Source organism: Hevea brasiliensis, chromosome 10, assembly GCF_030052815.1.
Source record: "Hevea brasiliensis isolate MT/VB/25A 57/8 chromosome 10, ASM3005281v1, whole genome shotgun sequence".
NCBI classification, from domain to species: Eukaryota; Viridiplantae; Streptophyta; class Magnoliopsida; order Malpighiales; family Euphorbiaceae; genus Hevea; species Hevea brasiliensis.
The window spans coordinates 87,150,296-87,294,474 of NC_079502.1; the positions used below are offsets into that span (position 1 = coordinate 87,150,296).

Below are 144,179 nucleotides of genomic sequence, written 5' to 3' on the forward strand. Positions count from 1 at the left end.
TGTTCTCCTTGCTTTTAATCCCTCAATCAAAGATCTCTTTGATGTTTTCTTTTAGTGGGCTATGGAATTTATGAAGGGAATTTAAGAAAAGTAAAACTTGGGAGGGGAAATAGGGTGGTGGCCTCTTATGAAAAAAAAGAAATGAAGAAGACATTTGTCTTCTTATTTATATATATATGTATATATTTATCCCCAAAATTAGCTTATTAAAATTATAAATTTTAATTGTGTCATAAGGATAATTAAACTTAAATTTTTATTCCCTTTTTTTTTTACATTTACACTTAATTTTTTTCTTTTAATTAAATAATTAAATTTAACTATCAAAAGCCCATAAGTCTTTCATTTTAATTTTGTCATAATGGAAACGAAAGTTTAAGTTTTCATTTCTTAAATTTTCCCTTACATATTTTTTTACTTGAATTTTTCTTCAATTTTTATCCCATAATTCAATTCATTAATTTCATTTAATTTAATTGACATTTTGGTCAAAAGTCAACTCTTGAGATGAATTGACCAAAATGCCCCTCATCGGGTCATAATCCTTCTTTTTATAATACCCGATGAGTCCTTAGCTTTTTTGTTCACTAGAATTTTTATTGTGTCTATCTCAATTAATTTTCTATTTATTTTTGGTCCTCAAGGTGTCTTTGAATAGTATTAGTCACAGACCAAAAATGGTACTATTCATAACTCGGAGGTTCGGGGTGTTACAGCTACTCTTCTCCTTCTCCCTTAGTTTCATCTTCATCTTTGAGACTAAGAATTCAAGAGAATCAAATGTTGTTGCTCTTGAATTACAATTTAGAAAGTGTTTCTCATCACTTTCAAAGGAGAAAACTTGAAACAACATACTCTTCCTCCCTTCCAATTTCTGGCCGAACCACAAGGAAGTGAAGGAGGAGGTTTTTATGTTAATCAAGTGGCTTTGATCAAAGAGCTTGTGTGGACAAGCTAGAGGACTATCAATTGGTGGCCTTGCCTCTTAGATTAGGTATTTTGAATCTGATTCTATGCCTATTGGGTAAGAATTCTCTAAAACCCTAACTTGTTAAAATTTGAGATAATTATTTCCTAATGGCAATTAGGCTTAATTAGCAATTGAAACGTAATTTAGTGAGACTAAGTGATGTGGTTTTTAATAGCTTAATGTGGTTGCATGATACATGAAACCCTAGGTTATGAAAAATTTTAAATTGCTAATATTTGTGCCTATTGATAAATTGATCTTGCAATTGGTGCATTTCTCTTTCAATTGATATCAGAGCCACCCTAATTTGCCATTAGGAATATTAATTCATGTTATAGGTAGTTTGGGACATTTATATGTTGCATGGGATGTAATTGGAAACAAGCAAAACTCAAAAGAAAATTGTTAGAATTGAATCAAGCATGGTGAGACTATCCTCACCTTTAATTCGACCAAAATTTGACTTTTTGCAAACAATTTTATCTTTTTGAGTTAACTTATTTAATGTTGTTGGACATGCATGAGATGATGTTTAAAACTATTAGATACTAAGAAAAATCATAAATTTTAAGTGAAACACCATTATGCCAAGGTGGAATGTCCATTAGGCTAATGATGTGATCAAGGCATTTTCTTAACTTGTATGACTTTTCTTAGTGATTAAATTGGTTAATCTAAGGCCCAAATTGAATATAACATGATTATGAATGAGATTCATGGTTGATTAGATTTAATTTGAATATGTGGTATTTAAAATTAAATATATGTTCATGTGATGAATGTATGGATATTGGCATGAAGGGTGATCATGGACTTTAGAAGACCAATGTGATTGTGTTTCTATTTATTCCTATGGACTTGTAATAATTATTTTAATTCTTACAAGGGCTATATCATAAGTTGTTGTGATAGATTTCTTAGGTTATAATTTATTTATTTGAGCTTGTATGCTCAATTTCATTGTATTTTCACCTTGGTATGCCAAGAATAAATGTCATAATTGGCTTGGTGGATTTACAAGAAGAAATAGAGCTTAATACATTAATAGAGATCAATGGGAGCACAACCCTTTAAGAGTTGAAGAATTGTGAACAAGCTGCAAATAGATGGATGCAACATAGGATGCCCTGAATTCAATCCTTGTGGCTGGGGTTGAATTCCCATAGAATAGTCCACGATCATGCCTTTTACATTTCCATTGTATGAATGTATATATGTGATATGTATGTTCATGATGTATATGAGGTATGCATGAAAATGGTTAATGTGCAAAGTGAGACTTAGTAATTAAGTCGGCTAAGGAAATCTTCCAACAAAATAATTAAGTTGGAAATGGTGTAATTTTAGAAATTACATCATATCCTTCCACTAAGGCAATTATTTTGAGAAATTTTAGACACTTGCATTGTTGGCTATGGTTGTATAGGAATGATGCATTTGGTTTAAGAGATGTTTTTAAAGTAATTGTTAAGCATGAGATGTCACCACCAAAAAATCTCGATTAGACTTTAGATGAAACTGGAATCATGCCTAGAAAATGTCTCCCCTACACATGCATTGAAGGAGAAAATGCCTTATTTTGCACCGCTGCTGGCTCTGCTCCGACTAGCTGATGACTTGCCAACATCATCTAGGTGGTGGAGTTTCCTCGTCTGCCGTAGTTGGTGGTTAGAGGTTCGCCGTCAACAACAAAATGGAGGGAGAAAGAGAGTGACGAGAGAGAGAGAGAGAGAGAGAGAGAGAGAGAATGCGGGAGGGAGGGAGAGCTGCTGGGTTAATTTTGTTTTTTTTTTAATTCAATTAGGTCCTTATATTTTTCAAAACTTTTCAACCAAACGCTTATTCTAATAATAATAATAATAATAATAATAATAATAATAATAATAATAATAATAATAATAACTAAATTAAATTTAGAACCAAAATTAACAATAATGAAATAATATAGTTTATTACTTGATTTAATATTAATCTTTAAAACTAATCATTTAAATTAAAATTTAAACTATTAAATAATTCATAAAATATGTTAAGAAATAAAATAATATTAAAATAACATATATAAATGAAAGTATTACAAAATTGTAAATTAGTTAGATAAAATTAAAATAATATTTAAATACTATTAAAATTTATAAAATTTATATTTTAAAATTTAAGTCATTACATGGGCTCAATATGCATTTCAATTAAATCAAAATTATAGTTATTGGGATCAATATTAAGGGTACAATTGAAATGTACTTTTAAAATCTATTGAACTTATTAGCTATTCCAATAATCATGAGTATTTAGAATATTCAACTATAAATCCATGGATTTTTTTTGTTATATGTTAAATAATATAATTTTTAAATTTTATGGTGTTTGATAAAATCCAAGGATTCTAAATTCTCTCAACCCAAACATTGATGTATAGAGTTTTTTCTTAAAATATATTTAATTTTATAATTTACAATTGATAATCTTAATTATTTTAATAGGAATAGTAAGAGGGGAAAGAAGGAAACTTAATTTGATGAGTATTTTCATAAAAATTATTAAATTTTAATTTTTCTTTATAAAACCTACTGAATTTTTATTTGATTTTATAAAAGTTATTAGGACTAAAAATTAAAGGTTTCTAGATTAACTTCTCACCTGTCAAAACAAATTGAAGTTCAAGAAGTTTTGTAAAAGAATTAAAATTCAATAATTTTTATGAAAATACCTATAAAATTGAGTGACCGTATGTAATAATTATTCCACGTAGGGAAGTATTAAAAGTGTCGCTACCCAACCTATGGGCCGGACCGGCACTAGGACCTGGGCCAGCCTAAAGCCCCCGAGGCCCGTAGTAAGCCTAACTATTCCTTAACCCAACTCTTAGGCCTATTTGGGCCCAATTTCAAGAATTCAACCGGACAGAGTCTGGCCATAAAATGGACCTTTCAACGAAGAGTTTTTTACTCACCCGACCTGTAAACACAATAGGTAATCAATTGGGGAGCTCAGCTCACCCTCCACATACTCAAATGTCATAAAAATAAATGGGAGCTTAGCTCCCTCATCCAGTCCATCAACATGCATAAAATAATAAGTTTACAGGTCTAAGATAACAGTTTATATTACAGACCCAAAATCAAATAAATATTTCTAACACATGCGGAAATTCTAAAAGTTAACAGGTTTATACAAACATTAATAAACGACCTGCAAGGGAGAAAAGTAGGTTAACCTCAAAAATATCCTCCTGTAGCCTGAAAAAATACTAAACAGGAATGAGCGTTCGACTCAGAGAGTAAAATATCAATTTTAACCATAATCTCTATAACTATCTAAAGCTAATGCACCCTGTAGAGTGAAATGCAACATCAGCAATATTTTCACATCATAACAGCAAAAAGGTAAATTTGGAGCACTCAACCCAGTAATATCAATCATAATATATGGGAGCTAATCCCCTATACAGCTCTCTTAAATCCAACCTGTGCCAGCGAAGAACTCAAGCCGGACTTTCGCTTAATAAACCAAATCGGGGTCCCAACAAAGAACTCAAGCCGTGACTACCCCCGAGGGACCGGGTTCCAGCGAAGATCTCAAGCCACAACTACCCATCCTATCCATAGCCAACACCGCATCACACGCACGCCAACGCACGCACACTGCTCCAAATTACCACAACAACATCCATGGCACTTTAACAGTTGTCAATGCAACATAAAACGTGTCTAGAGTTTAACTATATAAATATATAAATATAAGTGATGCATGGGCATGCTTGAACATATAATAATAGTGAAATTATAATTAAAATTAATATTTTACTCATAGACTTGACAGCAGTCACTGTGATGGCTGGGCAGAGGAAGAAGGCTGTTCCGGCTTACCTGACAATTTTATTGTAATCATTTAATAAATTTGACTCAATACAAACTAAGAAAAGACCAAAGACATCCTAAGTCGTGCCGAAAATCCGGCAGAGTCTCCCCTATACGTAGGACCTACCCAACCTGCAAAAGGGCTCAAAATACACTTCTATATTCACAACCCATATATCCACAACTCAATCACATCACACAGCCCCTCCTGGGTCCATCCAAACAATCATCTATCACAATATGTAAAATTTCAATTTAGTCCTTATAATTTACTCTTTTTGTAAAAACCACCCAAATAAACTCTAAAAATTCTAAACCTTTGCCCCACTGGCCTTAGCAATATTACTAGGCTAATGCAAAAAGAATCATAATTTTTTAAGCTACCACGAATATTTTATAGATTTTTAATCCCATTTAAGCACTAGAAAATTATGAAAAAGCAAGGTTCGGGTTTACCTATGTCGATTCTGACTCGGGGGACGCGCTCGGGACATCTGACAATGTTAGGGTAGCCAAAATATCGACCCAATTCGGAGACTTTTTCGGTAGCTAGTCTGTTTGGCTGGAAATTTACAGACCCGGACAACTGTTGAATTTCCTCGAATTGAAGATACTTACACGAAGCCCACAACACGGGGGTTAGTATAAAATTTTTACAGAATTTTCTAAGCTCATTTAATGCTCTGAAAAACACTATGAAGATCCATGAGACCCACCAAAAAACGGTGTCGGAAAATTTTGAAATTTATATTCCCGTGAAGCTCTTGACGAGTGGAGCGCTCTGGTACTCTCGGTTTTCTCATGGGGTTTATGGTTTGCGAGAAATCAAACCCAAAAGTCAAAATGAGCTAAAACTTCTCAGATAAAAATTGGACAAACCGCTCAATGGATTTTGGTGTTCTTGGTGTCTATGGAAAGCTCTCGAGGTGTAGATGAGTTTAGACACAAGACCAGGCCCAATCGGCGAGCTGTGAGTCGCGTCGCTTCGCGCGACGTTTCCCGGTGTTTCAGGCGGTGGCCGGCGATGGGAGGAGGCTAGGGTAGCGCGCCGGCAAGGTGGGGAGGCTGGAGAGGAGACTGGCCGATGAGGGGAGGTGAGAGCAAAGAGAAAACGAGAGAGAGAGAGAGAGAGAGAGAGAGAGAGAGAGAGAGAGAGAGAGAACGCGCGCAGGAAGAGGAGAAGAAGAAGAAGAAAAAGGAGCTGGCCTGATTCGGTCGGTCCGATTCGGTCCGGTTTGATTCGGCCGGTTCGATTCAGGATACAAAATTTTCAATTTTTACTCTGCCTTGGGACCAAAAACGAGGCCCAAAAATTTTGAAAAATTTTTAGAAAACTCAGAAAAATTCGTAGATTCAAAATATATTTTTAATTTAGCCATGTGGTCTTTAAATTAATTTTTAAAAATCATCAAAGTTTTTATTTTTGAAAAATCGAACCCGATTTCTAAAATCCGAAAAATTTCAAATAACTTTCCTAAAATTTAAATAAAATAAACTATCAATATTTACCCAAAAATAATAAATTTAAAAATTAGGGGTATTACAAAAAGATTTTCAAGTTTTAGGTATTTACACAAAGTGAGTGTCTAACAAGACTAAATATTAAAGAAAAAAAAAGACATGAAATTTGTAGATAAACACATTTGTGGCTGACCCAATATTAAAATGGATTGAATTTAACTTCACTCCAAAAATTAACTTAAAAAGAAGATATTTGTCCAAATCTTATATTGAGTGCAAAGTTTTTATCCCAAATAAATGTAAGATAACATTAATCACTATACATTTTAATCCTTCGCTAAAAAAATTATAAGTTTCCTCTTCATTTGAATCAAAAAATTTTTAAATTAGACTGCGTTCTAATATTTAAACATTTATTTAAAAACACGATGACCTCTTAGAATTTCTTTGTTCCACATTTATGTGCAAATATTAATTACACGTTCTACATTGCATAACCTTCATGGAAGGAAAGTTAATTAATACTCCTTTGAATCAGATAGTTTCACGAACTAATTTTCATTTTTTATGTTAAATTTGATTAAAATAAAAAAAAATTATATTACAACTCTATTTATTTTATAAATAAATATTTTTTCATTATTTGATTGTAATATTAAATTAATTGTATGTGTTTATGCCATGTATATATAATTATTTTAATATTTTAATAATATTATTAAAATCTAGAAAATCAAAAATAACTCATTCTTTTTAAAAAGGAAAGTCATTTTCCTTAAAAATAACTTATTCTTTCCTTTAATCAAGCCGTTGATCATTTTTTTAGTAATTAAATTACTATAAAATGTAAAAAATATTTTTTTAAAAAAAATACTTTTCATAAAATAAATGAAGCCTAAAATTAAAAATATATATACAGAGGAAATTTTTTTTTTTCCTCATATTCTAATCATAAAATAAAACTCTAATCAACATTGTGTAAATGTACACTCACCTATTTAGAGTTTAAAAAATTTTTATTTTTATTTTATATAAAATTTTATTTTTATATTTATAGTTAGGAAAGGAGAATTCAAAGTTAGAAAAGTAATATAGGGGCTAATGTTAATTTGTTCAATGATTTGTTGGTGTTGGGCTTGGGAAATAACTCAATGGACTGGTTTGTTATTGACTATGTGAACTTTAACTTAACTGATCAAAATATTTTATAAATTTATATTATTTATAAAAATATTATTTAATTTGTATTAAAATTTTAATTTGATTATAAAATTTATTTTTAAAATACTTATATATAATAGTCAAATTTAATATCACTTTTACTATTAAATTAAGGTAATACTTTTTAATTATACATTTAATAAAATAAGTCTTATTATATATTTTATATCCTAAATTTATAATGTAATATATCTCAATATTTTTAATTTTTTTCATATATAATTAAAAAAACTCATAATAATTACTGAGGACAAAGGTACAATAATTATGGTATTACCCAAAAGACTTTTTCATTAATTAACAATGCGTGATTTGATTTTAAAGAAAAAAGATTTCAAAATTATTGAAATTTTGATGGCTCACTCTTTTTTTCCCCCACATGATAAGTCAATAATGAAAGAGCGATTACTCACAGCATGGCCCTTACCAAAATCTGCACATCATTTATTTGTTACCATCATCAATTACTTCATGCTTTGAAAGTATTGAGATTTGCTAGAGGCCCATGTGAACTCCTAATCACAGGAAATTGATTACCATATATTATGATTGTAATATTAGTTTAATAATTGAGAATTTATTGATATTAGAGATTACTTTAGAGGTTTAAATATGATAATTTTTTTTTTAATTTTTTAAATTTATTTAAAAAAGAAACATAGAGAATAGGCATCATGTAGGGACAAGAGAGGGGGCCATATCAAGGGGAGCCATCTCTTCCATCATTATGGTTCATCATGTCATTTCCCTCGGGCCCATATTAATGGAATCATGCTCACTGACTCAGCTAAGTGGCCCACATAATTCTTTGGGTTCCACTCTATCTCCATAGGGTTTAGCTCCAAATTTCCCCCAATTGCTTTTTTCTTTTTCAATAAATAGTTATACAAACCATTTTTATATATTTAATTTAAATTTGATTAAAATTATTGTCATAATAGGAATTTGCACTTTAACATTTCAATGTTAAAAATTAAAAAAAAAAAAGGAGTATTGCCAACAAGAGAAAATTGATCAACTTAATGAATTTAATGTAAATGCTATAAAAAGAAAAACAAAGAAAGGGAATTTAAAATAAAGTTGGAATGGAGGCCAAATGGAATTGTAGGTATATGGGAGAGAAACAAACTAAAAGGCTCTTTGGGGCCATTTTATTTCATATAAAGAGTTGACTTCTCTTTTCTTCTTTTTTTGTCCCTTTTTTTCATTGACTTTTACTTTATTAAATGACAAATTATATATTACAATTTCACTACCTTTAGTATATTATAATACAATATAATATAATTAAAATTTTATTATATTTTAATTATTAGAATATATATTTCTTCAGTCAAAATATAACATTCACTTTCATAATTTATGAAAGAGTTTATATTATAATCATTAAATTTTCAAAATTTTACCTGTGCTTTTCTTTCAATTCTCTCACATAAATAATATAAATAATGAATAATATATCATTTATTCAAAAAACAATATGATGCTCACAATTATTGAAATAAACAAAAAAATATTTGTTATGTAGAATAATGGCATATAATATAATATTAAAATTTTTTATGATTAAATTTTAAAAAATAATAATGAAGTCATAATTTAGTGGATTAATATGCCCTAAATTCCCTTCATCTAAGGGTGAAGTGTAATAAGTGCGAAAAAAAAATGCTCTTCCGTCTTTCTAAGTATGTCATTCCTTTCCTCTCCCTTCCTTTTGTTAATATTTTTTTCTTTATTTTTTTTAATGATGCTTAATTTAACTTATAAATCAATTAAATCTATTTATAAGTAGAAAGTTATAAGTAATTAATACTTAATCTAGCTTAAAAGTTTGAAAAAAATTATTTAATATAAGTCAGATGTTATAAGTATCTCTTATGTTAAAAATTATAAGTAAAGTACCCATTACTTAAGACTTATATAGTATCTTAAAACTAACTTTTAACTAGGTAAAAATCTTATTATCCTAAATAATTTTTAAAAATATTAATACTATTTACATTTTAACAACCACAACATTCAATGGCCTATCTTTTTTTTTTAATCTTATTTAAGCAATTTTTAAATATCTTTTAACTAAATATTTTAAATTATTTAAAGGTTAATTTTAAATAGTTTTACTAAATAATTAACTATTATTTTTATATTAACTTATAAATTAAAAAATATATATTTTAAGTTAAAAGTAAATAATTAAATTAAACACATTCTTAGTGTTTTTAGTCTTCTTTCATGGTTTACTTTATTCTTTTAATTTTTGTGTTTTTCTTGAAATAATCTCCAAATCTTGTGCTTTTATGTATTTTCTTATGTTTTGTTTTCAGATTTATTGTTTCCCTACATCATTTTGAAGGTTTGTGTCCTCTCAATCTAAAGTGGAGTGTTGGTCTTTGTTTCGTTACATCGATGTACATTGTGTAGAGTCTATTTTGTAGAAGTTGATTTTCTTCAAGTGGAACTTAATAGTACTGTCTTTCTAGCTATAAAATAAAATTTGTGATTCATATCCTTTGTGTTTGTCATTCACAGTCAGTTCTTGGATTTTCATGCTAAATATGAAATGTTCGAGAATTATTCAGCCACTATAAAGATTTATTTATTTTGTTTCACTCAAGATCCAGTAGTTTTATATAAAGTTTCATACAAGATAAACAACTCTGTTGACAGTCTGTTCTTTAGAAGAGAGGTCCTCTATCCTCTCTGAATTTTGTGTTACTTGAATTTGATAAATAAAATTCCTTTATATTTATTAAAAAAAAATTAGTGGGTGAATAACGTAAGCACAAGGTCAGGATGATACACGATGGAATATGAAGCGGGAAAATGAAGATAGTTAGATGAGTGAGCAGTCTTGAATTATGATTATCGTTCGATTTCGGACCCATCCCTCTTCTACTCTTCCATCACCGGCACTGCACTCACACCCCGGCCCAATCACCCTCCTCTTTTTTCTTTTTCTTTTAATAATAATAATAATAATAATAATAATAATAATAATCTTTAAGCAAGCGCAGCGTATACAATGGTTGGAACCACGAATTTTAGCTGAGAAATTTCATAATATTTATGAATTTTATAAAAAATTATCATTTAATTCAATAATAAATTATGAAATATCACTTTTTAATATATTACTTACTTTTTTATTATTTTATTATTAAAAGATATATTTATCAAAAATGTGGGATCTATTGATATAAAAATAAAAACTCACTCTGTCATAATATGAGAAAGATAAAATTAAAATTTTAATTTAAATAATTAAAAATATTTTTAAAAACAAAAATTAATAAGAGTTTTTTTTAATTTAATTAATTTTCAATTTTAAATTAAATTTAAAAAATAACATGAATATGTTCCTTCATCTTCATTGCAAGTTTTGCAAATTAAAAAAAAAAAATCAATTAATACAAATCCCTGCAAATTAATACAAATGTCTCCCTTCTTCTTCAGTCGATACACATTCAAAATTCCAAGGAAAAAAAAAAGAGTAATTGAGTATCAGATATAACCAAACAAATGTCCAAAGCTTGATTTTAAAAATAAATGAGTTTATTAAATTTATTTATTTATTTATATTATTACATATAATAATTAATTAATACATATATTTAATTAATTTTAATAATTTATTAATTAAATTATTAACTCTATAATTGAACTAGTAATCCATCAATTCCATCTCTCATTCGTTTGAAGTTTCAAATCGAGTTTAACAATTATGCTTATAATAAACCTAAATGAGGTTTTAATCTCTTTTCAGCCAGCTGTTCTTGCTTCTAATCCAGAAAACCAAAGGAAAAATTAAAGCCACCAATCACGGCCCAAGATAGCCAAGCCCAGGACCAACACCCGATGATTTACATCTATAAGAAAAATATGCAATTCATATGCATTATTTTTTTTATATGATTTATAATATTTTTTAATTAATTGATGGTGTATTATTTTTTTATATAAATTTAGCCATTCAAGAATCATAAAATAAATATAATATAATCTTCTTATAAGAAAAAATATAAACATATATAATTAAAACTTTTTATTTCAAAAGTAATTTAGATAGAGCAGAATAATTTTTCAAGTAATAACTAGTTTTTTTTTTTAATGATTGAAGAGGTCTTATGTAATATTGTTTTTTCGGAAATGTGTTACCTTTGTTGGTCACAAAAGAGATTGCATCACCAAACGTCAATGGAAGAACAATTTGTACTGTTAAATTTCATTGCTAAAAGATCATTATTTGTATTTAAAGATCTAAAATCTCTAATAAAAAAAATTAATTATACATATTGTATTTCAAATTATCAAATAAGTCATTCAAATGCTAAAAAAAATAAACAAAACTATGCTAAAAGGAGAAAACGAAACCTCGATAATGGGGAAAATATAGGAAAAAAACCTTAAATCTTATTCTAACGGATATAAATATAAAGAGATAAGCTTGTATACGTTTCAAATAGACATAAATATGAGAGTTTATTAAAAAATTAATAAAAAAACAATGTAGATGCTGCCATTAATAAGAAATAATTATGAAAAAAGAAATTAAAAAAAAGAAAAAAAGCTATGAGAGATATTATTTTTTTAATTTTAATAAATCAATTTAATGTAAATTATATGTTTATAATTAATATAGTTTCAATTAAGCATGTGAGTTCATATATATATATATATATATATATATATATATATATATGATTTAATAACTACCTCTGTCATTAGGAGAATAAAGGAGAGAATAAGTTTTGATGGACAAGTTCTGTTTTTTTTTTTTTTTAATACAATTAATAATACATTAATTTTTTTAATAATAAAATAATACCACATCAATAATAAATAACAGCGTTACAGAAAAATTCTAATTTTATTAACCACATAATGCTTTTTTTATCATGTTAAAAATTATAAAATTAAAGTTGAAAAAACGCATAATAACAATGTAATAAATTGTACTTTGCACATAAAAAATAAAAATATGTAGATTTTCAAAATTCTTTCATCCTCCCAATATTATTCATTTTTAAGATTTTAAAATAATATATCCTAAATTAAATTTTTACGAAGCAGTTCATTAATAATTAAAACTTTATTTATTTCATAAAAAATAATTTATAAATAAAAAATATATTTCATGAAAAAAAATATTTTCATAGAAATTTTTTTTCATTATTTAGTTATAATATTAAATTAATGATATATTTTTATATCACGTATTTATAAGTATTTTATATTTTAATAAAATTATTAAAATTTAAAAAATAAAAAATTATTTATTTTTTTATTAAAAAAATATTTTTCTTCTTAGTTATCACCAAAAAATTTAAAAAATATTTTTTTTAAAAATTATTTTTCATGAAATAAACGAGCCTAAGTATTCTAAGGTTTCCGCTCCCTTACAAAACAACAAAATATTATATATTAATAATCATACAAATAGTAAAAAAAAAATTAATATTTAGGCGGAGATGTAACTAGCATATATTTGTTAAATATTTATGTTTAAATTATTATTTTATTTAACATTAATTTTACTATTTAAATTATCTTCATTTCAAAAAAAAGAAGACACAATTAAATTTTAAAATATAATTAACACGTTAAGTTGTATAAATGGGCTCAATACGCATTTCAATTAAATCAAAATTATAGTTATAGGAATTAATATTAAGGGTACAATTGAAATGTACTTTTAAAATTTATTGAACTTATTAGTGATATAATATGCTTTAAAATTTGAGATAATCTTTAAAGGGAACTTCATAAAAAATATTTTTTATAGCAAATTAATTCAAAATAATAAAACTCAAAATGAAAAAACATGGTTAGAAGAAAAGAAGCCTTGCTGTTAACAAAGCTTTTTTTTTTTCGGTAAATAAAATAATAAAAAATGCCAATTCTTTTTTTTCTTTTCAGTAAATAAAAAATGTTATTCAAACAATCACATATCGATATGATTCAAATAAAAATTTTTGAAATTAAGAACAAAAAACGCTAAAAATAAAAAAATTGCTTAAAGCACAGTAAAGCGGTCTAATTACATACAATCTAAATTAACCAAATATATGACTTAAGCTCTTGATTAAACTCCACATTAATTTTCGTACCAAACCCAGTAAGCTGTTCAAATAATTTATATCAACATGTTTCAAAAAGCAAAAAAAAGCATGGATTAATATCCCAATGCTGGCAAGAAAGATGGCAGCAAAAAAATTCAAAAATGTAACCATCTGCAAAAATAATAATAATAATAATAATAATAATAATAATAATTCTGATTTTTGCCTTCAATTTGAAAAAAAGTTGAATGTAGGTAAACTATTACTCCCATATGTACCTATATGGTATCTAATAAAAGATAATCAGATATCAAATTTCTAATTGTATAAACAAATAAAATAGAATTTAATTGATATAAATGATTACCTTATAATGGCAATTGATTTGAAAATTAATCATGAGTTGATGAGCCATATGTATCCTGCAATACATGATTTTAAATTACAAATCAATAGCAAATGCAACAATTATAAATAACATATTTGCTTATCATCCCTTGGGTGCTGGATTCTAGCATGGGTCCATAGACGTATTGTTAACATTACTGTAATTTAACAAAAAGATAAAAAGTTAAAAACATATAATGTTGAAACAAGACTATAAAACAAAACATTTTAGTTATACACACATGCGCGCACACATAAAGTTGCTAACCTTTCTCACTTTTTTGTTTCTTCTTTTGTGTCCTTTTTCTATTGCAGAATTGATTCGTTTAGGAGCTCCTTTTGTTTTTGACAACTCTGGATCAAGTATCACCATATTTTCTCTTGCCACATTACTATCAATATTTTCTTTATTAATATGCTCAGAACAAACAGATCTCTCATGGTTTTTCATTGCACCATTCATTGATTTACACTACTCCAAAGCCTTTTTCATAGCATGAGAAACAAAACCATAGCTTTCATGACTTATAAAGCCTTCTTTGCTTAATGAAGTGGCTAATTGAAACAAGTCACTATAATGTTATTGTTTAGTCTCAAGTTGTTTTGGCACACGTCTTGCTTTAGAGTTGCTTTTCACATCTCTAGTCCACCGCTTCAAAATGTAATGAGAAGGAATAGTGAATACATCTGATTGAAGGAGCACACATAATGAATGTCAACAAAGAAATCCATTAAACTCAAATGACCTGCACAAGCATATGATCTTCTCATTTCAAGCATCCCACTCCACAATGAAATCTTCATGCTTTTCAAAGTCTTGAACTTTAAAAATTGTTATAAATCCATCTTCTTGTTTCACAGGATAACACTCAATTACTCCTAAAACCTCAACTTGAAACTTCTTGAAAATTTCACGTGTATGTTAATGACACTTGCTTCTCGAACATAGATGGTGACTTCAAAACTAGTTCTTTTTGCCAAGTATTAAAATATGCACGCTTTTCTGCTTCATTTCTATCTTGCAAGGCTACCATATATTTTTCAATGAATTTTTTTAGAGTAGCTTTTCTGTTCACATACTAGTCAAAAAATGAATTGATACTCTCTAATCTTTGTGTAGTGGACATACCTATATATAACACATTATATCTTTGTAAAAAAAAAAAGGTATCATAGGAGAAAATAATGTGCGCACCAAGTGTATAAATTAATAAATATAAATTCAAATAAGAAACTAAATATACCAAAATGTTAAAAAAATGGAACTATAGAAAATTACTTGATCCCTTATAATTCATGATCTTAATAATATCTGAAAAATAAAAAAAAATGCATTTAATACTACATACCTGCAAAAAATGTATCTCTCATATAGGTAGGCACCTAATGCTCACGATCCTCATATAATGACTAAAGCCATTCATTTTCAACAAGCTCAAAGTTTTCAATCATTTGCAACCATCTCAATTCAAATTGCTCCTTAGTCCATGATTTATAAATGCATCTCTTAAATACTCCCATAAAGTCTTGGTGTTCTCTAATCACATGGCCAAGTTTTTTGGGCAACTTTCTCATGATATGCCATAAGCAATAATGATAACATGCATTAGGAAATACTTTCTCAATAGCTACTTTCATGGCCTTATCTTGATCTATTATAATTGTTTCAGAAGCTTTTCCATTCATGGCCTTAAGCCATGTCTCCAACAACCAAGTAAAAGTTTGGGCTATTTCATTTACAAGCAAGGCACATCCTAATATAATTGACTGACAATGATTATTTACTCCAATGAAAGGAGCAAGGGGCATCTTGTATTTATTTGTAATATGTCACCACCCAAACTATGGGCTGAACTGGCACTAGGACTTGGGTTAGCATAAGACCCCCAAAGCCCGTAGTAAGCATCACTGTTTTCTAGCCCAACCATAAAACCCATGTTTTGAGCCCATTTTCAAGAAAACAACCGGACAAAGTCCAACTATAATCTGGACCATCTAATGGGGAGTTCTTAACTCACCCAACCTGTAATTACAAAATGTTTTCATTTGGGGAGCTCAGCTCACCCTCACAATCCTCAATCAATCAATTTAATCAAATGGGAGCTCAGCTCCCTCATCCAAAATAAACATCCATACCACACATTCACACATGCATAATTAATAAGTTTACAATTTCAAAAAAAAATAATCTTTTACAGCTCCCAACTAAATAAAATACTCTAACACATGCGGAGTTCTAGATTTCAAATTTATAACATAAAATATAGAAATTGGAGCTATAGACCTGCGAGGAAGAAATCAGGTTAATTATAAGGAAAAAAAATCCTCCTGTAACCTGGAAAAATGGGATGAACAAGAGTGAGCCTTCAACTCATAGAGTAAGATATTGATTTTAAATACAATTTTTATAACTATTTAAGCCTAATGCATTCCTATATATGAAATGCAACATACACATATATTTCCAAATAATTCAAATAATATTCGCATAAAAGATAATTTGGAGCACTCACACACCCGTGTGTCATATAATAGTATACATATATATATGGGAGCTGATCCCCTATATAGCTCTCTTAATTTCAACCTCTGCCAGCGAGATCAACTCGAGCCAAACTTTCTCTTAATAATCCAAATGCGGAGGTCAACGAGATCAACTCAAAGCTGCACTCATCCCGACTTATCACAAAAAGGATGGAGCCCCAAGAGAGACTAGCTCAAGCAGATCTATCCGTCCTTGTGAGGCCCCTTACCCGTCTACTGTATAGCCGAGGAAGAAGTGCCACTTTCGATGCCGGAGCACTCTATCTTATCTTATCATGTCTATTGTAAACTTTTAATATCCTTTAAAAGCATGTAATCCATGTGTAGAATTTTTTTTTTATATATATAACTTATTTCTGTGGAGACCCGGACAGAGCCTCCCCTGTTTTATTAGCATCTAGCGGGTTTCACTAATCACCTGTTAATATGTTCATATTCATTTCACACATTTCCATATCATATTCTCTTTTATCATATCATTCACAACTATTTATGAGATCTCAAAAGGTATCATCTATTGCATTCATATAGAAATTCATAGATAATAAATTACAAGTTTACTTATAATCTCAAAGTTTAATTACAATCCAAAATAAAATACATCAAGTGTTTGTATACAATGAACAAAAGAACAAAATCTAGACATACACGGGCCCTACCAATAATATAAAAAAGACTGAGGTGACTCTGGATGATGGCAGATCTGGTCAGAGCTTTGTCAGGGCACTACTGGTGCTTCTGCTGTGGCTGCTCGAACTGGTCTCCAAAACCTACGCGATGGAAAACCAACGCGTTAAGCATAATACTTAGTGGTGTATAATTTATAATAACAATAACTAATAATTGAAATAATAATGGCAATTCATAATTTATGGGTCTTTTACATTTTTATTGCACATTGGGAACAATTTAAATTATCGGGATCTTTTCTGTTTACTTATTGTATACTAAGTCTTAATTAATCATTATCAATGTCTAAGAAACCTATAAGAAATCATAAAAGCTAGATACACGGGAGTATACTAATTAGACAGTCATATGTCTATTTAGTATACGTCGGTCATGTTAGACATGAAGCCTGCGGGTAGGCATTTAAGCCAGATATAATATTAGGCACATTGGCCAATGGGCAGGCATAAAGCCTGTAGAAAAATCATGTCAGACATATTTTATCTGTTAATGATTATTCCTATGGGCAGTATTTCTATCTGTAGTCTCTAATTGGTATACCAATTGATCCAAACTAAATAAAGAAGTCTAGGTATACTATAGGCAATTAAACATTATTACTTATTTACTTGAGATATTCATGTCACTTTATAGTGGGAAAATAGGTCCCACATACCCTTTTCATGTGGTTTAGTGTTTAATAGGTTGTTAGGGTTAAATTCCTACCATAGGATAATTTATCTCATGAACCTTTCTTTAGGTTCAGCTTTTGCATCTTACTTTTATCTATCCATTTGATCAGCTTGTAGCCACTGTTTGGCCACACTTTCTTCATGGAAGTTATTTCTCTATGTCTTATCTTTATTTTTCCTTTTGAATCATGTCAATTTGATTTTTAGAACTCAAGTTATGGTTGGATAACCATAACTGACTCATTTCCATATTTTGGTTCCTTAACTATGCAACTGTTGGACTTAAACTTTACCTAATTAATGGAACATGTTGCAGTCACTTTTAGGCATGATGATCTTCATAGAAATTGTTTTTCTATGTCTTATGATCATTTAAAAATTTGAATCACAATTTTTCAAGTTTTTTGGAATTATTTATGGCCAATTAACTGACCTGGACTCATGTACCCTGTGCCAACAGGCGTTCAGTTCAGGTCAGTGACTGCAAGTCACTTTTTGAGGTTCTTTCATTCATAATTTGAGGTAAGTTTCTAAAACAAAGTTGTAGACCTATTCCTCAGGTTTCTGAAAAGGTATGGCTCATCCCAATTGGATTTTTTCTAGTGAGAGATATGACTAAAAGACTGTTCTGGGGCCAAGTGAAGTTTGGTCAGATTCTAGGTTTTGATGCTGTGACTTGTTCTAACTATTTGATCTAGTTCTCTTGATTTCTGGGTGTTGGTCAAAATACCAATTTTGTAAGTTTGTATCATGTGGACATTTTGCCACTGGTTTCATTATATTTGAGTTCTTGTAGACCAAGTTAAGGCCATTTTTCCAAAATTGGTCGGGTAAGTTTATGTCTAGCAGTTTCTGGACAACCTAATTCTGGGCAGTTTTGTGACCCAACTTGGGCCAACAATTTGGTTTGGCTTTTGGCATTTCTGGGTTCAGTGGTCTTCATGAAAATTGTAGTCTTATATCTAAGCTTTCCAATGATATCAAATTTAGGTAATTTGGACCAGTATAAAGGGAGTTATGACCAAATGAATATGTACTATTCATTTGGTCATTTTATGGGTTTTGTGCAGGGTCATCTAGATTTAAGCAGTGTTTATGTCAAGTTTTGGATAGAATTTGATCATGGTTTCTTTATGAAAAATGGGCTATTTTGGGTCTAGTTTCACTTTCAATTGGCCTCATACCAATTGGAGCAACACACAATCAGTTATGGTTCATCAAACACACTAGACTCATTAAGTCCCAACCTACAGAAAATAAGCACTCCCAATTTTCAATTTCCTTCAACTTCCTTACTTCAATTGGCATGCATAACACTTTTATAAGCAACAATCTCAACTCAATAGGTCAATTTCAAGCATTTATATAAAGTCCTCAAATCATGTACACAAACCCTAGTTTCAAAGTTTCAAACTCAATCAATTTACTCCCTTCCACTTCTCATACATATACTTATATCAATCATCATCTTTAAACTCATTTGCATCATTTGAACACATTAAAGCCCAACACATTTCATGGCTGCCGAAAATAAGGACATCATGGGTTCATGGATTTCTTTTAAATTTCTTAAAATTTCTACTTATCTCAAGCCATTTTCAAGGATTAAAAGAAAAGTAAGGGAAGAAAAGTACTAACCTTTTTGGTGACTTGTTAAACTTCCCTTATACCTCTTCTTATTACTATCAATAGCTTCCTTATGGAGTGGGGAGGATTTTTAATGAAGGGTGCTAAAGGATTTGATGGGTAAATGAAAAAGAAATCAAGCTTTAAGCTTGACAACAATGGTGGGAAAAAGGGAGCAACCAGCTGGCCAAGGAGAGAAAGAGAGAGAAGAGGGAGTGGAGAAGAAGATGGTTGGTGGGCGCTTGTCTTTTATGCTTTATATATATTCTATTTTTTTGTAATTTAAATTTTTAAATTTTCCTAAGCCTTTTTCTTTTCTTTTCTTTTCTTCTTCTTTTCTTTTCTAATTCAATTCATAAAGTTTTTTAATCTATGTTAATTATTTTATTCTCTCATATTTTTAAATTTGACATTTAGGTCAAAATTCACCTTTGGGGGTGAAATGACCAAAATGCCCTTCATGCTGCATATCGGATTATTTTTATTATTTTATACTAATTAATAAATTCTCTAAATTTTTATTTTATTTTCTCTAAATTTTTCCTATATTTTCTTAACATTTATTCCATCAATTTATGACTCCTCACTATAGTTTAAGTGTAGTTCTAGACATTCTGACTGTCCGAACAGACATTAGTCATCGAAATAGTAGAATGTATGGACTACCTACAGTGAGGGCGTTACAGTCCTACCCATATCTAATACCATTACACTATACACACACCGATACACACACAAAGCTTCAAATTATCCTACGGCAATATTCACAATAATTTCATCAATTAAAATGCAACACAAGGCATGCCTAATATTTAATTATATACATATATGTATAAGTGATGCATGGGCATACCTTGAATCATAAAATAATATTGAAATTATAAATAAAATTAAGTACACCAGAAGCTGCTGTGACAGCTGGGTGGAGGAGGAAAACTGACCCGGCTCACCTAAACAATTACAAATTTATCATAATCAACTCAAAACAAAACTTTAAAGAGTCAAACATACCCTAATTTATGTCAGAAATCTGGTAAAGTTTTCCCTGCACCTAGGATCTACCCAACCTGCAAAGTAGTTCAAATAATACTTTCAAAATTACACATCTCAAATCCACATCTCAACAACATCATATGGCCCCTTCTGGGCCCGCTAAACCAGGCAAGCTCAAGCAAATAAAAAAAATCAGCTATAAGTTTTAAAACTAATATTTTTCAAAACCCAACCTAATTAGCTTTAAAAATTCTAAAATTTTGCTTCACGATTCTTAACAATACTATAAGGCTATTGCAAAAGGAATTATAACTTTCTAAGAACCTGCGAATATTTTACGGTTTTTTATTCTAAACCCAGCATTAGGTAAATAAAAAAAATTTAGAGTTCGGGTTTACCTACGCTGATTTTGACGCTTTGATCTCGTCCGGGGTGTCTAAAAATAGTGGCAAGAATTGCAATTCCGACCCGTTTCCAAATCGGCTTCAACAGCTCATTTGTCCAGCCCGAAAATGCAGATTTGATCACCGGTGAAATTTTTGCAAAATGAAGGTACCTACGCAAAGCCTACAACACTAGGAGTTAGAATATATAAAAATTAAATAAGCTCATTTAAGGCTCGAAAAAATACTGCGAAGTCCGTGGGACCCATCAAATTTTTGGTGTCGAAAAATTTTAAAATTTATATTGCCACGAAGCTCTTATCGAGTGGAGCATGCTGATACTCTCGAAATCTCTGTGGGATTCCTAGTTTGGGAGAAATTTAGCCCAAAAATCAGAATGAGCTAAAACTTTTCGGGCTTAAATCGGATAATCCGTTCAACGAAAATTTGTGTTCTTAGTGTCTTTAGAATGCTCTCGAGGAGTAGAATACGTCTAGGACTAGACTTGGTCTAATTGATGGCCAGATCGACTGGATTTTGATCGGAAATTTGAAAAGTCACACTACACATAAGAGCGAGTTTGGTGAGATTTTCTGGCCAGCTGGGGCATCAGTTGGTGGCAAGTAGGCACCTTGGTGGTGCACCGGCGAGCTGGGGAGGGGAGATGGTGGCTGGCGATGGGGAGGGAAGAGGAGAGGGAAAATGAGAGGAAGGGAGGTGGTCGGGAACACAGGAGGAGGATGAAGAAAAAAAAAAGAGTCGGTTCGATTGTAATGGCCCGGCCCACTAGTGATATTGTCCGCTCTGGGCTGAAGCCCTCACGGTTTTAAAACGCGTCGCTAGGGGTTACGAACTGCCAACTTATAAACCCAGCATCTCTCCCGTGTTTTGCCGATGTGGGATTTGCCTAAGGGACCTTTCTCCCCCCCTTTTGGGACTTAGCGTCCTCGCTAAGGTTTGCCCCACCATTGTTCAAGGTTGCACGCGGAGCGGCTTTGATACCACAAATGTAATGGCCCGGCCCACTAGTGATATTGTCCGCTCTGGGCTGAAGCCCTCACGGTTTTAAAACGCGTCGCTAGGGGTTACGAACTGCCAACTTATAAACCCAGCATCTCTCCCGTGTTTTGCCGATGTAGGATTTGCCTAAGGGACGGGGACATCCGATAAAATTGGAACGATACAGAGAAGATTAGCATGGCCCCTGCGCAAGGATGACACTCACAAATCGAGAAATGGTCCAAATTTTTTCAAATGTAATGGCCCGGCCCACTAGTGATATTGTCCGTTCTGGGCTAAAGCCCTCACGGTTTTAAAATGCGTCGCTAGGGGTTACGAACTGCCAACTTATAAACCCAGCATCTCTCCCATGTTTTACCGATGTGGGATTTGCCTAAGGGACCTTTCTCCCCCCCTTTCGGGACTTAGCGTCCTCGCTAAGGTTTGCCCCACCATCGTTCAAGGTTGCACGCAGAGCGGCTCTGATACCACTAAATGTGACGCCCCTTACCCGTCTATTGTATAGCCGAGCAAGAAGTGCCACATTCGGTGCCGGAGCACCCTATCTTGTCTTGTCATTTCTATTGTAAATTTTAATGTCCTTTAAATCAGGTAATTTAAGTGTAGAAATTTTTTTTTTATATCTTATTTTTGTAGAGACCCGAACAGATCCTCCTTTGTTTTATTAGCATCTGGCGGGTTCCACTATCACCTGTTAACATATTCATAGTCATCTCACATATTTCCATATCATATTCTCTTTTATCATATCATTCACAACTATTTATGAGATCTCAAAATGAAGTGTCATTTATTGCATTCATATGGAAATTCATAGATAATAAATTATAACTTTTCATTTCAAGTCCAAAATAAAATACATCATAAACTAGTAATTACATCATGACTAGTGTAACACCCTAGGCAAATCCCACATCGACAAAACACGGGAGAGATGCTAGGTTTATAAGTTAGTGGTTCGTAACCCCTAGTAACGCGTTTTAAAACCGTGAGGGCTTCGGTCCAGAGCGGACAATATCACTAGTGGGCCGGGCCATTACATTTGTGGTATCAGAGCCGCTCCGCGTGCAACCTTGAATGATGGTGGGGTAAACCTCAGCGAGGACGCTGAGTCCCATAAGGGGGGTGGATTGTAACACCCTAGGCAAATCCCACATCGACAAAACACGGGAGAGATGCTGGGTTTATAAGATGGAGGTTCCTAACCCCTATTGACGCGTTTTAAAACCGTGAGGGCTTCAGCCTAAAGTGGACAATATCACTAGTGGGCCGGATCATTAGTGATATTGTCCGCTCTGGGCCGAAGCCCTTACGGTTTTAAAACGCGTCACTAGGAGTTATGAACCACCAACTTATAAACCCAGCATCTCTCTCGTGTTTTGTCGATGTGGGATTTGCCTAGGGTGTTACAATCCACCCCACTTATGGGACTCAGTGTCCTCACTGAGGTTTGCCCCGCCATCGTTCAAGGTTGCACGCGGAGCAGCTCTGATACCACAAATGTAATGATCCGGCCCACTAGTGATATTGTCCGCTCTGGGCCGAAGCCCTCACGATTTTAAAATGCGTCACTAGGAGTTACGAAACACCAACTTATAAACCCAGCATCTCTCCCGTGTTTTGTCGATGTGGGATTTGCCTAGGGTGTTACAACTAGACATAATGAACCAAAATACTAGTCTACACATGGGCCCTACCAAAATACAAAAGACTGGTGAGGTGACTCTGATCGGTGGCAGATCTGGTCGGAACTCTGTCCAAATACTACTGTGGCGACTGCTGATCTTCAGTACCTACGCGATGGAAAACTAACGCGCTAAGCATAACGCTTAGTGGTGCATAATTTATAATAACAATAATTAAACAGTTGAATTAATATTTACAAATCATAAATTCTGGGTCTTTTACATTTTTTTTTTATTACACTTTGGAAACAATTAAAATTATTGGGATCTTTCCTATTTACTTATTGTATATTCAGTATAAATTAATTATTATCAATGCCCAAGAAACCTATAACAAATTATAAAAGTTGGATACATGGGAGTATACGGGTTAGACAGCCATATGTCTACCCTGTATACATCTGTCAGGCACGAGGCCAGCTATCGGGCACGAGACCCGCTGTCAGGCTTGTAAAGCCAGAAATAAAGTAGGCACAATGGCCAGTAAGTAGGCATATAGCCTGTAGAACAATCATACCAGACATATATTGTCAGTTCATGATTTTCTCGGTAGGCGATCGCTATCTGTAGTCCCTAATTGGTATACCAATTTATCCAACTAAATAAATAAGTCTAGGTATACTATGGGCAATTAAATATTTTTAATTAATTTAGCACTATTGACTATTACTATTTTCTAGTATTGTTCATTGGTACCATTAATTTCATATTAATAGGACATTAGTCCCAATTTACATATTCATATCATTTTTAATATTTAATTTTTCTTATGAGTATTTTAATTATCATATATAGCATTTTTCCCATGAACCTTTCTTTAGGTTCATGTTGATGTGTTATCTTTATCTAGGAATTTGACTAGGTTAGGATGTCTATTTAGTCACACTTTCTTCATAACAATTGCTCCTCTATGTTTAAACTTGAATTTCAGTTTTTGAATCACTGAATTTGGGGTTATAGAACTCAAGTTATGGTCAAAATACCATAACTTGGTCTCCAAAGCTGCAAATTGAGTGAAACTAGTGCCAAAAGTTTTATAAGACATAGCACAACAATTTTTATGTTTTGACCAAGCTCTAGAAACCATTGCATCCTAGGGAAAATATTAGCCAAAGTTAGGAATTGAAATCTAGAAAATGTTAAGTTGAACCCAGAATGCCATTTGAAACCTGTGTGTTCATTTGGCCATAACTCCCACTAGGAAATTCCATTTGAGATGTCCAATATGATCTGGAAACATGATACTTAGGGCTACAATATTGATTTAGACACCTTTACCAAATTCTAAATGTAAAGACCCTAAAAAGAGGGTCAAACATACTGCCCTGAAGTTGGTTATTGCCCTTATAGGACTGAGAGTCCAGGTTAATACACTGACTATAACTCACTATACCAAGCTTGAAAAATAAGAAAGATCCCTTAGGCAAATCCCACATCGGCAAAACACGGGAGAGATGCTGGGTTTATAAGTTGGCAGTTCGTAACCCCTAGCGACGTGTTTTAAAACTGTGAGGGCTTCAGCCCAGAGCGGACAATATCACTAATGGGCCGGGCCATTACATTTATGGTATCAGAGCCGCTCCGCGTGCAACCTTGAACGATGGTGGGGCAAACATCAGCAAGGACGCTGAGTCCCATAAGGGGGGTGGATTGTAACACCCTAGGCAAATCCCACATCGACAAAACACGAGAGAGATGCTGGGTTTATAAGTTGGTGGTTCGTAACCCCTATTGACGCGTTTTAAAACAGTGAGGGCTTCGGCTTAGAGCGGACAATATCACTAGTGGGCTGGGCCATTATATTTGTGGTATCAGAGCCAGGTTTAGGCGGTCCTAGACCTAGATAGATAGAAAGAAATAGTTGCATCACATGCATGGGCCTTTAGATAGAGTCAAGGTGACACTATTGTAGATCTGTTCTTTGTCTGTTTTATAGGATCGATGACATCTGATCCTTCAGAGCACGGACCTCCAAGACCGATAGAGGAGGAAGTAGAGATTCACGCACCTGCACCTACGTTTAATCAGGGGCGTAGTAGCAGTAGAGCAGAACCATCGTTGGGTACTTTATTAAGGACACAACAGGCCTTCCTAGAGCAAATGACTCAATTGCTCCGTCAGGTCACTGGAGCTATGCCACCACCTCCCCAGCTAGTATATAGGACCCCAGTAGAGAGATTTAGAAATGATGAGCAGTTTAGGAGAGACAGGCAGTGCAAGAGAGGGTCTGGACCTGGCCAGTCCAGCGCAGCTGCTACAGAGAGCAAGAGACTCAGGGGGTCTCAGGGTTAGATTCAGAGTAGAGAACAGAGGTAGAGGTTCTGATTTGCCCCGAGGTTAGAGGAGGTCAAATGAGTGTATCAATTGACAATTCTGTGGGTCCTATAGCACGGAGATGGTCTTGGATTCAAAAAGTAATGATATAGAAAATGGGGAAACTAATCACTAGAGGCGCTTTTTGGTGGAATGGCCTGGAGAGTTGGAAGAACCCCAGGGTTAAGTGTGCTCGCTTGAGAGAAATCCTAGGATGGGTGACCTCCTGGGAAGTTCTCCATTTCACCTATGGGATAAAACTGTGAGAGCTTCGGCCCAGAGCGGAAAATATCACTAGTGGGTCGGGCCGTTACATTTGTGGTATCAGAGCCGCTCCGCGTGCAACCTTGAACGATGGTGGGGCAAACCTCAGCAAGGACGCTGAGTCCCATAAGGGGGGTAGATTGTAGCACCCTAGGCAAATGCCACATCGACAAAACACGGGAGAGATGCTGGGTTTATAAGTTGGTGGTTTGTAACCCCTATTGACGCGTTTTAAAACCGTGAGGGCTTCGGCCTAGAGCGGACAATATCACTAGTGGGCCGAGCCATTACATCGATTCAATTGGTCCGATCCGATCCGATTTGATTCAGCCGATTTGATCAAGATGCCCTAAATTAAATTTTTACTCTACCTTGAGACCCAAAACGAGACTAAAAAATTTCAAAAAAAAAATACAAAAAATTTAGAAAATTTTGTGGAATCCAAATATATTTTAAAATTTGCCATGTGGTCTTTAGATTAATTTCTAAAAATAGATGAAATTCATTTTCTTAAGAAAATCAAAATGATTTTTAAAAATTTAGAAAATTTCAAATAATTTTCCAAAATATTTAATACAATAAAATATTAATATTTACATATAAAATAATTATATTAAAAATTAGGGGTGTTACATCATATAAGTAGCATCAAAAGAAACATCTTCAAAATTTTGATAATTACTCCTCCCTTCTCCATGCACCCAAAAAACATTTTTCAAGTGATGTTGCTCATCAAAATTAATTACATAAAAGAAGTTACCATCATATGTATAAAATACTCAATCATTGCATTTGCATCACTTGCTTCTAATTCTAAATGCCTTGCTTCTAATTCTAAATGTCTTTCTTTGTCAAGAAGATTTCTAACATCTTTCTTCAAGCAACCAATACTTTGATAACTGCCATGTTGCTTAGCTAATACAACAAATATTTGACTTGTCCTTACCCCTACCACATGCAAAGTGCTTATGTAACACCCCTATTTGTATAGCCTAGTATATTTCACTGCTCCGGTGACCGGTGTCGGTCCGAACAATTAAGGGGATTAGAACCACACTTAAGACAACTAGAGAAACCATAAATACAAATAATTAGTAATTGCCAATTAGTTAAGTATAAATAAGAAAAACAGAACATAAGAAGTTAAACGAGCCGAGAGTCACAGCGATGGATGACTGTCTTGGGAACGACTGCGAAGCCATTTTAAACTCAAATTTCGAATCGTAAAATGTGATGCTGCGGTCCTTAGGACCATTACGAACACAGTGAAAAAGAGAAAATCATGAAAAAGAACTATTAAGCCAGTCAAATAATTAGGTCAAGGAGCCGGAAGAAATATTGAATTATTTGCAAACCGGGTTGAACCGGTGAGGGGCAATTTGGTCAATTGACCCCGAGAGCTGACTCCTGACCTAACTGTCAAATAAAATTGGAGAAAAGAAAATTTCAGAGTCGGGAATTAAATTAAAGAACTAATAGAAAAATAAATAAATAAAAAAGAAGAAAAAGAAAAGTTAAAAAGTTAGTGACATCATCATGGTGACATCACATATGAAGTCATAAATAATTTTTATTTACTAGATAATTTGACTAAGTCAATTAAGAGATAAATATCCAAAATAAAGAAAAAAAAAACATTTTTACTTCTTCTTCTTCCATTTTTCCGTCACCCCTTTCTCTCTCAATTCTCTCATTTCCTTTCCACCATTAACACCCATCTCAAGCTTTCAAACATGAAATCTTGGTGAATAGATGTTATATATGTGAATTGTATATTTAGATTACATGAATTGTGAAGATTAGACAAACTTAGGGTTTTGGACATTAAGGTTTAGAGACAAAAAATGTAAGAAACTTATAAATGGTGTCTTTGACCTAATGTGAAGTGAGAAATGGTTATTTTTGACCTAATTAAGTGTGTTAGAAGTGTTGGAATTAAAGTCGAATTCGGAGGGAGTGTGGTCATGCTGCTGAAGCATGACCAAGTCAACTTTAAGTGACCAAAAATGAAATTTTACAAGTCCAATTGGTATGAGACTAATTGGGAATGAAAATATGCACTAAATGACACAATTTTCATTTAGGAAGCATGCCCAAAAAGTGACCAAAACCTAATGAACAAATTGACCAAAGTTGAAAAATTGTAGGCTGCCTTGCACAAACTGACCAAATGAACAGTGTTTGTTCATTTGGTCATAACTAGAGCTAGGCAGGTCAAAATGACCTGAAAGTTTACCAGTGGTTAGATGAGATATAGGCCTAAAACTTTCATGAAGAACACAAACCCAAATTATGCCATTAACCCAATCAAATTACTGAGCAAAGTTGAATCACTGAATCTGCAGAACTGCAGATTTACCATATGAACAGTAAAGTTTCAATGGTTATAACTCTCTCTAGAAAACTCCGATTTAGGTGATTCTTGAACCGATGGAAACCTAAGGCATAGTATAACATTTCATATGAAGAAAATTAGACCAAATTATGGACTTAACTTGATCAAATTGTTGAACAAAGTTGGATCAATAATCTGCCAGAACTAAAATCTGCAGCATGAACAGTAACCGTAATTTGGATACAACTTGAGCTACAAAACTCCAATTGGAGTGATTCAAAAAGTAGAATAAACTTAAAACAATAGGGAACATTTTCTATGAAGGAAGTTTTGCCAAATTCAAACAGAAAAGTGATCAATGGAACAGTGTAACCTTAGACACCAAAACTGAAAATTTGGCAATTTTGCCTAAAAGACCTAAGTTTTGAGAAAATGACCAAAAACAACAAGTTTGGTGACCAAAATGTGGTATGTGGGTGAAGTTGGAATTCCCATACCTATTAAACCTTAGAAAGTCAACAATTTGACTTGAATAGTATAGTAAATAGTAACCCGAAACACAAAAATTTCAAGAACGTCGAGTTTAGCACATTTAGATAAAAGTGAAGTTAAATTTATTTTTGGATTTATGCTAAGTTATAGTACTGAAACACTGTGAAACTGTGTGTTTCAGCTGAAAAAGACTTGAAAGCTCTGAGAGACTGAGTCAAGGTCTAGAGGCGACTCACGTCAGGTTTGTGCACAATAAACCTTATTTGAGCCTTTTGTCATTGAAAAATTGATTTAGTGTGATTTATAAAAATTTGAAGTTAATTATGAATTGTGTTGCCATCTTGTGAATGAAATTATGACTTTGGAAATTTATTGGATTTCTCACGAATCATTTGAATAAAATGTTTGAAATTGATTTTTGATTCACACTTAGCATGACAGTATCTTATTATTCCTCCTCCATTTATGGGGTGAGATTGGTTATCTTTCCTCCCTCTCTGGTTTACCAGTTGAGGTTGTAGATCGGATGAGTACTCATTAGCTAGCTAGCCACCTCCCTCATTGATTTCGATTAGTGGGGTTGTGGATTGCTTTGTCGTGGTGTACAATGCGGCATTGATCGGAAATTTTGTGTCATGGCTTAAGTTGTGTATGAATTGGCAACACTGTGTTCTTAAATTATTTGACTAAATTGTGTTATTATGAGTTTTGATAATTTGTTAAATGTGATTGAGAAATATTTAAATTGTGTTTTGGCAATGAATGATTTATGTATTGTATTTAAAATTTTTATTGTGCACCACTGAGTATTTTTATACTCAGCGATAGCTTGTTTTGCTGTCGCAGATAAGAGCAAGGAGAAAGCAGCAGAGTGAGCTGCTATCAATATTGAAGATTTCATTGATCTTTTTGTACGGGTATTGTTTTATACCCTTGTAGTTATTTTGATGTAAATATTGTGATGTTGTATGTATCAATGTAAAGTGAGCAGTTGTATAATAAATTGTAATAATATTATTTTGGAACTTCTTTTTGTAAATTAATATTTGTAGTTTGTGAATTTCATACTTTATGCACTGTGAATGAAGTTATTAAAAATTTTGAGATAATAAACTTTGATTGGATTGTGGAATTATTTTTGAAGTGGATTAAATTGAGTTGAATTGAAATTATTTAGTGGTTGGGAGTTGTGAAAAATTTTTGGAAGTGTTTTTCTCAGGTATTTGAAGAACTATTTTCTCTAAATACAAACGAAACTCTGTCAAAATTTTTATAAAATTTGCTATAAAATTAAAATGGACAAAAAATTTTTCTAGTTTATAAGCTTTGAATAAATGATTTTAATTCCTACCAAAATGCTTACCACTTCTAAAATGCAAGAAAATAGTTTTAAAACCCCTTGTAGTGTACTTAATGAATTATCGGTAGGTGAAGTTCGGTAGTTCATTAGGTATTCTACGGGATCATGTTATGCCTTACAGAGGGGTAAGGTGTGACAGCTTATATCATTCTTTTGTGATGGTGTGATAGTCCTATGATAAGGAAAATAATGTGCATGATTTGGAAAGAGATCATGGTTATGATCTGATGCAAGCTCACGTCTAGGCTGGAAACAAGTTCACATTCTATTGAAATGATTTTCCCATGGAACATCTAAAACCAAGCAACAATCACAACTTAAACAACTCTTTTACTAACAAGATGATAGAAACACCAACATGTGATGAATAATCACTTTGATTAGTAGAAGAAAGTTAAGGATCTGATACAAATAAGGCAACTTATACCAGATTACACCAGATATCAAAATGAGACAATATAAGTGACCAACTTATATTGAATCTAAATTCTTAGTGAAACTTAGGAAGAACATACATAAAACTCTCTCACAGGAGTTCTTAAGCTTACAAGCTTAACAATGGCAGATTCTAAAACTGAACTAACAAAATGAAGAAGAAATCCTTATAAGGCTATCCATTGGAGTCTTTATCCAAGAGTTTCTCCAAGTATTGGATAAAATACATTCACCCCCATTTTAGGTAAAAACTACATTTACAAGTCTGAACTAAATCTGAATTCTAAAATCCGAATTTTGAAATCTGATCACAAAAGTTTCTTTTGTCTTATAACTAAAAATGGCAATGTTGCTTTTTCCTTTATATCTTAGACAAGAGACTCTCCCTCTTTCCTTTGCAACTTTGATAAAGCTCATAAGGTACAAGGCTGCTGAATATACAAAATTGGAATCTCTTTGTGATGGAAGAGGTTTGGTTTGGTGCACTTGGTTGGACCTTGGTTCGGCTCACTTTGCTGGACCATGGTTCAGTTCACTTTGAATACCGAATTGCATCAACACGCCACACTTGTGCTCCTCTTGAATTCCTTACATGTTGGGCTGCCATACTTGATCAATATGTGCTTGAATTAATCTTAGTAATGCCTTGGCCCTAGCTCTTGTGATTGCTCGACCATGTTGCCCTCATGATGGTCATCATGATCATTGATGAAACTATGAATAGCCCACTTCCCATCATTTCTCCTTTTTATGTGCAGTTTTGCTTGACAACCTATTTTCAAACAAGGTCGAGGATTTACAGCATTTGATTCTTGCTTTTGCCCATATCTTGTGCAAGCATATTTGGCATCAATAAATTCTTTGGAAGCTTTTAAACGATGAGAAGCTATAGTAGAGACACCAAATCCTGAAAACTTAGCATAACTTTGGTAATAAGAATATGCCTCAATATGCGAATTGAATTCCATTCCTATATATGGATATGTAATAACAAATTTATCATTGTCAATATATTATATTTCTTCATTATGATCTTCCCAATCAGTCATCCCATCAGAAAGAGTATCTTGACTTTCATTTAATCAAAATCCATGGTACCTATAATAAATAAATAAGTAAATAACTTTACAAATATTATTATGATTTTTATACTCATCAAGTTCAATGAGAAACAAAAACTAAAATAAGGCACTAGTTTATTTGAAGTAAATCATTTGAATGACAAGCAAGTAGACATTGAAGTATGACTAAACAAGAAATTCTTATTTTGTTTAACTTGGGTCATCATATTTTACCTAGGTCACCATATTTTCTTGGGTCATCATATTTTCTTATAATAATCTTAAGAAGTTATTCATTCTCACAAAGTTTAATTTTTGAAAGACTGAAATAAAAATTTTCAAATTATTAGATTACAAATAAAGATAAGCCTCACATGAAAAATAGATGTCACCATTAGATTTATTTAAAATAAAAAGGATTGTGAGTATGAAAAGTAACATTTTGGTATTTTAAAGAAAAATGATTTTTGTTTATCCATCTTATTATTCAACTTTCAATTAACCTACAACAAATTGTAGAAAGTTCAAACAGATAACAAATTATTGCACTCTGTTTTAGAGTTTTTTTTTTTAATGAGTTTCAGTTTTTATAGAAATTAAGTGAATTAAGCATATTTATTATTAAAAAAAATAGAGTGCCCAACAAATTTTTGCCTAAATATATCATCTACAAAGGATTTAAAATTCATTAGGAGTTCTTTCAAATTATCAATATATATAAATTATATACGAATAACTGTGAGTATACAATAGAGTACATAGAATAATCAATTTAAAAAAAAAAAAAAAAGAAGAGTGCCCAGCATAATTCATTGGGAGTTCTTTAGAAAAAATCATTTTGTGCCCAAAATAATTAATTAAAAAAAAGAGAGTATAAATTATATGTGTACTTGTTGAAAAGTTTTTTTCTTAAAGTCCTTGTCCTTTAGCAAAAGACTAGCATCCAAAATAAAAAGGTTCTACAGAAAAAGATTGACACAACAAAAGAAAAGTATAAAATATTTTAAGAAAAAAAAAGAAGATGAAACAAAAGAAAGGAGAATGACGAGAGGAAAAAAAAAAAAAGTGGAATGGCTGGAAGGGGGGGTTTTGTTTTGTCTGAGGAGGGAGAATGGTGAATAAATTAGATGTTAGGAGAGAGAAAAGGATAATTAATTATAAGAAAGAAAAAAAAAAAAAGAAGGAAGAAAAAGTAACATGTGATAATAGGTAACAAGTTACCTAAAATTTATTAAATATTCTTTCAACCGATAAGGAAGAGGTTGTCGGACAGTCACTTTTTCAAGTGACTGTAGCTAATATTTCTCAATGAATTATCTTAGAGGACGGGCACACACTATTAAGATATGCTATACTTTCGTCGAAAATATAGCTATATGACAAATGTCATTTTCATGATACATGGAAGAAATTACTTGGATATGAAATGGCAAAATTCCTATTGTAATGAAAATGTGTCATTTCTATTGTAATGAAAATGTGTCATTCCTAACCCTATAAATATGGCTCATGATACCTGCTAATGTACGCAATTTCATTCTCTTATTACTTCTCATTATTTACTTTTTTATTTGGCATTTATTGAATTGAGCGTTGAAGTGGCCCTGCTTAGGCCACCCACCTCACCTCTTTCATTGTTGCAGGCAATACTAGGATCATCCGCTAATCCAAGAATCTCAAGCAACATCAATTAGCTATTTAAATAATCATGAGTATTTAGAATATTCAACTATAAATCTCTGTTTTTTTTTGTTAGTTATATATCAAATAATATAATTTTTAAATTTTATGTTGTTTGATAATTCCATGGATTCTAAATTCTCTCAGCCCAAACATTGACGTAGAGTTTTTTCTTAAAATATATTTAATTTTATACTGTGGAAGAGAACTTCCCTTCGCTTGAATGATGGGCAACTTTCAATCTTGTGCCTTACAGCACCAGCACGGCTTGCAGTTAATAATCTTAATATTTTAATGAGAATGAGTGAGAGGATAAGAAGGAAACTTAAGATGACGGGTAGGGAATACGAAGTGGGTGTACGATAAGATTAAGGGTATGTTTGGGAAGGGAGGAAAGTGAGAGAGGAAAGAAAATGTGAGGGGAAAATAAATTTATTTTCTATTCTTTTATTTGGATTGAATAGAAAATAAAGGGGGAGGAAAAATATTGGAGGGAAAATAAAATTATTTTATCTTTTTCTCCTTTCTCTCCAAAATGAGGGAAAAGTAAGAGAAAAATATTTAAAAATATAAAAATACCCTTATATTTAATAATTTTTTTTTAATTTAAGGGTAAAGTTATAATTTTACTATTCATAAAACAACTTTTCCTCTAATATTTTCCTCTCCCAATCCAAACAAGGGGAAGAAATATAATTTTTATTTTCATTTCTTACTTTCCCTCTTTTATTTTCTTTCCCTCTTTTATTTTCCTTCCCCCCTTTCCAAACATAGTGTAAATGCTAAAAAAAATTAGAGGGTAAAGTTTATAGCAAATACATTTATGATTGTCTAATATTAAAGTAGAGTAGATAATAATATAATATTTAAAAATAAATTAAGTCTAATTACATTTTAAATTTTATATTTAATACAAAGTTTTTATCTTAAATTAATATAGGACAACATTACTCTGTGCATTTTAATCCTTCACTAAAAAATTATAAAATTTCCTCTTCATTTGAATTAAAAAATTTTTAAATTAGACTGCATTGTAATATTTAAACATTTATTTAAAATCAAGATGATCTCTTACAATTTCTTTTCTTTTTTATAAAAGATAATATAAATACAAAACTTATTATGTGCAAATGTTAATTACACGTTCAGCATTGCATAACCTTCACGGTAGGAAAACTAATACTCCTTCGAAGCAGATAGTTTCATGAATTAATTTTCATTTTTTATATTAAATTTGATTAAAATAAAAAAAATTAAATTAAAACTCTGTTTATTTCATAAAAAATAACTTATATACAAAAAATATTTTTTATAAAATATACTTTTTAAAATATTTTTTATAAAAATATTTTTCATTGTTTGATTATAATGTTAAACTAATAATAGGTATTTATATTATATACATATAAATATTTTAATATTTTAATAAGATTATCGAAATCTAAAAAATAAAAATAATTTTCTTTTTTAAAAAGATAAAGTTATTTTTAAGTTAATTTTTTAATTGATAAAAAAATATTTTCCGTTAACTTATTTTTCTTAATACTCAAATATTAAAAAATATAAAAATTATTTTTTACAAAAAATTTTCCGTGAAATAAAATAGCCTACTAAAAAAATCTATACAGGAGAAAAAAAAAAATTTTCCTTCATATAAAGTCTAGTCAACATTGTGTATATATAGACTCATCCATTTAGAGTTAAAAAATTGTTATTTTTTATTTTATATAAAATTTTATTTATTTTTAATAGTTAGGAAAGGAGAATTCAAAGTTAGAAATGTGATATAATCCTTAATGGGCTGATATTAATTTGTTCAATGATTTATTGATGTTGGGCTTGGGAAATAACTCAATGGACTGGTTTTGGTATTGACTATGTGGGCTTTATGAAACAACTTTAGGCCCCCAAAGATTGATAATTTTTAACTGATCAAAGTATTTTTTATAAATTTATATTATTTATAAAAACATTAATTAATTTATATTAAAATTTTAATTTAATTATAATTTTTTTTTTAAAAATTACACATAATATTAATTATAAATTTTAATTCAATTGTTTAGTCAAATTTAATCACTTTTAACTATTAGATTAAGATAATATTTTTTAATTAGTATTATTAAAAATATTTTTTAATATAGTATTAAAATGGTGAGATTTGAATTTTGTCTTGTTCACTTAATTTTAGGTGTTTTAGTGAAAACTATTAAATAATTATTTAAGAAATTCTTTATAAAAATAGTGATAAAAAATAATATTACAAATTAAGGTTATGATGGAAAAATAAAAATATTAATAAACAATTTAAACCTAATCTTAGTATGTATAAAAAAAAAATTGATAACATTATTTATTTTTATTATTTAAGGTTAAATATTAAGATCAAATTAAAATAACTAGAGATGAAACATCGATTACTTTTGCATTTTTCTTTGGAAGCTTCCTTCAAGGATAAATCAAGACTAATTATTGAATAATAAAGTTGTTTAGCTCACCGTATCTTAAGATAAAATTGTAACAAGATTGCAAACAACAAAGGGGTGGTGGCGCAGTTGGCTAGCGCGTAGGTCTCATAGCTTCTGAGTAATCCTGAGGTCGAGAGTTCGAGCCTCTCTCACCCCAATATCTTTTCTTTTGCGCTAATTTCTACTGTGCGTGTGTATATATACATGGACAGTTGAGGAAGAAGTTGTATCTTTTGCCCTAATTTCTTCTGTGCGTATGTGTATATACGCATGGACAGCTGATGAAAAAGTTGCGTCAATCGACTATTGAACTATCAACCAACCATTAGCACATGGAAAGCGGCCCAGATCCAAAGGCAGCTTTGATTTGATTATTAATGAAGTAGAAAACAGTAGTAGAGTTCCTTTCCTGCATGAACTTTATGGCTTATAGGGTTGTGCATGGATTTTAGGGGATCTGAATTGAACCTAAGCATCGAATTGAATGAAACTAAAATTAAAAAGAATTATTATTGTAAGAATCGAATAAAATCGAAATTATTTTACTATTTTGATTTAATTTTTGTTCTTCATTAAGAATCGAATTGAAATTAGATCAAAATCGAATCAATTTAAAAAATTAATTTTATACATATATATATTTTTATATTTTTTATATATATTACACAGTTTCAATAAAATTATATATATTATATGCAATTAAGATTGTTATATATATAACTTAATTTATTATTAATCATAAGTGTATATATATAACCTAATATTAACTATCTTATTTTTAATTTAAAAAAATATTAATTCTAATCTTCAAAATTTTTATAAATATCAACTATATTAAAATTAAATTTATTTTTAATACTTAGTATTGTAAATCAAAATTTAAATTTGTAGAAGTTACACATTGTCCAACAAAATTTTAACTTTAAAGAGTTGAATAAAAATATAATAAAGAATTTTTCTAAAGCTAAAAACTGCATAGTTTTGTAGTATTTGCTTAGGTTACATTAATCCTAACTCATATTATACTTATTGATTTGCTGTTATTTTATAATTTGGATGAAAATATTATATAACTTATTATGTATAGCATCGAATACTTACCACCATATTAAGAGTTTAAGCTTTTAGCAAAAGCGCACTCTAACCCCTTATAGTGTAGGGCTCAAGCGCCATAGGTCAAAGGGATCTAAGTAAAACGTTGGCCTACTGAGCTATCCCTACTTAGTGTCAACAATCCACCCTCAACACCTACTAGTGATTTGAACCTATGACCTTGGCTCTGATACCAATTATATGATCTAACACTTACCACCGCGTCAAAAATTTAAACTTTTAATAGAGTCACAACTCTAATTCTTTATAGCGTAACAGCCCAAGTGCCATAGGTTGAAGGAATCTAAGCAGGATACTAACCCACTGAGCTATCCCTACTCAGTGTTATCCCTTCAGCAGAATACTAACCCACTAAGTTATCCCTACTCAGTGCTAACATTATGGATATTTAATATTATTTTATTTTTTTATATGAAAATTGTTAGTTTGATTTTAGTATTTCTCTTAAGCAAGTTATTATATTTATTTTACTTTATTAAAATTTTATTTTGATATTGATATTATTATTATAATATTATGACTATTATTTTTATTGATATTTTGTTGTTAAAAATATATAATTATTTTTGTTATTTTAAAAGGAATACAATAATACTATAATGTTAAGTATAAGAACCGAGAATTGAACCAAATTGAAACCGAAAAAATAACTGAAACTAGAATCAAACCAGAACCAGAAATTGATTCATCTTTTGATTCTAAAAAATGAAAGAACCAAAGTTCGATTCTAATTCTAGTTCTTATAAAAAATTAAACCAGAACCAGAACTAGAACCGCACAACCCTAATAGCATCCGTGTCACTTTGCTTCATGTTAGCTCACTACAACAAAATAAAAATTTGGTGGTGAATTTTTAGTGGTGAAAATAAATTTCCACTCAGGGCTTGCTTTCTAATAATGACAGTAGCTATGTTTCTCTCTTCTATTATTTATTTCTCACTTATGACCTTGATTGATTTGAAATTTGAGACATACTTAATTAATCTTTATACTTTTACAGCTATATTGTATATGACTAAAGGAAATTTTAATTGAGTTTCTATATCCTAGAAATTGACTCTAAGAGTCTTGTTTGTTGTTAGAAAAGAATGATATAATGTTCATTAATGTAAGAAGACATGACCCCAAGTGTGGACAAAAGTTATAGCACCTAAAATATGAAACCCCTTCTACCTAGAGGTCCAGTAGTTACTGCACAAGATAAAAAAAATGCAGCAATTACTGCCCTTCTAATTGAAGCTTGTGCCACTTAAATATGCATCCCTTACTTACCTCTGCTGCAGTGAAAAAAACACATGGTGCATAAAAATTAAAGGCATACAACTCACTTCTGTTCATTATTCCTTTGTAATCATAGCCCTAAATTGTCATTATTTTAGGTTGTATTTATTGTCTTTTTCGTGATGCAGATACCTAAAAAAATAAGCAAGTGGACATTCAAGTGATTAAGAACTGGGCACGTCAAATCTTACAAGGCAACTAGTATCTACATGGCAGTCATCTCCAGCAATTCATATACTTGAAATGTGATAACATCTTTGTCAATGACCATTTTAGAACGTGGAGTTAGAAAATCAGCAAATATATATATATATATATATATATATATATATATATTAGTAGGGAATTTAATATTTTCTTGTTAAATTCTTAACATTAATTTGTACAATGTTATTATAATTTATAATATCAAAAATAAATGCAAAATTAGTATGAAAAATTTGTGGCAATTTTTTTTTTAGCAAATATTGCCAGTAATTCTTTTTTGCATTAACACAATTTTTAGTGACTAAAATTTTCATTATTAGTGGAAATAATATTTCACTACTAAAAGTTTTCTTGTAATGAAAATTTATTTTGCCACTAACTAAATATGAAAGGCTTCACTCAATCTCTTAATCGATCAGAATCTTTTTTTAGGAGAAACCCTGATGGTACAGTACAAACCTCCTTTCAGCCATCTTGACATTCTATAGGATCTTTGCTTGTATTCATTAAAAATTACTTTTTATAGTAAGATTTTATTTCATCTCTAAATCCTTGTGTGATGCTCTTTTTATGACGAAGTAATGATAGTTTTAATTTTTGTCACTAAAGCTTTTATGGCGAAATCTTTTCCCCACAAAAGGCCCATTTTGTTGTACTGCTCTTTACAGTGAAAGATTTCTAGCTGGAGTTCACAAACTTGAGATGCAATATCCTTATAATTAGATTATTACAAAATATTAGAAATTAATGTCACCATCGTATAGTTTTTGACATTTCACAAAAAAAATAGTATTTCAATTTTTTTTTAAATAAAAATAATAGAATTGTTTGTTGGGCATATTCACCGACTAAAAGAGACAAGAGTACTAAAATCAAAGGCAACATTGTTAGGAATCTATATAAGTTAGGAATTTCATAATTGTTATAGAGAGTATTTGATTCTTTTTTTGGTGGAGCTAATAATTGATTGAGATTTAAATAAGTAAATTAGAGTATTTGATAAATTTTAAAAAATAGAGCTGATAGTTGATAGATAACTAATTTCAAATTATAATTTACATTAACTATATTTTTAAAGCTATTTTCTCAATAACTAATTTAATTTTATTTTTTATTTAGATTATAATATTTTTTTATATAATTTAAAAATTAATATTTTTTACTACTTTTATCTTTTTTATTTATAATCTTAACATTTTAATTAATGTGTTATTATTTTATTAAAATATTTTTTAGTGATAGTATAAAATATAAAATATTTATTTATTATAAAAATATGTTTTTTATATTTAAAAACTTAAATTTAATTATAAGTTTTTTATTAAAAATAATAATTATTTTATCATTATATAACTATATTTTAAAGTTATTTAATTAATTTTTAAAAAAATTTAATTATGTTTTTATTTTAATAATAAAATAAATGATATAACACATTATACGCTATAGGCCACCGCCCACCGACACTCTCTCTCTCGAGTAGTGACAAATATGTGCAGCATCTAAAGTCTCCTTTGTATGGCTTCCTTTTGTTACGATGGTCGAAAAATTGGGGTGATTTGTGTGGAGAATCTTTCGGTAGGCAACACCTTGAACCTTCTGTCCGTCCATTCGCCTGTATTAATATAGCAAACCCAGGAATATTAGGAGGTATTTAGTTTATTTATTAGGTGTAATTGATAATTGATAGATATTTAAATAAATAATTTAAAATATTTAATAAATTTAAAAAAATAAAATTGATAATTGATAGGTAATTTATATGGTACCCATCAACTGCAGTTTATATTAGCTCTATTTTTAGAGCTGTTTCTCATCGGTTGATAGCTGATTCAATTTTATTTTTTATTTTGATTATATTATTTTTTTTATTTAACTCAAAAATTAATATTATTAATATTTTTATATTTTTTATTTATAATTTTAACATTTTAATCAACACATTTCAATTTAATTAAAATATTTTTTATTAATAACATAAAATATAAAATATTTATTTATATCTAAAAACTTAAAATTAATTATAATTTTTTTATCACAATAATAATTACTTTATTATTTTATCTATATTTTTAAAATTATTTAATTATTTTTAAAAAAAATTAATTATTTTCTTATTCCAATAATAAAATAAATGATATAATATAATAGATTAATAATTATATATTTATTTTAATAATATAATAAATGATATAATATATTAATTTAATATTTATATATTTAATAATAAAATAAATAACATAATATAATAAATTTATAATTTTATATTTATTTCAATAATAAAATAAATTATATAATATATATGCTTATTAGTCATTTTACATATTTACAACAACAGCTAAATATAGTTTTACCAAGCACTTAACATAAATTAATTATCATCAGCTACCAGCTATCAGTTAACAGTAATAACTATCAGCTAATCGTTATCAGCTGTATTTAACTGTTAAACCAAACATTGAAAATTATTTTATTTAAATTTAATTAATATTTTTAAATTTTAAATTTATCTTAAATTTAATTAAAATTTATTATTAATTATTTAAATTTATTTTAGATGCAAATATTATTATTTGGAAATATACAAACATGTTTAATTTTATATATTTTAAATAATAAGTTACAAAAAAATTTATTTTTATTAATAATTTATATTTTAAAATTTTAATAATCTCATAAAATATTTAAATTTTTTTATTTAAAATAAAAATATAAAATTTATAAATATTATCATAAAAAATATATTTTATAATTAATTAAATATTTATATAAATGAATTCGATAAATGATACTCAATATATAAAATCATAATTTTTTACAATATTATTTTTTAAACTTAAACTTAATTATATATTATTTAAATATATTTTATTAAAATTCAATTAAATCAAATATCTATAAAAACTTAACTTGTTCCCGTTTAATGGCAACTAAAAACCTTTAGAACTTGTTGCTTTTTTTCTTTTCTCCTCCCAAGAAAAAGGAATGGGCTTTCTTGATAACTCAATCAGGGCCGATTCATTCTCTAAATCGAATCAAGATTGACTTGAGTGAAGTTTCAAATTGGTTCAGATCAATAATTTAAAGGCATCAATCAGAAATAAACCAGCTATAGGAGGTGATTTCAATCCCAACACTCTTCTAGTTTTGAATCGGAATCATTGATTTTATCAAACTTAAAAAAAAAAAAAAAAAAGGTTGTGATTTTAGAAAACACTAAATGAATTAAATTATTTTTGAATCAAAATTAAAACTATTAAAAATCAAAACCAAAACTGAAATTGAATTAAAATAAAAATGGATCAAAATTGATTGAAAAATCGAAATCAACTAGAACCATGGCCAACCAATTCGATTTCATTTCATTCCTGGGCCAATACTTAAATTGCCGTTTCTAACTCAGTATCGATCTGGATCAGACTGGTGACCAAAATGAGAATTTACGTGAATTGAACTGCCATTATTAAGAAAGTACAATTTGCTGCGTTTATGACTTAGTAGTGGTGGCTCGGAATTACAAGAAGATTCATTTTTCCTTCCAATTTACCAGCTACAGTGCTACACACTCATCTAAAATACCTATGGAACCTGTGCCTCATCACAGTGCACAATCAAATTACTTCATTATCCACAGAATATTCAAGGCCCCACGATCAGACGGTCATGGTTGCTTCTTCTACACCGGGGCAGAATAATTGTGGGACCTACCACATAGGATTCCAAGTTTGTCTGATTTATTTTTGCACATATGGGAAAGCATAAATCCGGGACACACCCAAGTCAACTATTTCAACTAATGGTCTCCAAGTCCAAGTTCTCGGAAAAATGATGGTAAAGAAAAAGAGTTAGATCTATCATCAAAGGGATTATGCATAGAAATCGCGATGTGGCCCCGCTCGATGCTGCAACGAGTCCAACACTCGTGAATCCGATTCCTAACTCCTCTTCAATCTCCATTCTTCATTAATGTGTTTCGACTTTTTTTCTTGTTAAATAAAGAAATTTCTTATAAAAAATCAAATTTAGCTTTTTACTGCCATGAAGAGTTATGATGCAGCATAAATTTATCTAAGGAGCATTAATATGGTATTAATAATTAATTGTCTTAAATTAAATTAATTTCAATTTCATTTTTAAATGAAATTCCAATTTCAAATCAGTCAAAATTATATAATAAATTATAAATTATATTCAATATATATTTACTAAATCATTCTTCATAATTAAAAGAATTTTTTTTTTTTATAAATAAAGGCATATTTATGCATCGAATGCGTTCTATGGTTTCACTAGATTTCACAGAACCCATTTAGCCACTTGATTTTCACAAGTTGAAGCATTTGATTGGATTAAAATATTAATTGTCCCATGTAAATTAAAATTGTTAAAAATAAATTGAAGGGATAATTTAGTATCAAAAGGATTTTTTTTTTTTTTTTTTTTATGTCCTACTTGCTCCATGTGAGTGATCTCTGATTCGACGTCTCCTCATCTGATCTCTTCTTCTAACCACTGCTGCTCCTGCTGCTGCCATTTTCTCATTTAAGTCTTCTACTTTCCCTTTGCTATAAACAAGTATAAAAACCCATCTCTCTCTGTCTTTTTTTCTATGAGTTTTGGATCCAACGTGTCCAAGCTCTGGATCTTCTTTGAAGCCCCATTGGATCTTTCAAGACTGATACACCTACAGTTCACAGCATGGCTCCACTCTTGTACTTGAGATTCAAGAAGGTACTTCTGCTTTATCTCGTTTTCTTCCTGTTTGTTTCTGTTCTTCTTTGTGCCTCCTCAGATTGTTCTCAGCTAGAAAGGAAAGGGTTTATTGGTAGAAGAAGAATGTTAGAGGTGGAAAAAGATCAAGTCCAGCTGCCTAAGAAAAAAAGTACCAATTCTTCTACCAAGAACCAAACCAACCTAATCAAACCCAATCTTTCCTCTTCAAAAAACCAAACTAAGCTCTCTAAGACTAGCTTATCTACTAAGAACCAAACCAAGATTACAAAATTTACAAATTCAACTAAAGCAGCTTTTTACTCCTTATCCAAGGCTGAGCTTAAAAAGCTCAATTCCACTTCCCAGCTTAAGAAGCTCAATTCCACGTCAAAAGCTTACAACTCTACCAAAACCAGCTCCGGCTCTACTAAAAAAACCTCAGATCTACTCAAATTAGGCTTCCCCAAGAACAAAACATCCAAAGCCACTTCAACAAAAGGATCCCAAATTCTTGTGAGTGATTCTGAATCTCAAAAACAAACCAAGAGCCCATTAAAAACCGCAGAGAAAAAACCCAATAACGAGAAGAAGACCACCACCCAGCAGGCACAAAAACAACCCAGTTGGGTTGATCAAGAAGGGGAGGATGATTTGGTCGCTGAGTTCAGAGCTCTACCATCCAAATTTCAACAATCTCTCCTGCCAGACATTGAAAAGATCTCAATAACCTCCAAAAAATACCTCACAAAAGCCAACAAAGAAATGGCCAAAGGGTTCAAGCCCATAGTTGGAAACAGATATGCATCCACCATTGCCACTGTAGTCTGTTTCGCTTTCATTTTAATACCTCTCCTTCTAGTTTCTTTAATCGTCAGCCGCATCAAAGCTTATTTCTCTATCCAAAAGATCGTCATCTTCATTCAAGTTTATCTCTCAATTTACTTCTTCATTCTTTGTCTCTCTTCTCTAGTTACTGGGCTGGAGCCTTTGAGGTTTTTCTACGCTACTTCGCAACCCATGTACGTCTGTTTAATGGTTCTGCAAACCCTTGGCTACGTGTTGTATCTGTTGTTGCTGTTAATGCACTTGATTCTGGTGTTTTCCACTGAATCTGGGCTGGGCTCAAAGTTTCTAGGCCTGGGCCAGACCTTCGTGGGCTTCGCTGTTGGGCTACATTTCTACGTAGCGGTTTCCCACAGGGTGGTCATGCACCAGCCACCCAAGACTACGTGGAAGGTTCATGGGATTTATGCCACGTGTTTTCTTGTGATTTGTCTGTTTGCTAAATTTGATAGGACAAAGAAGGCTTACTTGCAAGATGGCGATGAAGAGGGCAAGAAGAATTAGTTCATAATAATTTTTTTTTTCCTTTTTTAAAGAAATGTAATAAATTCACTTTTTGTACTTTATTTATTTATTATTAATCTTTGGGGTTGTTACGAACAATGGTGTTTTTCTAGAGTAGAAGTTTTTTTCAAGTGTTTTAAACTTTATCTAATCTTTATTTATCATAAGATTTTTATATATATATAAAAGAAAAAAAGAAAATTGCCCCTCCGCCCAAATAAATAAATAAACTCTTCTACTCTTCCTTCATGCATGTTTATTTTTGTCTTTTCCATTCAACCCGTTGCGTTTTTTCATGACTTGTTGGCTTTGGTGATATGTTTATATATATATATATATATATATATATATATATATATATATATTATGGTTTTGGTGAGTGTGTCGGTGGCTTTTTGTGGGGCAAATGTGTGTATTTGGGTTGAAGTGAGTGTGTAGTGGATACACCCAAAATGACAAGGGCCCATCTGGTTTCATTGTCAACTTAATTTGGTTTATTTTTGATGAGATCTTGACTACGTTTAATTTCTATCTTGACCTTTAAACCTCCCTCTTTTCATTGTGAATGCGACAATCACTTCACACCAAGGTTTATTTTGTATTTTCATAATTTTTTTTTCATAATTAATTAATACACTCATCTATTTTTTTTTAGACATTTATAATATTATATCATTTGAATCCATATCATAAGATGTGACAAAATTTTACGCTGATTGTCACCTACCTACCGCAACCCTCCTCCTTTATCCGGGCTTGGGAGTGGTACCAATTGAGGATAAGTTGAGAGAAAGGAGATTGAGGTGGTTTGATCATGTGAAGCATAGACATACGGAAGCTCCAATTAGACAAGTAGAGCACATTAGGTTAGAGGATAGAAAGAGAAAAAGGGGTAGACCTAAATTGATTTGGAGGAGAGTAGTACAACATGACCTAGAAGTATTACAAATTTCTGAGGATTTAATCGAAAATCGTTTAGAGTGGAGATAGCGAATCCATATAGCCGACCCTAAATTTTTGGGATAAAGACTTAGTTGAGTTGAGTGAGTTGTATTTATAATTTTATATAATAATTAAAAAAATAATTAAATAATTTTATTTTTATAAAAATATATTAATAATTGACTAAATTACTCTTTGTTTAATTTAAAAAATTATATAAATATTTATTGTATTTAATAAAAGATAAAAGATAAAATTAATAAAAAATAAATACTCTTTAATTTTTTTAAATATGAGAAATAATTTTAAATATAATAAAAAATTAAATACAATAAATAAAAATAATAATCTTACTTCTTCATTTATTAGATTTAGGTAAATGCACTAAACTTTTGTGATTTTAGAAATACTCATACTCATACCAGTTTTTAGATAACGATTTTTATTATTATATAAAAAAAAAGAAATTAAATTTATGGACAATAAAATATTAAAAAATATCTTGATATGAATTTTGTTAATGATAATTTTTTTTATATATTAATGCTGAAAAAAAAAGGTGTAGAATAATTAGAATGATTTATACAAACTATAATTGACTTGAAATTTCAAACAAAATTGAGCAGCTTTTACTACAATCATAGTTTAAGTTATGGATTTTAGTATCATATTCAAATGTTAGGCAGAATTAAAGAAATAAAAATTCAACAAAAAGCTGGTCAACTTCCATGATCATTGCATGAAATTGGGATGAACAAATTCCATAATCGACAACGGAAATCAAAGTTTAATATTCCAATTTTGAGGAAATTTTTTTTATACTCGGTTTATTATAAATTTAAAAATATAAATATGTAAAATTTATATATTTAATAAATAATCTTACCATATATCTTATATCTATTCATATTAAATCGCATTTAGGATATATATATATATATATATATATATATATATATATATATATATATATATATATATATATGTTCATTAACCCATGAGCTTAGCTTTTACATAAAACAAGTAAAAACAAAAAATTATATAAAGGGTGGCTTGAGGTTTATCAAAATTCACAGTATCACCTTAAGTTTCAGCAACAATTGACTCTCTCTTTACAGGGTCAATTGACAGATGAATATTTTTGTAAATGAAAGGTCAATTGATTCTCTCTTTATAAGCAAAATTCTGAATTAAAAAAAAAAAAATTATATGTTTGGCCGATATTTTTATTTTTTTTAATCCGTCACTGCAGGAAAGAACACAAAGATAATATTTATACATTATACAGAGCATGCATTATCTGCTCCTTTTAGGGTTCAAAAGGCAGAATTTGAACTTAAATCTTCACACCTTATAGGCTATAATTAAGCCTTTGGTTTGAATTTCTGCTGGTCTTTAAGGGTGTTGGTTTTACTTGGAATTTTTTTTTTTCTACTTATTATAACAAATCAAATATTAAAATTTTTTTATATTAAAATTAAATTATTTATTTATTTTATATTAAATTAATTATTTTATTATTTATTAAATTTTTTGACAAATTGACAAATTGATTAACTTTATTAGTCACTTTCCACGCCAAAAAGTATGTATATTTAAATTTTTTGCAAATTTTACAATAAATTTGGAGAGCATATGCTCTCTATCTCTCTCTCTCTCTCATTTGATATTTAATTTCACCATTAATTAATATTTTGTAACATCCTTTACCTGATATGCAGAGTAGCCGAGCAAGGAATGCTACATTCTATGCCGGAGCACCTTACTTTTTCTTACTTTGTTCATTATTAATTTAATTCCATTTTATTTTTAATGCACAAATTTTAAATAAAGAAACTAACGGAGTTTTCCCTATTTTATTAAGATTTGCCCTGTTTTATCAGTCACCTATTTAAAATATTCTCATATCCAATCTCAATTTCAATTATCATCGCTGCATAATATCAAATCATAACATCAATTCTCATCTATATTTATTTTCATAAAATTTTCATATTCATCCATGAAATTCATCAAATTTATTAATTTACATAATGTATAAATTAATTATACAATCTCATAATTTATATTACAACTTAATGAATATTTACAATGTACAAAAATACACCAGTATGACTCATGTGGGCCCTACCAAAATGTGATGATGAGGTGACACGACACCCCTGCCGATCTGACCTCCAATCTTAATCCACTATCGACTGGGCTTTATCTCCAGTCCCTACGCGTGGAAAAACTAACATGCTAAGCATAACACTTAGTGATGCCATAATAAAATAAAAATAAACTAAACAAATAAAAATAATTAATTCAAGTTTGTGTGCTCATAAGAGATGCATCTTTAATAAATATTTGAGTCATGCTTATTTTGGTGATCTTTAGAAATCATTGGTTCAATTGTTTATCATCAAGTTTTCTTAACTCATTTCAATGCCCAAGCAACCTGTAACAAATTGACTGGACTGGATAAGCGGGTATCACTAGCACTGGACACATCTGTGCCTCGGGCCGTCATACCATGGGATACATAATATCAACCAGGTATGCAATAAAATGGCTAAAAAGCCATAATAGCAATTGGGCATAAAGCCATATGCAATAGGATGCAACAGAATGACTGGAAGCCATGATCAATAGAATGGCTCAAAAGCCATAATCACAGAATGGCACAAAGCCATAATCACAGAATGACACAAAGCCATAGGCAGTACCCATATACACATGTTTAGGTATACATGGGCAATTAGTATTATTAAGTATTCATAAGTCACATAATTTCATCATATATAGTATTCATACTTCATAATATTTTTGTTCCAATCATGTTGAGAACATAAGTTGAAGGAGTGAAAGCATGAATAAAGGGCATCAGAACCTTGAATTTCAAAAATTATTTCTAAGGTTACATGCACCATACCAAGTATCTTATGATCCTAATCAATTTTCAATGCCCAATTGCATACTGAAACATATTTTAGCATGCATTAAAATTTCATTTGCCATTAAAGATTGTGAATTAACATTTATTTCAATTAAACCCTAACTAAAAGAGAGATTTTTAGGTACCAACCTCTTAATGCACAATTGAAGCCTCTTAAGATGTTCTTAGAACCCCAAATGTTGTCCCTCTAATTTGTCCACCACAAGCACATGCCAAAGATACAATGGCAGCCTATAGATTTGCTTCTCAAGCCTTATCAACCAATTTTGAGATAGGGTTTATGCTTTGTGAAAGTTGTATGAATGTATTGGGTGTTAGAAACACTTTCTAATAATTTTAATTCAAAAGGAAATCATAATTTTTCCTTTGAATCAATTGAGAAATTGAAGAGGAGAGGGAGAGACAAAGTTGCCGTCCAACTTAAGAGAAAAGAGAGAGGAGTGTGTTTTTTCTTTATAACTTTTCTTTATATACTTAGGTCAAACCCTAACTTACTCCCTTGTCACATGTCATCATAAGATCCCATCTTGTTATTATTTGATTTAATCCTATGAAGCCAAGTGTCAAGCTCTATTTAAATCATGACATGTGGTCTTCCATCATAGGAAGACAAGTGGCAAGATCATATGATGTCATGTGTCACCATCTCATGGTGCCACATGTCACCATGTGAAAAGACCAATTTGCCCTTACTTTTTAATTTGAGTTCTCAACCCAAAATTATAATTTCTCCTCTTTAAATCAATTTATATCAAATAGAAATTAATTAATTAATTAATTAATCTCTATTAATTAATTTCTCATAATTAAATTCATATTTAATCAAATTAAATATAAATTTGATTTATAATATACATCCAATAACTAGATTTGATTTCAAGTCATGCTAGGTACTCTGTAATCTTATTGCAAATCAAACCTCTTTAATTAATTAATTAATTAATTAAACTATTTAATTAATTAATTAAATCACATTTTAAATAGTGATTAGCTTGTGTAAATGTGTGACTTACTAGGCCCATTACTTATTGGCAATGAGAAATAATATTAACTCTTAATATCATTAGAACTATTTTTTATCGTAAATAATTTCTCTAAATAATTTCAAACATCTCATAGACCATAGTTGACACCTAGCATAGTATCCATGGCTACCCAATTAGTAATAAGTAATACCTTAAATGAACCTTTAATTATATGTTACCATGCATTAGAATCTCTCCGTTACAAAATCTCAATTCGAGCTGGAGTCATGGTTAATGTCAAAGCCCATTTGCTATGAACATTATGTTCTCTTTTAATTCCAGTTCTTGATTAATTAGATTTTCTTGTCAGAAACTCTTTTCTGACTAAATCTGTATGTCCAGGCCAGGAACTTGAAACATCAAGAACAGTTAAATGAACATAGGATTTTATCCCTATTTACTTAGAGTAACGGATTCCATCTTGATCAACTCCTAGCTCCATATATAACTATTAAGAGCCAACACATGCCCATATACCCATACAGTATAAGTATGAAAGCAGTATCAAACTCAAACCACCTATATACATGATAACTCATGTTATCTCAGATCTAAAAATTATATGCACTAATATGATATATGACAATGCATTGACAAGAGTAAACTCCATGTTCTTGTCATAAACGTCACTGGTTCAGCCTATTTATCATGTATAAGTGCTTATCATGTTTGTTATATAGCATGAGACTCACCACTCTATCTTATTTACATCTCATATAAATACCTTGGGAACAAACATGATTACAATCTTTATGGATAAGTCATGTCCTTTGTGAAGTATCCTCAACTGTAAACCAATTTATGATACTTTGTACTAGAAATACTGTCACTCATATTCTTAACAACTTAAGAATAGAATTTCTAACAAAACATCAATGGACATTTTCTATTACACATAAATATATTATGTAAACGGAAAAGTGAAATTGCCTTTTCTTAATAAGATATGTACAAGATACATACAAAATGATATGCTTTAGGGCATACTACTAACATAAGTTGTAACAACATTTTCATATGTTTATTATGTTCATCAAGTCATTGGTGTTAATTACCAATCACATTTCTAGTCATTTTACAGGTGTCACATAAGTTCCAGAATTTGTGCTTTAACTTCCCCTAGTAATTTGGCCAAGATGCAGAATCCTTTTGGCCATACTTCCCTCATGGAAGTTGTTCCTTATTGTCTTAGCTTTAATTTCCTTTTTAAATAAGTCAATTTGAAGTTTTGTAGCTCTAGTTATGATCAATTTATCAAGTACTAGTCCAGTGATCAATACTGTTCCAGAACAGGGCAAATTCTAAAATCCTATTTTTTTCAAGCCATTTGGACAAGTTACAGTCATAATTTGGCTTGGTGTTCTTCATATGAGTTGTGCTCCTGTGTCTCATGGTTACAAAGATTCAAGAATCACTAAATTTGAAGTTGTGTAAGGTGAGTTATGGCTAACTCATGAATCCTACAACTCCAGGATTTCAGGTTTTAGGCCAGTTTTACAATTAATATTTAAGGGTCTTACACTCAGAATTTGAGTAAGGTTTCTAAACCAAAGTTGTAGCCCTAATTCTTAGGTTTTCATATCATTTTGATTCATCCCAATTGAAATTTTCTAGTAGAAGTTATGGTCTGATTACTAATCTTGGGGTCAAATGGCAAAATGGCTTAGGTGTAGGAATTTCAGGTTGGGAATTCCTGACTTATTCTAATAATTTCTCTAAGTTGCTTTAGGATCTGAGTTCTGGTCAAAACATAAAAATTGTAGTTCTATGTGTTATGAGTATTTTGGATTTAGAATCACTACATTTATAATTTTGTAGTTCAAGTTATGGCATTTTTACCACAACTGGTCGGATACACTAAAGTTTAAAATTTCCAGGTTTAGGTTTAGTCCAAGACAGGTTTGCTGGACTAACTTTACCTAGCAATTTGTTGAGCAAGGGTCAAAACTAGGTTTCTTGATCTTTACGAGAAATGTTCTCCTATGTCTCAGAATTCCATAAGTTCAAGAATCAGGTCAATTGGAGTTTCCTACAGTAAGTTATGCTTAAATTACTAAATACTATTCATATGGTCATTTTGTCCAGGTCCAGAATGTCAATTCCGGCTTCAAAGCTTAATTAGGGAGATTTATGGTCATTTTCTAGGCAGACTTCCTACATAATATTTCTAAGATTATGCCTTAGGTTTCATCTCCAATTAGCCTCACACCAATTAGAACTATGTAGCTCTACTTATACTCATTCAAACCTACTGGACTCAAGGGTTCAGAATTCCTGCAAATCAAGCACACTTCCAAATCATTAACTCATCTCACCAACCAACTTCATTTCATAATCAATACACATCAATTGATCAATATTTGACTACAAGAACATCAATGTCATACCATAGCACAAAATTCCCCAAATTTCTAAAACCCTAATTCCCACATAATCCAAATTTCATGGAATCACTTGCAATTCAACACACAATTCATATCTATCACCTTACCTAAGCTAGAATTCAAGTTTTATTTCAATTAAACACATCAAACCCTTCTTCTATATAAGCTGGCCGAAATTCCAGCTCATCCAAGCATACACAATTTCATCATTTCTCAATTCTATTTCTCATGTTTGAACTCAATTTCAAGAATTAAAGATGAAGAAAGGGTAGATTAAGCACTAACCTCAAGTAAGAAATTCCCTAGCTTGCCAAACTTCAATGTCTTCCAATCTTTTTGCTACCAATCTTCTTATCAAAGCTTAATTCAAAGTTTTTCTAAGGCAGGTTTATGGAATTAATGGAAGAAAGTCAAGTAATCAAGCTTGAAAATGAAAAAAAATGGAGGAGGAGAGAGAGAGCTTGAGTTTCGGCCAAGGGAACTTAAGGAAGAAGATGGTCTTTTTCATTTATTAATTTTGTCTCTTCCTTTTATAATTATCCATAATTTAAAATTTAATTATTTTTAATTCTAATTTTTAACAATTTCCATAATTTCCTTTGTCTCCCATTTTTAAATTTCCATACAACTTTCATTTTTTTTAATTGATTTTTAATATTTTATTCTCACACATTTTAATTAACATTTAGGTTAAAAATCAACTCTATGAGTGAATTAACTAAAATGCACTTCATTGAGTTTTAGTCTATTTTTTTCGATAACACCGATTAAGTCCATAACCCGATGGTCATTTTGATTTTTATACTGCTTATTTTAATTTATCTTCTTTTCATTTTTGATCCTTAAACTGACTTTGAATAGTATTATTCATGGACTGAAAATAGTACTGTTCAGAGTTTAAAAGTTCAGGACGTTACATATTTAATATAATTAATAAATAATAATTTTATTGAAAAATTCTCTTTAATTTTTTTTTAATTATAGATTTAATTATTAATATTAAATAATATTTATCAAATAATTTTATTTTAAAATATATAATTTTTTAAATTTGAAACAAGTGTTAATACAATATTAACTAAATATTATATAAAAAAAGTCCAACATAAATACTTCAACAAAAATAAAATAAAAGTGTTTTTATAGATCTTAACATTTGAATATAAAAATATCGCATATGGACTTATAAATTTTAGTTTTTTTTTTAAATAAATTGTATTTATAATTGACATTAATGTATAAAAATATAAATGTATAATTAAATAATTAAAAATATTAAAAAGATGAGACATCTAATATATATATATATATATATATATATATATAGAAAAGTATTTTTTTTCAACGTGAATTGCAAGTTACTATATTCGTTATGTAGATTCTTGATTTATTTTTTTTATATAAATTTCTGCTATTTTTAAATATAATATTTTCATAATATTATAAATATTATATTTAATTATTTAAATTAATATTTTAATGTCAGTTTAATTAATGATATAAATAAATATATTTGTTAATTTAAGAATTATTTTTTATTCCATCATATATCTGTAAAAGTTGTGTTATATTATTAATATATAATATTAATTTAATTATAAACTTAAATGTAAAATAATTAAAAAATAAAATAAAAAGTTTTACACATATAAATGGGCACAGGATTTTAAAAATTAAAATAAATTAATAATAAATATAAATTAGTTTATTAAAATAAATTTGTTCAAACTCTGTTATTTTACTTTTTTTTTTTAATTAATTTATATATATATTTTTATTTTAATTTTTATAATTTAAAATGATATTATTTTGTATAATAAGGTTGCATAATTAAATTAATGTGAAAGAGAATGATTTATAAAATTAAAAAATACAATAATTTTTAAAATGTATTGTTATTAGTTTAGTGCAATATCATTATAAAAATTTTATTTTCATTATATTGATATCTTGAAGTTTTATATTGTAATATTGTTTAAACACTAATTTTAAAATTTATTTAATATTTAATTATTTATTACATTTAATAAGTATTTTTATTTTTTTTAATTATAGATTATATTATATATATTATAAATACATTATTTATTTAAATATAAATATAAATATAAATTTAATCACATATTTTTAATTATTTCATAATAATCATATAAGGATACTCTCAAGTAGTCAATTTTTTCTTCTTTTCCTATTCATATTTTTCTCTAATTTTTATTATTTTAACAATTTAAAATGTAACAACTTAAAATTAATATTAAGATGAGCATAATTTCTAACATAAATATATATAAAAATATAATTAAATTTTCTTATGAACTCATGGTAAAAAAATAACCTAGCTAAGATTAACTAATAAATTAAAAAATAAAAAATATGTTCATGCACATAAGTATATTAACAAATTATAATTAATCTATATTAAAACTAAATAGATTCAAGAAAATTAAAATCCATACAATCACACACCTTTTTTTTTATGCAAATTTTCGCTTTTCATAATATTATTTAGATGAATTTGAAATAAGTTGAATAAATTTTTTAATATTAGGTTATTAATATATTTTAGATTTAACAATTTATTATATTAATCATTTATTATATTTTTGAATTAATAGTAGTTTTATTTAATTTTTAGTAAATTAATTTTTTTATTTTAATAAATGTTTTTATTTTATAATTATGAATTAATTCTATTAATTAATTATTATAGAATTATTATTATTAGTTTATAAATTTTTTTAATTAATATCTAAATAAATAATTTATTAATAAATTATATATTTTGATGAGAGCCCTAAATTAAATTTCTGCCTGCTTCACTGCAGAAGCCCATCCCTTCTCAAAAGTTAAGATCGTGAACCAAGCAGCCTCTGTTTCTGCTTTGCAACCCACCGCCACTCTCTTGATGTCAGGTGTGCAATCTACACGCACTCCACTACTTTTGTTAGGTGGTGGAGAAGAGCGCGTATGTACATTTTAGGATGTGCAGTTTTCGGTTTAAATCGAAAAATCAAATCGAATCGATTAATTCACTTCAATCGGTTCGGTTTTAAAATTTAATCAGTTCGGTTTATGAATTTGATAATTTCAGATTAATCAGTTCGGTTTGGTTATTTTCATAAAAAAATAAAAAAAATGAACCGAACCGAAATTATTAATATATATAGGAAATAAAAAAAATCGAATCAAATTGAATCGAACCGAACCGAAATCAAAGAAAACTGAACCGAACCTTAAGATTTTTGAGTTTTGATTTCTAATCTTTTTTGTTTTTATATTTTTATTATTTAGATTTAATGTTAAAAATATGAAATTTTATAAATTTCGATTTGATCGGTTTAAAACCGAACCGAACCGATATTTATCGGTTCGATTCTGTTCGATTTTCTCTTATCAATCCGTTCGGTTCGGTTTTTAAAATTTTTGATTTTCGATTTTCGATTTTATCGATTTGGTTCGGTTCGAAATCGAACCGACAGTTTGCACACCCCTATGTACATTGAAGGCAATGGAGCTAAAATTTCAATGAAAATATATTTTATTTTTGTTATTACTTCACTCAAAAAGAAAGCCTCATCTCCTCTGCCACAGTACCTTTTGTTTAGGTCATTAATTGTAGAGGAGAATGAAAGAGAATTTGAGTAGGGAAAATAGAAAGAAGAAAAAAATGTTTGGATACATTATTAAAATAGGAAAAAAATATGAGTAGGAGAAACGATATTCGTATTTATATAAAGTAATTTTTATATTAAAAAAAATTAATTTTCTTTCATTTTCTTTTTTTTTGTTAACAGTAAAGAGTTGAGAGATATATTTTTCTTTTTTCTCCATTCAATTTAATGTCCAAATAAAGAAATTTAGGAATGGCAATGGAGCGGATAGAGAGAGGAGATCGCTTCTCCCGTCCCCGTCCCCGTCCCAAAGGAGCTCAAGGCCGAGCCGTAGCATTCCTCGTCAGGTGCGGGACAGAACGGATTTTTCTCGTAAAGAATTTTTTTTATTTTTTTATTTTAATTTATTAGTATATAATATAAATTTATTAATTAAAAAATAAATTATAATTAAAAATGTAAGTTTTACATATTATTTTAATAAAATGTTTATATATTTTGTTAAAATTATAATATTTTAATATATAAAAATAAATTATTTTTAATTAAAAAAATAATATATTACTATACAACAAGGGTTACAAAATTTCAAGGTGGGGAGAAAGTTTTTCTATCCCTGCCCCGCACAAATTAGAGTCTAAACAAGATCAAAGAAAATTGATCTGGTTCGAGATAAGACGGATCTAATTCGAAAACTTTTGTCATCCCTAAAAAAATTCAAGGAAATCAAATTTCATTTTTTTTTATATTCTCTCCTTTTCCTTCAAACCAAACAAAGGGTACTCATATTTATATTTGATTGAGCTTAGTAAATTAATAATTACTCATGTATTATAACCCTTTATTCATGTTTACTCATGTATCATAGAACATTAATCACATTTATATCATAGCTCATTGGTCATGTTTTTACCATGGCCCATTAAAATGTCTAAGTTTGCCCCTGAAATTATATAAGGAATCCGCCCCCGAGTGGAGATGGAATGGATATGGAGCTTGAAAGATTAGTGGGTTTGGGTTGGGAAAGAGAGGATGCAAAGAAGGGGGAAACTTGAGAAGTTTGAAATTGGAATCCAATGGGCTTTCATTGATGGAGAGTATTTCACTGAAAGCCCAATTTATTGGCCTGTAGCTCGGTCCGCCAGACGCTGTCCCACCCTCCCCTCTCCGACCACCAGCCACGGCCTTCCTCTCGTTCCTATCTCTTCTTATTTGTAAGTGTCGGATTCCTGCACTGAGCAAAGATACTCAGATAATACATGAAGAACCCTCCTCTACTTTACTTAATCTTCTTCACTTGTATACTCCTCATGTAAGTTTTCGCGCCTTCTCAAACTACCCTCCTTTGAATTCTTAATTTACAATTTTCTTTTGGATGCTCTGCGTGTTTATTGTTTTGAGCAAGGTGGCTGCATATTAGAAATAAGAAGGCCATGGAGTTCATAGCGAACTCAATGATCGCCGCCTCATTCCTCTCCTCAGGGTAACTCAATGGAGGTTATAATTTGTTAATTGGAATTTCGTGCTTCAGTTGATATTATTTATTTACTTATTTATGTTGTGAAATAACTCTAGTTGTGATATTAATGGAATAGAAACTAGTTTCTTTTTTAGGGCAGTTTACAAGGGCCAGAATTTGAATGGAATTTTTATATTGATTGAGGAACTAGCAATTAGCTAACTAGTTGACATTATCAGTATTTGAGCCAAAGGGCTTCTATAATCTTTTATAGGCATTAAGGGCTAGTAATTAATATTTATCTGCACTAGGAATGTATAAAATTAGTTTCTTTTGGTTTGCATGACTATTTTTAATTTTTTTTATTTAATAGGGGATGTTAGTTCATATGAAATCTATCTTCCAATTCAAATTGGTACATAATTGAACGTAGAGAAGAATTGTAAACTAATAAGTGAGTATCTGCTCTTGAAAACTTGGTTTTATTTTATTTTATTTTTGTTTGTTGAATGTCAGACTGCAAAAGAGAACTTTGAATTGGCTTGGAGGCTGACAACTCAAATACCCATGCTAGTTATCGGTTGTCCAAATTGCATTTGAAGTATCATGCTCCTGGAGCTTGTAAAGCTTTATGAGTTAACTTTCTAATTTTGTTTTGCTTGTATGAGATGTAGAAATCATCACTACACTAATGGGTCAAAATGGTCTGAGATCTAAATTAGCAAAATTTGAATTTTAATTGTTCTCCTTCTTCCAAAAAGAATATTGGAATTGGGTTGGTTTTAAATTGAAGATTGGAGACCTTGTCTACTGTGAGTGCTTATATCTGATCTTTTAAAGTATTTAGATAACAGTTTAGAACTGTGGATGGGGCTTTCCAACTTTTTGGTTGTCTGTACCTTTCAGTGTCAAAAAGTCCTATCCATATAAACTATAACTTGGCTAGTTATTATATTTCTGCAATCCATTTTGATAGTCAATTTTTACAAGTAAAATGTCATGTAAAGTTAATCATTTTTTGAATGTTTGTTGGTTGATCTCATGTATTTAGTTCGTTTATTTCAGTTATTGACTAATTAAAATTTTCTATTATCTGTTCTATTGTGTACAATATTAATGCTGTTTTTTCTCTTTTTCATGACACAGAAGAGCTGCTTTGTTAGTGGTAGTTGCAGATATGGGTGATCCAGATGCGCAATGTGAATTAGGCTGCCATCTGAGAGTTGAGGTTGGGCAAATCAGTATCTGTTGAGTGGATTGTGCATGAGCAAACGCCAGTCAGATTTTTGTTTAGCCTCTTTTATGTGCATCTACACTGCAGTGGTTGAAGATATAAGTAACATAGAATTAGTTTTTATTACATTGATAAACAGTGTGTGGCTATATTGGCACAACATCATATAAGGGCTGGGATTACCAAACCACCACTAGATAATAATGGAGCTGTTGATTTAGTTTTTTAAACTTAGTTGCATTTGCTACTGAAACTTAAGGCAGAGTCAAACAATTGGAACAAGGCATTATTTGCTGATTTAATCTTGATCCTTACTTTTGCAATAATTTACTCTCATTGGAACTTATTGTTCAGGGTACATTATTTAAATTCACACTGATGAGCTTTGCAACTTGATGGTTTAGATGTTTACAATTTATATATGAGCTAGATTTACATAGATGGCTAATTATTATGGTGGTTCTATTAGTTTTGAATTGTATTTGACATTATTTGGTAATTTTCTCTGTCTTGTTCTTTTGATAGAATGATTATGTTCAATCAGAGCAACAAGCTTTCTATTATTTGGGGAAGGCAATTGACCAGGTGTGTTTTCCAAAAGCATATACTTAGTAATGATGCTTGTGAGATGTCTTACAGCCTTGTGTTATTGCCATGTTTTAGTTCCATCCAGGTGCTCTTTACCTTCTTGGTGCTGTATATTTGACTGAGTATTATGTGAAGAAAGGTGTTGGCTCAGCTTTATGGTTTTTTCATAGGGCATCAGATAAGATAAAAGAAAGTGTTCTTTGTGCTAAATAATTTGCATCTGTTGGTTTTCAATTACTTTATTGGGGCACACACCGGAAGATTCTTACTGCTAATAATGCATTCTAAACTTGATATTGATTGACATTCTCAACTTTTCCTGTTCAATTTTCAAGCTCATTTTAGAAAGTTGTAGTTTGCACTTGCCAAAAACTCAATACTTATTCGCAAGTGCACGGATTTGTATAACTAATACAAGAGTCAAGTATTGTTCTCATAAGAATTGCCTTTAAGTACCAAAATTTATGCTAATCTTATCAATATCTATGCTATCAAATTGATTTAATTGAAAGAATTCAAAGTAAGCTAAAATAGCAATTGAACTAAAATTAACTTCAATTTAAAATTAGATAGCAAGAACAATAAAATTAAGCTAAAAACCAATTAAAAGGAGGCTAGGGATGTTGATTTCACTTGACCCATCATTTAATATTAATTAATTTTGTCTAATAATCAATTAAAAGGGGGCTAGGGTAATAATCAAATAATGTTTAATAATCCTTCCCAAGTCTTATAAAACATTCTAATTAACAAAATAACTCCTATTTCCCAATAAAGAGCTATTGAATTAATTAACGCATAAAGAAAAAAGATTATGACACACCACATAGCATTAGCCTTCTACCTAAAAATCTATGATAATGGTTATCTCAAACAAGATTCGCAACTTACTTCCCAGCAAAATCATAAATCAATAATAAATTAGGTTTGTCTCTAATACCCAATAGCATTGAGAGTAAAGAAAACCATTAATTGCCAAGATAAAGAGAACAGATCAAAATTCATAAGATTAACTTAGGTAAGCTACATCAAAATCCCTATCTAAGTAACTTAGCCAACTCATGATATCAAAAAACAAAACAAACTTAGTGAAATTATAACCATACATGACAAAATTAAGTGGGTTCCCAGTGAAAAAGAACTCTTAGAAGACTTTGGTGCAGAAAATCCTCTTTCAAATCCAAATCCTCCAAGAAATTCCCTACAAAAGCTTGCTTCCTAGCTCAAAAATGGATTCTCTAAGTGTTTGGAAACTTGAAGGTCACTTATGGCAGAAAAGAACCTCCCCTCTTCAAGGAAAAACCATTCTGGAGTCCCCCTATTTCCTGGTCCACTTTTCAAGGTTGTTAAGGAGAGAATCTGCTCTTGTTGGAAGACTCACGGCCAGGGCGTGTGCGATGGCCAGTCTCACGGCTTGGATATGGAAATGTCTCTGGTCACTTATTTCTTTTTCCCAAATTATGAGCAATGTTCATGCCCTGGGGGTGAAATGTTCAACAATCACGGCTTTGACGTGACTTAGGCACACTAAAATGGTCCCAAATGACCTCAAGTGCTTCCTTTACCTAATTCCCTTCAATCCATGGTCAATTTTCACCTAAAACCGAGTAAAAACACCAAAATTAAACTAAGAACAAGAAAACTAACAAAATTACTGTTAAAGATAAAAATTAATCACAAAGCAATTCAAAATTTGTTGAAAACTAATAAAATTAACTAAAATGAACGCTATATTTTCACAATATATCAATCATAAATGACACAGCTTTAGTGTCCTTGAAGTTGGGATTGCTAAAGTTTGATGTGGCCTTATAAAACCTCCATAGAAATGCATCTTTTAACTTTTGGAGTTATTTATGTGCATAGGGATTAATTGGTGATAAAAGAGCTCCAGATTCCTTGGAATTGAAAGGAGGAATTATTCAGCATTATTTCTTTATATCACCTTACTAAGTTGAGTTCATTGTATTATTTGATGATAAATGATAAGCATTTGAAAAAAAAAAGTTGTGATACAATAGGTCACTGATTTGTAAGACTTTTTGGAAATTTAGAAAAAAGATTCAACAGCCTGATGGGAGACCTCTAAAAATTATACCTAGATGTGCACACTGCCTGTCAGCAACTTTTGATGATGTTTGTTTTATTTGTCTCGACTGAGAAACCTCTTTCTGAAGTTCCTGAATATCATGCTTGTTTCTCTCTAATCTCTCGTACTTCTCCATTTCTTCTATTTTTTCTCTAATTTCATCTCTGCCCCATTCTACTATCCTCTGTTCTTCTCCTATTTCTGCTTGTACTTAATCAGTCTCAACAGTTGACTGCCTCTAGTAGCATATAGGAATTAACCCGTTGCCACATAACTGGTTTTTTGAGTTCGAGTGCTTTCAAGCATGTCTACAATGGCAAGACTGAAACTTACAAAAGTACCTGTGATGAAAAATGGTTCCTTTCACTGTCTGAGAAGGAAAATGAAAATGCTGAATTTCTAAATTTTTGAACCTCATTGTTATTTGTTAATGCATCAACTTCATATGGACCTCTCCTCGTATTAGCACTTTTTGCAGGGGCATGCTGGTGCAGCTATAGCTGTCACGACCCAAAATTCTAAACCGTGACCGGCGCATAATTTAAGTATTCTTAAATCATGCAAGCCTTATCAGAGTATCTTGAATAAATATATTGTCACTTACTAATCCCAAAAATAGACAAAATCCAAATAAACAAAATGCTGAATAAATATCATAAATATCCCATAGGTAAACTGCGGAGTCTCTATAGATTTCAATAAAAACTTAAACTGTTTAATAAACCAAACTAATTATTAGCACGAGAAAACACGAATTCGGGCATACCATGAGAACAAATCAAAGTTGTCCCTCTCCAGAAAATGGACTGAATATTTGGATCAGCTGCAGAATTCTACTGATCCAAACAGATAATGCATGTGAGAAAACGTGGTTTGAGCTAGATGCTCAGTGAATGATAATTATAGCACACAACAGAATAGGAACAGGCAGACGCTTGATTAATTTCACAATAAATTTTCTATTTGATAAATTCATGCTCATGCTGTCAAAATCATTAATAAAATAACTTCATAAAACATATATATAAAAGAAATTCATTCAATAAAAATTTTATGGTACAGTGCACCAGGGTGATGATACCCCACATCACCAAAGGCCAGATGGTAAGCGCGTTACCAGATATCAGATACCTTCCTCCTCCTTCACAGATATCAATGCATATGATACTAATGCAAACCATAAACTGCAATGATGCATGACTCGACAATGCAACCTAATACCGTGATAGTCCACACGGCGGGGCCAGATAACAAAAACAGATACTGGACACAGGTACCAATTCAAAACAGAAAATCAATTTGTACAAATCAATAAAAATCAATAAAAAAATTTCAGATAGCAAATAATAACTGATAGTGCAATTCCAATAGTGTATTTCAATAGTTTTAGAGAGTCAATAAAATCAAATCAATATCAAATCAATTCAGTAAAATCAAATCAATCTCAAATTAATTCAATAAAATCAAATCAATCTCAAATCAATTCAGTAACACATTAGTAAATTTTATAGTCAAATATCAATCAATATAAATACATTAAAGGTCTGTTCCCGGAATCCTAATGGGTCTAATCCAGAGATAGTTGACAAAATCAATTATTTAATCAAAATCGAAATAAAATTCAATAATAATATAAAACTCTAGAAAATCATATATAAAATAATTGTTAAAATATTGATTTAAAATTTCATTTAATAACAAACTTAATGTTAAGAAATTTTAAAAGGGACTAAAACGGTACCATGTACTATAATTACCACTCACCTGGAACCTCCAAAATAATAGCTAGATTCAATAAAAGAAAGACAATTTCAGCTGACAGAATGAATATTTGAATCTCCTACATACCCAAAATATAAAAAAATATTAAATAATAATAAAATAAAATAATTTTAATATATATATAAACCTTAGACGGACGTGGACCAACATACAAAGGTTTATATATGTATATAATCTAAATTGAAGGTTACTTATCTCACAGTAATCATGATCAACCCAATTCAATACCAATGGTCAAAGAAAAAAAATAAATTTCTAGAGTAGTTGTAACAAATCGAGGAAAGAAAATAAAATCAAATTCACCCATTATTGAATAAAGAATGAGAATTTTTATTTTGAAAACATAATCAAAGATGATGAATTGAGAAATAAAAATTTAAGAATTATCTGCGCACATCAGATTATTTTATATATATACGTATAATAATAAATAAAAGATTATGAAAATACCTGTTGAGAGTATTTGGTAGGAAAAGGAGGTGACAAACAGGTTTTGAGAGCAAAGTTTAGCAGAAGAGATGATTAGGGTATATATATATTTCAAGAGTTCTATTAGGTGTAGAATGGGATAAGAATTATTATTGAACTGGGTTGTTCAGATTGCAGATATATATTTAATTTCAAAAATAATATATATATCTAAAAATAAATAAGCAGACCATCTAATAAAATATATATATTTTTTATAAATATATTAAATTATTGTTAGCTAATTAAAATAAAATAATAATAAATAATAAATGTATATGGGTTTTCACAATAGCATATCGATCTTTCCTTCTTAGAGGTTAGCTGGTCCTACCTTTTTTGGCAGTTCTGTACTTCTGTTAGAATTCTATGATTTTAGGTAATAATATCCTCCCTTTTTGATTGCAATCAATCAATACACACACATGAACATGTTCTGGTTAAACCCAGAGCTGAGAGAATTCCTTTTGAGGGAGGATCCAATTCCATTGATAAATATTTTGTGTGTTAAACTACTAAGTCTTTCATTATAACAATATTGCATCTTTTCTTTTGTCATTCGCTACAAACAAGTCAAAAGTAAAAACTGCAGGCCTTGCTAGCTGAAATTTCATATTTGAATACTGGAGGCAAGTGGGTAATCCTAATCCATCACCACTTGATAACACTTACTTTTGGCAACTCCTTTTCTATTTTCTTGGGGTGGGTGGTTTCTTTCATCTAAATGTAGTGTAACCTCTCTAGGTTGTTTTATCTATTCAAAAGAATACAGAAGTGCTTCATTTGATTTGAGCTAACCTTAATGGTGCAATTCTCAGGTGCTCAATTCCCAGAATCACTAATGAAATTCAATTTGAAGAGGAGGTCCTCTACCAAAAAGGCAAAAAATCATGAAAGCACAGTGATGAATCCAGTAGAGATGGCAAAAGAACATTTCCTGGTAGCAGCAAAAGCAGGAAGTGCTCTTGGATTGAAATGGTTGCCACGACTTGAGGAGGTAGAGAAACGCCTACTTACTGAGAGGAGCTCTAAAGATCTGTACCAAGCTAAATTGATCCATCTTAAGTTGGACATCTGTGATACTTCAGGGATTCCCTATTACTTGATGTTTGATCAAAGGCCCATTAACATTCTACATTGAGATGATCTGTACTGCATTGCCATCAGTTCTCAGCTTCAAGTTTTGATATGTGATTAGAGAATAGTCCACACCACTTTTAAATTGAACTTTTAAAACCTCTTGTTTTTATCCAATATCTAAGGGTTTGCTCTCCTATTTATTTATTTTTTTTTGGGAACTTGATTATGGCATGTTAGTTATATCCAGAAGCTGACTTGCATTACTAGAATACAGCTTGTTTGGATGTGATTTGGGGAGGCTTTTGATGGTTTTATAAGATTTGGAAAATTCCTTATATATATATATATATATATATATATATATATATATATATATATATATTCAGACGCACACACAAGAAATCATAACATTGATATTAGACCAAAGTAACTAATTGAACCTGCAAAAAAGAAACAGGACTAACTGCAAGAAAAGAATGCTCTTTTTGTCACCTGAACAAAATAGTTGAATATGAATGAGACATTGACTTATAGAATTTGACATTGAATAAGTAAATATTCTTTATTAGTATCTAGATTCTAGTGTTGTTTTATCGTGGAATGGACTATATATTTACATCATAGCAAAGATTCATGATTTTGCCAAGAGAAAAGCCTGAAACCCATGCACGCTTTCACAATTCAATATGTATCATTTCTCCCAAATCCAAGCAATGTACTTTTATACCATTTGTGAGAGTCAGCGGCTGTTACGGCTTATCTACCCTGTGGAAGCCATATATAACAAAAGAAGTCAACGAATATAGCCATACCAACCTCCTTCCAATCTACATCTATAGCCACATGCAAGAGTAAACGATATTAGTGCCTCACCTATACCGCTACGCGCGCGCACAGAGGATATCTAAAATATTAAAAAAAAAAAGGCTTTTCACCTATAACATAATAACAACTAAAATTATGAATCAAAGATTATGTTGCGAGTTGCAGAACTATGTAAATCATAAAAAAAACAAAGTAAACATTCACAATAATAAAACTTAAGTAATTCATCCTTTCAACTTAAAACTACATCCATAGGCATACATTTACTATTTTAAATATATTATATAAAGAGTATTTTTAACTATATAGGCAATAATCTCTCGTTAATGAACAATAATTCTTTTCTCTTGAATTTTATTTCTTTTTCTTCACTTTAGATTGAATCCTCTCCTTCCATGGGCAACAAACAAATAAACTTATTTATAGTATTAATTTTTTTAGTCCTAATCTAAATAGGAACTCAATCTATAAATAACACTATAATTAAAATTTTACTCTAATATAAGAAATAATATTTATTGAGGGATAATTCTCCCACTCTACTTAGTAAAAGGTCTCCCAAAATCTTATTGGATTATAAGCCATTAATATACCTTGACTCAAAATCTATCAACGATTTCATATCTCAAATTCTTGGGTGTCTTCAATAACCAAGTTTTCATGCTTGAGCTTAAACTTTTAAAATATTCAACTCTATTTGCTTCTTTCTTCAAAAAATTCTCATGTCATCAACCTTCTTAATTTTGCATCTAGAGCTCCACTTTAATTTTAACTTTCCTTCACCTTCAATCAAACTGACCAAGATTGTCCCAGGCTTTGTTACCATCTATTGCGAACCGTGGAAGTGTATAAATTAAAAGAAACAAAGTAAACATTTATAAAAATAAAATTTATGTGGTTCACCTTCTCAACATAAGGCTATATTCACTAGTATGTTGTTTTCTACTATCTTCAAATAAATCATACAATTATAGGAATAACGCTATAATTAAAATTTTACTCTAAAATAAGAAATAATCATCCATCTTATCGAAAAATATTTTTCGTACTCTAATTAGAAAAAAGTCTTCCAAAATCCTAATTATCAGTCATTAATAAAACAAATTGCTGACCCAATATACAAATCTATAATGTAGATATATAATGATACATGAACATGACAAAATGTAAATAATAGCGATGCTAAATGCAAGTTTAATATCAACTCGTTTATTGGGCAACTACATCAACTTTATCTGGTTGGGAGGAAGAACATGATCGGTTCCGATCAACTATATACTTTTGTAAAGCAAATATCAAGAACAATCCATAAACAAATTAATATAAAAGACATCCTAAGGTCAAGTCATAAATTTGGTAGAGTTTTCTCCATATTGAGTACTTAACCTCATACAAGAAAACATATTTTCATAGACCAAACAACACTCAAATGGCCTCAAGCCTACAATATGCCTTACACTGCCCATTTGGGGTCAGCCATATCATCATCGTTTAATCTTCGTTCCTCAAATCCAACTCAGGGGCCTAAACTCCTTTTATATATAATCATTTAATCTCAATTAATTCCAAACATTTATTATAGTCTTTAATATTATTATTTAATCCTCCAAACTCAAATACTCATTTATCTACGTTCAATTGCATAATTCTAGCATTGATAGGAAACCTAGCTTATTATACCACAACACTTAGAGTTTACATTTACTTTCACCAAAATTGCTACCAGAAACACGTCTATTACTCCTATAAATATAGGAAACACCTATAACATTAGGCACCTTTCAAAATCAGCCTCGAGTTTGCGCTTTCAAGTGAAAATTACAGTCTCAGGTACTGATAGAATTTCGTCAAAATAAAAATATCTACATGAAGCCCACAAAAAGAAGAGTTAACATTTATTTTAATTTTCTAAAAGAGATAATTGTTGGAAAAGACAGTTAAAAATTCTAAAAGAAATTAATTTTATATAAATGGTAAAACGGATAAAGAAGGATCCATGGTGTATAAAAAAAAAATTTTAACTTTATGGTACAAAACAACAACTTGTAAAATTAAAATTATATTAAAAAATAAAATTATAAAAAGTTGAAAAGGATTGACTTTTTTTTTTTTTTAAACTATTAAGGCCAACCAAAATCCATAAACAGTGGCCCAAATGAAGATTTGCTTTGTTCAATGGTCCCATTTGCCCCAATCACAGGTTGGAAAATGCACATGAAATGCCGCTGTCAAGTATCAATCTCTATCAACCTCCGAAATAAAGAGACATCGCCTTCCATAAATTATCCACCTGACTATTCCCACCATCACAGCTACAACATCCGGTGATGTGAGCTACTTGTATATTTTTTAAAACAGTGATAAATCTTATTTAAAAATAGTAATTTGATATTTATAATAAAATTTATTTTTTTGAATTTAAAATATAATAATGAAATATTTATATATTACTAATAATTATAATTAGCTTCAATTTTTAAATAATAATATTATTATTTTCATCATATAATTTTTTTTTAATAATATTATTCTTCTTATAATTAGTGAAAATCTCCACCACCATTAATTATTATTTTAGTGTTTTCAAAGTTTAAATCTTTAAGATATATTATATCAATCTTAAAAAAATATATATATCAAATTGCAGAACTTAATTGAGCATTGCAAAAGATCTATATCTTAAATATCATAAAAAAAACAGCCAAACAAAGAAAAGAAATCTTACATAAAATAAAATTTTCACTGACAAAGATCAGAGGAAAAAATTATAAATATTAAAATTTCGTTTATTTTATAAAAAATAATTTTTATATAAAACATTTTCATAAAAATGTTTTTAGTTATTTAATTATAATATTAAAATAATAATATATACATATATAAATATATAAATTTTATATATTTATAAGCAAGAATTTCTCTCTCTACAATGTACAATTGCAAGTTGTTGATATTCATCAATATTACAAAGCTTTTACTAGAGGGTGGCGCCACTTCCCATTCTTTATATTTTACTAAAATGGTCAAGGCAGTACTTATGTTTGGTGAGTTTATGTTTTCTCATTACAATATAATATGAAAGAGTAAATCTCATTAATTTAATATTTTTCGTTCATTAAGAGACTCATATGAAAATCGAAAATTTAATTTTAAATATTTATAAAATTAGTTCTTTTTCAAAGATAAAGAGATAAAAACCTAAAAGATGAACAACATCAACCTGCGCATATAAGCATTTTTTTTTTTGTCTAACTTCACATACCTAGATGCTGTAGAAGTGTAAGAATCATGCACGTTGGCTTTCGAATAGATCGAAACAAAAATTCTCTGCCATCTGCAAAATGATAGTGTTAAATAAACATCTTAATATTCATAATTATTTGAAAATAAAAGTAAAGATCTTCAAGAGCATTGTTTGAAAATTCATCTCATCTGTTAAGTAAGATGAGGTAAGAATCTTTAAAAAAATTATGAAGATAATTGTTCTTTCAAGTTACAAAATTCCATTAAAAGGATAGACACAAAGGATATATGAGTCGTATACTTTTTTTTTTTAATTTTAATATAATAAAGTGTGAAGTGTGAGATTTTTTTTTTTAATTTAATTTATTATGAATATAAATATATATGTGAGATTTATTTTTTAATAAGTAAATTATATTATATATTTTATATTTTAAATTTATAATAAAATGAGTTTAGACAAAAAAAAATTCCTAAAGTGAAAATCCAATGATAGCTATTCCACGAGTAATGGGTTAGATGGAAGATACTAATGCATGGAGATTTGAAATGAATAAAATAATCAATGATGTGCAGATAGGCTCATCGATATGGACGACATCAAATTGTTGGATCAAAAAAAAAAAAAAAGGATGAAATGAGTTGTCTCTCTAATTCTTCCTTATCGAACACAAAATCATGCAATTTCACATTCAATTCAAAGACCCTTACTTTTTTTTTTGTTCTCAAAATAGAAAGATTTCATTCAAATAATTAGAGTACATAGAGAAATAAAACTGGAAGAAGAAAACAGATATCCTTACAAAGATTTGAGGAATAAAATAACAGATTCTTACACAGATATTATAAATAGGTGAGAATCATTTTGTCCATAAAGTAGATTGAGGTAAAATATTCACGAATCTGCAAAGATAATTATTCTTTTAAGTTGTCTCTTTTTAATTGTCTTTTTTTGAAGATTTTCAAAACCGAAATCAAATCAAAATATATAAGTTTATATAATTTTTAATTCATAACTAATATAACACAAATAAAAATCATAAAAATTGGATGAAATTAATATGGTTTTGTTAATTTAATTGATGGTTTTATATACACCCCACCAAAAGCTACTATTCAAAGACCTCTAGTGTAACATTCTGAATTTTTTAAATAATAATTTTATGTGTAAATTATAATATTTTAATGTATTAAATATTACTGTATTTAATTTAAATTTTCTGAGTTTTCAAAATAGGATTTTTATTTTTCAAGGCAATAAATTTTTATGATTTTTAAAAATTAATTTAAAGATCACATGATAAATCTAAAAATATAGTTGGACTCCATAAATTTTTTTGAGTTTTTTGTAATTTTTTCGAAACTTTTGAGTCTCATTTTGGGTTCCAAGACAGAGCAAAAATTAAATTTTAAGTACCTTAAATCGGACCGACCTTCTTTTTCTCCTCCTCCTTTCTTTCCCGCGGGTGTCACCTCCTCCCTTTTCCTTCTCTTTTTCTCTCTCTCCTCCCTCCCCCACCGCCAGCCTACCCACCCCCCTGCTCCCCCACACGCCGACGCACCTTCGGCTAGCCTCCCCTACTGGCGACGCCTCTCCAGCCGGCGAAAAAATAGCCCAAAAATTTCCTCCCTCATCTGCGTGACTCTTCATCTTCCTGGGTTGATTCCAACCAATAGGACCGGGTCTAATTCTCTACAGATTCTACTCCTCGAGAGCTTCTCATCGACACCTATTTTGCCAATTTTCATTGGGTCGTTTATGTGAATCAAGCCTAAAAAATTTTAGCTCATTTAAACTTTTTGGCTAGATTTCTCCTAAACTGTGAATCCCACTGAGATTCCGAGACCACCAGCACCCTCCACTCGTCGATAGCTTCGCAACGACACCAATTTTGAATTTTTTCGACATCGAAAATTCAGTGGGTTCTGCAAACTTAATAGTGATTTTTCGGGTCTTTAATGGATTTTTTTAATTAAATAAAAAATATATTCTAACTCTCGGTGTTATGAGCTTCGAGTAGGTGTTCTCGTTTTAAGAAGATTCCACCAGCAATTGGGATTGCATTTTCGAGTCGAATAGGCTGGCTACCGAACCCACTTCAAAAGTTGGTCAATATTACAGTGCTTTCTACCATATTCAGACGCCCTAGACATGTTCTAGGCATCAGAATTAGCATAAGTGAGCCCAAACTCTGAATTGCTCTTTTTGCCTAATACTAGATTTAGAATAAAATTCATAAAATATTTGTGGATAGCTAGAAAATTGTAATTCCTTTTGCAATAGTATAATGGCATTGCTAAGGATTATAGGGCATGTTTACAAAATTTTTTAGGCTAGTTTGGATGGTTTTTACAAAAATGCTAGCTTTAAGCTTTATAGCTGAATTGTGTAGTTATTTGAGTTTTGGTTGGTTTGGTGGGCCTAGGAGGGCAATATGATGTTGTTGTGATATAGGCCTGAGGCCATTGGATTAGAAAGTATTGTTTGAGTTACTTTGCAGGTTGGGTAGATTCTAGATACAAAGAAAACTATGCTGGATTTCTGGTATAAATTTAGGATGTTTTTGTCTCTTTAACTTTCTTGTTTTGTTTTGATATTGATAAAATCATATATATAATTATTTAGATGATTCAGGTTAACCCTTCTCCTCTGCCCAGCCGCTACAATGATCTTCAGTTGTTCTATGAGTAGGTATTGATTTTATTTATAATTTCAATATTATTGTTATATATTCAAGGTATGCTCATGCATTCACTTATAAATATGTATATATAGTTAAATGCTAGGCATGCTCTGGTGTTGCATATTTTATTGATGAAATTATTGTGGATGTCGCCTTAATGTAATTTGGAGTTGTGTGTGTCACACCTTACCCCTTTGTAAGGCATAACATGATCCCGTAGAATACCTAATGAACTACCGAACTTCACCTACCGATAACTCATTAAGTACCCTACAAAGAATTTTAAAATAATTTTCTTATTTTTGACAAGTGGTGAGCATTTTCTAATAAATATTTAAAACATTTAGTTAAAATTAAAACTAGTTAATATTTTTGGTCCATTTTAGTTTTTTTGCAAATTTTATAAAAATTTTGACAGAGTTCTCTCTGTATTTTGAGAAACCAGTTCTTCAAATACCTGTAAAAAGCACTTCTAAAAATGTTTTCTCAACAACTACTTCAACTTCACGATCAAACTCAATCCATTTCAACAACTCCACAATCATTTCAATCAATTTTTCAAGTTCAAAATTCAATAATCCTCAAAATACTAATAATACATTTCATTCAAATTAAATAAAATAGTTCCATTCATATTTCATTAGAGACAAAACAATTTATATATATATACATCATTACAAAATTTACATCAAAGGAAATTCAAACTAAATTTTTTTATTACAAACTTCATACAAACTTTGTACAAGCTGCTCAAGACCTTTTTACATATCCATACTTTTATATGCAATACATACATCAAAAGAAATATTTATAATTAGAGTATAAATTATACCCGATGACTTTAAGCTGATAGCTCCTTACACCTCAGCAGCTCAGTCTGCTGCTCCTCTAGTCTTTGTATCTGCGACAGCAATAGAAGCTATCGCTAAGTACTAGGACTCAGTGGTGCACAACATACTAAAATAATCTTTATGCAAAACTTAAATCACATTTATTCAAAAAATTTGACTAAATATGAGTATTAAACACAAAACATAAATTATGAGATTTTAATGCAAACCAAGTTCATTTCAAAGTATCAAAACACATTTCATAAAACCCACAGTTAGATCATGCCATTCGAAACAAATAGAATTTCAATAGCCAGAGGCTAAAGAGAAATCACATCACAAGGCTAGCTAGCTCAAATATATGGATATCCATTCACATCTTCTTCTACTGGCACACCTCAACACTTCTCCAGAGAAGGAATCAAAATTCAAAACTAATTACCCCCACTAGTCGTGCTAGTGAGGTGTTCAAATATATGGTCATGACACTGTGGTTTCAAAACTTATCTTAACAATTTACTAAACATTGTCATTTCAAATATACACAGTAACTTTCACAATTTAAATCAAACATCATAAGAATGCCATAATCCAATATTTCACATTATTCAAAACAGTATGTAACAGATAATTATAAAAAGTATACGTTGTGCACAAACCTCAAACGAGTCGCCTATTGGCCTTGACTCGACTCCTCGGGTTCTGTACCGGTATTCTTTTCCACTGAAACACATAATTTCACAGTGTTTTAGTACCATAACTTAGCATAAATCCAAAAATAAATTCAACTTCACTTTTACCTAACTCTAAAGTACTAAACTCGACGTTCTTGAAATTTTTGTGTTTCGAGTTACTATTCACTTCACTATTCAAGTCAATTTGTTGACTTTCTAAGGCTTAATAGGTATGGGAACTCCAACTTCACCCACATACCACATTTTGGTTACTAAATTTGTTGGTTTTGGTCATTTTCTCAAAACTTAGGTCTTTTAGGCAAAATTGCCAATTTTTAGTTTTAGAGTCCTAAGTTGCACTGTTTCATTGGTCCTTTTACTGTTGGAATTTGATAAAACTTTCTTCATAGAAAATGTTTCCTATTGTATTAAGTTTATTCTCCTTTTTGGATCACTCTAATTGGAGTTTTGTAGCTCAAGTTATAGCCAAAATATAGTTACTGTTCATGCTGCAGAATTTAGTTCTGCAGATTTATTGCTCCAACTTCGTTCAGCAATTTGATCAAGTTAAGTCCATAATTTGGTCTAATTTTCTTCATATGAAATGTTCTACTATGTCTTAGGTTTCCATCAGTTCAAGAATCGCCTAAATCGGAGTTTTCTAGAGAGAGTTATAGCCATTGAAACTTTACTGTTCATATAGCAAATCTGCAGTTCTGTAGATTCAGTGACTCAACTTTGCTCAGTAATTTGATTAGGTTAATGGCATAAATTGGGTTTGTATTCTTCATGAAAGTTTTAGGTCTATATCTCATCTAACCACTGGTAAAATTTCAAGTCATTTTGACCTGCCTAGCTCGAGTTATGACCAAATGAACAAACACTATTCATTTTGTCAGGTTGTGCAGAGGCATACTGTGATTTCTCAACTTTGGTCAATTTGTTTACTAGGTTTTAGTCACTTTTTGGGCATACTTCCTAAATGAAAATTGTGTCATTTAGTGCCTATTTTTATCCCCAATTGGTCCCATATCCATTGAACTTGTAAAATTTCATTTTTGGTCCGTCAAAGGAGATTTTGGTCATGCTGCCACCACATGACCTTATCCAATCCGAATTGGCTTTTAATTCCAACACTTCTAACACACCTCATTTGGTCACAAATGACCATTTTTCACTTCACATTAGGTCAAAGACACCATTTACAAGTTTTTCACATTTTTGGTCTCTAAACCCTAATGTCCAAAACCCTAATTCATGTCATTGATTGCATTTAGCTAATTAAACACTTATAAACATGCTCCCTTAACTCAATTAAGCTTCCTAACATGTTTAGCTTAAACAAATTTATACTTTGTCCAACCAAACCCTAGCTGTCCAAAATTCTATATAATCCCTCAACAAATTTTCTTTCCATTTTAAGTTTATTTACAAGCTCAATAAGTTAGAAATGTAAAAATCAAACTCAAATTATCAAATTTGATTACTAACCTTTTATTTAGAATTTCTTTTTCTTCAAAACTTTTTCCTTTCTTTTTCTTTTTGTTGTCAAGCTTCTTCCCAAGTGACTAGAACAAGTTTTGGTGAAGCAAGTATGGAAGGATTTGAGGTTTAATGGTGGTTTCAAAGCTTGAAGACAAGCTTTAATGGAGTTTGCAATGGTGAGGGAGAGAGAAGGATGGGAGGCGACAACAAGGAAAAAAAATGATGACCAAATGAATTTTTTTGTTTCTTTTCTTTTGTTTTTTTATCCTTATGGAAGACAAAAATTGAATTAATTAAATTCACAAATTCTTATTTTTATGGCATCATGCATGAGGTCATGCATGATGTCATCACCTTTTGACTTTTTTATTTTTTTTTCTATTTTTTTTCTATTAGTTCTTAAATTTAATTCTCGATTTCGAAATTTTCTTTTCTCCAATTTTATTTGACAGTTAGGTCAGGAGTCAGCTCTCGGGGTCAATTGACCAAATTGCCCCTCGTCGGTTCATCCCGGTTTGCAATTAATTCCATATTTCTTCCGGCTCCCTGACCTAATTATTTGACTGGCTTAACAGTTCTTTTTCATGATTTTCTTTTTTCCACTGTGTTCATAATGGTCCTAAGGACCGCAGCGTCACATTTTACGATTCGAAATTTGAGTTTAAAATGGCTTCGTAGTCGTTCCCGAGACGGTTACCCATCGCTGTGACTCTCGGCTCGTTTAACTTCTTATGTTCTGTTTTTCTTATTTATACTTAACTAATTGGACATTACTAATTATTTGTGTTTATGGTTTATCTAGTTGTCTTAAGTGTGGTTCTAATCCCCTTAATTGTCCGGACCGACACCGGTCACCGAAACAGTGAAATATACCAGGCTATACAAATGAGGGTGTTACAGTGTGTGTGTGTGTGTTAGCGTGCGTGTGGTGTGGATATAGATATGAGTATGAAGGGTAGTCACGACTGGAGCTTCACTTGTTGGGATCCGATTCTCATATATGGATAAGTAGGAGTGAGTACAGCTTTGAGTTGATCTCGCTGACCCCCACACTTGGATTATTAAGGAAAAGTCCAGCTTGAGTTAACCTCGCTAGCAGGTATTGGAATTAAGAGAGCTGTATAGGGAATTAGCTATCATATGTATATATTTGATGATATGACACACGGGTGTATGAGTGCTCCGGATTATCTTTTGTGCAAATATTGTTTGACTTGTTTGAAATTATGTGTGTATGTTGCATATCATATACAGGCATGCATTAAGTTTAGATAGTTATAGAAATTGTATTTAAAATCAATATCTTACTTTATGAGTCGAACGCTCACCCCTGTTCAACTATTTTTCCTCAGGTGATAGGTGGATTTATTAAAAATAACCTGCATTTTTTTCTCACAGGTTTACTAGAAAAGCTTAATTGTGGTTTTTATCATCCTTGTTTCAATTCTAAAACTCTGCATATACCACTAGTGTATTAATCTTATTTGGGATTGTAATAACTTAAACTTTTGGTGTTGTAAACTTATTATATGAATATGCTTGGATGCATTAGATGATTATTTTTTTGGATGAGGAAGTTGAGCTCCCATTTGATTATTTATCTATTTTGAGGATTGTGAGGGTGAGTTGAGCTCCTTCTATTGTTGTTGTACTGATTTACAAGTCGAGTGAGTTAAGGCTCTCTGTTGGATAGTCCATTTATGGTCAGACTCTGTCCGTTTGTTTTCTTAAAATTGGACTAAATTTATGGTCTTTATGGTTGAGCTAGGAATAGTTAAGCTTACTACGAGTTTCGAGGGCCTTATGCTGAGCCAAGTTCTAATGCCGATCCGGCCCAGAAATTGAATTTTGACATTTAGTTCACATAAATATAAAATAAAATCAATATATTGATATGAGTGCCATGAGCAATACAGTAATAATAATTTATTATTTTAAATTTTACCATAAAAATAAATCACATTTTTAAAATATTTTATTTTAATGAAATATTTTTATATCATGTAAGAAAAATAGGTAGTCCAAAATATTAATTTATATATTAATTTGCAAGACTTAGTTGATAAGGTTCAACTACTGGCCTGGTAGCAAAATTGTGCGTTTAATTAAGTATTGCATTTTAATTAGAAGCTAATTAATTATGAATTTGCAATAGAGATAAATAAGTTAAATTATATATATATATATATATATATATATATATATATATAGCAAGTAGGTATTTTCAAGAGATTGACATATGGCATTCTCTTTTATAGTATTATCTCGTGGCATTCTCTATTTTGTATAAATTATTATAAATTATTTAATAATCATTCTCTCAGTACTATAATAAGTAGATATTATTATAAGATAAGTTACGATATATTAAAATATATTAATTACATATATTTATATATTTATACTTATTATATATATATATCTATATTATATATATAAATTTTAATTATTTCTATTTTAAAATTTTTATTAAAAATTCGAAAAGTAAAAAGTAATAAAAATAAAATATGAAATAATTAATAAAAATTTAAATAATATATATATATATTTATAACCACGTGCACATGCAATTTCTTAGTTTATAATAAAGATGAGGGTAAAGTACACTTTAATATCACGTGGTTTGTGTGTTTTATTGATATGAGCCTAGGATTTTTTTCTTTTTAACTGTTTGTGTTATTACGCTATTAGCATTTAAGGATAAAATTATCAAACGAAGTTAATGTATATTGACGTGGCAAGTCTATCCGTACTTTTAAACTTTTGTAGCAAGTGGTCCACCTATTTGGCTATATAATTATGTCATAAATCTAATACGAAGTTAAGAAGAATGAGAGAAAATAAAATATGCTGATATTTATCCTGGAGGAAACTAATAGGCAGATTGACACATATAGTCAAATAGATGGAATTCACTTGTCACGTCAGCTTAAGAGTATAAAAAGATTTGTTATGTTAACATATATTGATGTCGTTTAACAATTTTATCATCAAATACTATTAGTGTAATAACACCAACTTTTAAATTAAAAAAAAAATCAGATCTCTAAAAATAAAACCACAATCACAAAATACTAAAACATAATTTTTTTTCTAAAAATAAATAAATTAATTTAATAAATTAATATAATTATTTATCTTAAATGCATTCTATTGATACGCCTTTAAAATTGTATAATGATATATATAAAAAGTGGATTGATAACAGGCTACGATGACAATGGTTGTGCTCTCATCAACGGTCACAAAGGAACAAAATGTTCTATCCTCTTGTCCTCGAACATGTAAGAAATCAAAATAATCTTTCCATAACGGTCCATTGCCATGTAAGAAATATAATTCATGATCTCTTATTATAATACTTTACCCATTTTTTTAAGAATAATTATTTTAGATTAAATAAATTAGATAAATTCCTTTTTCAATTAAGGTTAGATTTATTTTACTTTAATTTTATCACTATATATATATATATATATATATACTAATATTTATTCAAAACATGCACAAAAGAAGATTTTATTCTATTTAATCTTCTTAATAATATAATATTAATATTCATAACACTATAATTTCGTATTTTAATTAATTCACTAAAATTGAGTGACTTTTAAAATTGTGAGATCTCAAATCAACTCTAATCAATGCCAATTTTAAAGAATTCTCCCCAATTCCATCAAGAGCCCCACAAAATTGACATTTGACAACTTTCTATTTGTAAGTGATGAAAGCGATAAAATTCACATTTCATAACGGTTGTGTTATTGCATTGCAACTCAAATTTTTCTCTTATTTGGCAAAGCCATTGAAATCTAAGATTTTTTTCCCCATAAATAAAAAAGCACAACAACATGATTAAGCTTTAAAATCAAATTGAACTTTGAGCTTGACAAATTATTACTTTTTTTTTTCTTAAAAAAAAATTAATTAACTAAAATAAAGTAAGAAATAAAATCTTAGGTAAGCAGGTTATATATATATATATATATATATATATATTTTTTATATAATTAAATGTAATTGAGATTTAAATTTAAAATTTTATAAGTCTAAAAGTGATTCAACACTATTATATTAACTTTGATTGATAAAAAAAGTATTTATTTTATTAATATATATTTAAAATATTGTTATCTATATCAATTCACTATATCATTTGATAATATAATGCTATAATATTAGTGCATGATTAACTATATTTTAAAAATATTCTTTGAAGGACTAATAAAATAATTTCATGTAGAAATTAAATTGACAAAAATTTTAAACAAATAGCATTTTTCATCTTTTTTTTTTAAGTAAAATTATATATTTTCTCCTTGAAATTTGATGGTATATTTTGAATCAATGAGAGTAAAAATTATATAGTATTATAATGATTTCATGTCAGTATTTAACATGAAATGATAAATAAATAGTATTTAGACAAATATATAAATATGGTTATATTTTTTTTTTAAATTATAAGATAATTATAAAATTACGGGATCACTCATGCATATACGTTTACTTATTGAAACCCATATATATTTACATGTTCACTCATTATTGGATCATCATTCCACATAGGATATCATACATTTAGTAACTGCTTTACAATATAATTTCTCTAACAAGAGGCATGCATAAAATGATTCAAGAAAATAAAATTAAAATGATTATATATATATAATTAAATTTAGTGCTTTGGACTTAATATGATTTAGTTTAGCAGTTGAAAGTATATTATTGCTTGATAGAGCTAAGTTAGAGTTCTCACTACTTTAATTTCCCACTAAAAAAAATCAGTGCTAGGGAAATTTAGGAGGGTAGTTATGTCATTTCGAAGCTTGAAATTTCAAAACGGTGAAGAAGAGATAGAAAGCAAAGAGACAAGCGTGAGGAAATGGGACCAAAACCCAAAACCCACAAACAAAAAGCCAACCTTTTTACCTTTGTTGCTGTTGGTGTTGCAGCAATTATATTATTCTTCCGGAAATGCCTGGCCCATCCTTTCTATTTCCATGTCTCCCATGCGTTCCCCCTTCTCTTACTCTCTCTCTCTCTCTCCCTCCATCTCTCTTTCTCTCTCTCCATAGAGAGAGATAGATTCTAACATTGATGAAAATTAAATCCTACGCCATGCATGGTATCATTATACTCTTATGAATTTTCATCATGTGATATTTTCGTTAAAAGGTTTAATCTAATTTATTGTGCAAATCTTGTTGATATTGAAGTATATTATTAAACTATGTGTAATGTGTTATTGAATCATTGAAATCAAGCCAAATCTGATTTCAAAATTGAATAAATCATCCTTTATTTATATTCCAAATGTCATGATTTTATTAAGATGTCGAATCCTCTCTCTGAACGTTGCGAATGTGCATTCTATCTATTGACAAAAAAAAAAAATTATATCCCAAATGAGTCATCAATAGGGTTGGGCAAAATTCTGTTAAACAAAAAAAATCGGTCAAAATGATTAAACTTTGATTTGGTTTTTTCAGTAATTTGGTCTATTCATTTTGTTTTTTTTTTTCAAGAAAAAAATTGATAAAATCTAATTAAATAGTTTACTTTTTAATTAATTATTATTAGGTCTCAAATTAGAATTGAAAATATGAAATATAATTGAAATTGAGTTTGAAATGAGCTCAAAATAAGAAAAAAAATGCAAACCCAAAATGAAAATCCGAATTAATAAATTGAACCAAAATGATTTGATTCAATTTAATTTGATCTACTAAAAACTTTTTATTTGTTTAATTGGGTTTTTTTTTATATTTTCTTTCTAATTAGTTCGATTTCACTTAATCTACTAAAAATTTCAGTTTATTCCATTTTTTAATTTTTCTGACCAAATCAAACCAATTGATGCTCACCCCTGCTCATAAAAACAATGTTATTGTGGCATCATTTTATTTTTAGAGGTATAAGGGGGCAATGTCTAATGACTCTATGTTAACATTTTTCAATGCCATTAAAAAGAAAAATTTTTTCAGGAACTCAATAATAAAAGTCTCTCTCTCAAATTCCTCACTTCAATTTCTTTTCCTCCGTCATCCACAACATCACCTTCTTCTCCTTCATCACCCCTCACACCAACCCTCTATCTATTTCCATACGCTTTCACAATCTACAAAGTCCTTGACAGCCAATCATTCCTCTATTTCTCCAATGGAGGATCTCTATTAACGGGTCAATTCCAAAAAGCCATGGCCATGGGATGCTCTTTTTGCCTTCCTTTACCACAAAATTCTCATGGTGGTACTCTTTAACATCAGTCATTGTTGGAAACCACGGCCTTTAGTCCCTTACATAAGTATGAGTCTACGCGTTGGACTTGCCAGTTACCGGCTCATCAATTATGCCCTCCATTTACTGGATGGTGCGGAGGAGAGGTGATACGAGACTAATCAAACTTAAATCCATTTCTATTTTCTTTAATCGAGGAATTTTTTACACACAGTGAATTTAAGCTTCCTACTTGTGGAATTCATTTTGTTATTGTAGATTATGCAATTTCAATTTTGCACTTTGTAGACTCTCCTACTAGTGGAATTCTTCAACAATCATCGTGATTGAAATTGTGCAAGGCTATTATGCAAGATTCATTGGAATTTGTTTATGTATTTCTTAATTAAAATTTTATAATTTGTTGGAAACTTGAAATTATTTTGTTGGAATTCCACAATTTGTTTGATTGAAAATATATAAATTGTTGGAAAATTGAAATTTGGAATTTGCAAACATACTATCTCTCTTTTGCATTGATTTTTTTTTTTTAATTTCTGTTTTGACTATATGTACAATTTATGAGATTAGACGGTCAAAATTTTGAAAATTTCTTCGAGAAAGACAGTCAGAGGGGAGAGAGAGAAGGGCATGGCAAGAGGGAAAGAGAGGAAAATAAATTAATAAAAATAAAAAAAATTATAGAATACCTCGGTGCATTAAAAAATGGTACACCGTATATTTATATAAAAATAATTATATAATAAAAATAGAAAAATATGACCTATTATTTTATTAGTGAATGTGCATATATACCGAGTACACCTAATAATTTGTCCAAATACAAATAGGGAGGGAGAATAAATAGGGAACGAGTGAGAGAGAGAAACAAATGCATAGGAGAGTAAGGAAAGAGGCAAGGGTGTTATAGGAAAAAGAAATCACATAACTTGTTTAACCGGTGGAATATATTGAGAAAATTTGACAAAGGGATGAAAGTATTGTTGAAAATAAAATTGATGGATTTTTAATATATATTTTTTTAAATAGAGGGATGAAAGTGTTAATAATGATAAAATCTTTTTTTTTTATCTATGTATATTTTTTTAATTTTAATTTCTACATTTTATGATAATCAAAATTTTGTAAATTTGTTTTATATATATATAGAGAGATAAATGATAAATTTCAACTAAATCCTTGATATATAGAAAAATTTACAGGTCAATCCCTAGATTATTTTTAAGTAGGAATTTGGTTCTCAATTTAAATTCTATTAATAATAGTCTTTACGGTCTAAATTGGCTATTAACTGCTTTTTAATTTAAAATAATTTAGTATTTAAAATTTTATTTTATTAAAAAAATAGTCTTTATATCTAAATTTTATATTTAAGTAATTATTTATTTTATATTTACATGGTTATATATTTTTATTAAGTATTAAATAGGTAATAATATGATTTTTCAAACAATTAATTTAAATGAAAATTTAATTTAAAATGTAATTTTTAAAAATATTTATAAATTTTAAATAAATTTTAACTTTAACCGATATACATATATATGATTATGTATTATGAAAATAAATTACATTAGATCATATAAAAATAAAAATTTTAATATAACTTTTCTTGAAAATTATGTTAAAAGAATTTTATAATTATTTATTTATTAAAAAATATTTCTCTAAATAAAATATTTTTTTTATAAAATTCTAGAGCATGATATAAAAATTTTAAGAAATTAGTGAAACATATTGTTTGTTATCAATAATTTTTTACTATTTTATATTTAATTAATTATAAAAAATTGAATATTTTATAAAATATAAATATTTAAATATAAAATAATTATAATTTAAATATAAAATTTAAATGTAAGCATTATTTTAATTAATAAAATATTAATTAAAATAAATTTTAATTAAATTTAAGATAAATTTAAATATTAAAAATGTTAATTAGAATCAAATTCAAGATTTTTTTATGAGTTGTTATCCTTAACCATAAACATAAAAGAAATGAGAGAAATGAGTAATAAAATTAAAGGATTTTTTAAAATAGAAAAATAAATGAATAATAATAATAAAATATATGAACTTAATAGTAAATCAACCTATTTGTTTAGAGAAAATGGAAATTTAATTATTTGATTAATTTTTGCTATTTCATTAAAACAGTGTGTTTTTCATTACAAGATCTTCTTCCACTCTCCGCTGTCAGAATCAAGCAAATCAAAAAGCAGCACCTCCGTCCCCATTTGTTCTTGACCGACTCTACTCTCCACTGTCTACTCTGCCAATTTCCTCTCTCTCTCTCTCTCTCTCTCTCTCTCTCTCTCTCTCGCTGTGCTCTAGCGTTTCCACTCTGCAACGAGTCACAAGGGAAGCAGCCGTTTCCACTCTGCTTTCATACAACACAGAAAAAGTTTCCTGCTTTTCGCGTCTTGGCTGGAGAATTCTAGTGTTATTCCTTCCTCTTCTCTCTAGACTTTACGAAACCCTCCTCTTCCTAGGTATGTCATTTCTCTGTCACTCCATTTTTTTCTTAAATGTTTTCTGCTCTTTTTTTTTCAAAATCATTAACTTTTTCTCGACTTTTACTAGGATTTGTAGCATAACGTAGCGTAGCATTTATGGTGAAGCTTTTCTCTGGTTGGATTTTGTTTCCTATAGGGGATCGGTGGTCTATGGGTTTTGGATCTTATTTAAGGACTTGGGTCGGCTTTGTGTTTAGTTTAAGTTTTGTTCATTTTAGATCTAGTTGATTTCGTAACGTACAATTTTTGTGTGAGAAGAGATTGTGATAGTGTTTGTTTACTTCTCAGATTTATTTTTCTCTCTGTTTAGGGGATTTCACTTATCAATTGTTTCCTTTAAAATAACTTTAATGTTAACTGACTAGACAAGCTCATGGGTTTCTCATGATTGGCTCTAATTGCTAAAGAAATTGATTCAGTACTTGAAAAGAATACAAATGCTCAAAATCAAAGGTTTCTTTTAAAAAATAATAATTAAGGACTGAGTATGTAGATGCGACAGCAATAAAAGAATTGGTATTTCAATTTTTTTTTTTATGTGGATTTGGGTATAATAATAAAGATCAACTTCTGTGGTTATAACTAACTGTTCTCATATTGCCTATTGATTCCCATACGCATACACTTTCGGAAACTCTCAGGAAATGGGAGTGACAATTAAGGTATTTGCTTCCTCCAAGTTCATGAATTAGCTGATGGCAAGTGCCTGAAAGTTGCTAAAAAGGGCTTGTAAAATTTATCATGGGATGTCAATGTCATTAGGATACCGCTACCTAGATAATTAACCATTTTTTTTAAATGATTTTGAGCTGGAAATAGGAATATAAGGAAAAGGTGGCCGTTGTTTTGTTCTAAAATTAATTTGGACTTTTGCTTTTAATGTGTTGTTAACAATTGTTTGCAACTTCTGCAACATGTACCACTCGTTGAATATGCAGCATAGAAGTTATGTTTTTTTAATGAAAAGCTGGTATTGTTTGTTTGAAATCCTTGATTTCTATTGTAAAGGTTGTGAGAATGTGGACTTTTATTATACATAAAGACAAGGTTGTGGACCTTTCTTTATTGCTGCATCTGTTATATGGTTCTTGATACTTATATTTGGCATCATTTTTTATACAGTGCGTGCTGAAAGTATTTATGCAATTTGCCAATCGATGAAGAATTGACTTGGTGGTGTGTGAAGTCTATCAATTTGAATATCTGAGCATGGATAAAGTATCACCAGACTGTCCATACCCAGGATGCTTTTTCTGTGTCATGAAGGAAGGAAATCCAAGCAAACGCAGAGCAAGTATATTAAAATTTTTTAGGGAACTTCCTTCACAGGATGATGATGGCCAGGTTCTCCCAATCAGTGGTCTATGGAACACTGCCATGGCACATCCCAATGATCCTGAGTTCATTGAGTTGGGAATATTTGAATGCATGGCTGCACTTATATGGAAAGGCTTAAAGAATCGTCGATGGCTTTCTCATGATCAGAACATCTACATTCCTTATTATGCTGCCCATATTATTGGTTCCTACACCATGAATATGGAAGAATTTGCAGAAAGTGCTGTCCATGCTGGTGTAATTCCTCCCTTGGTTGAGCTTTTGAGGGGGAGATTGACATGGGTCGAACAAAGAGTGGCAGTACGAGCTCTAGGGCACTTGGCTACATATGCCAGCACTTTTCCTGCTGTAGCAAGTCATGGTGAAATCCTTGAGCTTTCCATTCAACTTGCAATGAGTTCACTAGAAATAGTTTACTCTCATTTTTACCAGTACGTTGACAGAAGGCTAAGTTATCACTGTGATTTGCTTACTCGTGGCATGGGAGGTGTTGAAATGGAGTCCAGGAAAGCAGAAGAATGGGCCAGTCAGTTGCAATGCTGGTCACTTCAGCTTATTAATTGTTTTGCTTTCAAGCCTGAGTTTCTTCCTACCATATGCAAGCCTGAATTCATGGTAAAACTGCCAGGCATGTGGGGTGGACTCGTTAATGAAAATTCACCTGCTGGTATTGGTTTATTGAGAACAATTTGTCATCATAAGCTTGGTAGGGGACCTGTTGCTAGCTGTCCTGGTATAATTGAGGCCTTGTGCAACATCGCTCGCTCATCAGATGATTGGCAATGTATGGCTATAGATTGTCTTCTTTGGTTGCTTCAAGATCCGAATACATGCCATAAGGTAAATTAAATATCTACATGTGATGTTCTTTATCTTTCCAGTGTTGTTACAATGAAAATTTGCTTTTTATTTTTGATGATAATTAGGTTTATTTGATTTTTCTGTTGAAAACTACTAAACTGCATGCTATTGAACTTTCTTCCTATCCTGTTCTTGTTCAGCACAACTTCATTTTTAATTCTGAATGTAGTAAATTTTGTTTACTATAACAGTTTTTGAACTCGTTTATGTTATCGAGGATGCTAATACTGATGTTTTATTGGACCATCTTGCTTACTTTGGAAATTACTGCTGGATTGAATGGTTACTGTTGAAGGAGTGAAACTTCCCTTCATGCAATTTAGTCATCCATGACATGCTTGTGGATGAATCATTCTGTTCTGTCTTCCCATTCTTTTCTTTTTGAAGAATTTCATTGAATCTTTGCATTCCTAGTGGTTTTTTTTTTTTTTTTTAAAAAAAAAAGAAAGACTCTTTTTCCTTTTTTGGTCGCTTGGTTTGTGTCCCTTTGCGAAGATTGGAGCTACAATATATTAGGGATAATTCATACTAATGGTCTCTGAGCTTTGTATTTATTTTTGTTGTGGTTATGAAAGATCAATTTGTTCCAACTTGGTGATTAAACTATAATTTCGTTACAATTAAACTATTGTCAACTGATTCCTGCAAGAAGACTATGATTCAACATGTTATGCAAGTTTGCATTCATAACACCAGGAGTGTAGGTCAAAGGCTTAATTGAAACGCCCTAATTTGTCTCTTTCTTCTTTTTAGCTAAACCCACAAGAATGCCAACATAAGATTTCCCGTGTGCTTTTTTCAGGAATAAAGTGATATAAGCATACTTGCAACCAAATTATTTTTGGATGACTAAATTGAGATTAAATCAAAATTTTATAATTGCAATGACAATAGTACAAATTTAGTGACTGTTGGTATAATTTACCTACAAATTAGTGAATGAGATGTTGTGGAAGACCTTTTGAACTCATTTCCATTAAGGAACTCAAGTGACAAGGTGCCTTAATGAGTCTGTTTTAAGGATCTAGACATTTTTGTATTCCACTACTTTTTTCATCAGATTACTCTGTACATTCTTTTTTTTTTTTTTGCAACAACCCATTGATGCTATATTGTTTAGGTGCAAAAAAAAATCATAAAATACATCAAAGTGCACACATATTTACATGTTTATACCCTTTACTCCTTGGGTGAAAGAGTGCTGAAAATTTGCAAATAATTATGATTTATAATATAAAACTGAATTTCTCAGAATCTTAAATCACAAGGCAGCTCACCTCATGAAAACTTAAAGGGATAATGAAAAAGTACATATGTGTGTCTACTGTCTATGCGTGTGAATGAGAGAGAGAGAGAGAGAGAGAGAGAGAGAGAAGCTCCATTAAGGTGGTTTCTTCAAATTTGTTGAATCAGGTCTTCTAGGAAGCACGGTTCATAGGATGCAAAGCGCAAACAATGCAATTTTGTATATTATTCTGAGTGTTGTAACATAAGTTCCAACTTCCAGGTGATCTAAGAATCATCTTGTTAGTGTTTAACTACTGGTGATCAAATTGTAGCAGTTTTTCATTTCATATACAAGGAAAACAATAGCTTAATGCCACAAAAGCATCTCCACATAGGGATTGTGTAATGACCACTACATGTTTTGGGTATTCAAATTTATGAGTATTTTTGTTCCCTTATTTTTACTTGACCTGTCTCATAGGTGATCGATAAGGCAGTACCTGCACTCATAGACCTTGCTGAGATCACAGCTCTGGGTGATCACAAAAAGCTTGGTGATTCTATTGTTAATGTTCTTCTGGATTGTATTCAATCACAAGGGACAGGGCGTAACTCTGTTAGTAACCGCACAAAAGAGCTGATTGAGGAACTTTTAAATTCAAAACAAAGGTTGAAATGGGAAAAAAGCATGCCAAAAGAAGATCTACATATTAAGCAGGCAGCAGCTTTAGTGGTCAAGCTCGAAGGAAATTCCCTCTTCTCATCTGGAAATATATCTGGAGCTGCATCGAAGTACTCTGAAGCATTGTCATTGTGTCCAATGAGATCCAAAAAAGAGAGAGTTGTTCTATACAGTAATCGAGCTCAGTGTCACCTTCTGTTACAACAACCCTTGGCTGCTATAAGTGATGCTACAAGTGCACTTTGTCTTCACAATCCTCTTAGTCGTCATGCAAAAAGCCTTTGGAGAAGAGCTCAGGCATATGACATGCTGGGATTAGCTAAAGAGAGCTTGTTAGATGCCATTCTGTTCATTAATGAATGCTCTCAATCAAATGATCCCGATCTATGTTCGAGGCAGAATAAAGTTCCTGACTATGCTGAGCGCCTAGTCAAGAAGCAGATGCGTGCAGCCTGGTTATTTAGAGAGGCAGCTATCAAACATGGGGGTGTTCACTGTGAGGGAGATGCTGTTGATGTTTATGGCCAAGACAGTGATGATTCAGAATGGGAAACGGCAAGCGAAAGTGACATAGGAAATGATGGAAGAGATGAAATGGGTGATGACGATGATGATAGTGAATGGAAGAATGAGGATGAGAGGAAAGATAAATATGATAAGCCATCCTTAAAAGGTACCTTTCAACATTTCTTACCAAGTAAATTTATATTTCTATGTGACTGTTTACCTGGTGTTTGAATGAATAACTTGCAAAAACTAAAGTATTTGACACTGATGTGATGTGTCCCATGAAGACAATTCTTTAACTGAGAACCACATATTATTGAATGTGAAAAGTTATCCTTTGATTGAGAAATTATTCAGTGCACCCCATGCTCTGCTTCTTCCTTTCATAGTCATACAGGTCTTACATATTTGTTCCACAAGTGGGTCCATTTAATTACGAGGAAGAGAGCAGTGCTCCAGTTAATCTAGTATTTCTTATTTTGACCCAATTTAAACAGAGCTACCATCCATCACATTTTGCACTTCTCACTGTATAGTGGTCCACTTGTTGGCAATTGTCCCTCCAAAATACTGCTTGCATCTTATATGGCATTTTTATCTTTGTTCAGCTTATGTTCAATTATGCAAGTGTATATCCAATTCTTGATTGAACTCCTAAATGTTGTATTGGACCCTTGATTTGGTACAGACATAAAGCATGGGTACAATATGCAGCTTGTGGAAGATGAATCTTGATTTGTAAGCGGTCTGCAGAAGAAAGCCATGAAGAAATGCCTTCAACTACGTTGTGCATTTGAGTTTGAAATGACTATTGAATCTTATTTGATTTCATGAGAAGCAGGTTCAATAGAAATGTGTAATTGGTCAATTGTGTTTTATCAGGTAAAACTGTTCTGTAAATTTTCTTATTTAATTTTTGTTCCCCAATTCTTCTTGTTTATTTCAACTGTAGAAAATGGAAGAAAGGTTTTGAGTGTAGAGAACAGTTTTAGATTAGAGTATGTGAAGCTATTTTTTGAGTGATATAAAGAAAGCTTTTTGTGTATATAAAACCCTTTTGGTTTATTTGGATGATTACATCAGTCTTCACAACACTTTGCGGCTCTTTGCATGATAGATTTTAACCGTGGATTGTGATGGAATTCACATGGAACTCACTGTAATCATTAGTTATAACAAAATCGATGTACATACATTAGTTATATTCTAAAATTTCTCACTTTGAATGGAACTGGGGAAAATAATATTACTCAGAGGAGGATTCCATGTGGGAAACAAGATGCAGAAGAAGATTAGGCAGCTGAGTGGGAAGACTAAAACATAGAGAATTACAAGGAAAGCCTAAATGATGTTGCTTAGCAATCCAATCAGCCGCCAAGTATGCCTGTCTTCTGACTCAGTTGAATGACGAAAATGTGACTTGACCAACTTTAATTTTTACTTTCAATGCTTATCATAAATATAATAATTTGCAGAATATAACAGCATGGCGTGATAACGTCCATCGTCCATCGAACTAGGTGCTGTGGCTTTGTTGTTGTTGTATTTGTATTTAATTTTTAGAGTACTCTTTTTAATTTTGTATCACCCATACTTGTTATCTCCTAAATAAGATTTATTTTTCTTAAATGTTGCTTAAGTAAGCTCTTAGGTAGGAATAACAATAGGTTGAATATCTATTTGATTCAGTTTTAAACCATATTAAAGATGAGTTTGTGAAATATATGATCAGGTATGAAATGAATTTGGATTTAAAAAATAAAATTTTTATTTCATATGTTATTTTTATTTATATATATATTCAAAAAATTTTGGAATTATTTTTAGGACGAATTGAAGAGCTTTGGTAATTTAATATAAAATTTAATTAAATTTTAAGTTTGAAATGGGTGATTTCGTAAGCATCGAATCAGTGGTTGACATCCCTAGACCCTTAAGTAACCGGCAGGTTTCTAATAGCACATTACGACGTGTTCATTAGGAATAATTATTTAGACCCTATTCGATAATATTAGTTATTATAGTAATTATTAATTATTTTAGTAATTATTAACTGTTTTAATAATTATTAATTATTGTATAGTGAATTATTAGATATTAACTATTAGTTATTTGATATGTATAAAGTTATTTAAAACAGAAATGTTGGATAAAAATAATTACTAGATTAATTATTAATTGTAAAAATAATGGTATAATCTTATTGACTTTAAAATACTTCCTCAACCTCAAAAAGTTAAAAATAACTTTTTATGAATCACTCTTTAAACCTTTTAAACACTAGTATAAACTAAGGGTGAGTAGATTTCGATTCAAACCGAAAAATCGAACCGAACAGAATTAATTCGGTTCAATTGGTTCAATTTTAAAAGTCAATCAATTCGGTTCGATTTTATATTATAAAAATTTCTGTTATTTCGGTTCAGTTCTTTTTTGAAGAGGAAAAAATTTGTCAAACTGAACTGAATAGTAATTTTATATATTCAAATCGAACTAAATCGAACTGAATCAATTTTTGAATTGATTTATTTTTATGGGAAATTTATGAATTATATTTAATTATGTATATAAATTGTTTAATTTCATTGATTAATAGTTATTAGGTTCAAATCAAAGTCAAAATTAGATCAAATAACTTGAAAATCAAGTCTAAATTTAAAAATAATCAAAAATTAAAACCGATCATTTTGAACCGAACCGAACTGAAATAGAGCGGTTCGGTTCGATTCGATTTTTTATTCATTTCAGTTCAATTTCTAAAATATGTAATTTGGTTTTCATAATTTAATTCGATTCGATTCGGTTTGAACCGAATACTCACCCCTAATATAAATATTATGTCACCGAATAGTATAAATATAAATAAAAGAGGTAGTATTTTGACTATGGTCGAAACATTAAATACTACTTTAAAAGTTATTACTGAACATGACCATAATAGATGAATGGTTTCATATATATGAAATATAAATAATAAATCAATAATATATATGGTCTTAAAAAATTATAATTATCAAATATTTTTTTTTTTAAAAAATCTTAATAACCACATTCGTATTAAATTCAATTTAAAACTTAATTATTTTAAAAATGATTCTGATTAAAATCCATTGATTGTCATTAAAGTGTTTCCTTTTGTCTACTTAAGTTTTTACAAGTCATTCTTTTAGTTTGTTCTTGAATTTTCATATAAATTAAAGTAAAATTTTAAATTTAGTACCATGATGGTATTTTTTTTTAATTAATACTAAATATTTTCAAATAATTAAATAGATATTTTTAGTCTCATCTAACTTCATAATTTAATAAATTAAGAGATTTAAAAAGAATATGTATTAATTATTTTTTACAAAAATTAAAAGATCAATAGCTTAGAATTTATTAGGAAATTAAATAAATCTTATTTCAATGTCTCAATCGTTGGTGGTGCGCGCGTGTATATATATATATATATATATATATATATATATATATATATAATTATTTAAATTAAAATTTTATATATTTTTATTATAAAATTATAAAAATTATTTGTAATTTTATATTGATTAAATTTGTCAACATATTGTCCTTCTTATTATCTACATAATTTTTATAACAAATATTTTCTTATTCAGATTAAAATTACTATTAATACACACACTAAATAAATTTTCAAAAATTATAATAAAATCATTTCTCTTACTTCCAAATTTTTTAAAAATTTCATTTCCTCTAAAATTATTATTCGTAAAATGTTAACTATAAATAATGTTAGTATTTTATTTTTTTTAAATTAACTTTCAATATAATTTAATAAAAAAATAAATATGATACTCAGTGGATGAGTACTATAAACTTTCATTAAGTGATACTCTTACTGTTTTTTTCATTTCTTTTAAAATTTCTAAACTTTTGGTCATTTTTTTCTTCCCTCTTTGATAATTAGCTTTTTTCTGTCTTTTTAAAATTGAAATTTAGGTTTTGAAATAGAAAAAGGAATTTGGCTTATTATTTTTGTTTATAGCAATTTTTTTTATTTTTCTATATTATTTTCAACAAATTAAATTTTAATAGTATATTTAAATAAAAAAGAAGTTCAAAAGCTCAAACAAAATTAAAAGACAATGGCTAATAAATATATAACACCTTAAATAAAGGACTCTAAAACGACTTTGACCTAATTAATAAGAAAACAATCATAAAAATAAATAAATACATGAAATCATAAATTAACTTTTAAATTTATATAATATTTTTTTTTCTTTTTTTCTTATTTAAGATTACAATTATTTTCTGCGTAAATTATATTTAAAGTATTTCATATGTGAAATAGATGAAATCTTACTTAACGTATAAGGAAAAAATTTTATGTGAGGATCATTTTTCGAAGTTTGAAATAATTTTGAACTAATAAATATTAAACGGAATAAATTATAATGATTCTTAGATTTAATTGAGTTAAAATCATCAATAATTGAAAAGATTATAAGAATTACTTCTCATATTTGATTGCATTATTATTGTTATTTATAAATCAACATATTATTAGAAATAAAATAAAGTTTAAATTGAAATAAATATCACAGCCCAGAGTTCCCTACTAGATAACTCTAACTTAGCTATTAATAACAAGATCATATATCATTTTTATAAACATATTAATTTAATTCCAATTAAAATAGAATTAGAATTTTGCTTTCTACCATATAATGGAAGAATTCAAGTATATAGATTATAGATAGCTTATATATATATAGAGAGAGAGAGAATTCCAAATAATCTAATAATATATCACCATACAGCTAGCCCAAGATAAATGTTCAATTTCCACATACATAAATCCATGGGCGGATTTAGCATGCCTCACAGCCCCCTTGAAATCCATCATGTAATTAGCTTTTACTTGCTAAATTTATTAATTTTACTTTTACAATTTGCTTAATTTCTTTTTTTTTTTTAAAGAAATGGAGGTTTGAACTTAAGAGATTTAACAGCTCTAAATCTAAGATCATGAATTAAAACTTATTGCTTAGACTAAATATAAATCACTATTTTAATTTTAATTAAAATGTTACTAAAATTTAAAGAATAAATAAAATTTCCATTAAATTAAATTAATTTATCCATTATAATATATATTTTTACCAAATTCATTCTCATTACTGACAATTCCATTCTTAAACTAAAGAAAAAAAAACCTCTTTTATGTATATTATAAAACTTTCATATTTATTACATATTAATTTTTTTTTTTCAATTGTCTTTCCAATAAGAAAAAATTCCCAAAGAAAAATCATTGCTATTACATTCACTCTCACGTGATAATTCAAATAGTTAATTACAAAGTTAATGAATGGCTTATAAAAAATTCTAATAGGTTTTATTACTTTCATTCTTAATATTTATATTTATTTTTATTTGAATATGCATGTATACCTCGATATATATATATATATATATATATATATATATATATTGTTCTCACAGACTAATTTTTTTTTTCTCTACAGATCTGCTCATAAATCAATTTCTGGACAGGGAATAGGGATCTCATGCATGTGAAGCAAACAGATTAATACCATTTGAACTTACAAGGGTCGTTTTAATTGCAAGAGATGTCTATCGGTTCATGATTCTCTCTACCCTTCCTCTCTTAGTTCCGAAATAATATAGTACAAGCCAAAAACAGGACATAGTAACCTTTTTGTTAGATTGTATCTCTATGCAGGAAACAACAAGAAAATCCAACTACAAAGCCAAGAAATCTCCTCCAAATCCAACCTCTTTTGGAACCCGTCCTTATTGGAGTGTTCAGGCACTGATCAATAACACCATTAACAATTTAAAGCAAGAGACTGGGTTTTCGAGCTACGGTGGAGCAACTCACACCAATTCTGCCAAAAGCTGTTGATGTGACTAGTTGCCGGGCATGGTCTAAGTTCAAGATTAATAAAATTTAGACGTTCTGCATGAAATGACAAAAAACTGCCAAGTCGTGGAGTAAAAAAGCCACCAGAAAACAAAAACAAACCCTGACGTAACTAGACTATTCCCACCCCAATCTAAACGCAATAGCCAAGTAGCAGACTCTCTTCTTCTCACTCTTCACATTCTTCTCCTTCTCCCAGCAGATTACAATCCCAACTTCTTCCTTCTCCAAAATCACTTTCATTCTCCCAAATGACTAGCTGAAGCCTTTTTGTATTTTAGCAAAGTCTCATCTCAATCTCTATTTTTTACTAAAATATTTGTAAGCTCTATATTAAGAGGAGAAATTGTTGGCTTCAAAAATTTTATCAAGTTTGAGGTAAAAAATCTTTTCGTATCTCTTTCTTGTATAGTTACTCTTTATTTATTTATTTCTCTGTTCAATGTTTTGAGTTAATAAGTTTAATTTTTTAGTATAAAAATTTGTATTTATAAATTATAACCAAAAAAAATATATTATTTGTAGGTTTAAATCTTTATTGTATAATTTGCAGAGAGATTTGGTGATCTCAACAGAGGTAAGTACATTTTTAAATTTTCATTTTGTTCTATTTCCAGCAAATGGTCATGGGGATTAATAATAAATGAAAATAATTATTTAAAATATTTATTTAAATCATTATTAACTTATTATGTAACCTTGTAGATATTGAGACAGTGAAATATTATAAATTAATATTAATTAAATGACTATAAATTTGCATAAGTGAATTAATAAATTAGCTGAAGTTACCCATGTTATTTGAGAGCCATGCTATGATGAGTTAATAAATAAACTACCAGAATATTGTCTCCAGGGCAGGCAGTATGGGGGGCAATGGTGTCGTTAATTTGTTTTTACATAGTTGAGTGATAAGATCAAGAGACGATTCAGAATGGAGCAACCGAATCCACGCCAACCCCACCAAAAGAACGCACTTCATAATATCTCTCCCTCAGAGTGAGGGAAATTGGCCTCAACAATATGCAAAACTAATTGATTTATGGGATCGGCGACACCAGTTTATTGTTTCAGGGCAACCAGCATCGCAACCGCACGATTATCATTCACAATACCTGAAGTGGGATGGACAAATCGCAAAACGTTGCATAACAGTCACTGGAGCTGCTGTTGGTTCAGGGGTAACACTGATTACACTGGACTTTTATTTAATTTATTTGCATTCTTGTATTTAATTCAAGAAAAAAAAATTTGAGAGATCAAGTGGATTGGCATTAAATACAGAATAATCGGGGTAGTAGAGTTATTTTATATATAAAAATTAAGTTATTTTACTAAAATATCCTTTAGACTATTTCTGTAGGAGAATGCAGATATTTGAAATTTAAATTTTAAATTATATCTGTTGTATTTATTATAGCTATAATTTCAATACAAAATAAAATTTTCATTTACTTTCTCTCTCTTTTTTTTTATTATCTTTTTTTTTTAAACTAGGTTTAGAGCACATTTAGAAAAAAAATTATTTATGTAAATTAAAAAAAAAAACTTAAAAATAAATAATAATATATTTTTATTTATTTATTTTTATTTTAGTGTGTAAATTAATATTAAAAAAGTATAATATATATTACTTTATTATAATTAAACAAATGATCACTCTAAATTTAAATTGATTAAATTAACTCTATTAAATTAATAATATAAATTGACTAAATTGATTCGATTAATGTATATATAATAATAAATAATTAATTAATACTATAATTTTAAATGAATTCAATTGTCTGAAAGATATATTTAATTGAATCATTTAAATGGTAATTGATACAGTTGATCTAAATATATTTGAATAATGTGACATAATGTGACATTTCGTATACTTAATTGATTCAATTAATTAAAATATATATTCAATTGAATCATTTAAATAATAATCGTCACAATTGGCTCAAAACATTTATGATCAGTTGATTCAATTGACTCAAAATATATATGGTCAATTGACATAATGTGACATGTTATATAATTAATTGATTCAATTTACTCAATTAATGGCTAATAATAATCGTCACAATTGACTCAAAATATATATGGTTAATTGATTCAATTGATACAAAATATATATGATCAATTGACATAATGTGACATGTTATATAATCAATTAATTCAATTTACTCAAGTAAGGGCTCAATTGACAAAAATATATGATTAATGTAACATGTCACATACTCAGTTGATTAAATTAACTGAAATATATGATCAATGTGACACGTCACATACTCAATTGATTCAATTAACTAAAATATATATTTCATTGAATCATTTAAATGATAATTATCACAATTAACCTAAAATATATATGATTAATGTGACATTGTACTCAATTAATTGTTCAATTGACTAAAGTATATGATCAATGTGATATATCATATATTCAAAATGATTCAATTGAATCAATTAAATGATAATTGTTATAATTGACTTAAATATATATGAGTATGACCAATGTGATATTACACGTAATCAATTGATTCAATTAACTCAATTAAAAACTCAATTGACTAAAATAAATGATTTTGGTGACATATTACATACTCAAATTGATTTAATTGATTTAAATATATATTTAATTGAGTCAATTAAATAGTAATTTTTGTAATTTGCTTAAATATATATAATTAATGTGACATGTCACATACTCAAATTGATTCAATTGACTCAAATATATATTTAATTAATTATAATTTTTGCAATTGACTCAAATGTATATAATTAGTGTGACATTACACATAATCAATTTGATTTAATTAACTCAATTAAACACTCAATTGACTAAAATATATGTTTAATGTGACATGCAATATACTCAAATTAATTCAGTTGACTTCAATATATACATTCAATTGAATCAACTGAATTATAATCTCGCAATTGACTTAAATATATATGATTAATGAGACCTTGCATGTAATCAATTGATTCAATTTACTCAATTAAAAGCTTAATTGACTGAAATACATAATCAATATGACATGTTAAATACTCAAATTGATTCAACTGACTCAAATATATATTAAATTGAATCAATTAAATTATAATTTTTGCAATTGATATAATCAATGTGACATGTCACATGCTCAATTTATTTAATTGATTAAAACATATATTGAATTGAATTCATATAGATTCATACCTATTTACTCAAACCAAACAAACATATTAATTTATTTGTCACTGCCTAATTTAATTTTGTATCATAGATTAAATTTAAATTAATTTTAAATTGAATAATAATTAATTAATTTAATTTAAATTAAAATCATTTTTGTTTAAAAATCAAATAATTAATTAAAGTCAGAAATTAAAATTAAAAGTGAGATGAGTAATTTGATTTAATTAAAATCAATCCTAAAATTAATCAGCCATATTTTTTTTTTAACTAAACTAGGCAGATTAAAGGGTAGAAAATTTGACATGTTGTACCTTTCACATTTTATGTAACATACATGATTTTTGTTAATTGGTATAGAGTTGAGGAAAAAAAAAAGCCTCTAAATGATAAATATTGGCTAAGAGAAAATTATTTTATCACAAATATTAGCTAAAGGAAAAAGTGTATGTGAATTATACTCTTTAAAGGTTTAATAAAGTAAAATTAAAATAAAATTTCAAAATTAAAATTTAAATATTAAATATATGTTTTCTTCGATATGTGCAGAGAAAATAAGTGTAGAAAAGAAGTTTAATTTTTTTTTCTTAAAAATGAAAATATAATTTATTATTATTTGCTAATAAAGAGGATGTAATTAGAGGGAAAGTATTGAAAAAGAAAAGAGTAAAGGACGAAGAGAAATTTTACCTCAAAAAATATAAAAGGTAAATAAAATATTTTATGTTGCTGAAAACTCTTTGATCCACATTAATTATAGATTCACTTGATCCCTCAATCATGATCTTGATATAAAATAAGTAGTATTAATAACTAATTAATGCACACATGTTTCGTAGGAAGATGGATTGGAGGATTGTCTTTTGCGAATTGGAAATCCAACACGCCAGAATCTGGAGCATATTAATCGCGTACTAAAGGACATGTTTCATGCTCTTCAAGAAGAAAGGCGACTCACCGGTATGCCACTTCCACAGCAAGCTCAGCCAGCACCACAAATTGGAGACTTGCCTCAAGACCCACCTATCGCAGAGCTTGAGCAATCAAACATACAACAATGCTCTCGTGCTGCTCAACGGAGAGAGTCACAAGGCCCTTCAACTGTAACACTCTGTGATACCGACCCACCCGCTATCGGTTTCAACCCATACGACTCTTCTGATGATGCTGGTCCATACACGTCTTGGGCGGCAAGTCCCTGGCCCATCTACATCATGGATGCCTTGTTCACCCTATGAGCAAACCGTTACGGACCGTACGTCCTTAAACTTTGTTGGGACACAACAATCACGGACTCCATCCAATGCCATGTTCGCACCATTTGGAAGACACTCCATTGATATTCCTTCATCATCTAGATTTAATGCTTCAAGTGAAGATGTATCTGCTATTTATTTTGCACCTCAACAGTATGGCCTTGGTCATATCGAATCGGGTATGAGTCGATTTGGCCACCACTATGCTTCTGTAATGCCTTTTGAGGTCGGTGTACCTTTAAGCGAGAATAATAGGGACACACAACATCAGCTTGCCACGCCACATATGGATCTTAACCAGGATAATGCTCCACCACAACCCGATGATTGTAGATGGTAAGGTGTACTGCAAAGTCAGCATCATAGGAGGTGCCCGGGTGTGGAACCCTAAGACGATGACTCTTTTAATACAATGTAATTAAATTTTACTAATATTTTGTTTCATAAGAAAAACTTTATTATGTAATGGACTTTCTTTTATATAATAACAACGCCTATATATAATTATTAATGTATTATCATACAAATTTCATAATAATATCTAACAAATCTATAAATTTATAAATATTTTATAGTAAATAAGCATCTTTTATTTTTTTCCCTCTTATAAAAAAGATGCATTGAAAATAACAGATTAATATAGAAGTAAACAATTTAATTTTAATATCAAGTAATTTACATGTGGCCTTTGATTAATTTGAGAAAATATTTTTTTAGAATTAATTTAAATTAAATAATTTAATTATATCACAATTTGACTGAAAATAAAATTACAAATTTAATTTGAATTAACATTTTAACTCAAAAACTAATCTAATTAGGATTTAAAATTATAATCTAATTGAATTAAATAATTTAATTCATTCTAATTAATTTATAATTAAAATTGCAATTTTACTTGAATTCAACAATTTTAATTCTAGTCCTAATTAATAGGGAGTGGTACATTTGTGATTTTTATCAAAATCCAAGTCAAAAGAAAAAGAATGTCAATATTGTAAGTATTGCAAAAATCAGGGGCATGAGCTTCTAATGGCTATTGTGTAATTATATTAAAACATCAAAGATAAGAGCTAGTGCCCTTTCTTCTCCTTTGCATCGAATAACAACAGCCATGGAAGACTCAATGCTGCCAACGCATTCCAATGCCATCGCTGGCGTTGATGCACCACCACCCTGGCTGCAACACAGTTGGGACATCGCTTGAAATATCACACCACATGTCAGGATCTCATTACGTGTCACCACAATCATCTGTAAGCGAACCATTGACTTCCATGGCAGCGTAGTAAAGCACAGGCCACCAGAAGCCATCAACCACAGCACAATAGTCATCGGCCTTTAGTGCGCCCCACGAGACGCTACTGGCAGTTCAGCAATCTATTCGCAATTGCTTCGTGTTCATGCAATTCCTTTCAATTGCAAATCAATTTTTATATTCATTGAAAAACATTTATTATAATAATATAAAAAATTCTAGATTCTCAAATAAAATTCAGATTCAAAATCTAGTAAAGAAAATTAAAATATAAAATAAGAAACCAAAATTAAAACCCAAAATATTATGTATAGAGAAAGAAACTAATTTTGAAAGAACATAAAAAAATTTATAATTCACAAATCAACACAAACAATAGTAATAAAACATGCTATAAACAAATTATACATGTTAAACAGACTAGGAAATAAATATTTAGGGCTCTAATACCAATTAAGAAAAATTATAAAGACCCAACACATAAATTTAAATGCATGGATCCTAACCCATATTTATATAATCCTAAGATCTCCATCATATTTGTATCACTAATTTATCATATAATCACATAAATAACGTGAATTATATAGATTAGTTCATATTCTAGATGTATACTTTATTCGCTTAACAAATGAATCAGGCAAGCGTCTTTTAATAATGCCTAAAAAAAAACCAATATACTATCATTCAGTGCACACACTTCACACTTCTGCATGTGATTTTTTAGTGTATGTTATTCTATCTCTAATGAAGACAAAAGCTTAGCTATTTATAAAGTAATGGTACATTTTGACCAATAGTTGCATCACTTCATATATATAACTATTAATAAGAGTTCATCTTACATCTTTTGATCAATACATAACTTTTGAATTTTATCATCTTTTGACAATATGCATGACTTTTAGAGAATTCTCATTTCCCTTGTTTAGAAAAGAAAGGGAAAATAGAGAAAGAAATAAAAATAAGGGTTATTTTATCTAATTTATTTTCTCTTCGATTTAAAGGAAAATTAATAAAAAGTGGAGGAATTGTACATTAAAATTTGTCCAATTATATATATAGCATTTATTTAATTTTTTTAATTTGCATCCTTATTAGGTAAAATGGTAAATATAATTTATAGAGTGAGGATAAAATAGTAATTTTAACTCTTATTTCTTTTACTCATTCTCTTTTCAAACAATAAAAAATAAATTTATTTTCTTTTCACCTAAATATAAAAAGGAAAAATAAAAAGGAAAAAATTAAAAAAAAATTATTTATGTTATTTTCCTTTTCTTTCCATAAATTATCTAAACAGAACGTAATGGTACTTGTAATAGGAAATATTATATTATTGCACAATTTTGAGTAAATTGTGCAATAAAAATATGATATTTATGTCTTAATTTATTTATGTGTGTAATATTATAATAAATTACGAAAACCTTGATAATAAAATTTATATTTATATCTAAATTTATTCATAAGTGAAATAAATAATTTTTATTTTTCAAATTATAAAATTTAAATTTTCATATACGATAGTAAACTAATATATCATGACTTTATTTTTTATTGACGTAATTGTAAAAAAATATTATTTTTATTTTTATTTTTTTACAATTCTAAACAGATTCAACTTTTAATTTTAGCAATTAGCTACTTTCACAAATTATTTAATTCTTACAATTCTACCATTTGGCCCGATTCTGGTTAATCAGCTTGCTGAAATGTTGACGCGGCATTTACATTTTATGAAACAGTGCATTTAAAGGGGGGGGGAAAATCTCAAGCAAAAGGAGAAATTAATGGTGTGTTTTGGATATGTGATTTATTAAAACCCTAACTTTCGTTTTCGTTCAAATTCAGTCACTAAAGCTTCGTCTTCTACCTCTTGAACAAAGAAAGAAGTTGCTTGAGCATAACAACAATATAGATAGGTTCATATGATCTACATTCCTTTTGGCTTTCGATTTTCCTTTTGATATGGATCAAAACTAGCAAGTACTTAGGAGCTTGCCACGTGGTACCTGCAAAATAGAGAGAAGGGGTTATGATCATACCTAGATTTCGTTTTTTAACATTCATGCCATGTATTCTCGTGTTTGGTTGGATAAGTTGACTCAGAAATTTTAACTTATTATTTTATTTATTTATTTATATTAATAATATTTAATTATTATAATATTTTATAGTAATATTAATTTTTTATTTTATTTATTAACCTAATTTAAAGACAATGTGATGATAATTTGGAGGGCTCTCAAATCAAACATTTGTATGAACATGCAAGTCGATGAATGATGACACCTTTCTGCACTTGGAAGATCCTTCTATGTGGACAAAGGAGAGAATAGTTTAGACCTTCAAATGGGGGGGCTAAGTAACATGTCAACCATGGCTGCTCAGTCCCTGCCATATTGATTTTATATTTAACATAAAACACCCACTTGGTCCATTCCACACTTCCATGATGCCCAAAACCAAAAACATTGCAGGAAAGAGAAACCAAATTTAGCAATACGTCCATCCACATGCAAAGGATAACTCACACTACGAATATAGCATAAACAGCATTTCATACAATGATAAATTATTCTGCATCCAGAAGGAATGTCTCAAGCATCCCCATGGCCAGTCAAGGCAAGCAGCATTTTCTGTGTCTCCAGAAATATCTCCAGTAATTGCACGATCCAGAGGAACGCTGTTTCGGCGATGGTATTCCTCTTTAATACGTTGCATATCCAACTCTGCCCTGGTGGTAACAACTCTAGTAAGAGCCCATTCGTCTGTCCCCAGCTTGTTCATGGCCAGTTTCTCAAAGTATTTCCCAGGACGGGTCAAGCACTTGATTGTTGCTCTCAGTAACATGAGGAACTCGTCTTTGGGGTCAACCTTCAAATTCTGCAAAGAGATTTCTTCGATACATTTAGACAAGCAATGATTTCACAGCAACTCAACATGAAAACTTGATGTGCTGTAGAAAGAATATGGTAATGTTCTAAAGGAAAAAATGCTAAAGATCATTATTGGATGTTAATACCTTGTCGATGGCATTCCCAAATGCATTGTTGTAGTGATTTAGTGTTGCATTAAGTTTTTTCTTGCTCCTAGCAGACAGGATCCTGATGATCTCATCATCATTATAAGCTTTGTCTGAGATCTTCTCATGAAGTATCTTAGCGTCTGATTTTGCCAATGTCATATTCACCTCTTCTCCTTCAAATCGGAATGCTCTCACAAGTGGAACCAACAGCTACACAGGAAATCAACTTGAAGCAAAAAAAAAAAAAAAAAAGACCCAAAGAAAAGGTTCTACATAGAAGGAAGAAAACAAATTCAAAGAAGGCTGACAAAGAAAATTATAATTATGAAACTTGGTGGAACACATGTTCTCTATTCTATGCATACTTGTTGCAATTCCATTTGATTAATCAATTCACATATGTCCATTTTGTTCTTGATAAATCAATTATAATATGAGCCCAAGTCTCCCAAAAGAATAACACACAGTACTTGAAAGGTTGATGGCATTACCTTGCGGAAGTCTCCAGTTGAGTGATATGCAACATCTTCCTCAGTGGATCTTTTATGACAAGCATGATATGCCTGACCTAGAGCAAGCTATTTCCATGAGAACCACGATCCAAAAACAATCCAGACCTCTGCATTAGATACCCAAATTTTCAAATTAAAAAAAAAAAAAAGCTTTAGCGATCAAAATGTCAAGGCGCCTGCCTTAATTCCCTTTCCAAATGAAAAGGGGATCTACCATCAATTTACAGCATTCTTATTTGAACAAGAATTAGGGAATCTGACCTCAAAATCACTAGAAAGTTCTTTGTCCAGAGCTTTATGGAGATCTTCCCCATAAGCTTTAGCATAAATCCGTCGAAGTAATTTGCGCTGACGAGAATTTGCGTTATGAGCCACAATGGAGAATTTGCGTTAATTTTGGTGCTTCTTTTTCTTTTTTCAAAATCGTTTTAGTTTAACACTATTTTTTTTAATTTACCCATTTAAAAAAATTCTTCATCCTTTTTATGTAAGAGTGTTAATTTATTCATCAAATTCATCCGATTTGAGATATTAAAACTTAATAACTTTATCCACTTTTATGTTTTTTTAAATTGTTTACTTTTTTTTTTTAAGAAGAGGGTAGCCCACCCATAATCCGATTTGATTTAAGAAATTAAACCATAATAAAATGTATTAACCAATAAGAGATATCTCGACATTTTTTTTTTATTTAATGAGTCAAAAGTATATAAACACTTAATTCAACTTTTAAATACTCCAATTTTAAAAGTGATATTGTTTTTTTTTTCTTTTTAAAATTTGTTTACTTTTAATACAAGAGTGCCCACCCATACGTCAACTAATCTAATTTAAGAGATTAAACTATCATAAAATTTACTGACTATTTTTTTTGTCAAAAGATAGAATGTACACACATAATGCTCAGGGGTAAAACTCGATATCTTGATAAAATCATTATAATTTTATCAAGACTTCTCATTCCATATAAGCGCTACACACACTCCATAACTGATATGGGATCCCAAAGGATTAGCCCTTGGGCACGCCTAACTTACTCGCAGACCTCAATCAAGGCCGCATCGAGACACACACACTCGGTTTACTCCTCAAGGTCTCTTTTTTTTTTGTCGAAAAATAGAACACACACACAACACTCAGCGACAGGACTCAGCATCTTGATAAAACTATGGCAACTTTACTACGACTTCTCATCTTATATAAATGCTACACACGCACACTATATAATCGATGTGAGATCTCAAAAGATTAAATTTACTCCCTTATAAATGATATATTAGTTTTTTTTTAATAAGTTAAAAGCATATGTACACTTTGTATTCAATTTTAGAATGGGTACTTTTTTTTTTACTTTTTAAAAATTGTTATTATTTTTTTTTTATAAGAGTGCCATTCTACCAAATCAAATTTGAGATTTAAGTTACAATAAAATTAATCAACTAATGGGTATCTTAATTTTTTTTATGAGTTAAAGCAAATAAACATTTTATATAAAATTTAAACTCCAAATACTTTTAACTTTATAATTGACATAATATATATATATATATATATAAAATGTAACATTAAAATATGATTTGACAAATATTTATAAAATAATTTTTATTAATTATCACACATATTATTAATAAAATAAAATTTTAAAAAATTATATCATCGCAATGTCGCGCTAGTAATTTTCCTTATATATACTAAAACGAAAGTAGCGTCCCATTCTTATTTTTTTTTTAAATATTTTTTGTTTTAAAGACATTTTTTTTTTGTCATTGTTTTAATGATAGTTTATTAATAGCTTAAAGCTCAATTATATAATTAAAAAAGTTTAATTTAGTCTATTTTTTATTTTTTTATTCAATTTAACTTTAAAATTTTAATTTAAACTCAATTTAATAAAAAATAAGAAAATCAAAAAATTAAATTTCATAATTTTAAATTTAAAACAAGAAATTAAAAAATTTAATCCCAAAATTAAAAAAAATTAAACTTCTTAATTTTTTATTTAAATCAAAAAATTAAAAAATTTAGTTCATAAATTTAATTTTTAAATTTAATTGAGCTTAAATTAAAATATTTTAATTAATTCAGAAAAAAGTTAAAAATGAATTAAATTGAACTTTCTCAGATAAATATAGATGCTAAATTGAACATTTTGCTGTTTACTAATATCTAAACAAATCACATTTATTTTGCTGCTTTCTTTTTTTTTTTATCTTATTTCATAATAACATTTAACATAATTTTTTTAAATAACTTATTATTAATCAGAAATTTCACTACATTAATTTAAAAATAATAAATATGAATATTAATGCACTAACGCCACTTATAACATGCAAAAGATATATATTATTTTCAAATTTTTTATACTATAAAATAAATGCTTGATTATTAAGCAATGGCTTTAAAGATAAATTTATATATTTTTCTATAAAAATATACTTAATTATTAAAATAATATAACTAATTTTATTATTGAGAAAATTTTAACACACTTGAGTGTTCCTATATTCAATAAATAGAAAGTTATAAAAATATATTTGTATATAAAATTTATTATCATTTTAATTAATATAATATTTATAAATTAATTATAGTATACAGAAAGTTTGAATCTTGGCCATTAATTTTTTTTAATTAAATTCTAGCTAATGGAAATCATAAAAGGTAAAGAATTTTTAGGATTGTGACCTAAGACTAAGCCAAAGTTTTGGGTCATAGTTCTTAATTTGAATATATGAGTTACATTAGATGCCCAAATCAAAATTTAAAAAAAAAATTGAATAAAGATAAGGGCCCATATATTGTGACACCCCTTACCCGTATACAGTATACCCGAGTAAGTAATGCCACACGGTGTACTGGCACTCTCTAATATACCTTACTTAATTTGTGTCATGCTTTTGAAGTTAATTTATGAAATATGATTTGTTTTAACCATTTATCAAAAGTATTATTCATTTGAGGTTCCGAAGATTTTAAGGAAAATCCGGCGGAGTACCGGCTAAAAATGGAGAAAACAGTTCTTCGGAACCTGTTAAAAACACTTCCAATATACAATTTCATTCATACTCAACTCCAATATTATCAACAAAACTCAATATCAATATCTCAATAATTTGTCAATTTCAGGTCTCAACAACCTTTTCATTTCTCAAAACATCCCTTTCTCAGGGTTCTCATATATAAACAACCATTAAATACTCAAATTAATACCATACATGACCATAAATCTTTATTATTTACATGAACCTCAAAATACATTACATAAATCCCAAATACATATGAGAAATTAAAAAGTTAATTACAAAATGACAAAATGACATCTAGTGTCCTACCAATGCAATCGCAGTGACGAGGTGACACGGACAGCGAATGCCGGATGGACTCACCCGATGCGTGGTCTACTGGGCTCGCGATCGGGATCTCCAATACCTACGCGTGGCAAAAGCAACGCGCTAAGCAATAATGCTTAGTGGTGCAATAATATAATAAAAGAACATAGCAAGAAAATAAATGTGTATAGAATGTGTATGCTTTCTTTGTTTGGTATTGATATATTCATTGTTTCATTTACGTTGTTCACTTTTATTCATTTGGTTGCCCCAAGTAACCTACACTAAATGACTGGACTGGATAACGGGTAAACTGGCACTGGGTACCTAGTACCTCGGGCCGTCACACCATCGGTCACATACGTATCTCCCGGTGTGTGAGCGGCTAACAAGCTGTAAATAATATCCGGCACAAGGCCAAGTCTCAATACAAAGTCAGAATGGCTAAAAGCCATGAAATCATAGAATGACATTTTTGCCATGTGCAGTACTGCTAACTGAACCCTATTGGCATGCCAAACTATCCAAACCAATCTTGTTAGGTATACTAGGGCATTTGAAACTCTTAAATTTGTCAATTTGTGAATTTCAGTTTTTTTGGTGTTACTATTCATCATGGGTCAACAAAAATGTTGACTTTTAGAATAAAAATGTGTACATCAACTTTGGCACTCCCAACATACCACATTTGGTGTTTAAAACTTGTTGGCATTAAGTGTTTTTGCCATTCCAAAGTGTAACTCAACACAAACAGATTTTTCAATTTTGGTGAGTCAACTTCACTGTTCCATTGGACACTGTTACTGTTAGAATTTGAGGAAATGTAAAACATGAAAGTTGTTCCTTATTTTGTCTAGTTGAATTTCCTTTTTTGAATCACTCCATTTGGAGTTTTGTAGCTCCAGATATGGCTCAAAAACCCAAGCTGTCCGGATATGCATTCTGCAGAAATTTACCATATCTACAGTGCATGAACAGTAACTTGAGTCACTTGGTTGAATGGGTTCTGGCCATAATTTGGGGTAGGTTCCTTCATGAAAGTTGTTTGTCTATGTCTTAACTTGTTGCTGTAAAAATTTCAGGCCAATTGACCAAATCTACAGTGAGTTATGGCCAAATGAACAGTCTGTTCATTTGGCAAATTCTGCAGAATTCAGTGCAGGGCATCCGGATTGTGGCTGAGTTTTGACCCTTTTGCTTTGGTCTATTGAGCATGGTTTCTTCAGCAAAAATGTGCCATTATAAGCCTAGTTTCATGTCCAATTGGCCAAACACCAATTGGACTACCACTGCCCAAGTTATGGCAGTGCAAAGGGACTGAATTTTCAGTCCCTATGCTGCTGTCCTAGGCAGCCTGCAATCCTCACTTTGCAATCTCATTTTTCTGTCCCATTTATGGTCAACACATCTAAAATGGTCACTAATTGACCATTACAATGTGCCCTAACAATTTCCTAAGCCAAGTCACACTTTCACCTTTCCAAACCCTAATTTCCATATGAATTTTTACAACATGCTTTAATTAACTATCTCATTCCATAATCACATGCATACATGGTTTAATCTTGATCTCTAGTCCACTTTAAGTCCATCAAAACACTCATTCCTTTTTATTCAATAGGGCTGCCGAAACCTAGGGCATGGATAGACATAGATTTCATTCATTTTAGTCACAAATTCCTACTTATTCCAAGTCTCTAACATAGAATTTAAAAAGCTTTAGATGTATATATGCACTAACCTTGTTTGGGCAGAATTTTCTCAAGCAATTCCTTCACTTTCTTGGCTTTTCTTGGATGCCAAAGGTTTTAGCAAGGTGCTAGGGCAAGTTTTAGTGAAGCTAGGTTAGGATTTTATGGTGAGACAAGGTAGGAAATCAAGCTTGCTTGGTTGAGCTCCAATGGAGGGTGGAAGGGAAGGGTTCACGTTTTTGGTGGAGAAGAAGGAGAAGAAGAGCAGCTGGTTTTTAATTCCTTTAGCCCATTTTTAGTCTCTTTTATTGGTTAACTAATTGGTTATTTTATTGTGATTGGAGGAAATTTTTAAATGACATCATAATTTGTCATAATTTGCTTTTTATTTCATTTTTCTTTTCTTTTCTTTTCTACCACATTTCAATTTAATTTTTAGCAATATTTATTCATATTTTGAGTCATAATAATTATTTACTTAACTGGACAAGTCGGCCAAAATTCACCTTTGAAGGCGAAATGACCAAAATGCCATCCGTTTGGCTTAACGGGTCAAAATTGGCTGTACCGATTGAAAAATTTTTCTAGGTATTTTCTTGGCATTCTAATGCCATGGGAACCTCAATTACCCTTCTCTGGAGTCCCAAAAATTATTTTATAAAATTTCTCCCGGGTCTAGGGCTCCTCGTTGCGAGAACCGCAACTTCCCTCCGGTTACCCATCGCTAGGGCACCGGCTCGTTTAACTTGATTGTATTTTATTTCTAAAATTTTTACTAAATTTTTCTTGTTAATATTTGAGTTAATTATGGTTCCTGACTTTAGTTTGAATATTTTTCCGGACATTCTAGCTGTCCGGACCGACACCGGTCACCGGAACAGTAGGATGTACGGAGTGGTTATCGGGAGGGTGTTACATATATAATTAAAATCCAATTATATATTTGCATTTTGATATTTTTATAATTTCAATTAAATTATTTTTTGAGTTAGCTAAAAACTAAAATTTATAAATAATGATTTAAAAATAATTTATATATTTAAATTAATAAGAATTTAGAGTGTAATGTTGGAATACTAACCCAATGCCTCTTTTCCTCCATGACTCCATCATGTACTTCACTCCACTCTTAAATACTATTTTTTCAGATTTTATTTTTAAATTTGGTTAAAATCTTTTAGTTTTAACATTATGTCATTTTTTCACTTTTTCTAAAAAGAAATTATTTACCTTTTTATATAAAAATATCACCCACTCATCAATTCATTAATTTGAGATATTAAATTAAAATAATTTTACTAATTTTTTAAAATTATTTATTTATTTAATAAAAGTGTCAGTCCATCATCAACTAATTCGATTTAAGAGATTAACATTATTTGTTTTACGGAAAATAATATATATAATATTTTTCATTATTTGATCGCAATATTAAATTAATGATATGCGTTCATGTATATATAAAAGTTTTCACATTTCAATAAAATTATCAAAATCTAAAAAATGAAAAATAGCTTTCTCTTTTAAAAAGATAAAGTTATTTTCCTTAGAAATAATTTAATTTTTTCTTTAATCAAAAAAATATTTTTCAATGACTAATTTTTTTAAGTGCCCCAAATACTTAAAAAATGTGAAAAATATTTTTTAGAAAAATATTTTCTATAATACATAAAGCCTAAGTCATAAAAAGACTTATCAACTCATAAGTGATATCTTTTTTTTTTTTTTTCTTCAATGAGTTAAATAAAGATAAACACCTTGTTTGTAATTCAAACTCTAAACATTTCTATTTTAGGATGGGCAGAATTATTACTAAAAAACCACCATTTTTTTTTCTGTGATTTTAACATTTTTTCAATTTCAAGTTATTGAATTATTTTTGTTTGATATACCCAATTATCATACAAATATGCATTTATTTTTATTGCTTTTAATTTTTATTTATACTTTTTTTTTCAATTTTAGTTATTGAATTCATTGTTTGACTTATTTAATATTTATATAAAAATTATTATTTAGATATTTTAATAATAAAATTTAAATGATGTAAAAGATATCATCAATTTTAGTATAAAACATATTCTATCAATTCTTTTAGAAATGAACATTCAAGTAATAAAAGAAATAAAAAATAAAATATTATTATTATTTTTTATTTTTATCATGTACTGCTATTTCTGGTCTTGTTATGACTTTTTTTTTAATTTTTATTGTGCATTATATTTTCTTTTAATATGCAAAATTCATTTATGTATCATGTACTCATAACCTTTTATCATTTTTTTAAATTAAAAATATTAAGACATGATAAACAAATACTTCATATACTAAGAAAATGTATATATATATATATATATATATATATATATATATATATATATATATGCTTACACTTTTATTGTGGAAAACGATGTATTTGAGGTATATTGTAAATAATAATTATATAAATATCACTCCCCATAGCTTCCATATTGGGAAATGCTATTTTGCAGATGTGTGTCAACGCATATAGTGCACATCCTAATGAGTGGGTGTGAATAAACAAATTATTTTATTATTAAAAAATTAATAATGTTAATGTGTACCAACTCATTAATTTTAAATTAATAATCGGTAAGAAAAATTAATAATAAATTATTTTTTTATGCTAAATAATATCTCTATTTATAAATATTATTAGGCTAAATGTTCAAATTTCACTTATATATTTATTAAAGATGTGCAATTTAGCCTATGGTTAATTACACTAAATTTTTTAATTTAAATAAAAAATAAAAAGTCTAATTTTTTATTCTTAATTAAATTTCTTAATTTTTAATTCAGTTTAAAAATAAAAAAAAAACTTAATTTTTTGATTTTCTTATTTCTGAACTATATTAATTTTAAATTAAAAATTTTAAATTAATTTAAAAAACATTAAAAAAATTAAATAAAATATCTCCTGAAATTGAGCTTTAAGCCAATATTATTAATTTATAATTATTTTTTCTTACCTTAAATATTATTTATTTATTTATTCATTTATTGTCATTTTTTTCTTTGTAAATTTATAAATTATCTTTTTTAGGCCAAGTATGTTAACTAATAGAGATAAAAATGAGATGGCATTGTACTTTACATATATATTTTATAATTATTGAAAATTAAGAATTTAAATTTTAATGATTTTATAAGAACAGTGAAAGTATCACTTTGTACCCTCTCCCTTAATTACATCTCGACCTTTCTATTTCTAATGACTACTTCACCCTCGTTCTTCATAGCCTTTCATTATTTTTTTAAGAAGAAATATTTTATTATTTAACTAATATAATTAAATAATTTATCTTAACTATATTTTTATTTATATTGATCTTTGAATATAATAATTTTTATTAAAATATGAATAAAATTAAAATATTTTATTAAATATTTTTTTCCTTTTTTAAGCAAAGACAATGTCTCTAATATTTAATTAAAAACACTAAAATAAATTTTATGAATAGTTACAACAATTGCCAATCACATAATTTTACTGATAATTTATCAACAATTTACTTATATTTTTTAAGAAAAAAAAATTAAGAAAATTAAAATTTAAATATATTTATACTGATTAATTACTGATGAAATCTTTACTTAACCTAATTTCATAGGTAAAGGTGGCAATGGTAATATTAGTGAATAAAAAATTTGTTGCTAATTATCAATCAATTCGTATTTGACTGGTAATATTAAAAAAATTAAAAAAATTTAAAAAACTTTTAGAATTTTAACTGTAAAAATTTTTCACCGTAATTATCAATAAACTTATATTTGATCGATAAAAATGAAAAATAATAAATAAAATTTTAAAATAAATTACTTTATGTTGGTAATTACTAACAAACTCTTATTTGATTAGTAATATTTAAGAGAAAAAAAAATTAGAAGCTTAAAAAATTTTATGTATGAAAATTTTTCGTACAAACTCATATATTGATAGGTGATATAAAGAAAAATATAAAAAGTAAAAATTTTAGAATAAATTACTTCAAAAAATTTTTTTATCCGTAATTAGCAACGATCTCATATTTAGTCGGTGATAATAAGAAGAAAATAAAAAAATTTTACTCAAAAATTTTTTATCGGTAATTATCAATGAACTCGTACTTTCTCAGTAATATTAAAGAAAAAATAAAAATAAAAATTTTAAAATAAATCACCCAAGAAAAATTTTCGTCAGTAATTAGTAACCAACTTGTATTTGATCGATAATATTAAGAAGAAAAAAAAAACTTAAAAACATAAAAAATTTTACCTATAAAATTATTTTATCTGTAATTTTCAATCAATTAATATTTAACCAGTAATATTAAAAAAATAAAAAATAAAAATTTTAAAATAAATTACCTATAAAAAATTTTTCATATGTAATTAATAAGAAAATCATATTTTGATGATAATATTAAGAAAAAAATTAAAAAAAAATAAAAAGCTTAAAAATTTTACCTATAAAAATTTATCATCGATAATTATAACTCGAATTTAGTTGGAAATATCAAAAATAAAATAAAATTTTAAAATAAATTACTTACGAAAAGTTTTCATTGTTATTTTTTAATAAACTCGTATTTGGTCTGTAATATTAAGAATAAAGTAAAAAAATTTAAAAAATTTTAGTTACGAAAATTATTTATTAATAATTATTAACAAACTTGCATTTAATTAGTAATATCAAGAAGAAAATAAAAAAATTTAAAAATCATAAAAAAATTATACATACAAAAAGTGTTCATTTGTAACTACCAATGAACTCGCATTTGATTGGTAATAGTAAAAAAAAATTTCAAATAAATGATATATAAAAATATTTTATCTATAATTATCAGTAAATAAAATTTTATTGATAATTCATTGATAAATCACAAAAATTATGAAAATTTTAAATTATTTTTTAATAGATTAAGAGCAGTTAGTTTCCCTATATAAAGGAATTCACTCTCCAACATATAACAATTATAGCATAACTATTATATGGAGTCTATTTTAGGCGCACTGATTTATTTTTTAAATTCATTCAGATACTAAAAAATTAAAATTTAATTTTAAAGTAACATACATACATATCTCTATTGTTTTTGATGCAGAATCACATATATCACATAAATCGATTTAAAAAGGAAAAAAAATTAAAAAATATATTTATTATACTATATCTATTATATATAATAAATGTAAAATATATTTACTTTTAAATATAAAATTGAAATTAAATGATTTTTATTAATAAAATAAAACTTTAAATACTTAATTATTATAAATTCAAATTATAATAAAGGTTATTTTGGTCATTTTAAACTAATGATAATTTAGACAAAGTTAGATAGAGAAACTAATCTATCTATATAGAAGGCTAACATGTTTTTTTTTTTTTTCGATACTGCTACATAAAATTTCAAATGAATTATAATTATATTAAATGATAAATTTTAATTAAAATTATTAATGATAATTATTTCAGAATTTTCTAAACAACTATAATTAAACTGAATCTTTTGATGGCAATCATTTCAGTATTTCCTAAATAGTTATAATATACGATTATTATTTAATTTTATTGATGGTGATTATTTTAATGTTTTTTAAATAATTATAATATATAACTATTATTTAATTTTCTAAACATAATCAAATTTTAATTCTTTAATTAATTTAACCTCTCAAATTCTGATAATGCAGTATAAATAAAATATTATAAGTAAAGTAAAAATTACTTTCCAAGTATAATGTTTCCTTCCTACAATAATCATCAAAATTTCAAACTGTATAATTTTTTTATCCAAAATTTTAAAAAAATAACAATAATAACTATTTACTTAAATTACCCAATTAAAATCCAAATACCATTCTCAAATTAATTTTGACTTTCTAACTCCAAATAATGATAAATTATTTCTATATTTCCTAAACTATTGTAATATATATTTGTTATTTAATTTAATTTTCTAAATAAATCTAAATTTTACTTCCTAATTAATTTAACCTTTCAAATTCAAATAAAAAATTATTAATTATGTTGAAAATCAAATTTTTGATAGTTTAAAAGAGTTAATTGTCCTTAATTTAGATAGTTAACTATCTACTAATTTTAACATTAAATTGATTTAACTAATTTTTAAAAAAAAAGAAAGAAAGAAAAGTCAATAATAATTATTTTTTATATATTTCATAAACGATTAATTTGACCTTTCAAATTTAAATAATCTTATCATTTATTTATAAAAATTAAATATTTAAATTTTTGTAAGAAATTAATGATTGAATTTTGTTTAAAGATGTCCAATTATTAAAGGTAATATAACGTCACGGTGACTTTGGGTATTTTACTAAAATATTATAAATAAAGTAAAAATTACTTTCTAAATGTAATGTTCATTTACTAAAATAATTATCAAAATTTCAAAACGTGCAATTTTTTAATCCAAACTTTCTTTAAAATAATAATAATTTTATTAATTAAAGCTTAATTATTAAAAAATATAAACTTATTAAAGGTTAATTATTAAAAAAAATAAATTTTCATTAAAATTTTGTCAATCTCTTAAAAAGTTATGTTGTTAAAATTAATATGTTATAATTATAATGGCTAACAATTTAAATGTTTACATTTATTTTCAATTTTAATTAATTGATCTTTTAATTTTATTGATTTTATACTAATTTAAAAATTTGATAACAATTATAAATAGCCAATTAATATTATAAATATATAATCATCTTCTTGAGCTATGTGGCAAAAATAACTGTTTTTCTTTGGGCCTAAGGCAATAATAACTGTTGCTAATTAGGAATTGCACCTACTTCCTTTTTTGTTTTTTTGGCTTGAAATTAATTATTCACTAATTCAAAATATTGAAAATCAAAATCTTGACAATTTAAAAGAGTTAATTTTCTCTAATTTGAATAGCTAATTATCCACTAATTTTTAATATTTTTTAAAAAAAGAGAAATATCAGCTTTAAATTTATTTTTATTTTCTAAATGGTTGTTTATTCGGTGTGGTTAATCCGAGATACGTGATGATCAGTCTGACTCCTGACAATGAATCTTTTTTTTTTGTTTTGACTTTTTGATCTAACGTTGACACTTTGACTATTACATTAAATTTTTTGAATAAGCGGTGATTATTTAACTTAATTTTAAACAAGTAATATTAGTTGTTAATATATATTTATATATAAAATCTATCATAATTTTAATTAATATAATATTTATAAACCGATTAAATGCATACATTAGATGCCAAAATCAAAATAAAAAAAAAATTGAATAGAAATAAGGGCCACATAAATAACTAAAATCAAATTATATACTTGCATTTCGATATTTTTATAATTTCCAATAAATAATTATTTGAGTTAGCTAAAAACTAAAACTTATAAATAATGATTTAAAAGTAATTTATATATTTATATTTATTTTTTTAGATTTTATTTTTAAATTTTTTTTAAATCTTTTAAATTTAGCAGTAATCATGACATTATTTCATTTTTATTTTTTTTAAAAGAAATTATTTACCTTTTTATATAAAAATATCAACCATTCATCTACTTATTAAATTTGAGAGATTAAATTAAAATAGTTTTACTAATATCTTAAATTTTTTAAAATTATTTATTTTTTTAATAAGAGTGTCAACCCATCATTACCTAATTCAATTTAAGAGATTAAGTCATAATAAGATTTTTCAACTGATAAGTAATATTTTTTTTTTCCTTCATTGAGTTAAATAAAGATAAACACTTTGTTTATAATTCAAACTCTAAACATATCTATTTTAGGATTGGCATGATTATTATTTTTTTATTTTATGATTTTTATATTTTTCAATATCAAGTTATTGAATTATTTTTGTTCGATAAATTATCATATAAATATGCATTTCTTTTATTATTTTTAATTTTTATTTAAACTCTTTTTCAATTTTAGTTATTGAATTCATTGTTTGATTTATTTAATGGTTATATAAAAATTATTATTTAAATATTTTAATAATAAAATTTAAATAATATAAAAGAGATCATCAATTTTAGTATAAAATGCATTCTATCAATTCTTTCAGAAATAGACATTCAAGTAACAAAAGAAATTAAAAATTAAAATATATATGAATTCGAACAAAATTAAAAATAAAATATTATTGTCATGTTTTATTTTTTTTTTATTGAGAACTGTTATTTCTAATCTTATCATAACTTTTTTTTAATTTTTATTGTGCATTATATATATTTTTTTAGTATGCAAAATTTATTTATATTTCATGTAGTACTAAGAAAATGCACATATGCTTACACTTTGGTTATAATCGGTAAGAAAATTAATAATAAATTAATAAATTATTTTTTTTAAGCTAAATAACATCTCTATTTATAAATATTATTAGGCTAAATTTCACCCATATAATTATAAAAAATGTTTAATTTAGCCTATGTACTAATTTTTTTATTTAAATAAAAATAAAAAGTTTAATTTCTACTTTTTAGCAAAATTTTTTATTTTTTAATTTAGTTTAAAAATTAAAAAAGTTAATTTCTTCATTTTTTTAATTTTTATGTTAAATTAAGTTTAAATTAAAATTTTTAGACTAATTTAAATAAAAAGTTGAAAATGATTAAATAGAATATTTCTTGAAATTGAGCATTAAGCTAATATTATTAATTTATAATTATTTTTCTTACTGAAAATATTATTTATTTATTTTTTCATAAATGCCATTTTTTCATTTTAAATTTATAAATTAACAATTTTAGGCCAAGTCTGTTTACTAATATAAATAAAAATGAGATGGTAGATACCTTTGCATATATATTTTATAGTTATTTTCCCCCTATTTTCCTTAATCACATTTCTTCCTTTTTATTTCTAATGACTACTTTACCCTCACTCTTCATAGCCTTTCATTATTTTTTAATAAAAAATATTTTATTATCTAATTAATTTAATTAAATAATTTAGCTTAATTATGTCTTTATTTAATAAGTGAAATACTTCAATTAGTATATTGAATTTTGGATATAATATTTTTATTGAAATGTGAATAAAATTAAAATATTTTATTAAATATTTTTTTCTTTTTTAATGTAAAAGAAAATGTTTCTGATATTTGAATTAAAAACACTAAAAGAACTTTAAAAAATAGCATAATTATTTGTCACGACCCAACCTATGGGCCGAACCGGCACTAGGACCTGAGCCAGCCTAAAGCCTCCGAGGCCCGTAGTAAGCTTAATTATTCATTAATCCAACTCTAAGGCCCATTTGGGCCCAATATCAAGAAATCAACCGGACGGAGTCCGGCCATAACGTGGACCTTTCAACGGGGAGTTTTTGACTCACCCGACCTGTAAACAAAATATATCATCAATTGGGGAGCTCAGCTCACCCTCCACATACTCATATCAACATAAAGATAAATGGGAGCTCAGCTCCCTCATCCAGTCCATCAAACATGCATATATTAATTTTATAGGTCCACATAACAATTTATATTACAGACCCGAATCAATTAATATTTCTAACACATGCGAAAATTCTAGGAGTAAATAAAATTACACAAATATTGATAAACAACCTGCGAAGGAGAAAAGCAGGTTAACCACAATAAAATTCTCCTGTAGCCTGAAAAAATATTGAACAAGAGTGAGCATTCGACTCAGAGAGTAAAATATCAATTTTAACCATAATCTCTATAACTATCTAAAACTAATGCACCCTGTAGAGTGAAATGCAACACCAACAATAATTTCACATCATAACATCAAAAAGGTAATTTGGAGCACTCACGCACCTGGTAATATTAATCATAATATATATGGGAGCTGATCCCCTATACAGCTCTCTTAATTCCAACTGTGCCAGCGAAGAACTCAGCTCGGACTTCCACTTAATAACCAAATCGGGGTCCCAGTGAAGAACTCAAGCCTTGTCTACCCCGAAGGACCGGGTCCCAGCGAAGATCTCAAGCCGTGTCTACCCGTCCTATCCATAGTCCACACCACATCACACGCACACCAACGCACGCACACTGCTCCAAATTACCACAACAACATACATGGCACTTTCACAGTTATGAATGCAACATAAATCGTGCCTAAAGTTTATCTACATAGATATATGCATATAAGTGATGTATGGGCATCCTTGAACATATAATAATAGTAAAATTACAATTAAAATTAATATTTTACTCACAGACTTGACAACGGTCACTGTGGCGGCTGGGCGGAGGAAGAAGGCTGTCCTGGCTCACCTGACAATTACATTACAATTATTTAATATAAATGACTCAATACAAATCAAGAAAAGACCAAATACGTCCTAAGTCGTGCCGAAAATCCGGCAGAGTCTCCCCTATACCGAGGACCTATCCAACTTGCAAAAGAGCTCAAAACACACTTCTATATTCACAACTCATATATCCACAATTCAATCACATCACACAGCCCCTCCTGGGCCCATCAAATCAGTCATCCATCACAATATGTAAAATTTCAATTTAGTCCTTATAATTGATCATTTTTGCAAAAACTATCCAAACAAGCTCTAAAAATTCTAAAACTTTGCCCCGCGGTCCTTAGCAATATTACTAGGCTATTGCAAAAAGAATCATAATTTTCTGAGCTACCACGAATATTTTATGAATGTTTAATCCTATTTAAGCACTAGAAAATTACAAAAAAACAAGATTCGGGTTTACCTTTGCCGATTCCGACTTCAGGGACGCGCTCGGGATGTCTGACAATGGGGGGTAGCCAAAATCTCAGTCCAATTCGGAGACTTTTCCGGTAACGGGTCTGTCTGGCCGGAAATTCACAGACCTGGACAACTGTCGAATTTCCGCGAATTGAGGATACTTACAGGAAGCCCACAACACGGGGGTTAGTACATAAATTTTACGAAATTTTATAAGCTCATTTAATGCCCAAAAAAACACTACGAAGTTCCGTGGGACCCACCGAAAAACGGTGTCGGAAAAATTCGAAATTTATGTCCCCGCGAAGCTCTCGACGAGTGGAGCTCTCTGGTACTCTCGGTTTTCTCGTGGGGTTTATGGTTTGTGAGAAATCTAGCCCAAAGGTCAAAATGGGCTAAAACTTTCCGGGTACAAATTGGACAAACCGCTCGATGGATTTCAGTATTCTTGGTGTCTATGGAAAGTTCTCGATGAGTAGATGAGTTTAGACACAAGACCCAGTCCGATTGGTGGCCGGATTGGCCGAATTTTGGCCGGGAAGACGAACGGTCGTGCGTGCGTGCGCGTCGCTTCAGGAGCCGTCTTTCGGCGTTCCAGGTAGCGGCCGGCCGTGGGGGAGGGGTGAGGCGTCGCGCCGGCAAGCTGGGGTGGCAGGAGAGGTAGCGGCGCGGCAAGGGGAGGAGGGAGGAGAGAGAAAAAGGGAGAGAAAGGGAGAGGGGTCGGGACGCGCGGGGAGGAAGAAGGAAGAAAAAGAAAAGGCCGATCCGATTCGATCGGTCCGAACCTGTCCGGTTTGATTCGGCCGGTTCGATTCAGAATACAAAATTTTGAATTTTTACTCTGTCTCGGGATCGAAAATGAGATCCAAAAATTCCGAAAATTTTCAGAAAACTCAGAAAAATTCGTAGACTCCAAATATATTTTTAGTTTTGCCACGTGATTTTTAAATAAATTTTTAAAAATCATCAAAGTTTATATTTTCGGAAAATCGAACCCGATTTTTAAAATCCGAAAAATCTCAAATAATTTCTTAAAATTTAAATAAAATTAAAATATCAATAATACTCATAAAATAATAAAATTTAAAATTTTGGGGTGTTACATTCTTCCCCCCTTACAGAAAATTCGTCCTCGAATTTTACACAAGGCAGAATAAAGTACAAGATTACACATTGAACAGATAAGGGTACTTGCTATGCATATCCCGTTCTGACTCCCAGGTACACTCTTCCACCGACTGGCTCCTCCACAAAACCTTAACCATAGGGATCTGTTTTGATCTTAGCTGTCTCACTTGGTAGTCCACTATGGCTACAGGTTGCTCCTCAAATGTCAAATTTTCTTTTAGCTCTATCACATCCGGCCGTAGTACATGGGAAGGATCTGGAATGTATTTCCTGAGCATAGAGATGTGAAACACAGGATGAACATGAGAAAGGTTGGGTGGTAGGTCCAACCAGTAGGCAACTGCTCTAACTCTATCAGTAACCTCAAAAGGTCCAATATACCGAAGTGCCAACTTGCCCTTCTTTCCAAATCTCATGACTCCTTTCATCAGAGAAACCTTCAGGAATACGTAGTCGCTTACTGCAAACTCCACATCCCTTCGTCTGGGGTCTGCATAACTATTCTGCCTACTGAAAGCTGTTTTCAATCGTTCCCTGATTAAAGGGACTATCTCTGAAGTGTACTACACTAGGTCTACATCATGTACCTTTGCTTCTCCCATTTCCGTCCAACATAGAGGAGACCTACACTTTCTTCCATAGAGTGCCTCATAGGGTGCCATCCCGATGCTGGAATGGTAATTGTTGTTGTAGGCAAACTCCACCAAAGCTAGCTGATCATCCCATCGACCTCCAAAATCCAAAACACTTATGCAAAGCATGTCTTCTAGTGTTTGGATTGTCCTTTTGGATTGTCCGTCTGTCTGAGGGTGGAAAGCCGTACTGAAGTTCAACTGTGTGCCAAGTGCCTCCTGCAACTTTCTCCAAAATCGAAAAGTGAACTGGGGCCCTTTGTCAGATATTATGGAAGCCGGAACTCCATACAATCTGACGATTTCTTGAATATAGAGTCGAGCGTACTGTGCAACAGAATATGTAGTCTTCACAGGCAAGAAGTGAGCTGATTTGGTTAGGCGGTTTACAATTACCCATATCGAATCATATCCTCGCGTGGTACGAGGCAACCCAGTCACAAAATCCATAGTAATCATTTCCCACTTCCATTCTGGGATAGGGAGCTCTTGCAGCTTCCCTGACGGTCTCTGATGTTCAAACTTCACCTTCTGATAAGTCAAGCACTTGGACACAAAGTCTGCTATGTCTCTCTTCATGCCATTCCACCAATAGCTATCCTTCACATCATGGTACATCTTGGCGGAGCCTGGGTAGACACTGTACAGTGTATAGTGTGCCTCTCGCATGATTTCATCTCTGAGATTGTCCACATCGGGCACACATATCCTAGAACCTTGCATTAGGGCGCCATCATTGGCAAATCCAAACTCACCACCTTCACCTTGTTGTACTCTTTCTATGATTTTCATCAATTGTTGGTCTCTGTGCTGGGAAACTCTAACTTTGTCTTGCATGTTGGGCCTCACTGAAAAATGAGCCAATAATACCCCCTCATTAGAAAGATCTAGGATTAAACCTTGATCCATTAACTCATGTACTTCCCGAATCAACGGTCTTTTCTCTGCTGAAATGTGCGCCAAACTACCAGAAGATTTTCTGCTCAAAGCATCTGCTACTACATTGGTCTTCCCAGGGTGGTACTGGATAGTGCAATCATAATCTTTCAGAAGCTCCATCCATCTCGTCTGTCTCAAGTTTAAATCCCACTGTTGGAAGATGTACTTCAAACTCTTGTGGTCGGTGTATATCTCGCACACTTCACCATACAGGTAGTGTCTCCAGATTTTTAGTGCAAAGACTATAGCCGCCATTTCCAAATCATGGGTGGGGTAGTTCTGTTCATGCCTCTTCAGCTGTCTTGAAGCATAAGCCACTACTTTTCCATTCTGCATCAAAACACACCCTAGGCTAACTCTGGAGGCGTCACAGTACACGGTGTATCCTTCACCACCCATAGGTAGTGTTAACTTAGGGGCGGTGGTTAGACACTCCTTAAGCTTCTGGAAGCTCTTCTCACAGTCATCTGTCCAAATGAATGGAACATTCTTCCGAGTTAACTTAGTTAGGGAAGCCGCTATCCTGGAAAAATCTTGCACAAAACGCCTATAGTAGCCAGCTAGACCCAGAAAACTTCGCACCTCAGTGACTGTTGTAGGCCTAAGCCAATTAGTTACAGCTTCAATTTTCTTGGGATCCACTTGAATGCCGTCACTAGAAACCAAGTGTCCCAAGAATGAGATGCTTTCTAGCCAAAATTCACATTTTGAAAATTTGGCATATAGCTGGTGCTCCCTCAAAATCTGCAACACCATCCTCAAGTGCCACACGTGTTCTTCCTCGGTCCGAGAGTATACTAAAATGTCATCTATGAATACGATGACAAAACGGTCCAAAAACGGATTGAACACCCTATTCATCAAGTCCATGAAGGCTGCTGGTGCTTTAGTGAGTCCAAAAGACATCACCAAGAACTCATAATGACCATATCTTGTCTTGAATGCCGTTTTGGACACGTCCTCATTCCTAATTCTCAACTGATGGTAGCCTGATCGCAGGTCTATCTTAGAAAAGAATTTTGCCCCTTGGAGCTGATCAAACAGATCGTCAATCCGAGGAAGGGGATACTTGTTCTTCACAGTCACCTTGTTCAGCTGTCTATAGTCAATACACAATCTCAATGACCCATCCTTCTTTCTTATAAATAGAACAGGAGCACCCCAGGGTGAAGTGCTCGGACGTATGAAACCTTTGTCCAACAGATCCTGTAGTTGCTCCTTTAACTCTTTCAATTCTGTTGGGGCCATCCTGTAAGGTGGCATTGATATGGGGTTTATACCCGGAACAACATCAATGCAGAACTCTATTCCCCTTTCTGGTGGCAACCCTGGAAGCTCTTCAGGGAAGACATCCATGAATTCTCTGACAACAGGAACATTTTCCATGTTGACACCTTCTACAGATGTATCTCTCACCAATGCCAAATACCCTTGGCATCCATGCCTCAACATTTTTCTAGCACTAATTGCTGACACCAAGTTATATGGAGCCACGCTCATGTCACCATCAAAGCTAAACTCTTCCACACCGGGTATGTGGAAATACACCTTTTTGTTCCTGCAGTCTAAAGTGGCATAATGAGTTGCCAACCAATCCATCCCCAAGATTACATCGAAATCCATTACTGGTAGAGGAACCAAATCTGCTGGGAGAATCTTTCCATCCACTACTACTGGGCTACCCGGAAAAACCATATCTATATCTATGTTGTCACTAAGTGGGGTAGCTATCGACAAAGGGCATTCTAAAGTTGTAGGGTTTCTATCCAATCTCATGGCAAACACAGGGGAGACAAATGAGTGCGTAGCACCCGGATCTATTAAAACACGAGCCTCATAGGAACAGACCAGAAGAATACCTGCCACAACTGCATTTGAAGCCTGAGCATCCTGATAGGTTAGGGTGAAAACCCGAGCTTGACCCCTACCCTGAGTGGCAGAACCCTGATACTGACTTTTACCTCCTTATCTGCCTCCAAATCCACGTCCCCCTTGTCCTCACTCGTAGCCATCGAATCGATCGTCGCCATGCCTAAGCACCCGGATACAGCTGACGAGGAACATTTGCAATAGAACCCTGTGACCCCATCTGTGACTCACTGAACATGGGGCATTCCCTAGCAAAGTGACCTGGTTGGCCACACCTGAAGCATACTCCTGAACCCATCATACAAGGTCCTAAATGTCCTCTTCCACACTGTGCACAAGGTGCCAAGGAGGATCCTAAACCAGACCCAGAACTGTTGTACTCCGAACTGTGACCACTGCTAGATTCGTACCCTAGTCTGAACCCTCGGGATTTGTGTCTAAAACCACTCCTCTTATTTCTGCTTCTTCCTCTGTAATTAGTTTGGCCACCACTATCTGTAGTAGCCATGTGGGGAACACCTAAAGAACCCTCTGCTCTATTTTTCTTTGCCCTTCCGCTGTCATCCACAGCATAGCTAATTTCAATCTGTCTGGCTCAGTCAACCACCACATCAAAAGACTGATCCGACATCATGGCCAGGTTTGCATACCTCCTGTCAAGCCCCTTTAGGAATCTCTTCACCTTCATAGTTTCTGTAGATACTGCTGTAGGGGCATACCTGCTCAATTCCAGAAATTCTGTAGCATATTCATCTACAGACCTGCCATTCTATCTTAAGGCCTCAAAGGCCCACTGCTTTTGATCCCTGAAGCTTTCTGGCACAAACCGATTGATGAACAGTTCCACAAACTGAGTCCACGACAAACCCTCCATCTGAGGTAATATGTAGTCATTCATCCATTGTCTAGGCATAGGCCCCATGACATGCTGCATACACTCTATAAGTCTTCTATCACCAATCGCACTCGTTTCTTCCCCGTCAGGAATCCAAAAACCGATATGCATCGTCTGACACATCATAAGTGCCAGGCACCAACTTCTTGAAATTTATGATCTATTTGTAAGGTTCCCCTCTTGGTATGGTGGACTGCTGCTGCTGTGGTGGGTGGACCATATACTGCGCCATCATATCGATGGTTCTCTGCAACCCAGCTAGAGCAGCTGCCATGGGGTCCATGGGACCATATGCCATGAAAGATCGATCTCGAATCTGGCAATGCTCTTCTACTTGAGCAGCTCTAGGCCTCCTACCCCGCCTCCTCGGGGCAGGCGCCTCATCCTGAGCTGACACCTCGTCAGGCACATCTAGTTCTGGTGCAGTGGCAGCTCTTCTGCTTCTACGCATTTTCCTGAAATTCAGCAGCATTAGCCCACAAAATTCAAAACTACACATTACACAGCTCTATAGACTCATATTTATACATAATTATGTAAAGCAGAAACTAGAAGCAAAGATGACAATGCAAGACGAATATGGACCCTATTTTCCGCAGGTGACTCCTAGTAGACTCTTCCCAATATTTTAGACAAACAATCCCTAAGAATCTGGAGCCTAAGCTTTGATACCACATTTGTCACGACCCAACCTATGGGCAGGACCGGCACTAGGACCTGGGCCAGCCTAAAGCCCCCGAGGCCCGTAGTAAGCCTAATTATTCATTAATCCAACTCTAAGGCTCATTTGGGCCCAATATCAAGAAATCAACCGGACGGAGTCGGCCATAAGGTGGACCTTTCAATGGGGAGTTTTTGACTCACCCGACCTGTAAACAAAATATATCATCAATTGGGGAGCTCAGCTCACCCTCCACATACTCATATCAACATAAAGATAAATGGGAGCTCAGCTCCCTTATCCAGTCCATCAAACATGCATATAGTAATTTTACAGGTCCACATAACAATTTATATTACAGACCCGAATCAATTAATATTTCTAACATATGCGGAAATTCTAAGAGTAAATAAAATTACACAAATATTGATAAACAACCTGTGAAGGAGAAAAGCAAGTTAACCACAATAAAATCCTCCTGTAGCCTGAAAAAATATTGAACAGGAGTGAGCGTTCGACTCAGAGAGTAAAATATCAATTTTAACCATAATCTCTATAACTATCTAAAACTATTGCACCCTGTAGAGTGAAATGCAACACCAGCAATAATTTCATATCATAACATCAAAAAGGTAATTTGGAGCACTCACGCACTCGGTAATATCAATCATAATATATATGGGAGCTGATCCCCTATACAGCTCTCTTAATTCCAACTGTGCCAGCGAAGAACTCAGCTCGGACTTTCACTTAATAACCAAATCGGGGTCCCAACGAAGAACTCAAGCTGTGTCTACCCCGAAGGACCGAGTCCCAGCGAAGATCTCAAGCCGTGTCTACCCGTCCTATCCATAGTCCACACCACATCACACGCATGCCAACGCACGCACACTGCTCCAAATTACCACAACAACATACATGGCACTTTCACAGTTATGAATGCAACATAAATCGTGCCTAAAGTTTATCTACATAGATATATGCATATAAGTGATGCATGGGCATGCTTGAACATATAATAATAGTGAAATTACAATTAAAATTAATATTTTACTCACAGACTTGACAACGGTCACTGTGGCGGCTGGGCGGAGGAAGAAGGCTATCCCGGCTCACCTGATAATTACATTACAATTATTTAATACAAATGACTCAATATAAATCAAGAAAAGACCAAATACGTCCTAAGTCGTGCCGAAAATCCGGCAGAGTCTCCCCTATACCTAGGACCTACCCAAGCTGCAAAAGGGCTCAAAACACACTTCTATATTCGCAACTCATATATCCACAATTCAATCACATCACACAGCCCCTCCTGGGCCCATCAAATCAGTCATCCATCACAATATGTAAAATTTTAATTTAATCCTTATAATTGATCATTTTTGCAAAAACTACCCAAATAAGCTCTAAAAATTCTAAAACTTTGCCCCGCGGTCCTTAGCAATATTACTAGGCTATTGCAAAAAGAATCATAATTTTCTGAGCTACCATGAATATTTTATGGATTTTTAATCCTATTTAAGCACTAGAAAATTACGAAAAAATAAGGTTCGGGTTTACCTTTGCTGATTCCGACTTCAGGAACGCGCTCGAGACATCTGACAATGGGGGGGTAGCCAAAACCTCGGTCCAATTCGGAGACTTTTTCGGTAATGGGTCTGTCTGGCTGGAAATTCACAGACCCGTACAACTGTCGAATTTTCGCGAATTGAGGATACCTACACAAAGCCCACAACACGGGGGTTAGTACATAAATTTTACTGAATTTTCTAAGCTCATTTAATGCCCGGAAAAACACTGCGAAGTTCCGTGGGACCCACCGAAAAACGGTGTCGGAAAAATTCAAAATTTATGTCGCCATGAAGCTCTCGACGAGTGGAGCTCTCTGGTACTCTCGATTTTCTCGTGGGGTTTATGGTTTGTGAGAAATCTAGCCCAAAAGTCAAAATGGGCTAAAACTTCCCGGGTAAAAATTGGACAAACCGCTTGATGGATTTCAGTGTTCTTAGTGTCTATGGAAAGCTCTCGACCAGTAGATCAGTTTAGACACAAGACCCGGTCCGATTGGTGGCCTGATCGGCTGGATTTGGCCGGGAAGATGAGCGATACAGGCGGCGCTACTTCAGAGTCTGCTTTCCAGGCCCAGCGCGCCACTTGGGAGGGGTGAGGCGTGCGCCTGCGAGCTGGGGTGGCAGGGAGGTGGCGGCGCGGCAAGGGGAGGAGGGAGGAGAGAGAAAAAGAGAGAGAAAGGGAGAGGGGTCGGGACACGTGGGGAGGAAGAAGGAAGAAAAAGGAAAGGCTGGTCCGATTCGACAAGTCCGATCCGGTCCGGTTTGATTCGGCCTGTTTGATTCGGCCTGTTTGATTCGGCCGGTTCGATTCAGGATACAAAATTTTGAACTTTTACTCTGCCTCGGGACCGAAAACGAGGTTCGAAAATTTTGAAAAAATTTCAGAAAACTCAGAAAAATTCGTAGACTCCAAATATATTTTTAGTTTTGCCACGTGGTCTTTAAATAAATTTTTAAAAATCATCAAAGTTTATATTTTTGGAAAATCGAACCCGATTTTTAAAATATGAAAAATCTCAAATAATTTCTTAAAATTTAAATAAAATTAAAATATCAATAATACTCATAAAATAATAAAATTTAAAATTTTGGGGTGTTACATTATTGATCACATAATTTTTTGATAATTTATTGATGATTTATTGATATTTTTCTGAAAAAAAAGCTAAGAGAATTAAAATTTAAATATATTTATATCGATGAAATTATTGATCAATTACCGATGAAACTTTTACTAATGATGTAATTTCGTAAGTGAAGGTGGCACTAAATATTAGTGACAAATTGGAGTTCAAATAAAAAAAAATATATCGATAGCAAAATTCGTTAGTAAGTACTGATCAACTCATATTTAATTGATAATATTAAAAAAATAAAAAAATTAAAAAGCTTTAAAAATTTTAACTATGAAATTTTTTTGTCGATAATTCAATAAACTTATGTTTGATCAGTAATATTAAAAAAATAATAAATAAAATTTTACAATAAATTGCCTACAAATATTTTGTGTCAATAATTACCAATAAACTCTTCTTTAATCTGTAATATTAAGAAAAAAATAACAAAAATTAAAAGTTTAAAAACTTTTACTCATAAAAATTTTTATCAGTGATTACCAACGAACTCGTATTTGATCAATAACATTAAAAAAAGTAAAAAAATAAAATTTGTAAAATAAATTACCTTAGAAAATTTTTCGTCAGTAATTACTAACGAACTTGTATTTGAACGGTAATATTAAGAAAAAAAATAAAAAAAATTAGAAGTTAAAAAATTTTACCTTAAAAATTTTTCATCGATAATTATCAATAAACTCGTATTTGATCAATAATATTAAGAAAAAAAATAAAAATTTTAAAACAAATTGCCTACAAAAACTTTTTGTTGATAATTAATAACGAACTCATAGTTGGTTGGTAATATTAAAAAAAAAAGAAAAAAATTAAAAAATTTTAAAATTTTACTTATAAAAATTTTCATCAGTAATTATTAATGAACTTGTCTTTGCCCTCTAATATTAAGAAAAAATAAAAAATAAAATTTTTAAAATAAATTACTTATGATATTTTTTATTGATAATATTAAGAAAAAAAAAATTAAAAAGTTCAAAAATTTTATCTGTAAAAATTTGTCATTCATAATTATCAGACTTGAATTTGGTCAATAATATTAAAAAGATAAAAATAAAAATTTAAAATAAATTAACAAGAAAAAGTTTTCATTGGAATTTATCTATGAACTCGTATTTTATTAGTAATATTAAAAAAAATAAAAAGAAAATTAAAACTTAAAAATTTTAGCTACTGAAATTATTTGTTGGTAATTATATTTGATCGATAACATTAAAAACAAAATAAAAAAAAATTAAAAACTTAAAAAATTATACTCACAACAAATGTTCGTTAATGGTTACCAATAAATTTGTATTTGACCGATAACACTAAAACAAAAGTAAAATTTTCAAGTAAATTACTTAAAAAAATATTTCATTGATAATTATCAATAAATAAAATTTCATTAATAATTCATATATAATGCGAAATACCCACATTGTAGTTGAATAAATTGAAAAGGAGTTGATTTTCTTGTAAAAAGAAAGCCACTACCCAACATTTGCCAATTATAGTATAGCCAAAAATTAAATTAAAAAATTGAATTAAATTAAAAAGCTAAAATGCTTGTATGTACACTAAAATGGGTTCATTATTTGCTGTTACAGTAACAGTGTTTGGAGAAGTTTGTCCAAGGATTCATGCTTTTTTTTTTTACTTTTATTTCTATAAATTTTTTAAATTATTTATTTACACAAAATTCCAAATTTTCCAACAACCTTATTCCTGCATGACTCAACTATGTATTTCAGTTTTCACATCTTTATGAAACACCATTTTTTTAAAATTTTTAAATCTTTTTAGTTTAATAATAATCACAACACTATTCTATCAATCTTTTAATGAGTCAATCTTCTTTTTATTTTTTCTCCTTAATCAATCAAAAACATATAAACATTTTATATAGAATTCATAGACAATACACTTCAATTTCAGTGTTGGCATAATTACTACTATCACAATTTTTTTTTTTATATTTTTAATATCAGGTTATTGAATTATAGGGACATTTTTATTTGTTATATAAAATTATCATCTCAATATGCATTTCTCTTTCTATTGTTTTTAACTTTGTTTTGATATTTTTTTCAATTTTAGTTATTTAATTTTCGTTATTGAATTTATTTAATATTTACATAAAAGCTATTTTAATAAAAAAATTAAATAATATAAAAGAGATTATTAATTTCAGTGTAAAATGCATTTTATTAATTCTTTTAAAAATGAACATTCAAGTAATAAGAATTTAAAAATTGTAATATATATATATATATATATATATATATATATATATATATATATCTAAATTCAAACAAAATTAAGAATAAATCAACAATAAATTTAATGATGAAAACCATACAATGACACAACAATTATAAAACTAATTTCACTTTATAAAAAAATCATGAAAATATTTCACAAACATTTACTAAATAATTTTTATGTTAAATGGCAAAAAAAAATTAAAATCTTTATGTGAGTAATTAATTTTAGGCAAAATTTTTAGTTTTATAATTTGATCCTAAACCTTTAATATTATTTTTAATTTTAATAATAAATTTAATTAAAAATAATTAAAATTTTTCATTTATATTAATTTTAAATAATCCTTTTAATTCTATCATTTGTTCAATAATTTTAACAATTTTTTTTATTAATTTTAGCAAACTTTATATTAATAAAAAAATAATAATTAAGAAATATATCTAATATTGTTATCTTAATTTATAATTTTTTTATTCATTTAATTAATTTTTTTTCATCATTTTATTTCGAATTTAATGTCTAACAAATTAAAAAAACTTAAATACTTAAGTATAAATTATTCATAAATAATATATATGAAAGAAATCTAATTATAGCTTAAAAAATAATTATAAATATATATATATATATATATATATATATATATATATATATATATATATATATATATATATATATATATATATATAAACAGATAAATTAATAAAAATAATATTTCATTTGCTTTAGTAAAATAATATTTTTATTAATTTAAAAATAATTACTAAAATTTGTAAAATTAAAATTAATATAAAAATTTAAGATCAAATTAATAAAATTAAAAAAAAATTAATTCCACTGGAAAAATATAAAAGTTTAAAATTTTTCTTTTGTTTAGCTTAATTTTTATTAATTTTTACATCTATTATTAATAAAATAAATTCAAAAATTTATATTTTCGTAGCATCCAACGAACATTTTCACTAACTGAAATGCAACTTTCTATTACTGTTTCAGTAATTTATTTTTGGGTGTATTTAATATAAACTTCAACTCATATGAAAATAAATTTAATAATCATTAAATTAAATATTTACATTGAAATATGTGCATAATTAATTAAAATATATATAAAAAATATATAAATTTAAATGTAAAAATTTAATCAAATAATTGATAATCTCATTTTCATATGAATATAAGCTATTTATAAACATACTATTTACTTTTTATTTAGTAACCCAACTTTAAATTTTTCAATTTACTCACTTTAAAATGTTTGGTACAAAAATTAATAAGAGGTAATTAAAATTAATAAGAAACTTTTAATCATTTGTTAATATTTTTTAAATATTTAAAAAATTATATTAAATTTTTATTTCATTAATATTTATATTTTTTAAATTAAATATTAAATTTAAAATTAAATTAAAAAATATATATATTTTTTTAAATTAGAATTTATAATAATAATATTTAATCATGCGCCTCCGATCATACACGTGTCTCAATATGAGAATTGATGGTCCCACACACATTAACAGCCAAGACTAAAAATTTATTTAATTGAGACTAAAATTTTTACATTATTTTTCAAATTGAGCAATAAAATCTAAACATTTAAGAGTGGATAAAATTATAGCGATAAAATTAAAATTGAGAAACTAAGGTAAATTACAATACAGTTTACGAGTTTTGAAAAAATCTATTTAATTTTTATATTCTAAAAATTAAATAATTTAATCTCTTACTTTTCATATGTTCCATCTAATTTTTTTTTATTTAAATTACTATTAATTTCAATAATAATTACTAAAATTTCATTTATTATATTTTTAATATAAATAGTTAAGTTTTTAAGATTTTATTTTATTAATAAAAATAGTTTATTGATTTAAATATTATATTTTAAAAAATAAATATATTATTTGATTGGCGGACACGTATCATCGGAGCTCGAAGAAAACGACATACTCCATTGTTTTCGGTGCAGAACCAAACACATCACATAAATTAATTAAAAAAAGGTGAAAAAGTGTTTTTTTTTTCCTTTTTAATCAGAAAATATATTTATTATACTATATATAATAAATATAAAATATATTTATTTTTTAAATATAAAATTTAAATCAAATGACTAATTTATTAATAAAATAAAATTTCAAAACTTAATTATTATAAATTTAAATTATAGTAAAGTTATTTTGGTGATTTTGATTTTTTGTAAACTAATGATAATTTGATAAAAATTAGATGAAAAGATTAATCTATCTATATATAAAACAGGTAAGTTTTTTATTTTATTTTATTTTATTGATTTTATACTAATTTAAAAGATTAATAACAATTGTAACTAGCTAATTAAAATTATAAACATATAATCTTCTTCTTCAACCTTATGATAATAATAAAAGTTGCTAATTGAGAATTGTTATACTTTTTTAATTTTTAAATTTGAAATTAATTATTTACTGACTCAAAATGTTAAAAATTAACACATTGATAGTTTAAAAGAGTTAATTTTCTTTATTTGAATAGTTAACTATCCACTAATTTTTATTTTTTTTTAACAAAAAAGAAATGTCAACTTCAAATCTATTTTTATTCATAAACGATTGTTTGCTCGGTGCTGTGTGATGGTTAGTCTAACTTTTGGTGATGTGTGATGTAAAATCTATCATAGTTTTAATTAATATTTATATATTGATTATATATATATATTTGAATGCAAGGAAACCTAACTCTTCCCCGTTGTTTTTTTGTTTAATTAAATATTTCTACCTAGTGGAAATTATAAAAAGTAAAAAATTTTTTGGGATTGTGACCTAAGACTATGCCAAAGTTTTGGGGAAAAAAATTAATAAAAATAAGGGCCACATATATAACTAAAATCAAATTATATATTTGAATTTTAATATTTTTATAATTTCTAATAAAAAATTATTTGGGTTAGCTGAAAACTAAAACTTATACGTAATAATTTAAAAGTAATTTATTAGTCTATATTTATTTTTTTAGATTTTATTTTTAAATTTGTTTAAAATCTTTTAAGTTTAAATCATGACATTATTTATTTTTTTTAAAAGAAATTATTTACCTTTTGCATAAAAGTATCAACCCACCCATCAACTCATTAAATTTGAGAGATTAAATTAAAATAGTTTTACTAATGTTTAATTTTTTTTTAATTTTTTTTTAATAAAAAGTCAGCTTATCATCAACTAATTTGATTTAATAAATTAATTCATAATAAGATCTATCAACTGATCGATAAGTAAAATTTTAATTTTTTTTTAATGAGTTAAATAAAGATAAATACTTTTGTTGTCCCTTAAGCAATCCAAGAGAAAGGTGAATTGGATTTTAATAAAAAATTTAAAGGCTAAAAGGATTTTAGGAAAATAAACATAAAGAAGGGAGGAAGAACAATGATGATACAATTGATTTATAGAGATTCGATCATCCCAAATCTATGTCCTTTCTTCAAGGTCCTCATTAAAAGTTAACTTTACTAAATATCTTGTTTGGGTGAAGGATAAACCCCTTACAATAACCACAAGAGCAAACCCTTACTCTTTTACAAATTCTTTTCTTACAAGAGTAACTTAATGCTCTAACACTCTTAATACAATAAATATACTTAACAACCTCACTTTCTATCTCAGAATTCAAAAAATTACAGCTCACAAACAAGCTCTCAAGAAATTAATTGAAATGACTTAATTTGTAGAGAGAGAAAGAGTAGAAAGCTTTTAGAAATTAATAAATTTTCAAATAAAAGGTTGTTGTACTTTTTCTTCAATTATAGATAGCCTTTATTTATAGTTTTGATAAGAAAATGACTATTAAGAGTGCATTAAATACAAAAATAGCCATTCAACTACTCAAAATCCCATTACATCGAGTTTTAGAAACTTAATTTTGACTGCCAAAATTCCTTACTTCGGTTACTAAAAGTTGGAGCGCTGAAACAAGCTTAAAATTATAACTTCTCTACTGAAGTCTTAGAACCTACAATCTTAACACACATATTTTCAAGATAGATTAATAACATACTAATTGTTTATTATTATTAAAATGGTAGATTTATAACACACTAATTATTTATTATTATCAAAATGGTTAAAACCCTAAGTCGAACAACTTTGTTTATAATTCAAACTTTAAATATTTCTATTTTAGAATTGGCATAATTATTATTACCAAACCACCATTTTTTTATTTTATGATTTTTTACATTTTTCAATATCAAGTTATTGAATTATTTTTGTTCCATATACGAAATTATCATATAAATATGCATTTCTTTTTATTGCTTTTAATTTTATTTACAATTTTTTTCCAATTTTAGTTATTGAATTCATTGTTGGATTTATTTAATATTTATATAAAAAATAATATTTAAATATTTTAAAAACAAAATTTAAATGATATAAAAGAAATTAAAACACATTTTATCAATTCTTTCAAAAATAGACATTCAAGTAATAAAAAAAATTAAAAATTAAAATATAAATGAATTCAAATAAAATTAAAAATAAAATATTATCATCATTTTTATTTTTATTATATACTACTAGTTTCTGACATTGTTATGACCTTTTCATTTTTATTATGTATTATATATTTTTTTTATAACAATTTATTTATATGTCGTGTACTCATATATTTTTTTTATCATTTTTTTAAATTAAAAGTCCTAAGATGTGATAAATAGATATTATTTTTTATGTACTAAGAAAATGTATATATATATGCTTACACTTCTTTTAAAAAGGACATTCAAGTAATAAAAAAAATTAAAAATTAAAATATAAATAAATTCAAACAAAATTAAAAATAAAACATTATCATCATTTTTCATTTTTATTATGCACTGCTATTTCTGATCTTATTATGACTCATTTATTTTTATTGTATATTATATTTTTTATACACAATTTATTTGTGTACTTATGATCTTTTATTTTTTTTAAAATTAAAAGTTGCAAGATATGATAAATAAATATTATTTTTTATGCATTAAGAGAATGTATATATATTTGCACTTTTGTTATGGAAAACAATGTATTCAATCCCAAGTTACCCTTCATAATTATTTGGGTAGATTTTAAATACCAAATTGCCCCTGATCCCTGCTCCACTCCACGCGGCTTCCTTCATCGAAAACGCAATTTTACCCATGCGCGTCAATGCATATTAATTTATTATTAAAAAATTAATAAGGTTGACGTGGACCAACATTAATTATAATAAATTAATATTTTTATACTAAATAACATCATTATTTATAATAATTATTATTAAGTTAAATATTTAATTTCACTCCTATATTTATTAAAGATATTAATTTAATTTATTGTCAATTTTTTATTTAAAAATTAAAATTTTTTACGCTAATTTTTTTTAGCAATTTCTTGATTTAGATAATAAATAAGAAGTTTAATTTTTTTATTTTTGAGTTAAATTAATATTAAATTAAAACTTCTGAATTAATTTAAATAAAAAGTTAAAAATAATTAAATTGAATAAATTAATAAGTACATAATGAAATTGAACATTAAGCCAATATTAATAATTTATAATTATTTTTTTTACCTTAAATATTATTTATTTATTCATTTATTGCCATTTTTTTTCTTTCGAAATTTATAAATTAACTTTTTTTAGTCAAAATATGTTAACTAATAGGAATAAAAATGAGATGGTATTGTAATACTTTTTCATATATATATATATATATATATATATATAATCATTGAAAATAAAAAATTTAAATTTTAATGATTGATCAAATGGAATAACAATAACACATGATTTCACAAACATTACTTTACTAAATAATTTCTAGGTTAAATGATAAAAGAAGAAATTAAAATCTCGTATCAATTATAATTTCAGGAAAAATTTTTAATTTTATCAATTTGATTTCGAGCCTCTCACGTTATCTTTAATTATAATAATAAATTTAATTAAAATTAATTAAAATTAATTAATAAAAATAATTTAAATAATAAATTTAAATTTCAAAAATATTAATTAAATTTAAATTAAATAAGATAATTTCGTGAATACCCCAACCATTTAAACTGGAGCTAGTGTGGCCATAAAAGGGTTTCGGTTTTTTGAGAAAGAGAATGGATTGTAAGGTTGTGGATTAGGAGGATAAGAGAGTTTCTGCACATCAGCTTCAATATGGGTTGTTTGCTTTTTAAGACGTCGAATCTTGGTTTCTTTCTGGTTGAATTCTAGCCCGAATCTCCTTTGTTGAATCATAGCACGAAGATCTCTATCAAGATGAGAAATCTTGGTCTGAAGGTCCTTGTACATGGTTTGCACAAACAGAGAGAAGGAATCAACCTTCTTATCAACAGACTGTGTATGATTAAGCACTTTATCAATTTTTGAATCAAGATGTTGCAAAGTCTGATTCTGAGTAGCAACATTTTTAATTTGCCAATTGAGTATTTCTTCTGCTAGTGTCAAAGGAGTTAGATGATCCTTAGGAGTGATCTTGGTAGACTTAATGAAAGGACGGGAAGCAATACCCGTATCTTTATCTTGTTGAGGTGCAAGAGGTGGAAAATCTGAGTCATATGATGTTGGAGAAAACATCATACAAGGTTGGACTAATGGTAAGGCAAGTGGGATTTCAACTGAGGGAGTAGGAGGAGAAGGAGGTGGAGGTGGATATCCTTCTTTACGTAGGATTTCAAGAGCCAGGTCATAAATGGGAAGGGGCTTCTTTGTTTGGGTTTCTTTTTGTATGCCAATCCAGGGACCTGAGTCTGGATGATCATCATGCTGAGGATGAAAAGACTTGCACGAAGATCTGTTTTGCTTTTTCAGCTTCCTCCATTTTTTATCAAAAAGAGGATGATCATATTCATTTTTCCAGTAGTTATCATTACAGTCATAGTCATCATCACAATGGCCGGATCTTGGAAGATCCTAGGGGCAGTGACCATCAATCTTCATTGGGTATACATAACGATTATCTGCAGTATACCATTTTTCTTCCTCTTGAACTGGGCAGATCATCATAGATTGGAAAATAGGCAGTGAGCCCATAGAATGTCTTGCTGGCTGAAAAGTCATCTGAACTGAACCATTTGGTTGTCTTCTAATAGAAAACTCTGTAATTTAGATAGGTTGAGAGTTGGCATGGAGTTTTTCATAATTGGTTAGCCAGACTTTTGGGATGAGCTGTTCTAGCTCATTTCTAAGGATTTATCTTGGAATCTGTACAATGATAGTATCTACGAGGATAAGCAGGGCATCTGTAGAAGCAGAGGCTTAGGCTAGATCAATGGCATGATCTTGTAGCCGATAAATGATCTGATGGTGGAGAGTGGCCATCATAGAGGAGGTGACTTCTTCTGCTCCTGTGAGTTGGACTTGAACTTTTAAGGCGGTACAGAGATTTGGATCTCTGATAGACATGTTGTAATTTGGAAAGAAAGTAAGCACTACAATTCCAGCATGGAGGGTTGTGAGGCAGGTGCCAATTACAGCATGTTCATACTATAAAAATCTTGTGTCAATTAGTGAGACTCTGGTAGTAACAGGTAACCCACGTCTTCCATTTAACGTGAGTATCAGTCCAACAACACCAAAATGAAGGTGAGAATATCCTTCATTTCTCCATTTAGGAATCAAAGGAGCAGGTATCTCACGAGAAACGTACTACGCAAAAGAAGTAGCCTGAAGGCTACATTGATCCATTCTTGATACTTGAACATAGTCTTTTGGTAATGGCCTTCTGGAATGAATAAGAGATCTAATACTTCATGTGAGGGAGCCAGATCTCCTATAAATATTATAAGGATTGAGAGGAGGAAGGAGAGATTCTCCTATCTGTGCATCTTCTGGAAGGGTTGAAACTTTTACTAAATTATCTATTCTTGAGGACAAAGTTCTTCTGAGATGAGATGAAAAGGAAAGAGAAGAAGTAAGGTTTACTATGTCTGAAGGAGTGGGTTATTGAACTACAGTTTCTACAGAAAGAGTAGGTGTTTGACAACTCATGGTGAAACGAGTTCTCTTCTTACTCATCCGCAAAGTATATACTATTCCAAGTTACACAGGCTTTGAGACCAATAAGGAGCTGGGAGCCTCACACTATACATGTTATGTCTATACTCATGCTCAATGCCACTTCCCTCTCTTAGGTACTCTCAGGCTGGGAGCCCTTTTGTACTTTCATACTATGTATAGATAGAGGACCGTAGCTTACAGGATCAAAACAGATGTTTTTTTGATACACAGGATCCCCATATGGGGCAAGTATAGAGCATACGTGCAACTGCTTAACAGAAAATAGTATATGTTCTTAGACTTTCAAAAGAGAAGATAAGAGAATTTAGAAGCTCATGTTGAGAGAAACACATAAGGATTTTATTTCTCTAGAAAGTCTTATCTTACAATATGAGAGAGCCTTCTCTTATATAGAGGAGAGGCTGGAACAACTAGAAAAAAATATAATGATTAGAGTAGACAAGCCTTCAATAGATTACATCTGATAAGCATAAACATAATGCTAGTGGACAAACTTTCTTAAAAGAAAATAAAGATTATTGTCCGGTAGTAGGGTCAAGAGCATCTTTTAAGGAGAAAAGGACAGGTTATGTAACACCCCTATATGCATAGCTTGGTATATTTCATTGTTCCGGTGACCGGTGTCGGTCCAGACAATTAAGAGGATTAAAACCATATTTAAGTCACTTAGAAAAAGCCTGAATGAGAATTAATAGTGATTACCAGAAGGACAGGTATAAATAAGAAAAATAAAACTTAAAAGGTTAAATGAGCCGGGGGTCATAGCGATGGCTGACCTTACCAGGAAGTGACTGCGAGGGCAACTGTAACTCTAATTTTGAATGGGACATTATGACACCGTAGTCCTAAGAACTATTGCGAAACTATTGGAAAAGAGAAAATCATGGAAAAGAGTTGATAAGTAGGTCAGGGTTCCGGAAGAAACACTGAATTATTGGCAAACTAGATCAGACTGGTGAGGGGCAAATTGGTCAATTCACCCTTAGAGCTGACTCATGACCTAACTGTCCAATAAAATCTGAGAAATGAAAATTTTGAAATATAGATTTAAATCAAAGAAGTATGGAAAAACAAAAGAAAAAGAAAAAAAAAGAAAAATAAGAATAATGACATCACATGTGTGACATAAGTGTGACCTAAATAAATGAATTTAATTTTTATATAATTATGAAATTTTTATTGGATGATTTAAAAGTAAATAAAGACAAATGAAAAAAAAAAAAAACAGTCTTCATCTTCTTAAACCTCCATAGCCGAATTCCATGCTCTCTCTCTACAAATTTGCTCACTTGATTTTTCCCAAGTTCTCACCTTAAAATACCTATTAGTCTACACAAAAAATTCTCCTTAACTCTTGAGGAATTACTTGGGAGCAAAAAGAAGAAAGGAAATTGGAAGTAACAAGCTTAGAGATTTTCCCTAAAAGAGGTTAGTAACCATTAGTCTCTTATTCTCATGTATGTTTTGTAAACTAGCTTAAATATGATCAAATAAGTAAGGAATTGAAAGAAATTATGTGTGAATTGAGAAGTGTAATTTTCGGCCAGCCTTGGTATATTGGAGAAATGATATGTTTTAGTTAATAGATCATGCATATAGGTTCAATTAAGTGAATAAATGTTATTAGAATACTTGAATTTCACTAATTGAACAAGATGCAAGAATTAGGGTTCTTGGGCCCACAAAATTGGAGGAAAATTTGGTGAAAATTGGAATTTGATGCAATTGGATCTAATTGAGGTTAGAAATGGTCAATTGGGATCAATGGGGATGTGTTGGAGTGATGAGAATTGCAATACAATTCGGATTGGTAAGGGTTTACTTTTGGACAATTTGCCTAGGTCCCTTTCAGGGAACAAAACTATAATTTTGCCACCCCAATTGGTATGAAATCAATTGGTATGAAAATAGACACATAATGACACAATATTTATGCAGAAACTATGCCCAGAAAATGATATTAAGATAGTGAACAATTAGGTTAAATCCGCGTAAAACACACTGTCACTGTACAAAACTAACCATATGAACAATACTTGTTCAAATGGCCATAACTTGGTGTAGGAAGGTCCAAATGACCTGAATTTTATACCAATGGGAAGCTGAGATACACAAACCCAAATTCTGATCATAACCCATCCAAAAAGTGAGCTGTAGTCAGCACACCAAAACTGCTAGAACTAAGAAAGTGCCCAGAATTTTGGGTTTGAACTAATCTGGCTAGCCTTAGAAAAATAGGTATATCTTGGGCTACAAAACTCCAAATGGAGTGATTTAAAAAGGGAATCAAAGCTAAGACAATAAGGAACAATTTTGATGAAGAACACTTAGCTAAATTCACACAGTAACCAGACCAATGGAACAGTAGAAAATAGGGGATCAAAAATGAAAAATTGCAATTTCTCTTAGGAGACTTAGAAATGGAAATGGCAATCAATGACAACAAATTAGATGCCCAAAATGTGGTATGTGGGTGTAATTGGAATTCACATACCTATTAAGCATGAGAAAGTCAACATTTTGACTTGAATAGTGCTATGAATAGTAACTCTAAAATGCAAAATTCAAAGAATACCATTTTAAGCACATTTAAGGGTACCATTAAATAAGCATGAAATAGATTATTGAATTTATTATAAGATGTGATACTGAAACACTGTAAACTGTGTTTCAGTTGAAAAAGACACTGAGAAGGATAAGGACAAGTGAGTAAAGGCCTAGAGGCGACTCAGTCCAGGTTTGTGCATAATAAACCTTAATTTATCATTTTCTTATTGAAAACTTGATGTGTTATGCAGTGAATTTATTATGTTAATTTTGAGTTTCGAGAACTATTGTGTTGCCCCTTTGTAAATGGAAATTTGACTTTGGAATTTGATTGGGTTTTGCATAAAATATTGAATAACTTGTTTTAAATTAGTTTTGGATTCACACTTAGCATGATAGTACCATTATATTCCTCCTTCGTTTACGGGGTTGAGATTGACTATATTCCTCTTCCTCTGGATTGCCAGTTGAGGTTAAGATCGGATGAGTACTCATATAGCTAGCTAGCCACCTCCCTTATTGATTTCGATTAGTGGGGTTGTAGATTACTTTGTCGTGGTGTACAACACGACATTGATCTGAAATTTTGTATCATGACCTAAGTTGTGTATGGATTGGCAACACTGTGTTTATTAAATTATTTGACAAAATTGTATTATAAATGTGATTTGAAAATTGTGAAATGTTTGAATTATGATTTAGCAGTGTATGTTTTATGTTTAGCCTTTTAAATTTTTATTGTGCATCACTGAGTAAATTATACTCAGTGATAGCTTTATTTACTGTCGCAAATAAGGGAAAGGAGAAAGCAGCAGAGTGAGCTGCTATTTGCATAGAGGACTTCACTGACTTTTTGGTACGGGTATTATTTTATACCCAATGTATTTATTTTGATGTAAATATAGAATTATTCATATGTATTGATGTAAATTGAGTAGTTGTATAGTAAAAGTTGTAATAATATTATTTTTGAATTTTATGTATGTAAATAAACTTTAATGCAATGTTTATGATTTCATGGATTTATTTTGACAATATTTTGAAAAGTGAATTTTGATTTGAATTGTGGTTGACGATGTTGAATTGAGTTGTGTTGAGATATTGGAGGTTGGGGTGTGATTGAAAATCATTTGGAAGTGCTTGTTATAGGTCTTTAAAATTTGGTTTTTCCTAATTACAGATGGCACCCTGCCGAAATTTTTACAAAATTTATGAAAAAATAAAATTTATCAAAATTTTTACCTAGTCTTTAAAATGAAATTAAAATTTTTTAATACCTGTTAAAAGTGCTCCCCACCTTCAAAAGAAGATAAAATTAGTTTAAAATTCCTTATAGTGTATTTAATGGGTTATCGGTAGGTGAAGTTCAGTAATTCATTAAGCATATTACGGGAACATGTCATGCCTCACAGAAGGCTAATGTGTGACATGTTTTAGTGGTATCAGAGCAAGGTTTTGAAATGAGTTTTGACTATGCATGTGAATATTTCTTTTGATAAGTACAACTGCTCAAGTGTCCTAAATTGACACATATAATAGATTTACATCATGAATGTGAACTAATGGAGGTCAACCTCCTTGTGTTTGTTATCAGGGAGTAGAAAAATTATTAGAATCGGAATGAAAGAAGGAGATCATTTCGTGAAACATTCTGTAGAGGTTGAGGCACAAGGGGAAGCCCCAGCACTCCAGAATGTGAGTGGGTCAGCCACTCCAGCTCCTCAAGTACCGCAGTTTCCTGCTCAATTTGCACAGCAGATGGCTACCCCATTTCAACAAATGGCTAGGAACTTGCCAACACCAGCCCAAACTCAAGCACCAGCAGCACAACCACAGCTCCCAGCTCAACAATATGAGTAATTGATGAAATTTGGGGCTATAGAATTCAAGGAAATAGTGGATCCACTGGAAGCAAAACAGTAGTTAGAAAGGATGGAACGAGTGTTCAGGAAACTACAGTGCACAGAAGAGTTGAAATTTGAGTACTCTGTTTCTCTACTGCAAGGGGATGCCTATGAATGGTTAAAGACCATCCCCCACAGTCTAGTTGAGCCTCCAGTCCTTACTTAGTTAGACTTCTTGAGGGAATTCAGGCAGAAATGGGTCCCTGTTGCTTATGTGGATATGAAGTTATAAGAATTTCTGAGTTTGAAACAAGGGGACAGAATAATAGCAAAATATGACAGAGACCTCTCAGTTGAGCCATTATGCTAAAGCCTGACTGCCAATCCCAGAGATAGGTGTAAGCGGTTTGAGGCCGGGTTAAGGCCTAATATGAGAATGCAAGTTGTGGGCTTCCGACATCAGAATTTCTCTGAGTTGATCTCACAGGCCCTGGAACTGGAAAGGATAGAACTAGAAGGGGTCGTTAAGAAGCGTACACAAGAGAAAGTGAAGACTGAAAAGACTACTGGTCAGGCACCTGAAAGTGGTTCAGGGAAGAGGAAGAATTTTGGGGGATCCAACTCCCGTAAATCTAGTAGAGGCAAATTTTCTGGCCAGAGACCACCTCAATCTGGTCAGCAGACCCAGCAGACACCCAGAGGGGCATTATCGGTTCCTCAATGTGAGACCTATGGCAGAACACATGGTAGGGTATGCTTTAGAGCCATCGGGGCATGTTTTAATTGTGGAGGGACCGGGCATTTTGCTAAAAATTGTACCGGTCCACGCCGCTCTGGACCATCTGCCACATCAGACGGATTAGCTCAAGCCTCTACACCGAGGGGTTCATAGCTAGCTAGCAGAGGCAGAAGCAGAGGTAGGGGTAGTACCCCAAGGAGCCAGAGCACAGTGAATCAGCCAGATCAAGGCAGTGCTCCAGCTAGAGTCTACACAATGAGACAATGAGAAGAGGCTGAGACATCTGACATAGTTGTTGGTACCTTCTCAACTTTTAATCAAGATGTATTTGTGCTTTTTGATTTGGGTTTCACCCATTTCTATGTTAGTGCTATTGTCTTGTTGTTCCGTGTGTAAAAATAGATTTTGAGGTGCTGGTAATGAGTCCGCTAGGACAAGAGGTCAGGGTCAACAGAATGTATAAAGATTGTCCTTTGGTGATCCAAGGACATACTTTTCTGTCCAATTTGATTGGAATGCCCTTCAGAGATTATCATATCATCTTGGGCATGGATTGGTTAGCCAGGCATCACACTATGATTGACTGTAGACTGAAGACAGTCACTTTTGGTCTCCTTCAGTACGGTGATGTAGTAATATATGGGGAGAGGCAGTTATTACCATCAAACATCATTTCGGCTGCACTGGCCAGAAAATGATTAGAAAGGGATGTGAAGCATACTTGGCCCATGTGATAGACACCCAAGTGGGTAGTCCAGGATTAAGGGACATCCCCACAGTATGTGACTTTTCGGATGTATTTTCTGAAGAGTTACCAGGATTACCTTTAGAAAGAGAGGTGCAGTTTGAGATTGATGTTATGACTGGTGTGGACCCAATCTCCATAACACCATACAGAATGGCACCTACTGAATTGAAGGAGTTGAAGGTTGCAATAATTGCTTAACAAGGGCTTTATTCACCCTAGTGTGTCACCTTGGGGAGTGCCAGTGTTGTTTGTTAAGAAGAAGGATGGCACTCTCCGTTTGTGTATTGATTATGGACAGTTGAATAAGGTGACAATAAAGAACAAATATCCGTTGCCCCGCATTGATGACCTGTTTGATCAGTTGAAGGGTACAGCTATGTTCTCCAAAATTGATTTAAGATCGAGTTATTATCAGTTGAAGGTACAGGAACAGAGTATCCCAAAAACTGCTTTCAGAACTCGATATGGCCGTTATGAGTTCCTGGTCATGCCATTAGGGTTAAATAATGCTCCAACTGCATTTATGGACCTGATGAACACTATCTTCAGGCTATACCTAGATCAGTTTGTGATGGTGTTCATTGATGACATATTAGTCTATTCTAAAAGTGCAGAGGAGCATGATAGACATCTGTGGATTGTGTTACAAACTTTGAGAGAAAAACAGTTGCACGACAAATTATCGAAATGTGAATTTTGGCTGAAGGAAATTTCTTTCTTGGGGCACATAGTATCAGCAGAAGGCATTAAGGTAGATCCCAACAAGATAGAAGTTATCCTTAATTGGAAGCCACCCAGGAATATCATAGAAATTCACAGTTTTCTTGGTTTAACTGGATACTATTGCCGATTTGTAAAGGTATTTTCTATGTTAGCATCTCCATTGACCAAGCTGCTTCGAAAAGATGTGAAATTTCAGTGGACGGATAAATGCCAGCAGAGTTTTGATGAGTTGAAGA

General features: G+C 29.8%; 3 protein-coding genes, 2 non-coding genes and 1 pseudogene across 8 annotated transcripts; 5 read left to right on the forward strand and 1 right to left on the reverse strand.

Annotated features, from left to right (window-relative positions):
• Positions 1 to 22,009: 22,009 nt before the first annotated feature.
• LOC131169992 (U6 spliceosomal RNA) lies at positions 22,010 to 22,115 on the forward strand. Its single transcript, XR_009140935.1, has one exon. It is a non-coding gene; the product is annotated as a U6 spliceosomal RNA (small nuclear RNA).
• A 13,935-nt stretch (positions 22,116 to 36,050) lies between these two features.
• Positions 36,051 to 36,135, forward strand: TRNAM-CAU (transfer RNA methionine (anticodon CAU)). The gene is given in 2 exon segments: positions 36,051 to 36,088; positions 36,100 to 36,135. It is a non-coding gene; the product is annotated as a tRNA-Met (tRNA).
• A 6,901-nt stretch (positions 36,136 to 43,036) lies between these two features.
• Positions 43,037 to 44,738, forward strand: LOC110649334 (uncharacterized). The gene has a single exon (XM_021803865.2). It carries the CDS (start codon positions 43,278 to 43,280, stop codon positions 44,637 to 44,639), a length of 1,362 nt encoding a protein of 453 aa, XP_021659557.2. The 5' UTR covers positions 43,037 to 43,277; the 3' UTR covers positions 44,640 to 44,738.
• Positions 44,739 to 56,677: 11,939 nt separating this feature from the next.
• On the forward strand, positions 56,678 to 64,433 carry LOC110649332 (uncharacterized). Of its 4 annotated transcripts, none has more exons than XM_058154302.1 (7): positions 56,678 to 56,851; positions 56,941 to 57,022; positions 57,515 to 58,226; positions 58,758 to 58,817; positions 61,376 to 61,405; positions 63,451 to 63,478; positions 63,978 to 64,433. In XM_058154302.1, exons 3-7 carry the CDS (start codon positions 58,176 to 58,178, stop codon positions 64,298 to 64,300), a joined length of 492 nt encoding a protein of 163 aa, XP_058010285.1. In that variant the 5' UTR covers positions 56,678 to 56,851; positions 56,941 to 57,022; positions 57,515 to 58,175; the 3' UTR covers positions 64,301 to 64,433. The 4 variants fall into 4 exon arrangements, with proteins under 4 accessions (XP_058010285.1, XP_058010287.1, XP_058010289.1 ...); XM_058154306.1 differs by having other exon boundaries at positions 56,683 to 56,851; positions 61,388 to 61,405; XM_058154304.1 differs by lacking the exon at positions 56,941 to 57,022.
• Positions 64,434 to 82,392: 17,959 nt separating this feature from the next.
• Positions 82,393 to 88,431, forward strand: LOC110649333 (uncharacterized). The gene is made up of 4 exons (XM_058154307.1): positions 82,393 to 82,715; positions 83,862 to 84,917; positions 86,647 to 87,520; positions 88,043 to 88,431. The coding sequence occupies exons 2-4, from the start codon at positions 83,949 to 83,951 to the stop codon at positions 88,087 to 88,089; spliced, it is 1,890 nt and encodes a 629-aa protein (XP_058010290.1). The 5' UTR covers positions 82,393 to 82,715; positions 83,862 to 83,948; the 3' UTR covers positions 88,090 to 88,431.
• A 13,123-nt stretch (positions 88,432 to 101,554) lies between these two features.
• Positions 101,555 to 102,878, reverse strand: LOC110652172 (annexin Gh1-like; annotated as a pseudogene).
• Between the last annotated feature and the right edge of the window lie 41,301 nt (positions 102,879 to 144,179).

Bases quoted from the DNA above. Each gene is read 5' to 3' on its own strand.
- LOC110649334 (XM_021803865.2), top strand. From the start codon at position 43,278: ATGGCTCCACTCTTGTACTTGAGATTCAAGAAGGTACTTCTGCTTTAT.
- LOC110649332 (XM_058154302.1), top strand. From the start codon at position 58,176: ATGGGTGATCCAGATGCGCAATGTGAATTAGGCTGCCATCTGAGAGTT. The intron at 58,227-58,757 runs GTTGGGCAAATC...TTCTTTTGATAG, and splicing joins GCTGCCATCTGAGAGTTGAG to AATGATTATGTTCAATCAGA. The intron at 63,479-63,977 runs GTTAGCTGGTCC...TGCAATTCTCAG, and splicing joins TCGATCTTTCCTTCTTAGAG to GTGCTCAATTCCCAGAATCA.
- LOC110649333 (XM_058154307.1), top strand. From the start codon at position 83,949: ATGGATAAAGTATCACCAGACTGTCCATACCCAGGATGCTTTTTCTGT. The intron at 84,918-86,646 runs GTAAATTAAATA...CCTGTCTCATAG, and splicing joins ATCCGAATACATGCCATAAG to GTGATCGATAAGGCAGTACC. The intron at 87,521-88,042 runs GTACCTTTCAAC...GATTTGGTACAG, and splicing joins TGATAAGCCATCCTTAAAAG to ACATAAAGCATGGGTACAAT.